This window comes from Pseudoliparis swirei, chromosome 18 (assembly GCF_029220125.1).
Source record: "Pseudoliparis swirei isolate HS2019 ecotype Mariana Trench chromosome 18, NWPU_hadal_v1, whole genome shotgun sequence".
NCBI classification, from domain to species: domain Eukaryota; kingdom Metazoa; phylum Chordata; class Actinopteri; order Perciformes; family Liparidae; genus Pseudoliparis; species Pseudoliparis swirei.
This window is the reverse complement of record NC_079405.1, coordinates 11882734-12013546: the sequence shown is the minus strand read 5'-3', so window position 1 is coordinate 12013546 and position 130813 is coordinate 11882734. Positions and strand designations below refer to the sequence as shown.

Genomic DNA, 130813 nt, shown 5'->3' with positions numbered 1-130813 from the left:
TCCCCCACCATTCTATCAGGGTGAGGCCCCGCCCCCCTGTCATGTTCTCTATCGCGCCAGATTACAGCAGAAGTAATGTACGGTTCTTTTCTTAAAGACGTCTTTGTTCTTGTATTAAACTAAACGTCTGTTGTTGGTCGTCTCTACAGCAGCATGTCATTCTGTCTCCACGTGTCGGTCACTCTTCTCTCTCCGTCCCGCGCGCCGCAGAGCTCCATGCCGGCGTGTGTGCGCGCGCATCGGGGCGGAGAAAAAAAAAAGTCCCCTTCACCTTCCGCCTCGCGTCACCGACACGTCGCCCTCTGCTTCTCTGTGAATATGGAGGAGCAGACGGGAGGAAGGAGGCGGACTGCCGCGGCTTGACACTCACAGGAGTGCAACAACTCCAACGCACACCGGAAGTCAACAAAGTTGCGTTAATTGCGTTAAAATATTTTAGTGCGTTTACGCGGCCAAATTAATCGCATAGATTAACGCGTTAACGCTGACAGCCCTAGAAAAATGTAATGAGAGTTATGATGAGAGAAATAGTCATCTTGGCCTGGCTTCTGAAGAAGGGGTAATTGACCTACTGCCACCTTGACCAGTGTTCAGATAAGCTTTTCCAAGCACTTAAGGACATATTTGTGAGTGTTACGGAATAAAACTAGCTTGTGCACACTTACTTTGAGCAAAATGACCAATCCCCGAGGCCAAAAGGGCAGTAACAGAACAATGTTACAAATAAAAAAAGGCTACAACTACGACTAAAATTAGCAAAAGAACAAGCTTGAATTGGACAAAAGGTCAAAAGAATGTTCATATACAGTTCCTGCTGCAGTCAAAATGATCAAAGGTATAGTCTATGTAGAAATGGTTGCATAATGGTATGTTTCTACACTGAATAACATCTTCATTTAATTAATTATTGTATAATTATTTTGGTCCTGGTGTGGTTGAAATGCATGGGGTTTGGCCATAGACTGTATTTAGGATTTAGACATTGACAATTTTCACTTTTGAATCCACTATCCAATAGATTTGAAATCCGGTTTAACCAAGTATTCAATGGAATAGCACTGCTTCTTGTAAGTTGGCTATATGTCTGTTTAAATTATATCTTTGTTAATTTTTAACCCTGATGATAAAGTTGAAACACTAGTCTGTCTGCACAATGTTTACAACATCTTAGAAGCGTTGATGTAAGTTGCCTCTCTGTAATGGGATATAATAACATTACAAGTGACTAAACAGAGGCGCTACATCTAAAATTCACACTTTAAAAGTCTTAATTTAGAGCAGGGTGATATAGATATACTGCCAATATACAATTTAATGCATGTGTTATAGGTTCTCTATTCAATAATCACAGAATTAAGATAGCAGAAAACAACCAGATCTACAGGAGAAATATTTACCCGGACCAGAAAATGAAGTCACTCTCCCTGTGTGTGTGTTTGTGTGTGTGTGTGTGTGTGTGTGTGTGTGTGTGTGTTGTTATCTGAGTTTCTCTGTGCTGTTTTCTCTGTTAGTACCGTTAGCTGATAGCCGTTGGCTCCGGCTCAGTCTTCGCCATGTTTAGTACCGTTGAGAGGCAAAATGCCCTCAGTTTTGTTTTTAGCAAACCTTTAGTCTTTAGTTTACATATTTAAATTTGCGTTCAAAATCTAAAATGATAACATACTTCATTTGATATTATCCAGCTTCCATAATCAATTCAGTGGCAACATGTCATGAAGTTTCTCACTGTTATACAGCTAAAGCTAGACTGCTTTCTAACTGTCAAACGTTAGCAAACTTTAGGTTTACTGATACGCTGAGACGTTGCGAGCCACTGAGATGAAACGTGGATAAAGATATTCCTTCAAGTAGCTGCTATTTGGTATTGTTTACTGTTGCTTTGTTACAGTTTGTCGTAGGCTATGTCCTAGTAGCACTTCGTAAGTGTGCAAATGGTAATATGTAATATTAACTGTATGTGTAGGAGTATAAGAGGATATGTAACTAAAATTCCTCAAGCATCATCTAAATGCAGTTTGGTAACAAGGTCCATCGATCTATAGATCACTGAATCAAGATGTAGGCTACGGTTTGAAGTCTTCAACAACACTCATGGTTTTGGTAACATAGTCATTATTTTTGCTATTTTAGAACTCAGGTGTGTCGGTCAAAGTCATGTCAGACGGTGGCAGCCGGCCCGAGAGAGGATTTGGCAAAAGCTGAGCCCCTTCAAAGTGAACGGCTTGGGTACAGAGGGCAGATGGTGGTGTTGATGTTTGAGCCAAATATTAAAGTCTGTATTGCCTCATTTGTGGCCTAAATGTCACACTTTCTAGCTGTGAACACAAAGAACACATTCACACCTCTCATTTTCAAGGACATTATATCAGACTTGAGCAAGAGTAGAGAAATGTAACCAAAAAGAAAAGAACATTTTGATGAAGTATGAATCAGTCCCTCTTTGTGCTTGACTCTGCTATGCATTGAGTAGACCATTCATCTCTTCTTGGGCATCACTGGCTCATCTGACCACTGTCTTCTGATGTTGTTTTGTTGCCATGGTCACCCAGTGCTCCTGTATGCACCATGGTACGGCAGAATAGCTCATGGACATTTCTGCTCAAGGGCATGTGGCTGAAACTCCATTTACTTATCTGAACTCAAACACAGTTTACAAAACAAAATCCAGAATACTAAGCAAACTAAAAATAACAAATCACTGGTTTTGCATTTATTTTACCATGTCCCTAGACATCAAACAGCTGTATGTATTTACTCTCGCTGAATGCCTAATGACACACACCATGACCCAGGTAACAGATTACATTTAGTGTGAAGCTGGCTACATAAACAAAAGGCTGAAACTCTATTCAGATGAACCTAGATAGTCAATGATTGCTGTCATTGTTTCTCAGAATGAACCATCAAGCTAAGGGGAAGAGAAATAATAGACACTTAGACAACGGTGCAAACAAAGGTATGTGGTAGTTTTTTTTCAAGCAGTACAACATGCAGCAGCTTATTGGAAATCAGGGGTTATATCAGTATCTGTTTCCAACGAGTTTCCTTCAACATTAGATCTTGTTTAATTCATAAATAAGACATGCATATTTCCAAAAGCATCAACATTTGTCTGTGAACCTCCTACAAAGTGTTTCCTGTCTTAGGTGGGCTCCGACACAAGATTCCTTCTCATCACATCTACTATGGGTTCGCAAACTTTTAGCACAGTTCACATGTATGTTAGACTATTGATGTGATGCCCTGCATGTAATTGATCTCCGTGCAATGAAGGACCTCTGTGTATCTCTGTTTTATGGTTTATTCAGTAGATGACGGGCAGCTTCATGTCCTAACTTGTCAGAGCTCTTGTCCTCCATCCTTCTGAGGTGTATGCAGTAGTGGCTTAGTATTGGCAAAGTAAATGCATTGCACGCAAGCATTTTAAGTGTGAAATGATGACAAATAATGACAAGGAGGCAGGGACACCGTGAGACTGTTAGACTGAAAATGTGAACTGAAGAGGTGCTGCAGTCTGAGTGCATGAGCAGCATGCCTTATGTAAACCTGAAACGCAGTTGGAGCGAGTCTTAATGAACTATAAAGCTCATATTGTGCATGGACTTGTTGAGCGGCGAGCAATGAGCACACATATGCGTAAACTTTGTCTTTGACAGCCAAACGGCTGAAGCCGATTATAGTCTGGAGATGTGCGGACAGCCTTCACTGCTCACGCAGACGGACACTTTATATAGCCTCCTGTCGGCTTTTTGCGCATCGCCCAGGTTTCATTCATGTTGCAGAAAACTCCTCAAATCACGTGAGCGCGTCTGATCTTTCAACCGAAAAGATGTTATCGTCGCAAAAGTTTTCGAAACCGATCATGCGTCCTCCATGTGAGTAGGTACGCGAGGTGGCCAAGACGTCAATGACTGGATGAATAAAGCTCAGAAAACATTCCTCGACATTGTTCAATGCAATCGTATGCTGGTAAACCGAAGAGTACGCAAATTGTGTCCACTTACCTTCAATGAAGTGAACTGGTAATAATCAATAATCCCGCTATCTGTAATATTTTAATATTTTCCTGTTGCGGCTTCACTTTTCACTGATGCTACAGTCAGCGTGCTTGGAGAGGGATTTAAGATTCTCGAGCATTTCCAACAAGTCAGCTTGTTCATGGGAGAATTACGTGAACGTGTGATAACAGCGGACTATGATGCAGGAAGGAGGGGAAGAGTGTGTGCGACGTGCACCACTACAACGCGTGCGCGCGTGTGTGTGCGTGTGTGTGTGTGTGTGTGTGCGTGTGTGCGTGCGTGTGTTTGTGTGCGTGTGTGTGCGCGTGTGTGTGTGTGTGTGTGTGTGTGCGTGTGTGTGTGTGCATGTGTTTGTGTGTGTGCGTGCGTGTGCGTGCGCGCAACAGTGCAGCAAATGTTTTGACAATGGAATCGTGATATTTAGCACTTTTATCAGTGATTGTTTGAGGATCAAAAGTTTTATTTTCTTCAGAGATCATCCGGAAGTTGGTCCTTATCATTCAACGGCTTCATTTGGTCCCAGAAAAAGCATTTTTATCTCCCAAAAAACAAAACGTATTCATTATTTTTTGCACTCAAAGCCTCCATCCATCTCTGATCTCTTCCCACAGGACAGATGGCCAGTGGTCATGGGTCTGTTTGCGCACTGATTTTCAATATCAGCAGTAGTGGTTCAATTCGATTTTTTAACGATTTTTCAACACTTCATTTCGGTAGAATAGCGCATTGATTGTATTTTTAATGAAATTACATTATTTGATTTAAGACATCACATATTTAATAATGAAAGGTAAATCATAAAAGATGAACAGATTGACAGCACCACGGGAGCAGGACGGTAGAAAACACGAGCTAAACACTGGACGTTATAATAATACCTGTATAATGTAATAATGCTATAGAGACAACCAACATACATTCATTCAAAACTGTACTAAAATGAACTGAAACCATGCTGCATGGAGGTTATGAAAATGCCTTTGCAAAGCAGCCAGAACTTGGATTTAACATAATTATTATATATGGACTATGCCTTGTTCAGAGTTGATGCATGATGTAGAAATTAATCTGTAGGGAAAAAAACTAAGCATTGTCTCTTCTCTTCTTCTCTGATGAAGTGAGATAGAAACAACATTACCACCCTAATGCACCCGGTGCCACCTTCAACCTCTTCATTGACAAGGTATAAGTAATTCAATCATGTGTTATGGATGAGACTGCAATGTACATGTGTCATAGTGTGTTCTGTTGTAACAGTTATTGTCTAAATATACATTTTTGGAAGTAGACGACATTGGAAACATGTATGTTATGTTAAAGTTTGTCTCAAAAATATCCAAAAGCTTCCACAGATTTTACAAGAGCTCTGTGTGCATGCGGCAGCTGAGTAGTTTCAAGAGAGAAAACTGATCTGCCCATTAGTAGCGCATTGCAATTATGTAGAGGTATACAGAGGATATGTTGGGATTGCTGGCAGGCAGACTCTGTAGCATTGGTTTATATAACATGAGTGTCTCCTCCTAAAATGAGTAATGCCGCTAAAAGGCCATTGGGATAACAGGAAAGAGAGGGATCATCTTTAACCTGCTCCCCACCTACCCACAAAAACACCTACTCTCTCTTTTCTGACTCCCGGTATCACACAGCTCACCAGGACTCTGGTTGTCTTAGCAATACAGGTTGTGCTGTATCACAATTCTAAGTCTTGGAATCCCTTATACCACTGTCATTATTTTAGAGCGAGAAGTTTATCATCCTCCTCAAATCCTCAATTGCAGGAGGGAGTCAACCACAGCGGCCTAAATTTAAGTCTAAAAGTGTATTTGAGACTTGAATTTGAGTAGGGAAAGGCAAATTGGAACTTGTTAAATTGTAAATATAACTTGGAAATATAATTATAACGCAGGTGACACAGTTGCCAAAGTAGCAATTATTCACCAAAAGTGAGGAGATTGGGAGTAAAATCACAAATAGGACTCAAGAACCCTATATTTGAATATTCTTCCGATAAAAGGTGAGGCAAAACCATTTTTGGAGACAGCACCGACATATTGCCAGAAGCACGAATATGTCTAGCATGAAAGAAAAAACATGACACCAAGAATTAACCCTCCAGTTTCTTCTCTGAACTACCGGCCACCTTACGAGTTGGAGGATTATTCTAATTCTGGAAAAAAATTCTCAATTTTTATATTCTAATAATCAATGTAACAGCTAAATTGCTGTTGACATCCACAATTTTGGTGCGCTGTCACCATAGTAACAGCCTCTTTAGGGACGTGGATATTGCAGTGTATATGAAAGAAGAAGCTTTTATAAAAGTCATGTTGCACTAACAAATCTGACAGCGAGCATTCCTCAAGCAACTTTTACGACCATGTTAAAATATCTGAGACTTCAAGAGTATTTGCAATATTATGAATATGAATATTGCTAAATTTAAATTTAAACGTTGGTGACATGAGAGTCCGCAATATCATATATGGGGATTTAATGAGTCTTGGAGTCAGAATAGCTTTATATCCCTCGGTCTCTCGGTACACTACTATTAGTACATCTTCTGTTGCCATTTAATAGGCATAGTTCTAATTAAATTAAGTGTTAAATTCAGTTGCATTGCCAGTATTTTGAAAGTAGATCATCGACCTTCTACACTCAACTCATAGACAAAAGAGAAACTGGTAACTATTGCTGTTAAGGCGACGCAATATACCGAATCTGTGTCACGAAGCTCGCAAGCAGTAAGTACCTCACTGTGCTTCTCTGAAACTATCAATGCTCTGCTCATCCTTATGTTACCATGGCTGCAACTAGTTTATTCAGCATTTGTAAGTCTATGAATGGACTCGGGTGACTCCCCTGCTGCACTGTTTCAACATGTATGTCTTCTTGCCTGAAATACCATTACATGTATGTGTTTGTATATACTGTACATATATATGAAAAATATCCCTCTCAACTCCCTTTCTCAGACCCAGACCTGACATGAATTGATCTTGGTGCATTTCCCCTTGTTTTAGGAATATTCTAGCAATAGGTGATTGTATGTATGTATGTATGTGTGTGTATATATATATATATATATATATATATATATATATATATATGTATGTTATCACAGAGGTCGAAAAATGTCTTGAGGTCAATCAATTGTTTTCACGAAATAGGATTAATTTTCTTTATTCACAGTGCAGGGTTGGCCCTGAAATCTTCTTCTGACCAACATTTTTTTTTCCACATTCATGTTCTCAAGCTTGCAAGATGAGTCAACTTATAGTTCAATTTAGTTGTCATAGAAACCAAAACCGATAGTCATGGGGTCTGTGATGGAAACCTTTGAAGGGCTGAATGCATGCTTCTCACAAGCATCAGTGGAGACCTTGACAGCTCGTAAAGCAGTTTCTGAGGAAGTTTAAAAGGTTGCCTAAGAAAACAGTGATACAATTATACAATGTGAAATGTAATGATTGATTTAAAAAGAATACACATCAAAACATACATAAAATCATGACTGTTAATGTGATAAAATCACGTAAAATAAAGTTTCAGTAACATAAAAGTACTTCACCATAAAATATTTAAAATACAACAAAGGATTTTGCAAATAGGAGATCCAACAAAACATTGACATAGTAGCAAATGTCAATTTGCCATATGAACATATAGGCGAGTAATATCTACCTAAGCACTTTTAAGTGTTGCAATCTGACCTTCTCTTTTTGAACCTAGTCGGGCAAGTGTATTTTAGTGCATGTCCGTGCACGTGAGCATGCCACACTGGCGAGGTCATAGCCACCGCTCTGCACTGTGCTCATAAGGCAAGTGCAGCTCGTAGCGCTGTCCCTAAGCTCAGCATCCACCCTCCAGTTCCCCCTCAATTAAACGCTGTTGGCCTTCTATGAGCTGTTAGCACCGTGAACTGTGTGCCATCGGCTCCGCCGCCAGTTTGTTGAGAGCCGTTGAGAAGCAAAGGCAATGCTCCCCATCTGGTATATCGCATCTTTATATATTCTCAAATCCATTTTGAAAATATTTTGGGGGGATGAATGAATGTATAAAATGAACCGGCTTCATAACATTTCAGTTTATTAACATAACACCGGCTTGTGGAGAAGAAGATCTAAGATTCATTGTACGTGAATAGGCTTTCAAACATTCATATAACATGCAGTCTCTGACATAAACCAGGACATCTCAGGAACTGAATGATATTTCTGGGGTTGTACCCACATGGCTGATTGCACTTATTATAAGTTACTTTGGATGCCAACTAAATAAGTGTAATGGTATACAATTTTAGAATGCCAACATTTGGATGCTTGTTTGAGTTATTTATCAAGTGTTCTAATGAATTTTAACACTATATATACATATATATATATATATATATGTATATATATATATGTATATGTATATATATATGTATATACATATATATACAATAAATAGTCTATTTTGATATTCAAAATAGTGTTCTGTTATCCAGATTTATAACAGTGTCACTGTTTCTAGAAAGACTGAGACTGGCATTTATACCCCCAAGCAAATAAACCCCAAATTATAGCTCGGTGCAAAAGAAATTTGGATGAATCGGTCCGTTAGGAGTAAATCATCTCAATAATTGGAGAAGTCATGTGGATTTTTACTGTTTTTGCTTCTGTACTGGGAGGAGGCACAATGTCACAGATGATACCCTCACACTTCAAGCAGAACATTTGGTCCCTTTGAGGTTACCATAGCTACCACAACACAGCAAGACCGGATGTCCATAATGTTGATCAGCTTGTAACAGGTGGTGTATCTCTGATGTCAAATAACAGTCTACTTTATTGTGAAGAGAAATGAGCGAACTTGTAAAATATATTGTGTAACCCGAGTCCCCAGCTTTTAATTCAAAGTCTTAACACAGAAGAAATATTACAATTCAATTATAATAAACTAGTTTAGTACAATTTTATTGGCTCATGCTCTTGGGAAAAAGTAGCAACACATCAATTAATGTTCTTTAAAGGTTTCACATCCTTGAAATTACTGTGGTCTCTCTGCTCATGTGGAAAGGCAATTTATCTGAGTTCTCCTATGCTTCAGAGTTTATGAGATCTGCCTTCGGGTCGGCACTGACACCTAACCACTTTTAATAAACAGTGGTACTCTTTTTTACAATTTATGCAAAACTATTATGGTGTCTACACTGTTATATCCTCGGTTTAGAAAAATGGCTTTCACTTATGAGAGTAATTCAAGAATAAGGCATTTCTTTCTGTAATGATGACTTAGCCATTACATGTCTAAATGTGAAGTTGTATCTCTTTAGATATATAACATTGGATGTAGTTTCTACTCATTTCAGAATATATTCTTTTGTGGATAATCATGTTTAATATGAATACCGACTTATTGCGATGATTAAAGTGATTCTACTTTTGAACATATTGATATTTCGGTTTAACGGTCACTATTGAATACTTTCTAAACACTAACTTGTCTTTAATCAATATTTAAAAAATGTCAGTCAAAATTTAAAAGCCTCAAAGGATTTTTACATTCCCGTATGAGAGAACTAGGCTGATGCTGATTCTCATGAGAGATGTGGGTCACTACCTTATCTCCATAAAAAGATGAGCCAAATAAGCAATTCAGTGAGTTAGTGAACGGAAATAATGTTTTTAATGTATCCACAGTAAAGTATTCACTTTGAGGCGTATACAATATAATATTGCTTGAATTAATCATGGGAAGATATGACCCAGTGTTACTCAGTACATGAATGAATGTTATTTTCTCGAGCGTGTGTGTTGATCTTACAAAATTATTTTATTTATTACCCTGATGCAAAAACATGTATGTGGAAATTATGAATAGATTATAAAAAATGCATAAAGCCGTTGCTAATTCCCAACCATATCTATATGCCTTCCTACACGGCACTGGTATTAAATGGTGGTTGTCATAGCAACAGGCTCCCAAGCCACAACAGGGCTTTTGGAAGACAAATACAGATCAGCGTAACAGAAAATCTCATATCCACCTTTTCTGTCAACCAACCTGTCTAAACCCCACGAACGAAAGCTTACATGATTGATTTTTGTGCGGCTGTAGCTCAGTGGGGTAAGGGGGTCGTCCTGCAACCCCAAGGTTGTCGGTTCGATCCCGGCTCTCCCCATTCGTAGCAAGTCGAAGTGTCCTTGAGCAAGGCACTGAACCCCCAGTTGCTTCCCGGGTGCATCACTGCAGCCCACTGCTCCTTAATAACTAAGGATGGGTTAAATGCAGAGAACTAATTTCCCCTTGGGGATTAATAAAAGTATATATCATCATCTATCTATCTGATTATTGATTCTCTCGTTGAAGACAGACGAACTTGAGCAACACATGGACGTGTTGTTATGGATGGGGGGCATGGGGGCTCAAAGAAGGGGTTCGAGGAAGCTGGGTGCTTCTCTGTGTGGAGTTGTGCATATTCTCTCTCTGTGCCTCGATGGGTTTCCTGCACCAGTTAAAGTCCTGTTGGAAGAATAAGTTTGAGGATCTTACAAGATTTTTATTTCTCATTTTGGTTGGTGGAGCTTAAGAACTAGCGTATTTTAACTGAAAAGAAAACAGGTCAAAAAAATAAATTTAAATGTTTTAACATTCTAATACAACTTCCCATTGCAGGTATCCAAGGTTAGCAAAAGTTCGACTGGCCTAACTTCTTTTATCGAGGGCATTATTCATAAAAAAATAATTTAAAAACAGTGTAGCCCACTGATTTTTAAAGATCATTAATATTGAGAGCTACTCAGTTAAACAGTTCCAAGGAAAAGTTGATGTTCACAAATAATTTAGTTTTATTGATCACGGTTTCTCGCCTAAACCATCTGTTTTGAAGCTGTATTTTAACCTCTTAGGACATAAAAACAAAGGACTGTATATTTATTCCTGTGCATGTAAAAACAAAACGCAAAGAGAAAATGTAACTCAATCCATTATATTCTTTGACCCTATTAAATGTAATAGAGTTCAGAAATCATGAAACTCGTCATAATTAAACTTAAAGAAAATACCTCGCCGGCGCTTTGGAGGACGGTTGATGGTGTGGACGTTCTTTTTCAATGTGCCTGAAGCTACATAATATGACACGGACAGGAAATGGCTGAAGGCTTGTTAGTCCATCATTACAGAACACTCCAGGCACTGAAACCCACCACACAGAGCTGGGGTGAAACTCGAGTGTGAAACTCAAAACTTGACAACGTTTCAGTAAATGTCGATGTGTGAGTTTTGCAATCTGAAGGAGTCAAAAACCATCATTACTGAGGAGGAGGACGATGAATGAGGAATTACTCCAGCTCGTGTTTAACCTGATTCTTCTCCCTGTGTATTTGAGACCTCTTTGTACCGAGTGGATCCGATTATTATCATTCATTGCTACATGTGTTTGTATTTAGTTTATGTCACCAAAGTGGTAAAGTTCTTATTGACAAATACATTTACTTAATTTCAGCAGGATAATCCAATCAATTGCAATACTGATTTCCAGTGAGTCCACAATACAAATATAAAAATAAACAATAAAACGACGAAAGTGGACGGATTTCCGATGTCACAAAGTGATCAAGTATACCGGTGTGCAGATAATTAAAAGTCTGTTTTTTGAGGCCAGTAATCACTCGATACAATAAGAAATCTTTGGCTATTTCAGGAGGTTAGAAATAAAAAACATCCCTGTGAACTTATTGTGATACTGCAGGTCTCACAATAATGTTTTTATGTTTCACATTTGTAACTGTGGTTTACATTCCTGGCTTGATCATCTAAAATATGAAATTCATCCTTTGGCTCTTCCATGTAAGACACATTTACTTGTGATTGTTAAAAGTGGATTTATCTTGACTACATGTTGTACTGTTAGTTTAGTTGAGTGGGAGTCTGACTCCTAATGTGATGGAGGTAAGATGTTCCTTTCTAATAGCAGTTGTTCATGAAACTTGTGAGGTCTTACTTGAATAGGCTTTCGATTCTAAAGCCTATTCAAGTAAGACCTCATAAGTTTTCTTGTCAATAATCTTGCAGTGGAAAGAATCTAAAGTTTAGATCCTTTCCACTGCAGGATTATTGACAAGAAAAGCATCAGAAACTATATATTTGTCGGCCGGAGGGGTGACGCAGTCCTTGACTGAACAAATAAATTGTTCCTAGTACATCGTATCTTATTCACAGGTGTGTGTAAATAATTAATTACTGGGCAGGTTCATGCCAAAGTAATGTAAGTACAGAAGAGCACAGCTGTAGACACATAGTCGTACTGGAGGATTAACAGTAGCACACACCTCGCAATTATGCTTCTTATCTTAGTAAATGGACGCTCTTGTAATTATTAAATGGTACATTTTGAGGTTCCAGACAAGACAGCTTACTTTTAACATTACTTTATCATGAAACCACTTTTACTGTCAACATCATGACAGTAAAAGTATTGTACACAGGTTATTGTGTTATTTAAAAAATACAATACAACAGTATGGTTGTGGATTTGTCAAATAGTAGTTGTCTCACCTTGATGAGCAACAGTAAAGAAGTGTTGCCCTCCTCCTAATTTCAGAATAACAAACTGCATCTGGTTTTGTATGGGTCGTACGACAGTGAATACCAAATGCTGCTTTATTTAACTTAACCAACTCACCTTTCTGGAACTTGATGACAAGGGAAAGCCAGCAGTGTGCCATGAGTATGACTCTTCTGGATTGTATCCTGTCCCCCAAAAGTACCACATGCTGAAGCATTATCCATAAACAAAAGAATTGAATGGATGAGGAGAAAGCATAGTTATTACTGCCAACACATGAACAAAACTATGTAATATGGACTATGTAATCCAGAAATGGTTATGCCTAAAAACGAGATTCCATATGACGTCATTTTCCATTGTTGTCTTTTCTGCATGTAATAAAATTAAAGTATTAAAGTACCTGTATTTCCAAGGGTTTTAAACTACTTTCAAATGGTACAATTGCCAACATGAAATAATTGCAGCTGCAAGGCTCTTGACACGAAGGTAAGATAGCTGAATCTCATTTATTTACATTGTGTAGGTGCTGTAATTGCGCACAAACACACACAACAATGTTCTACCAATCGATATGAAAGCAATTTCTAAAAATGGACAGCATTGTGTGGAATCCTTCAGGTTTCTGGACTCCAGTGGACTCCCGAAAAAGATGCAATGCAGTCTTTCCTCAGCTTGTCTTTCACAAGGAAACAGGCAGGTAACATCACTGCAGAGCATCACATCCTGGACACAACATGTTGGAACCTGTTGGTGCTGCAGAACCCTGGACCCCAAAACAACATCAGTCTACACCCGTGCAATAACCTTATGACACTAAGCATCCGCTTCACCAGTAAATTATGTGACTATGTCACTGTGATATTATCACGATCAATACAAATATAAGCATCTCCGTAAACACTCTGAAAAACTGTCATATCCACCCAGCTCATGTTCACCGTGGGAGCTGACGGAGCCTGTTTCATCATTAATGCAGAATTAATTTTATAAGCCGACACATTAACAACGGCAATGATGACAGTTTATCGCCTGAACATATTTCTTTCCCACACCTTTATTTGCATTTGTGTGCTCATCGTGATAACATAATCAATATGTCGGTCTTATTCAGCATGTTGTGTGTATAACATGAATCTTTGCAGCAACAAAGTGTGCATTTTGTAAACTGCAAAATCCCCTCGGCATACGGATAACAAGATGGATGATGAAAAACTCTTAACAAATACAGTTAGCGATGTGCCTTATGTGGCCTTGTGCCTCTAAAGCACTTTCATTGCTCGGCAAATTTCTGTTTGCCTTTCAATATAGTCCCATCTGTGGAGACATTCACTCAGAGAGCAGCGACGGGAACAAACATAACACTTCTCTCTTTCTGTGACCTCCCAGGTCCTCGTCCTCCTCTGAATGCAATGCAACAATGAACAAGAGCAAAGGAGAAGGAGGAAGATTGCCTCACTATTCAGGTATCTACTGATGGTACACAAGCTCAAGGATAGCGGGCTTGATTCAGAGAACACAGGTGGGAGAAAGGCAACTCCCCCACTTACAAGAGATTTCACACGGGAAGTTAGGCATTTACCAAATAAAGGATTCAGCTCGTTTCTTAAGAAAATAGTGACTACAATTATTTATTTCATGAGGATGCAGAATGACAGATATGCTAAAGGTTAGCTTTTTACAATACACAAGAAGCATTTACTAGTAATTAGAATATTTTTGAAGATTATATACACATTATATACACGAATTGTGTCTTTTATAGCAAATTGTATTGAATTTTGAATTGTTTGCTTCATATTTGAGTTTTCTTATAAAGATTGATACATTGGCACATTTGCTGCGTTCCTGCTTTGCATTCTTTTCCTGTCTTCCTCTGCAGACTCTTTCATAACAAACTGAGGGACCTCGAGCAATGTTGAAAATCGTCAGACTGTAGACTCCGAGAGTTGAAAACACCTGCCAGGAAGGCTGCACATCAGTGAATCAGATGTGCTTTTTTCTCCTTTGTTTCTTATTTCTCAAGCCATTTTATACCAAGTGGTGGAACATCTTATGCCTGCTGCTACAAATTAGATTTTAAGCTCCAACATGCACAGATTGTAAAAGCTCACTCGGTAAAAAATGAACAGTCTACTTTGGAAATGTAAAATCAGTAATCCATTTACACAATATTATCACTGGAGTAAATCAATTACACATATGCACAGATGATTTTGAATTCTATTCCGCTTTTCTAAGATCCCTTCACCAAAGATGTATAGTTATTAATTACATTTTTAAAAGCTACACTGAGAGTGTGAATTGCCTGCCTTCATCTTGTGTTCCTCCGTTTAGTCTGTTGAGGACACATTTGCATAAGTCTTGACAGGAAACAGCGAGCCAGGGTTTCTTTCCCCTGTCCAGTTTGTCAGGGATCACACAACAGCTGCTGGATGATATTTGCAGTTTCGCAGATCTCAACCGAACGCTGCTTCAAAACCAAGGCAGTGTGAAATAAAAGTGTAAAATATTTATAAATATATACACTTGAAGACAACAAAAGGAATTTTAGACCAGACACTTTAGAGATGTGCCTTCAGCGTGTTTCAGTGCAGCTATTCCCCCTCGCTGTGCTACTGGGTTTAGATGGGGTAGTGTGTGTTGACAATGTGTGTACTGCTATATATATTGACTAACCCTTCAAGCTAGTTAGAACCAAGAGGCCAAGCACCTGGGGGATTTTCTACTACCCAACATACTGTGCATGTGTATCCAGGACCAGTTGACTAGCTTACTTTCTCCCTTAACATCCTAAACACTTTTGCAGTACGGCTGTTTACCGGGTCAAGCCTGACAGTTGCCCCATGCAATTTGCCTTCTGCATTGAAATCAAATCCTGCACAAATACGAAGTAAAAACAATAAAAAAATTATTTAAATCATAAGATTCATGGTCAAAACAGTGGAAACATATTGTTTTGAAGACTATGTGCTGTTTGTCAGTATAACCTTGTTACCCAAAGCTGATGCCAATCTTTCTTTTTTCTCTTAATTTTCAATTCCAGTGTGCTTGTTTTATGTCAAATTGTATTTTAAATGTCAACAGCTTTATTCAATCCCAGAGGCTGCGCTTGTATGTTCATTATGAGATCACAATGACGAGTTAGAGGACACATCCGTACAAAATCAAACTTACTTGAAATACTTTATTTAATGGCAGAAGCCTCAACTGTTTCAATTGCTTATTGGCTAAGATTCATGTGCATTGCATGCTGTATATTTATTAACTAACCTCTTCTTTTCCACTGATCTCCTCTTCTTCATCATATACAGCCCATAAATACTAAACGATTTGAATTAAGTCAGGGATTTCTTTTATTTCTTTGAAGACTTGATGGTATTGAAAGAGCAGGTACTTTAAATTGTAACTTTATATCCTGTGTGTGCTTTTGCAATACTTAAATAAAAGCAAATCTCAAATGCAATGGTAGTTCACTGCAAGAAATATCCATCATTTTGTCTTTCTGTTCAGCATCTAGCTACAGACATCAGCTAATTTTCAAATCCAGAACCTCTACCTGAATACAACTAGAGCCCGCCATCATCACTGACACCTTTCCAGTAACTGAAGGCAAGGAATATATTTTTTTTAGAGCCATACATTATTCATAGAGTATCACAAATGCTAGATTCACAGATCAGACAGAAGCTTGCAGTTGACATAACTCAGACCTTACAGTGTGTGTTTTAAGAAAGAAAGAAGAAAGAAATTATGTATCCCTGTTGGGAAATTCTTCTCTGCATGCTGAGTTATTCAGGAGCAGTGGGCTTCAGGGAAGCCTCCAGGGAGCAACAGGGGGTTCAGGGTCTTGTTTAAGGACACTTCGACATGCAACTATGGGGAGAGCGAGGATCGAACCGGGTACGTTGCGGTTACGGGATGATCACTCTCCCATCTGACCGAGAGACAGGGCTGCACTGTCATTTGCTTTGATGATACACTTTATAAGGACTTTTCTTGCTTAGTGATCTGCTTTTTTTTCAGGACAAAAAAAACAATTCTGAATACAATTTGTGTTAATTCTTTTTCGGGACGAATTGTTTTGTGGATTATTTTTTAGGATAAATTCAGGGTGAGGCTTTGAAAAACAAGTTTCGAGAAACCTCAATTTGTTGACACCCTTTACTTGAGAAGTATCGTGTACAATCGACCATGTGTCTGCGCGACAACGCCCTTTACTGTGAAACTTAGAGCAAAGTTCAAGCTTGGCAGGAAGGAGAGAACATGCAGCAATATACCAGAGCCAAAGTTATTACCCCTAGAATATATATATATATATACATACTGCAGTCAGTCTAAAAGTTAAAACATCGATGCATAAATTCAAATATCCCATTGATTGTTTAATTAGCTGTGAAGATCATTGTAATTACATGCAGGCAACAAGGGGAAATGCTCAGTGTGGATTGTGTTGATTGAGTTGAAATGAATGGATCCGTTTGCTCAGGTGAATATATTGCAGTTGTACTGTTTGTGTAACCCATTTGTGTTGAGCTGTCTGCCGTAGTGCAGCAGACGTCACTGCCGCAGCCATAGAAGCACTACATGCTGAAGAAGGAGGCATCGGTTGCACTCTAGTGGTAATGGCAGGTACTGGATGAGTTTCTGGACCTCGATGATATCTGACCAACACGGGCAGTTCGCTGTGTGATTCCGTAGGTGCAGAGCTTCTGGCTGAGTATCAATGGCTTTAAATCATTGAGTTACTCTGCATGCAGTCGGATGATTTCACATGTCCACGTCCTTTAGTATCAAGTCCACATTCTATAGCCTATATGAAGAGATATCATCTGTATTATATCCCCATTCAGCAGGAAAATTGTGTATATATATATTATAATATATATATCATATTAAAAAGTTGACTCTGTTATAGACCCCGTCTAATGCAATGGCTTAGATACATATATTTATATTACAGCACAGTCTCAACTCATCCTATTCTGCAAGTTGGAGAACAATTGCACATTTTACATTCATTTTGTCACACTCCTTTTCACTACAAATAAAACGTGGTCACAGGGATGGGGAGCTTCCAGCATGGTTTTGTCTCAGATCCAATAAGAGTTTTTTGTACCTACAGTGTCTTTCAAATCAGTAGCCAAACCTTCAACGTGACGCATGATTGGATCCAGGATACGGAGTCACTTCTCCTGTGTGCTGTCCAACTTTAATCCAGATCCTGCGTTCCTATTACAGAGTCTTCGGACTTTGCACCCTCAGCTGCCATCAGCACTGTCTGTGTCGTAGTCTGAGGCCTCGGCCTCATCTGCTGATTCAGTCAGGGGCGGGTAGGGCCGGGGCTGGTCTAAGTTGACATAGTTTACTTTCAGATTTATGTAGTGCTCTCCTTCCAGACCGGACAGGAGGAGTTGCACTTCTGTAACGAGGCTATTGAAGCTCGGTCTGCACTCAGGCTCTGGGTCCCAACATGTCAGCATTAAAGAGTAGCTGTGGAAGGAATACATATGTCAATGAGTGAATGAGCAAGTACGTCGGTAAATATGTATGCAGCTCAGTGAACTATCGGATGCCATTCTGAGCTTAAAAATATAATATTTAATTGAGATGTAGATAATGATGATAAGATACTGCAACGATTGTGGTTTGAAATAATGGCATGTGATGTTTACAGGGTGCAGATATGATTCTTACAGAGTATTGGGGCAGAACTGTGGCTGGGGAAGCCGACGTCCCTTCAACAAGTAGTGTGTGATGTCATAGGGGTCCACATTTGGATATGGGTTAGTGCCTCTGGTCAACAGCTCCCATATTAAGATACCATATGACCACTGGGGAATAGAAATGCAATATATTGTAGATATGTGATAGTTGTGAGAAGCATATTTTAGTAGACAGGATAATGAACACTCACCACATCAGACTTGATAGTGAACTTTTGTGTTTGCAAGCTTTCAATGGCCATCCACTTCACTGGCAGTTTGACCCGTTTGTGATCTTGAATGCTGTAGTACTCCTTGTCATAGATGTCTCTTGCCATGCCGAAGTCAGCAACCTTTACTGTGAATGTTTCATCGAGCCTGAACAGAGAAGGCACCTTAAGAAAACAGCTCTCTGCCACTTCCTGTTAAGATGACGCACCTCTTGACTCAAGGTGTGCTCAAAAAGAGCCAAGTGAGCTTTTATTCACGCCATTTTGGACAATCAGTTTTGATGAGCAGTGAGGTCTCCTTCGAGATTTTCTATGCACAGGTGCATGCAGAAATAGTTAAATGCATGAGGGTGGCATCAATTGTATCTTATTGTCTCGAAGATAGCAAAAAGGGTCAAAGGTGGGAAAAGGGTTTAATGTTAAATACAAATACAAATAAATAATAATGGATTCCATTTGTAAGGCACTCTTCATCCAATAATCTCAGAGTGCCACAGAGCCAGTACATAGTTAAAACTATAATAAAAAGAGGAATATTTGAAACAAGTCATAAAAGTCAACTAAAATTGATAAACGCCTTTCTGAATAATATACAAGTAATCTGGTATATTCATATTCGTTAAGTCCCTTTTACTAACTTTGTGAAGTTGTTTTTAAGGATTAACAAATGTCTCTATGCTGTAGTAGATCAGTACAAATGATGTATGTATTTATATATTTCTAATACATGACCTAATGGTGTGACAACAGCTTCTCCACTGACATGTCACAGGCCTGTAATCAGTGTATGATTCACACTCACATGCAGTTACGGGCAGCCAGGTCTCTGTGGACAAATTTTTTCTGGGCTAGATACTCCATCCCCTTGGCAACCTGAAGCCCAAAGCCGATCAGGTCTTTCACTGTTGGATTCTGTGAAGGTGGACAAGGAAGTATCAAACAGACAAAAGCCCATGTTCTGAAGTATTACAAACATCCAGAAAGCTTCATTGCGTAATTTACCCTTTCCTCACAGCGGATGAAGTGCCGCACGTCTCCATGCTTCATGTACGGTAGAACCACCAGAGGGAGCCCTTCCTTAGGCAGCATGATGCCCAGCAGAGACAGGATGTTGGGGTGGTGGAAACCTTTCATGATGATGCCCTCTCTGAGGAACTGGTGTACCTCCCCCAAATCTGTGATCCCTGTTCGTACAGCACAGGCGGTTATAGAGATTAATCCAACAGCCAGGAGCTCATATGATACAGATTTAATTTATTTTAGAAAGGGCATTCACGTACTGTTCAGTGATTTGACTGCACAGTGGGTCTCTTGCTTACTGCTGTCTATCAGGTAACCATGATAGACTGTACCAAAGTGGCCTGCATAACAAGAATATGTTTTTACTGTGAATATTTGGTAAAAATATTCGAAGGACGGAACAAAAACAACAAATATAAGAGATGAGACACTTACCTTTGCCAATAATCTGGCTATCCTCAATCCGGAGCATCTCAGCCGGGATCAGGACATCTTTGACTTCTTCAAGAAGTTCAGAGCTCAGACTGATCATTGAGAGGTTGTCCCGAGACATTAAAGGAATGGAAAGATGATCATTGCTGGCAGCATACAATAAGCCTTGGAAGGTCATTCCTCCTGAACCTGATGTTTGGCTGGACAGATCCACTGCGGCACACAAGGGACACGAGGGAACCACGTCATGACGATGTTGGACTCAACAGGCATCTTTTGTTAGCTCTCTTACCAAACAGACGACAGTATGTGATACAATCTTCTAACCTAAAAAAGTTTTAAAAGACCATCATAAAAGTGTATATTCTATTCTAATACTGATACAACTGATGATGTGGAATGTGTATTGAGCAGCTGCTGCTGATGATTAAAAGTGGCAGTAAAATGGATAGTGAATGAATTTGGATTTCTCACCTCGTCTGTAGTCGCCTGTCGGAGAGGCATCAACACCGCTGCCCATTCGGTGCCGTGAAAGCATTGTTGACAAACGATTCTCTATGTTGGCTAAAAGGATGTACAGGATGAATTCAATTACCTCTGAAAATATGCAGTAAAGTAAGTCAAAGGTAAGTGTTCTGGATTTCAGGAATTAACTTACCTCTCTTTTTTTTCCTCAAATGGATCATCACAAGTAACGCAAGGCCAGCACCCACTACCAATGCGGCAAAAATGCCCAGCACAATGCCCGCAATGACAGTGTTGTTGTTGCCGTCATCGTTGACTACTTTACCCACGGGGTACACAATCCCGTTCACTGACACCTAGAGCGGTGGAACAGTTGAGGACCCTCGTGAGATGCATTTCAATGAGTATAAAGTGAATCAGGATAACGTTGATGATTTAAAAGCAGACTCTCTCACATTGACGGCCAATCCCTTGCTGGGAATCACCAGGCCTTTGGGTATCCTGCAGGTCAGCTCATTTAACAGAACCTGGGCGTTGCAGTTCACCCCCCCAATGGTCATTATGATCTTCATACATGAACTCACTGTATTCAGTTTGTTATGCTGTTGTTACATTTGGGAAAAAGAGAAGAATGCCCAGATATTAATAATTGTGCTGTGCAAGTATTGTGATTGAGATTTGAATTCAACAAAACTCGTGATGTAAATGAAATTGTAACCGTAGAGTGTGTCCATAACATACATGCAGTGAAACTTCCGTCTCTCCTGGTTTTAGAGGTAATTCCATGTCTTCATTTTCAAAAGGAATGATGTTGGCATCCGGGTAGTAATCGAAACGGCTCGTCAAAAGATTACGCTTCCCATCCATGTGAATAAAAACATCTCCTGTGTCAGACTTTTCTTCTAGCACAGGAAAAACCGGGGCCCAGCATTCCATATGTGTGGCATTACTTGTGCCGCTGCAGACCTGAAGGGAAAAAGCACATCATGTATTGTTTGAAATCACAACAATTTAACTGAAGAGTGTACTGTCGATACAGACTTACACAAATATAAAATCAAAATGTTAACTGACTCGTTCAAGAAACTTCATGTTGGGATTTCTGGACACGTACTGAACCACAGTTGTGTGGGCAGAGTCAATATCATGACCTTCTATCACCAGCCTGGAGCCACTGTGTGTCAGTACAAATGAGCAATATGTTATTATGTCCAAACACCGTCTTATTAAGTTTATGATATCACTTAATTTGGAGTCCAATAATACGACTGGGATCAGCGTCCTAACCTTTGGAAACTGCAATGAGGATGTACAGCGGTTATCAAAGGATTTGTCTTGTAGAAGAACGTCTTGTTGGTCGTCACTTGTAAGTTGTCGATGGTGAATATCACGGGTACCTTCCCGACACCTGCTGCAGCTCCTGTGAGGCAGACGATGGAAGAACCCCCGCTGCCTTCAGGAGCACTGAAAAGAAGAGAGATAACCAGAAAGCAAATGTGTACAATTCTCTTAATTTAAAAAGGGGTCTCTGAACACAGTCACACTAATGTGTTAGAGCTCATTACTCATCTGAATTATTCTATGTTGCTCACCTTTGGATGTTGCACATTTTGCCAGCAAGGAAGACATCTCTCTGTATCCCAGATTGAAGATATCTGCCGATCAGTGTAACCGTCGTTCCTCCAAACACAGGTCCATAGTCGGGCCGGATTTCCGTGATGCTCGGCTCCTGGTAAGAAAGAGGTGAAACTTTACAACGCTACACACAAATACAGACCATACACAGAACTCATTTTAAAATGGTTTAAAGTGGATAAATGTTTTCGTTCCCACCACAAAAGAGAAGCCAGGCGTCTGTGCTGTGCCTTCGATTGAGTAGCGGCCCTCCACTTCCCCCTCGTGTACCTCCAGAGTGATAGTGAGGTTCTGGTTTGGGGTGTTTTCCTGAATCATGCATACTAGACTGTATTAAAGGAAACAAGGAACGACATGTCTGTGAATTCAATAGATGAAGATATTCCAACAGCACCTGTTGCAATAAGACAGAAACATTTCCACAGTATTCATACTCTGAAACTATTTTGTTCGGGAAAAAAAATGCTATTTTATGTTAAGACTAGCCAGCCACACCTCAGGATGAGAAAACCTTTTAACAAATCCCAAACATCCCAAATCGAATAACTAAATAGTGACAGTGTCTGAAACTCTAAAATAGATCCACAGCGGCTCTTGTTTTAAATGAATTTTTGTAACTTAAGCTGATATATATCACTCTTCCCTCATTAACTTGTTGGCTTGTGACTAGCAGTGCTCCGAACTTTCCAACATAAAAGCTGAGAAAATGAAATGTCTCTGACATTGTGTGCATGAATGCTACTCACACTTTACTACTACTCTTCTTAGGCAGCACCCGACACACGGTCCCAGAGCCCACAGTGACGATGTGGGTCTGACTGCTGATGATGGCGGGTCGCAGAGGAGACTGGAAGTCACTGCCACACAGTGTCACTTCTGTCTCAGCACCAGCATGTGCCATTTTAGGAAAGAACTGCAAAGGAAAGGGATTTCATCCAGAGGAATCAGCATCTCAGTACAATCAGTACTATTAATGTGATCGGTGTAACTTTATGACTCACTGGGTCTCATGCAGGAAACAATATATTGTTTTAATGCCCTCTTACTTTTGTTCTTATCCATGATTTGTTTTGTTTTTTGTTAGTACACGTTTTCTTATTTTTTTACTCTTTTAGGAGCGGTCAAGAACCCTCTTAACAAGATTAGGAAGAACATCTTGTCTTCACAGTCCAAAAATAGTTTGTCCAATGAAAGGAAACTTTAACATTTACATAAAAAACATAAAACATAAATTAAAAAATTTATATCATATTATATGTTTTAGAGTAATAATTATTATTGGATTATTACATTTGTGGGCTGAATAAATACTATAAATAAAAACTATAAAACCCTCAGTTGATAATGTGCCCGTTCAGCCTCTGAATGGTTTATTGCTTTTTGGTGGCATCCCTCCAATTCTTTGCCCACAACACCTGCTATTTATATAGTGTCTAGGGCCGTTACCTATTATAGTAATGAACAATTGGCTACACGCCTTCCATTTATGATCAGGTGTGAGCCATCATTCAGCACTGGTGAGAGCAGATTTGCAGATTAAGAACATTTGGTGCATCTGGCAATGGCCTTTCTTATTTATTTACACAGAAAATATAAAAAAAATTGAAGAGGATGTTGCCGCATGAGACCCGTGAGGTTTTAAACTTGATGCAGTGGCTAATCAGTTCAACTAGCTACAGATCTACCTCTGTTATCAACGGTGCACACGAGTCTTTGTTCCAATGAGAGGAACACTCATGCTGCCTCGAGCAGATTCCTGAACACCAGCCACAGTTCATGAAGCGTGGAGCCGTCAAACATATGGAGCATGCCATAAAATGTGCACACCCTGGTCCTGCAGAGGGCACCCTGAACATCTTGATGAAGGAAAGAAGAAGACGAGGGTGGATTCAGCCACACGTAGCAGAGAAAAACAGTCAAAAGGTAAGCAGGGAAACATGGATCCTCTCCACTGCTCTGCAGAAAAGCATTTTGAAATCATACTTTTAACACAGTCGAGCCTTTTGGCCGAAATGAAGAACAGAATTGATCATGCGTCCTCAAGCTGATTATGGATGCATTATTTGTTGTACTTTATATTCGTAGCTTTAAGATACATATGTGTTCTTTTGTTACTCATGTGATTATAGTGTGTGGGTTCTGACACATTAGTTATAGCAGCTTTCACCAATGAATCCATTATCCAATAGATTTTAAATCCTGTTTACTCAATTGTCCACTGAAAAATGTACACCTATTCGAGGTTGACTATGTGTGTGTTTGTTGCCATTTTACCTCTAAGGAAGACACAGTAGGGTCAAAATATTAGTCTGTTTGCACTTATGAATGGCTGCGCCCCCCCCCTCCTCCCAAAAAAGAAAAGACAAGCAGTATTTGACAAAATGTACCTTATTTCCCACCACGAAGAGAAGTGAGTCAGTTGAGTACACATCTGCTGTCCTGGACACTTGGCTTTCCCCAAGAGAGTAGTTGGCAAAAACAATAGGCCTGTACAGAGCAAGAATCACCTAAACCACACAGAGAAGGAACGTCACAAGGGTTTACATTTTGAGAGTCTTATTAATACACACAGGCTGACGAGAGTAACAATACAAATGTTATGTTGAGACATTTTAAATTCAGTTTATTGTGACTAGTGAAGAAGGCACTTGGTATAATACATTCAAAGTGCAGAAGCACACTACTTAATTACTGTGTTATGCTGCTACCTGTAGTATTCGGCCATCTGAGGTACCAAAGTGACCCAGCGTGTGATTCCCAATAGTGGTGACCAGGACAGCAGTGAAAAGGACGTCTCTCATCTGCCTGTTGAAGAGGTCTAGTCTGTAGTACGGCTTTGACACGAAAGTGGGTTTTTCCATGCATGTGGCATTACCTTCAGAGCTCTGTGCAAGCAGGAGATACACATACAGAGCAAGGGTATTACTTTTTACATCACTACATCTGAAGTATCTGCATCTGCCAGCAGCAGTCTCCGACTGGGAAGGAAGTGCTCTGAAGCTTCGCCTCCAGTCATATAGTAACAAGCTGTAAGAGGGACAAGTACATAAAACAGCAGTGACCCCGGCCCCATGTGTTGACTTTGTGACTGATTCTCAGTGCGGATCGTCATTAACTGAAACCGGACTTTCCATACTATCACACACAGAAAACAAGTTGACGACTGATGTGTGTGGACGTTTAGCAGAGCACACGTTGATAAAGAGAAATGACTCAAACAAGAGGATATGTTAAACTAATAATAAACATTCCACTGCAAAGTAATTTAGCTGACCTGCCGCAGCATGCCCCTGTTTGCTTCCCACTATTTGAAAGCTCTATATTCCCGTCATTTGATCTTTTAGGTCCCTTAGTATTTCAGCATTTGAAGCGTGAATACATATGGTATCCATGTTATTTTATTTTGCATGGATTTTTTCCATTTACCGATTAGATGAAAGATTCTCTCCTCCCTATACTCTTCACTTATTCAATATTTTAACCGTTTCCTACTTAAATAACATGCGTAAAAGACAGGCAGTCTAACGCTGTCCCTCCCTTTGGAATTCCACCTCTTTATCAGCAGGATTTATAGCTTGTGTTTCTTGGCAGACATCGCTGTCGGTGTACACATGGCTGCGGGAGCTCAAAGGACACAGTTTGAACTCCACAAAGGGGAAAAGACCACACCTTTATCATTGTGTCGAGCACCACCGACAAATGCTCTATTTCATGAGGGTGTTTTGAGAGTGAACCCTACATTTATATTTTAGGTTTAGATATAAACCACCTTGTTGTCTTCATCTTCCAACAATTTTCTACACGAGTAGCTTATTAGTTAAGTTTTCTGGGCAGGAACATGTGTACAACCGGATGAATCCAACGTAGCCTAATCATTGAGCCTCTAATCTTGATAAAACAGTTTTCATATCAACGTTCTGTACTGTAAACAGTTGCCACCCATTCACAGAGAAATACTCAAACTTAACAGAGCAGATAAACCGTGTGGCAACGTGCAGGTCACACTACTGACTCATCCACCCTTCCCTGCTCTCTCACACACCTTCATCAGAGTAGCCACTGCCCACAGGCACACACACTAGTCCAGTAGGTAAGCTTTACTTCACGCTATCCCTTATTGCTCAAGAGGATGATATAAAACCTGAAGCTTAATTAATGATACTCTACAATGTTCCGGTCACAGGTGACTTTCTTACACAGTGTTTGTCATAATAGTTCACTTCCTGCCTGGGAGGACCTTTGCACCGTTGCTCTCCTCTGACAACAGTCAGTCGTAAAAAAAAAAAAAAAAGAAGAAGAGTTACTCACTTCGTGCGGGCAGCTCTCGCTCGGCTGGAAGTGACAGAGACCTCTAGACAGCTGCTCTGGACCTGACGTGCAGCAGGCTTCCACACCTTTGTCTATTGCAAAGTTTACTTCCGCCAAAGGGAAGGCACACAGGGCTGAGTTTCTTTTAGGTTCCCCATGTGTATTCACCTCTGCAAACACCCCAAAAAGGATGTCTTCTGCCTCGGTCACCCTGACCTCTTTTGCCAAGTCCTTCCCCATTCGCCCAAAGTGTGCCGCCTGTAGTCCATTATACACAATGTCTTTGTAATCCTCTCTCCGTCTCCTCCTGCGCTTTGGCTCGTAGCGGCACTCCAGGACCACCTCTCTGTACAGCCACACCTCTGGAATCATTATCGGTAGTCGTCCAAGACGAGTCTGAAAAGCGGAGTTGCTCTTGGATGGGGTTTCTCTCTGCAGGGACACGAAGTAGACGTACTCCTTGGTGGAGAAGCTGTAGATGTAATCAATCTTGTAAGAGTCCCGTAGACCTGGGAGCACTGTCAGGCCAGAAATGATCATATCAAAGCCATCTTCAGTTGAAAGTGGCCTAAACACTGATAATGACCTCCTTGGATACCTCTGTGCCACTTCGTCATTGACAGAGGCTGCGACGAAGAAGGACGTTGTGGCTTTCTGTTCAATGATAATGATTTTGGTGCCGAGGGGGCTGGCCAGGCAGTCTGGACAGCTGGTTGGAGAGTTTAGATTCTTTTTGTATAAACACATTGGCTCTGGCGGTGTAGAGCCAGTATCAATGAAGTGGCAGATCCCATGTTGAGTACTCCCACAAATATACAAGTAGGGAGTGGGAAGTGCAGAGAGATCCAAAAGCAGAACCTTATTGTCTGTATCTACGGGATCCTCAGGGTCTATTTCTATGTCACACGACAAACAGGTTTCACAGTCAGGACTGCCAACAGGTCCAGTTTTCACATCCCAGACTTTTTCCATTTCATAGTTGACGGCCTCTATTAAATTCTGACATGCAACATACACGTCTGACCGATTCTCCTCCAAGTTCACAGCTATGTTCTGTATAGGTTTGTCTGCCTGGAAGTGGGGGAGGGAGTATTTTACAGTGAAATCCAGCTTCTTGGGTGGAGTAGAAGCACATGTGTGCTGCCCTAAGGCGGTTTGTGTTTGTATCCATATGCATACTGTCACTAAGGCGGCCCAAGTGACCATCTCCGCGTCACAGCCCACCGTGATTGAGTATTACCTTAAAGATACTTTCCTCCAAGAGAACATTCTGGAGAACCAGAATGTGGTTCTGCCCCCGTCTGTGAGGGAAACACAGAAGGAATGTTGAGATTTAACAGAAAAAGAGCAGTAACATTTGAATCTCACATTCAACAGAGATTCGTTGCTTTTGACGTGGAATTGGATATTGTAAATATCTTAGCTTGTTTAAACTGAGCAATGTAGCAAGGTATACTGAGGAAAGAGGAGCAGGTATCAGCTGCAGAGACCCATGAATGAGTAGATGCTGCTTTCCCCCCCAGACAAATAACACTTGACAGGCACACATATGACATAGCTGTGAAACTGAATGGGTTATAGAGCTGATAAAGCTCAGAATAACAAGTTGCTCGAGTCACGATAAAATCTAGTGTGGGCAAGACATAACTTGCTGCAACATGAAGAGTAACTATGGAAATGTTCAGGCCTCCAAAGACATACAAGAGAAATAGCTCAGTCTAAATTTAAAAAAAAGTAAAAATGCCAAAATTCATGTTTATAATAACAACAATTACATTTCATGTGCAGGTAGGCGATTAGCTGTGAATTATGAGAAAGTGTGTTCGGTCATTTATTAACGTGGAACAACAGCTACTCTAGACATCTTCCTTAACACATGTAGGCTGTCTAAAAAGCAATCTTCTTACCTCACTTTGAAAGGGCGAATGTCGTCGTGATTTGCCCAACAGTCTCAAAATGTGAATTATTTGAGATAAATGTCCTGTGTTAGTGAAGATCCATTCACTGACCTACAGTAGCGTCTCACCTGACAGCACCGGACTCCCACTGAGACCGAGTTTACACTAATAATGAACTACATCTAGGCTTTGGTATGAAAGACAGTCTACAGATGAAAACAGGAGCTTACACTCGCCTTCAAAATAAAAGCGCTCCAAGAAGAAGTCATCATGGTGGGAGTGATTCATGATTAGTTTATAATGCTTTCAGTTCGATTTTCAGGCAGCATCACTGATAACATTGTTCATTTGATTCATGATTTATTGCTGCTTTTTAAAAATTCAATAATTATAATAATAGTTTTACCCCGTGAGAATTTCATTTCACAGCAAGCAGTAGGCAACGTGAAATATTCTGAGGAGGGAGGAAAAAAGATGAAAAGATTGTATTTAAGAAATGATTGTGATTGCATTTAAAATAAATGGTATGCATCCCAAATGAAACATGATTTGTTGATATTACAAGCCTAGGATGATATTACAGATCTTTACTAATAATTGCTGTCACAATTAAACACACAGATCATGAAAATCAGACTTTACATTTCACTGAATGACATTCAAGTTCAAGTAACCTTTGTGGAAAATGTAACAACTGAATTCAAACAACCTTAATGCTAAACAGAACCGTATACTATACTATACTTATATTTACAATTCCTTTATATTTTACAGTTTGATTTAGCACAAGTATTCGTACCAATCAGCAAAACCTGTGCTTGAGTAAGATTTCTGATTTATTGTGAAAGTTGAAGACCGGAAATTCTATAGTCTTTCTGACGTGCTTGACGTGGTCGCTCTTCTGTCAAGCCGCGCCCGCAACAAGGAAGTTTGAAATAGTTGCGAAATCTGAATAAAAAATCTCCCTTTCATTTCTTTCCCAAGAGTCATCATATCTCCAGCTGATTTTCCACTCAGGCCACTTTCTCCACATTTGAAAATAGTATGATCTTGGCTACGCCTGTCGGAATTTAGCCAAGAACTGCATTGCTTTCCGATGATGGAATGAAGTTACTCTTAAAATATAAGCAACTACAGCCAGGAAGTTGTGGGAGGAATGTCTCCCCCCTCCAGTCACACCACCTCGTACAATGTCAGCAATGTGACCTTTTAACAGATAAATGAAAAGGATTGACAAAAAGAAGAAATTAAATAAACTCACTCATATTGGACATTGAACTGTAACATTAAACATGAGGCTATTCATCAGCAGCAGCAGCATCATAAAATATAAATATTCTCATTGGCGTTATAAATCCAAAAGTTAAACATCTACCACTGAATCCAAAGGTCAGTAATCACAGAGTGTTTGAATAGTATTCACTGCCCAAAATCACCAGAGAAAACTATGAGAAGTAATGCAGAAGCAAGACGTTGTATAACACAGAGAAAACAAACAAACTGTCAACAAATATATATATATATATATATATATATATATTGAGGACATCACATTCAGTCCTTAATGCGTCTGGTCTGTCCCTAACTTACTGAACACGTGGCTCATATCATAGGGAGCAAACACACATATGCAGTGCAATGGACCATGCAGTGTGGATTTAGATGTGGTCCATACAAGGAATATGTAGATATTAAGCACAAGTACAGAGATATACTCGAAAATATCGCAAGAAATTTAGATAGTATGGCTTCTACCAAGAGGTGTTTATGTACATGTATATTATAAACATGTATAACATTACCAGGAGTGAGATGTGTGATAAATTATAAACATGCATAAATAACATTAAAAAATTGTTTTGATTAACTATTTTGTGTAAAAACAAAAGGTTCAGTTACTTTTATTTTTCTAAAAGTACAACTACTCCTACACCAAAAGAATATCTATTAAAATGGAAATAGTGCTCATGTCAACACCTTAATGCTGAAGATAATATGTATCCTACTTTACTGAGAAGTCTCTCCTCAGTGAAAGTATTCCACAACACTTGTGGAATTTGAATATGGACAATGATTGCCATCCAACGTTTTGGTGTCTCAAATCTTAAACTCAGGTTTAAGGGGAGCACAGAGAACGTTGGGGATTTTTTCTTTTATACAGATAGACTTTCAGAAAGTTTCCACTATGAGCAAATACATCATCAATTCATTAACTTGATTAACTTAAACCTAAAGTGTAGGTGCTTTTCCTCACAGGAGCAGCTTGTGGTTGCAACTGAATAAACAGTCCGGAGTCGCCCTCTGGTGGCCAAACTAGAAACGGTTTATTGGGGAAAAAAACACAAAGAATCGAATGAAACGAAAGTGAAATACTTTCATTTAAACGGTCATTTTCTAACTTGTCCAGCTCGGTCTTCACTCTGATCCTGGACCTGGTCGTGTTGAGGTGTTATTCCAGCGGATCGCTCGCTTCAGACTGGTCATCATACCGGAGAGTGAGACATGTCAGAAATAGTTCAGATCGATGAAGGGTTTTACTCCAGGCAGCTGTAAGTACCACCGACTCACACACATGAACCAGTGTAACCACGAAGACTTCAGACCCACCGGGGCTCACTGCTTCTTGTACCTGCACAGGTATGTTCTGGGTCACGAGGCGATGCGCCGCATGGCCACAGCCAACGTCCTCGTTGCGGGCATGCGTGGCCTTGGCGTGGAAATTGCCAAAAATGTGATCCTGTCCGGAGTGAAGTCTGTCACCGTCCAGGATGAAGGCCAGGTGGTGTGGGCCGACCTGTCCTCGCAGGTACCAACAACACTATGATGATCTGTAAATTAATATACATTATTAGGAGATAAAGTCTACGTGTAACTTCGATTTAATTGAGCAACTACTTTTGTATTATCTAAAGTTAGTTTTTTACTTTCACTTTTCTATTTAAATAGTAACATCACTGCATATTTTAACTTTTAATACAATAATTGTCTAAATGCACCATCATAAAGGTTCATCCTACTTTCTTTTACATTTACTCCCTTGCCAATCCAATGCTCTAAATGTTACCATAAAGCAATTATAAATAGCTGTTGAGGCCTGGACATGGACAAAATTTAAAACATGCCGTCAAACAACTTGCCATTTTAAGTTTGATAGTTAACTCTTGATCTGGGAAAAGGCTGTTGACGAAACATTCAAAAGGTGCTCATGGTCATCATGGGAAGTTGACCAATGAGCAGACTCACTTTGCAGATGAAGATGGCGAGACAGTCAAGTTTTTACAAGCTTTAATATCATTTTCTCACCAGTTTTTCCTGAAGGAATCCCATCTTGGTCAAAATCGAGCCACATGTTCCCTCCAGCAGCTGTCTGCTCTGAACCAAGGTGTGCATGTATCGGCCATCACTGAACCGCTGGATGAGGAGCTGCTTCTGCAGTTTCAGGTACACAAAGACAAGACTAGCTGCATAGTAGACATTATTGGGATTCTCAAAATGACATCTACCTTTTCTCCTTCATTAAAAAGTTTATAATAATGCAAATGTTTGCCATTTAAAAAGTGTAACTGCTGGACACAAGATGTCTCCAACATCTTTGCAAACGTTACAACAGAAAATACAAATGTGGCTCATTTAGAATATTTATCTTGTCAAGTTTGAAACGGTCTATAATTTGTATTTTGGAACGCAATTGCCCTCTTAACTAGTTGTGATGTCTCAAATTCCTGCCTACTTACATGCCATAAACTCAGATTTAAGGTGAGCACAGATAAACAACAACAGTAACAACAAGAAAAACACTTTTCTGAGTGGAGGAGGAATTGTCCTTTTTCAGGTGGTGGTCCTCACTGACTCCTCACTGAGTGAGCAGAAGTGTTTTAATGAGTTCTGCCATTTGAATGGAATCAAGTTCATTGTAGCAGACACCAAAGGCCTCTGTGGGTAAGTGGGCGACAAGAAGTTTGAATGTACTTAATAATGCAAAGAAAGAAAGTCGTATAAAACCCCTTTGGTTAATTTGCAGTCAGCTGTTCTGTGACTTTGGGAAGGAGTTTGAGGTCTTGGACCAGGATGGGGAGAAGCCGGCAACAGCGATGATACAAAGTGTCTCTCAGGTAATACCCTCCATTTGCTTTATGATATTGGCAGATTGAAAGCATTTATATTATCACGCCCCTCCGCCTAAGAGTTGTGTTGGGTGACATTCACATCCGCGGGTATTTTGGAGTCTGTATTTTGGAGTTGGTACCTAACCTGCATGCCTTTGGACTGTGAAAGGAAATCCAAACATGTACAGGAAGAACATGCATAACTCCACACAGTAGGCGTCTCTGACTTGTCCGGTTCAAATGTAAATAATCCCCACTCCGAATGTCTTCTACATGTTTTCTCAAAGTGTAAAAAAATTACTCAAATATATCTTTCAAATTTGAAGGTTATCAACATCACTTTGTTGCAGGCGAATCCTGGAGTGGTGTTGTTCACAGATGACCGGCATAGTAGATTTTCAGATGGTTCTAAGGTGTTCTTCTCTGAAGTCCAAGGCATGACGGAGCTCAACAGCATCGGCCCGGTGGACATCAAAGACTGTGGTGAGTGTCACTTTGTGTCTTCCCTCAGCTCCTGACACCTGAAACACACTCATCCATAGTTAACAATAGTAACGATGAGATGTCATCGTGGTCTCACTATCTGTATATGTGTCACCTGTAACCAGGCATATACTCCTTCAGCATTGGGGATACTTCAGCATTTTCTCAGTACGAACAGGGAGGAGTAGTGACTGAGGTTAAGCAGCCCTGCACGCTAACATTTGTAAGTATCCACATCCACAACCTTTTTTTTTCATTTGCACTCTTTGTTAACTAAATAACTTCAACATAAATGGCAGAAAACACTGAATGAAGCTCTACTGGACCACAAGCTGCTGAAGATGAACGACTATGGAAAGAAACAGAGGCACGAGACCCTGCACTTGGCCTTCCAGGCCCTCCACGGCTTTGTAGAGAAAGAGCAGCGACTCCCTGGTCCTCGGTCTCAGGTCGGTGAAGGCTCCAGGATATTACAGCCAGTATTCAATCATTTTACAAAACAAGTTATATGACTAGTCATACATAAATACAACAAAAGTAAAACAAGATAAAGTGGTGTAGTATGATCATTAAAGCAGTTTACAGGATTGTTTCTACTCATTTCTCGACATGATTGTTCTCATACAGTCAGATGCAGATGCTCTGCTTGCCATAGTGGGAACGCTGAATACAGTCGCACAGCTGGAACAGCTGGATGAAGCTGCTGTGAGAACCTTTTCCTACACAGCCCGGGGTGACTTGGCTCCTATCAATGCTTTCATTGGAGGCCTTGCAGCTCAAGAAGTTATTAAGGTAAGGTCATCTTCATCTCTCAGTTTATAACCAGAATAACAGTGCGATAGTTACACTGTGTATATTAATTATAACACTTACTCACTGAACTGCTTTGTTCTTTGCACTCACATTCCTGTAGGCATGTAGTAGGAAATATACGCCTCTTCACCAGTGGCTATATTTTGATGCACTGGAGTGCCTCCCTGAAGAAGAGGACCAGCTGACAGAGGCCTCCTTTTCAGCAGTATGTCCAGAGATACTTTTGATTTCAATAAAGCACACATACCAATCATACCATACATATGATTCATATAATGAGAATCGTAGGCATGATGAAAAAGTTACAACTACCAAAAATAACAGCAGCAGAGGATGTAGTGACAATAAATGCAGTAATGGCATCAGCAATAGTAATAACAATGATACTAATATTAATATCCAACGTTGGTTTTTAGTTGAACGCTTTTTTCTTCTTCTTCTTCTCTGACAGAAAGGCACGAGATACGATGGACAGATTGCCGTATTTGGGCCGGCGTTCCAGGAGAAGCTTGAAAGGCAGAAGTATTTCCTGGTGAGGGCAGGTTTGGTGAATGTCCAGCAGGTGGCGCAGTCTTCGTGGGAATGCAGCTCCATCTGTGTTTACCTCTGAGCTCATGTGGTGTTAATGATGGCACATGCAGGAAATAGCTGCGATACAGCCAGCATTTCCTGCCAGGCCCAGTGCTGACCTTAGGGGCCTTTCTCTGTTTCCTTTTAAAGGTGTTAGTTTAACTGTTGTTTACTGGCTGTCTGTGTATACTTTTTAGAGAAAGAGCATACATGTGTTTCTTTTATTGCCGTAAAAACTGCACGCAAAGTATCAGGAAGTGAAACAAATAATGTGCTGCAGTGTAAATCATTTTCTGCTATGTTGTAAAAAACAGATGATCTTTTTTTTCTCGCTTTAATTTCATGACTTTCCCTTGCATCGTACCAGCGGATACAGTATATACATGTAGCCCGACATAATCTCTCCTGTCATTTTTTAAGGTTGGAGCTGGTGCCATCGGATGTGAGCTTTTGAAGAACTTTGCCCTCATGGGGCTCGGTGCCGGAGAAAAGGGCAGAATCACCGTAACAGACATGGACTTCATAGCAAGATCCAACTTGAACCGACAGTTCCTGTTCAGGTCTGAGGATATTGGGGTGAGGAAAAAGCCCAACATCACACTCTGGAATGAAGAATTTCACATGCCATGAGAGCTCACAGGTTCTTGTTTGACCTGGTTAAATTGAAGGCTCAGCAGACGGCTTACTAATAGGACAGGTGGGAGTGTGTGTGTGTGTGTGTGGGGGGGAACTATTGGGACAGTCTAAGACAGCTCGTGTCAGATTACACATTCACGTTCCATCATTCGTAGCAGGTTTCTTTTGCAGTGTGCTTTAGGACAATATATGCAACACATCATTTACTTAGTGTGTATGTTGACAAGAAATCATCGGCTGCTCTGAAATTCTGGAGATAAAATGTGCTGATTCCACTGTTATACAATGGAAGAACACTGAGAGTCTCGACAGTAAAAAAATACACGATGAATTACCAAATTACTTCTATATTTTGCTCATGTGTTGGAAAAGTTTCATACAAGGATCCTAAAACTAACTTATTGATTTTGTATGAATTAACATTTCATTAAATTCGCCCTCCATCTGTTGTTACCACTGTTGTCTGTGTCTGACATGCATGCCCCCCAATTACTCACTTGTCCATGAACAGAAACCAAAATCCGAAGTTGCAGCCAGAGCGGTGCGTGAGATTAACCCACGGATGAACATCACCGCTCACCAGGACCGCCTGGACCCCGGCAGCGAAGGAGTGTTTGATGACGACTTCTTCATGGGGCTCGATGGAGCTGCTGCAGCCCTTGATAATATGGAAGCCAGTGAGGGCACTTATTATGTCTTTGTAACTATTATTATATTATAAGTTCTCGTTACCTCAGTTATTATTCCGGAGCAGTAAAGCCTACAGTACATATTGGAATACTAATGCTTGTAAAAGAACATTCCTAATCCCTCTTTTTGCTGCCCAGGGGTCTATCTTGATGGACGCTGCGTTCAACACCAGAAACCATTGCTGGAGGGAGGAACCTCAGGGTTACAGGGTCACACTCTGGTGGTGGTGCCTCACCTGACAGAGTCGTATGGCCGAGACACATCCAGTTCTAATGAAGGCATCCCACTGTGCACTCTCAAGCACTTCCCTCATCGCATTGAGCACACCCTGCAGGTACGATGGGATTAGGCTTTGTGTTTGAGTTACACTGATTGATTTCCTACGTTTTGCTTCAAACCTACACTGAAAGACCAGACACGTGAAATATTTCTTACTTTAAGGGTTTAAAATGTTGAGTCGAAGTAAAGACTACTACATATGCTTAGTTTTTTTTAATCCTATAGTACTTTATGGCAGTGTTGCATTTAACGTCATTATAGGGAAATATGTTTCTAATAATGTAATCCACCGTATTAACATATTCAGTAAGGGTCGTTTATCTTTTATTAATGCTCTAATGTGCACCCGCTGCTGTGATCCTGCAATTTCCCCACTGTGGGACTAATAAAGGAATATCTAATCTAATCTAATACTTGGACAGGGATGTCGTGTGTGTACAGATTGTAAAACCCTCTAAAGCAAATTTGTAATTTGTGATATTGGGCTATATAAAATAAACTGAATTCTATTGAATTGAATATATTGTTTTATCGTGCGGTTACAATACAGCCCTAGAATCTTATCAAGAGCCTTTCTGGTCACTCATTGTATTCTTGGATTTTCTTGACACAAATCTTGTATTACAATTCTTTTAGTGGGCCAGAGACCAGTTCGAAGGGCTTTTCAAACAAACACCTGAAAACGTGAATCTGTTCTGGAGGTAAGATATGATGGCATTGTCATAAGATGTAACTTTTTCCACAACAAGTGTTGCCTCCGACAAACGTGAGAAATTACGTTTTTCAATCTGGTGCCAGTCTGCTGCCACTTAATGACCACTTCTAGCTCTTTTCACAATGCTTCTCTGTTCTTCTACAAAGCATTCCAGGAAACCTACAAACTCTAATGAAGTACTTCAAGCTCATTATTTTGTTTTATAAACAGGGAAACATGTGGTTGGCTTTAGGCAGTACACCCCTAATAAAAACTGTATCCTCCACAGCAGCTCTAACACCATTTTCTTCAAAAAAACCTGATAAAGTCTATCAACTAATTTGAGTTTTTCTGGTTTAGAAACATCTGCTGAATGTAAAAAGAGAGTAGATTAATTCACAAGAGAGTTCTTCATCATGTCAATGGTCTTCATCAGTGATTGTAAAAAATAAAATAGACCTAATTATAACGTAACGGCACGTCAGTGACAGCTTTGAGCCTCGGAGCCGTCCTAATCCAGCCATGTTTTGAGAAGTCTCTGTCTCTGTTTGTTTTGGTGGGATTTGATGTAATCCCCCCTCATTGTAAAGCACTTGCACACTTTCCCGTGTCTTTAAACAGATTGGAAAAATTGTGACGAGAACAGACACACTGCCATTAATGTTTCTCACCTTACACTAATGTGTAGAAATCATGTACTATGTGTTTTTCAGAGGCCTCTTTGTAATGCACCGTTATGGACATTTTCATGAGGCAGGTCAGCTACATGTTGTATTCCAGTAGATGTTTAGACCTGGTTAATGAAGTTATGGAAAGAAAAGTCAAATTGTGTTGTGTTAACCTCCAACCCATGCAGCTCAATGCAAACTGTGACGCTAAATGTTCTTCTTTAGACCTGCTGAGGTGTAACTACATGCCTAAGAGGTACATTTATTTTGTTTACGCAGTACAGGGATGTGTACGGTGAGCTGGCACATGATAATGCTGTGTAGTATGGAGTTGCACTCACCAGCACATTACAAACTTACTAACCACTTCCTTCCCTTCCTATTAATCCTCAGCCGAGTATCAAAAGAATCCCCTCTGAGTCAACTAGACTACGCCTTAATTTTAAAAAATCTGTTTTGTCATTCTTCCTAGAAGCAAAATGTTTTCCATGAGGACTTTTTCCCTTTCCAGGTCAAACGTTCTTCCCACAGTTCACATACTGCCAAAAAACAAGTCATGCCAGAAAAATAGATGTTGAAGGTTTCAGAAGTTTATTTTTGAGAAATGTAGACTACTTGTTGATACTTTTCCCACATTATTACCTTTCGTATACTGTATGTATGCTATTTGATCAAAATATATTGCTGCACTCTTTCCTGTAGCGATAACGGGTTTGTGGAGCGGACGCTTGGCCTTGGAGACGCCGAGGCCCTGGAGGTTCTTGGGGGTCTGTGGAGCAGCCTGGAGGACATGGAAGCTGGAGGACAACGCCCAAGGAGCTGGGAAGACTGTGTGAGATGGGCCCGTTGCCAGTGGGAGACTCTCTATAACAACGATATCCGCCAGCTTCTGCACTGTTTACCTTCTGAAGCGGTAAAATCACACCAGAGGAAACATAACTCCACAAAGCAAAGTATTGTAACGCTGTGATTTATTTGTATGGACACCGAGGGGCACTGTTGTGTTTGTAAGTGTGTTTCTTGCCGTTCAAACAGTGAAACACTGCAATGAGGCATTGGCACAAAAGGAACGTCAATCAGTTTTCACATTTCACCTCATGGTGTAATGCAGCATATTTCCCGTGGCTCAGAGACCACTGTGAGCCTTGTCTGTAACCCGAACCACTGAAAGCCATCGCTGATAAATATCTCCGAGCGGCTCTGAGAGTTTGTAATCTGGTGAAGCATGCAAACGGAGTGATGTCACATGTTGCTGCCACACCTTGGGGGGCACGGATCAGTATCAACTCAAACAGACCCTCACTAAACACAATCCCAGTCCAGCAACTGGCCATTTCTAGCCTTTTTAGATGTCCCTGTAGGGTTATAAAAATTCCTAAGTGAGATTTTCTTCCACTCCTGTCTGCTTAAATATTTATAATAGAGCACTACATTCCCTGTACTTCCCTTGAGAAAAACACAACTTTTAGTATTATGGCTTATGCTGATAAAAGGAACCACCATGTGTTAGAATTACCATTTTAACCCAGCACAGAGAACTGGCAGTTAAGGTAATCATGTTTTGCTTCTCTTTTTTCTTCCGTATCTCTCGTTTTCGTAGTAACCTAGATGAGAGTTATGGTTTCATTGTCTTCTTGGAAAGTCACTCTCGACCACAGACTTTCTGAGGAACTATGATAAAACGGCTAACGGACGTTAACAAACCAACCTGACAAATATATCAACTACTTTGTTGGGTGTGAACCTCCATGTAGAAGTGAGCGTGGTCTTGCATTTGTGTTTACAATTTTACACATGCAACAATGGTTGTATTTTAACCAAAGACATTATGGGAGCATCTTTAATCCTACAATGATCAGCTTCCACGCAAGGCTCAAGTCCAACTCCAAGAGATAAAGAGGGAGTGAGAGACGTCCGATTAAAGGCCTTATATTGTTAATACAATCCCATCCAGTAAATTATCAATATATAATATAATAATACAAATCAATTCTGAAATAATAATGAATAGATGTCAAATCACATATATTTATAAATAAGAATCATACAAAATCTCATAACTCACAAATTCACCAATGATTTATGAATAAAGAAACAGGACGTTAAGGTTGTAGTCTTTAAAATGAGTCTTCTTCGGCCAATTTTAAAACTAAGTGGTGTCAACCTTTTCAAGGACCAATCATTGTTGGTGTCCTCAAGCCGTCTGAATGCTGATTTGATGCCTTTTGGCTGCTGTAGAAAGCTCCCTGCAGTGAAAACAGGCACCACCAGAAGGAGACTCTCTCTTTCCCAGCATATGGACCATTTGGAACATCAAAGCTCTCACTTCCTTTGTTCTTTTATCAGACATATACATTGTGTTGTCAACACACGACTGATAACTATATTAGTCTGGCAGGAAGGACTAAGTGATGTTGTATAACGTAATACATATATACGGTAAGTTGTTTGTGATCAAGGTACACGGCATAAGAATTCTTCTAAAAGACGAAGCATTTGGAATAAAGAAGTTGACCCCTTTTTAATGAGGGACAAAGACCCTCTTGTGGCGGTCACCTTTGTGTTTTGAAGAACAACAGAGAGCTTTGTAAAAGATGCAATATTTTTGCTGTTGATCATCGTGAAAAAGAGATTTTCTTCCCTTTAGGTGACTGCTGCTGGTCTTCCCTTCTGGTATGGTTCCAAGAGATGCCCTCACTCACTGACCTTTGACCCCAATAGGGTGAGTAGTGTCTGGTCTTCCTGCAGGAGTAATCATGAAATGCACTCTAAAACAGTGGACAGAAATGACTGAAAGATGCCACAGTATTCGCTGATGACCGCTCGCATTCCTTCATTATCTGGTCTGATAGTGTCTCTTCCTCACTTTGACCATATACTTGATTCTTATCTGAGCTGTGAATGCCACTTAACCTCCAAATGGACAATGCCATGCAGATAATAATCTGCTCTCCACACGGCCACGTCCTTGATGGCCAAGCTGATTTCTACATACTCTCACATTAAGTTACGAGAGAGACACGCTGATAATAAGCTTAAAATACTCTAACTTGGACGGTTGTAATGATGCATTGAGAGTAGAAAAGAATTGACAATTTGCAACTTCTCATTATCTCACACAGAAGATTGGCTTCTCTCCTTCCGTCATTTGGCCTCACCTTTTTCTACCGTCTCTGTACTGTCAGCATTATTATTCCGTCTCCTGTCATCTGTCCTTTTATCTCCTTGACAAATTATTGTTGACCCTCCACCCGTGTGACAGACAAGGCTACAATTGCAGATGCTAGGGTCAGGGCCTTTTTTTTTTGTAATACGGTATAATGTCACAATAGCATCTGTGTTTATTATTTGCAACATCTTTGTTTGAATCTATTTCTTTTGTTTTGGCTGTGTTATACATTATCTTTGTACTTTTTTCATTTTGATAAAAAAGTAATTTCTACAGTAGATATTGTTTATATTGCTCTTCTATTCTATAATTCATATCTAGTTGTATTCAGGTGATGTCAGCTTCAGTATGCAGCAGTTGCACAACATGCAAATCTACTTATTAGTGAATTAACTAAAGTGTTGTAGGCACATAAAATGTAAAGTACTGTCGTGCCGTACGCAGCAATGACTGCAGTAAGATACAATGAACATGTGTGTGTTCAGAGAGATAAAGGAAGTGACCTATTGTTACAGCTGTTCTGTTCAGGGAAGTCATTTGGACCTAATGCTCTATCTTCATTTACCTTTTACACAATGTCCCTTCTACAGTTCAACCCTACACTTAGGTTTGCTGAGTCAGCTTTAAATAACCAATTATAATTTACAGATAGCTTCTTAATTTTCCTGTAGATAGACAAAGCGATGTTTTAAAGAAATGCACAATGACATGGTAGTGTTTTAGTATATTTAGCATATATATAGACATTGTGTTTTCTGTTAAAACATGACAGTTTCTACTTTAATTCTGTGTTTTAGACTACCCATATGGAGTATGTTGTGGCAGCGGCTAATCTGTACGGGAAGCTCTTCGGAATCAGCGGGACAAGAGACCGCGCTGCTGTCAGAGAAACCTTAGAAAGAGTCCACGTACCACCTTTCACTCCGAAGTCCTCCGTGAAGATTCATCTCACTGACAAGGAGATGGAGGAGGAGAAACAAGAGGACAGAGATGATGCCGGTGAGTGAGTTTTACTTTGATATTTGTTGTTATTTCCTCCTGAACATATGTTTCTAACTCTCTCTGTGTCCTTGCACCAGAGAAAGCCCAACTTGAGGAGTTGAAAGGGAAGTTGGCCTCACCATCTCTGAAAAGCTCATTCATGCAGATGTACCCCGTCGACTTTGAGAAGGTAGGGCACAAGTGCAGTGACACCTCTGCTGCACACTCTGCACACGCCACAGACAGATTGGCGACTGAGTGTTAGCAGGGAGCCTCACTCAGATCTTTGGGTGCTTTCAGAATATGCTTTTTCCCCCCCTCTTCTTTGGATCCTCTGTGACCCGAATCTTTGCTATTCCTCAACACATTCATGGAACACAGCTCGCTTGTGCTCTTTGTTCGCTGTTATAACTCCTTGGGGCTAAGATATACTGAATACTCAGAAGTTTAAATCCTAGATGAAAAGAACACTTCATTCAGCCAGTTCATGTGGAACAAATTAATATCTGTAGAGAGACAGAGTGCAATTGAGTCCTGCCCTCTCCCCAAGAGAAAATTATTTATCGCTCCCTATTGATTTCTATGGTGTGAAGGTGCCTCCTTGTCACTTTTATCTGCTAGCAAACAACAGAAACTTGCCTACAAGCTGGTGTTTGGGGGGGATGCACTACCATTAGGGTACAACACAGGACATGGTGCTAAATGTAACCCTTTGACATTCTGACATCTGAATTGGAGTGCCAATTGTTTTCTCCTTTAGTGGTTGTCGTTTTCAGAGTAAGACATGTTGCACTCTGCCCTATGTGTGAGAGCCTCATTAGAATACATTTGGTGAATTGCATTACATTTAACAACTCAGCACAGACACTATGGTCCGCAACTCTGTGTCACAGTCTCACCTCACACTCTTTCACGCCACCTCTCAACAAATAGCCATTCACTGTCTGGAAGGTCAGGTTTGGTGCTCGGTTAAAATCCATGTGTGAAGGTCCCTCTTTTTATAGTAAATTATCTAAGTAAGCAGAGAGAAAAAAAACTGACGGGCAACAGTTTTTTCTATTTACATTCCAGCAGATGGGATACATGATGTGGACCATGTTAAAATAATTAAACACAAATAAATAAATAAATTGCGAAACAAATCAGCATAATAATGAACCTGCGTCAAAAAGAATCCTCAGTTGTGGCATTAAACAGATGAAGTGACATCTTGAATAATTGTGAATGTCTATCTCCAAATCGAATTTTCATTATACCTAATTAACCTGTTCACCCATTGATACTCCAGTGAGTGTCTGGGTTTCCTGGGAAACCTTGGAAAGGAGTGAAACAATTAAAATGATTACTTCCTATACAAGCCTCTTCTTTATCTTCATGGAAGTTGGAAGTGTGGAGTTGAAAGGTTTGTCACAGCGACAAAAGCTTCACTTCAGGCCCGACGCCTCAACACAGAGCTATTAGAAGGCCAGACAGGGTGCAGTTGCTGTGGCTGCAGAGGTGAGTGTTAGAGGGATTTAGAGAGGCTGTGGAATATGACTCTCAGCCTGAGAGAGGTTCTGGGAAAGCATTCAGTGACTCAGGAGAAGCAGGACTGAAGGGGTATGAGGTAATTCAGGTACCTATCAAATGTCCTCTTGAATAAGAATGAGATCCCCAAACTACCTCGCTCCCCCTTCTCTTAATTTCCATCCCTTCATGTCCAGGTCATGCCATGGAAAGATGGAATGTGTGTAGGAGGGTTTCAGATGCATCAGGTTGCCAGCTAGGAGCTTCCTCACAACCCCTAAAGCCATCTCTGAGTGACAGTCCCCTCCTTAGTCTTTGTAGAGCCCCAGAAGCAGAGGCATGATCTCACTGGCCATGTCGATCATAACAGAAATGTGATTTTCCGTGCATTCTGTTGTAGGGCCCAAGTTATGTATTAGAATGATGTAAGTGACTCAACAACAAAGCCTTCAAAGCTCAAAACAGACAAAGTGAGCATCACACCTCTGGGGATGTCACTTGGCATGAACATGAATAAACACATAGATATATTTTGTTATTGTGTATCAAGCTTTGGAGAGTGTTGTATGAATGGCTCATATTCTGTATGTTTTAATATCCCATCTGGCATAGGATGACGACAGTAACTTTCACATGGACTACATTGTCGCTGCTTCTAACCTGAGGGCGGAGAACTATAAGATCCCTGCAGCTGATCGGCACAAGGTCAGCATTTTACCCGAGTGCATCATCTACAAAAAGATATAAGATATAGATGTAAATAAGAGTGATGAAGCTGAAGTGAGAGGCGGTATAGATGAGAAAAAAGCTTTAAAAAAGTGCTCCCCCTCCCTTGGGGTGATGTTTTTAGTCGGTGTTGCACACACCTGCCCGAAAGCCACAGAAACAGCCTCCTCACCTATTGTTCCTGGAGCAGAACTAATCACAGCACTTTACCTGTCGCCTGGGAGGTGACACCTGAGCCCGGCCTTGTACCGGCCACTGCTGCAGACACACGGCCAAGACAGATGGAGGCTGGGGGGGGGATGGGTACTGCTGAGTGAGGGGAGACAATGGAGGGTTGCCCCTATGTAATCATACAGAGATTTTCACATGTTTCATGTGGGAATAACTTTGCGTTAACTGAACCATTTTATCCTGTTCATTTTATATCTACACTGCACAACATTGCATAAGGTCGAGGCAATTTCACAATTATAATAAGGATATTGCTCTTGTATTGCTATGTGGCATACAGAATAATAATGAAATGAATGTGTAATACAGTTTGTGCTGTACACACATGTGCTGTGCTATTATGCATTACATACAACAATCAAATTAATAAAAAATTGATAAATATGTGCACAAAATTCACTTTTACAGTACAATAGTATTTGCAGCAAAGTGGACTGAACTATCTCAAGTAAAAGTACTCGTTATGCAGCAGAATGTCTTCTGTGTTATATTTTATATGTATTAAATACTGATGCATTATTGTGTTTATGCAGCATTTATGTTTCAGTTGGCTGAAGTAAAGTTATATTTTACTACTTCAAGCAGCTTAATCTCTAACAATGCATCATATATCAAGATGGTTTAGTATATAAAGTCTTGAAATTCAACTATTTCTGTGAAATATAAGCAATACAGTAAAAAAGGGCAATGTGTGTCTCTGAAATGTGATCAGTGGTGCAAAGTAGCTACACATATTCACTCAAGAAGTGTAGGCCGCCTTTAGTACAGTTTTGAGGTTCCTGTACTTTACTTGAGTGATAACATTTTGTGCTGCTTTTAACTAACCTACCAATATCGTGAAATATTGTCAAAAGAAATCACAAATAAATCACAACATGTATCTGATATAGTAATTACCCTGCTGCATAAGATATTCTAGTACATATGCTGTCTCCTGTCTCCTTCACAGAGTAAGGGCATAGCTGGAAGCATCATCCCAGCCATCGCTACCACCACGGCTGCAGTGGCAGGCCTGATGTGCCTGGAGCTGTATAAACTGGTGCAGGGTCATCAGGAGATCAGCTCTTACCGCACAGCTTATATGTACCTGCCAGTCACGCACATTGTGTTTGCCCAACCGACCCAGGCCAAGACCTTTGAAGTGAGTAACAGCTCTTTACACCCAGAGACATTTTTAGTTACAGTCAGTGATTGTGGTGGGTGTAGGGACACTATATACAAAGCAGGCAGTCACATAGGGCCTGGCGAGGGCACTGTATGCAGCCTGACAGACTCATACTGTATGGACAATTATAATTTAAGCCTGCTTACTTTGAGGATAACTCAGTTGGGTCCTTTGTAGATCTACGTCCTTCCTTACTGGCTGGAGCGCATTAAGTCATGAATCTGTGCTCTCAGAGTAAGAGGCCCCGCCAACTAACTGTCAAACACAAATAAATAAATAAATTGCGAAACAAATCAGCATAATAATGAACCTGCGTCAAAAAGAATCCTCAGTTGTGGCATTAAACAGATGAAGTGACATCTTGAATAATTGTGAATGTCTATCTCCAAATCGAATTTTCATTATACCTAATTAACCTGTTCACCCATTGATACTCCAGTGAGTGTCTGGGTTTCCTGGGAAACCTTGGAAAGGAGGAAACAATTAAAATGATTACTTCCTATACAAGCCTCTTCTTTATCTTCATGGAAGTTGGGAGTGTGGTGTTGAAAGGTTTGTCACAGCGACAAAAGCTTCACTTCAGGCCCGACGCCTCAACACAGAGCTATTAGAAGGCCAGACAGGGTGCAGTTGCTGTGGCTGCAGAGGTGAGTGTTAGAGGGATTTAGAGAGGCTGTGGAATATGACTCTCAGCCTGAGAGAGGTTCTGGGAAAGCATTCAGTGACTCAGGAGAAGCAGGACTGAAGGGGTATGAGGTAATTCAGGTACCTATCAAATGTCCTCTTGAATAAGAATGAGATCCCCAAACTACCTCGCTCCCCCTTCTCTTAATTTCCATCCTTCATGTCCAGGTCATGCCATGGAAAGATGGAATGTGTGTAGGAGGGTTTCAGATGCATCAGGTTGCCAGCTAGAGCTTCCTCACAACCCCTAAAGCCATCTCTGAGTGACAGTCCCCTCCTTAGTCTTTGTAGAGCCCCAGAAGCAGAGGCATGATCTCACTGGCCATGTCGATCATAACAGAAATGTGATTTTCCGTGCATTCTGTTGTAGGGCCCAAGTTATGTATTAGAATGATGTAAGTGACTCAACAACAAAGCCTTCAAAGCTCAAAACAGACAAAGTGAGCATCACACCTCTGGGGATGTCACTTGGCATGAACATGAATAAACACATAGATATATTTTGTTATTGTGTATCAAGCTTTGGAGAGTGTTGTATGAATGGCTCATATTCTGTATGTTTTAATATCCCATCTGGCATAGGATGACGACAGTAACTTTCACATGGACTACATTGTCGCTGCTTCTAACCTGAGGGCGGAGAACTATAAGATCCCTGCAGCTGATCGGCACAAGGTCAGCATTTTACCCGAGTGCATCATCTAAAAAAAGATATAAGATATAGATGTAAATAAGAGTGATGAAGCTGAAGTGAGAGGCGGTATAGATGAGAAAAAAGCTTTAAAAAAGTGCTCCCCCTCCCTTGGGGTGATGTTTTTAGTCGGTGTTGCACACACCTGCCCTAAAGCCACAGAAACAGCCTCCTCACCTATTGTTCCTGGAGCAGAACTAATCACAGCACTTTACCTGTCGCCTGGGAGGTGACACCTGAGCCCGGCCTTGTACCGGCCACTGCTGCAGACACACGGCCAAGACAGATGGAGGCTGGGGGGGGGGATGGGTACTGCTGAGTGAGGGGAGACAATGGAGGGTTGCCCCTGTGTAATCATACAGAGATTTTCACATGTTTCATGTGGGAATAACTTTGCGTTAACTGAACCATTTTATCCTGTTCATTTTATATCTACACTGCACAACATTGCATAAGGTCGAGGCAATTTCACAATTATAATAAGGATATTGCTCTTGTATTGCTATGTGGCATACAGAATAATAATGAAATGAATGTGTAATACAGTTTGTGCTGTACACACATGTGCTGTGCTATTATGCATTACATACAACAATCAAATTAATACAAAATTGATAAATATGTGCACAAAATTCACTTTTACAGTACAATAGTATTTGCAGCAAAGTGGACTGAACTATCTCAAGTAAAAGCACTCGTTATGCAGCAGAATGTCTTCTGTGTTATATTTTATATGTATTAAATACTGATGCATTATTGTGTTTATGCAGCATTTATGTTTCAGTTGGCTGAAGTAAAGTTATATTTTACTACTTCAAGCAGCTTAATCTCTAACAATGCATCATATATCAAGATGGTTTAGTATATAAAGTCTTCAAATTCAACTATTTCTGTGAAATATAAGCAATACAGTAAAAAAGGGCAATGTGTGTCTCTGAAATGTGATCAGTGGTGCAAAGTAGCTACACATATTCACTCAAGAAGTGTAGGCCGCCTTTAGTACAGTTTTGAGGTTCCTGTACTTTACTTGAGTGATAACATTTTGTGCTGCTTTTAACTAACCTACCAATATCGTGAAATATTGTCAAAATAAATCACAAATAAATCACAACATGTATCTGATATAGTAATTACCCTGCTGCATAAGATATTCTAGTACATATGCTGTCTCCTGTCTCCTTCACAGAGTAAGGGCATAGCTGGAAGCATCATCCCAGCCATCGCTACCACCACGGCTGCAGTGGCAGGCCTGATGTGCCTGGAGCTGTATAAACTGGTGAAGGGTCATCAGGAGATCAGCTCTTACCGCACAGCTTATATGTACCTGCCAGTCACGCACATTGTGTTTGCCCAACCGACCCAGGCCAAGACCTTTGAAGTGAGTAACAGCTCTTTACACCCAGAGACATTTTTAGTTACAGTCAGTGATTGTGGTGGGTGTAGGGACACTATATACAAAGCAGGCAGTCACATAGGGCCTGGCGAGGGCACTGTATGCAGCCTGACAGACTCATACTGTATGGACAATTATAATTTAAGCCTGCTTACTTTGAGGATAACTCAGTTGGGTCCTTTGTAGATCTACGTCCTTCCTTACTGGCTGGAGCGCATTAAGTCATGAATCTGTGCTCTCAGAGTAAGAGGCCCCCGCCAACTAACTGTCAATCTCTTTCATAGCCACGTCTTTAGCTAGCTCATAATCCTCAGGGCATTTCAGTGCAGGTAAGACTTAAACACACCCAAGTCTGCTTCTGTGTTTGCACACATGAAGTGGATTTAAGGCATCTGAAACTCAAAGCAAAATTCACAGGAGCTTATTGATCAAATCCACCCCAACATTTTAGGTTATACCCGGTTTGCGAGGTCATACAAGGTTCTCTATTCTGTATCGGCCAAGCTATAAAACACAAACATGAAATGGCTCCCAGACAGAATTAAAAGCCAAGCTACTCTTCGGGTCACATTTTAGGGTCAAGTCTGAGAGTCGAAAATGTTTGCTGCCCTCTTACAGGCCCGACTGCTTGGCCCTGAATATCTCCCCTTTGGATGGAATCAGATATTGGAGCTGCCCTCGGCATCTTTCTCATTCTGAGCATTGAACCTCTGAGAGGGGTCGTTGGGGGTCAGCGAGTGGTGTAGCTGTGTCCTCTGGGACGTGAGGGTGCAGTGGCAGGGAGCTCTGAGACAGTGGAGGTCTGGTTTCAGCTTTGGTTACAGGCAGAATGCTACAGCTGCATTGAAGGCTGCTGATGACAGAGGCAGCTGTGACTTTCTGCACAGTTTTGAAGTTCCTGGCGTTTCACACTCCTTACTTACAAAGACCCGGGTGTTCTCACAGTTGTCTGTACATTTGGTCAGTGAAAGTGTTTGCACAGACTTCTCAATGGCTGGCGGAAGTACAACATTGCTGAAGCAGCATGCAACGTTGGATGCACTCAGTAAATGATTGCAGTCACTAAGACAGGAGCTGACATCATCATAGCCAGAGGTTGTATTCTCAAGTGTTGAATCATTTAGAAATAAGGGATGCGCAGACATTATATTGTCCAGACCCAGGCCTTTTCAGTGGGGCCTGTAGTGATGCAGCATCAGCTTCGAGCTGATGGGCTCGGACCTGGCCCGAGGAAATGAGGAACACACATGTTCTATTACACAATTGCTCAGAGAGAGAGAGGGAGGGGAAGATGATTGGCTGCCAAACCTTAAGTCCCCTGGGTGGGAGATGCTCTTGTTTCTGCCAAAGAAAACATTGTCATCATAATTAGTTACGTTTTGTCGATGATACTTTTAATAAAAAAAACACATTTCCCTTTTTGTGTTGCAGATTAATTCTGAATACACATAGCAATAAGTTAAGTATCAAATGGGAACAGTACTTGCAGTTTATATCATCACTCACATTGTATGATTTTAACACAGTAAATATGCTGATCATTAGTTTCAAAGTAGAGCCTGACCCAAAAATACCTGGCCAATACTACAGATGGAAACATAGATTATTCAAGATAGCATAAATGAGTCCACGGCAATGAAAGCAGAAACAAAAGCAACATAGCTATTAATATTCTCTTATCCCTCAAATCTGTCCATGATTAGAGGTTTTATTAGTCGGTCTTTGAAGCAACCTCAGACGTGCAGCTGTTAAATATCACTGATCTGACATGCAGCATCAAGAGCTCAGCTTACTTTTTGAAATGACTTAGACCTCTCCCCTCATGAGATCAGTCTCAGTTCATTAATATCAAGTAACAACGCTCACATCCCACTGGTAGTACTGGTGGCCCACCCTGTTTTCACCCAAAGTGGCGTGTATTTAAAGCACCACATCACAGCATTGTCCGATGTGTGGCAGTCACGTCATGTAACCTGTATTGTCACAACTCTAAAGAGGAAAACATATGTTTATGAGTTGGTTGTTGGGATTGAAGGCTTTTAGAAAAGGTGTTTTTGATGTGGCTGTATACCACTCTGTCCACAAATAACAGTTTAAAACTCAAATAGAGTATTGCTCAATCTCCCACCATGCTAACCCTTCTCCAGAAACTGTTGCTTTAAAGCAGCTGTTTCCCAAAATAGGAAGTCCCCTTGGCCTTCCCCCGCTGCGATTATGGAGGCAGAAATATGTAAACAAATGGGAGGCTGTCAGCACTGCGATTCTTTAGTATCGTTTTCCTCCTTGTGTTTATGTTTGTCAGTTGGGGGGCCGAGGCACAGGCCACTGCACTAAAGGAGTAGCACGTCTGACAGGCTCACAGAGGAGGAGATCTCTAAAATAGCCAGAAATGCTTGTGCAAAATCTTCATTAGACATTATCATATAATCATGAAAAGTTTGCCATTACTTGGGTCAACTGTTGCTGCCACAGCTTTTAAGCTGCAGTCTTTAAGTTAATGCATCCTACTTAACTTAATCTTGAGAAGATTAGTTTAACTTCAATTCATATAACTTTCCCACTAAATAAAGTATCTGCAAAACACAGTATAACAGACATTCTCATTGGAATTACACTCTGATGTCCAAAATTCAATTTAAGCTGAATGTATCAGTATCTTTATATTAAGGGATGACTGTATTGATTGGGACAGGTTGCTTTCTATACATGAGGTAGGTGGGTATTGGGATACACCCACAGAGAATTGTCAACCGATAGCCACATTCCCCCTCAGCTTTACTTTTTCATGCAGTTGTTTTCAGTGACATCAAATCGAATGATAAACTGGCTGTATGCACCAAACAGCAGATAGACAGTTAGTGACTAGCTGGTGAGGATCGTGGAGCATTTAGCAGCTCCTGTAAGGAGGCAGGTATTTCTCTCAGGACCAGAGCTTGAAAGAAAATACATTTTCAAATCATTGGGTGTTCAGAAATGTGTTATAATAACTTTTTGGCTTGTTTTCTGGCCGCAGGGGGGCAAAACAAAACATGACAAACGAATGTTGCTCGAAATACACTCTCTGTCGATACTATATAGCTTCAGGACCATATCAAGGGCAGACAGTCTTGTTATTGCAGGAAACAAAACCTCACAAGACACTAAAAGATATTTCATGTAAGAACCAAGATTAATGAGTCCTGCAGCTGTAACTGAGCTGCAGCCTCAGTAAAACCTGTGAAGCGAAACATCACCCTCGGCCAGGACAGAGGAGGACGTGTCTCAGCTGGGTATCAAATAGCTCCATCCTCAACCCCTCCAGCAGCTTGCCCAACTCCCTGTACCAGTGTATGCTGTCTTTACTTGTCGGCGAGGCGGCCTGCGTGCCATGGAAATACTCTCTCTTCCATGTCTGTGCACACGTCCTCCACACACTAGCCTTCACTGAGTGCCCTTTCACACTCCCGTGGTGCCCTCTTCCCCAGCTCGCCCTTTCGCTCTCTAATTGAATTAGCAGTGCTTGAAGGCAAGGCTCCTGATCTCAAGGAAGCCACTCAAAGGTCGACGCTGCTCACACTGGTTCTTTGTTAATTGCCTGCAGAAATGACGGCTATTTCCTGCCTTCACAGGAAGCAGTGTATTGAAAACAGATTTCTCTGTGAGCATTTCTGTGATCTTGCAGCATGGTCTCTAGAGCACCAGAAGGAGGCAGAGAGGAATCTGCTCCATTTTCTGTTTCTAATACCTTTTCATTCCCAGCTTGCTCAGCAAAAAAAAGTCAGGAAGAAACACGGATGTTTCCAGACTATCCAGGCAGGTTGTATGTTGTTTTACATGGACAAAGCAAAACCTGCAGCATCTTGATTTGAGCACTTATATAATTGAAGGTCTCACATCTGTTCCCTCAAGCCAATCCCATACCAGGGATTGGCTTAAGGAGAGAAAGAAAAGAACAAAGGAGATTTAGGCTACCTCACATGTGGTTAAATCTGTGCTGGCCTCCTTGGACTGTGCCAGTAAAGAAACGGGTGAACATGATCCAAGGCCCTCAGTACTCCTTTGGGAGCACCGGCATGGACCTGCATTGTGCAGTTTGTAACTCAAGACCTAGACATGAATAGTGCTCACGGGATAATGAGTAATCTGTGATCAACATAGATGGCTTGTGCCTTCTGTTGTCCTCCAGGCTTTTGGTTGTTGGTGTTATTGCGTGGTTGGCCTTATGTTTTTAAGTCACGCTGCATTGTTCCATCACTTCTTCTCTTTAGTTCCCTACAGATCATTAGCTTCTCATTTGTGTCATCAAAAACAATTTTATGTCTGTACACTGGTTGTTTATTTATGGAGCATCAGAAAAAGACAGACGGCATCTGGAGAACATTTAGATACATTTCCACTTAAAGATAACTATCCAGATAATTTATCTTGTAGCATGTGTCATATGGCTCATAAACTCAGCATGCATGCTCACAATTTAGCCAAATAAAAAACAGAAGTATATAGTTCACAGCTCTTTTAAATCATCTTGAACCATCCCCTCATGTCATACAAGCCACAGACCAGAGTCTTAAATGAGAAACACAATAACAGGACGGCTTTGCGTTAGGCAGACTGACCTTCGACTTGCTGAATCAGGGTTAAAACCTTTGTGTAAATGCTGAGGCCATATTCAGTTCTCTGAAGTGTCCTTGAGCAAGCTAGTTAATCTAATCATACTATGTTGCCCCTATACACTCCCCTTCCTAGAGGAGCACATACAAAATGGAGAACGAAATATTCACAATTTATTACTAATTCGCAACCACTTTTGCCCGAATGGTGATTGTCCAATCTAGCAATCATAACGAACCACAGAGTGTGCATGGGGGTCTAGAAGCAATAAGTGGGCTATACAAGGTTTAGAGGCTGGTGCCTCTTTTCTTGAGCCTTAGACAAACCAAAAACAAAAGAGACAAAGTGTGACGCGAGCTCCGACTTGCCAGCTTACCATCAGTTAGAGATGGGAACTGGTGAGGTGACTTTGTACCTCGACCATGCGGCTCTCGATTCAGTCTTTAGTCACAATATCATGTGGCCCAGTTATTCCCAAAGGCTGAAACCACAGGTGCGCAAGAGATTTGAATAGCATCGCATCACACATTTGCAGAATTTTTTAGAGTAACATGAAACATCCTGAATGTTGGTCTTGAGCTGATAATTGTAGCCTACTTACACCATTATAATTATATTGATATCATTATATATTTTGCCATTGAATCTAATGTAAAGGGATTGTGAACATGCTGTTTGTTTTACTGATGAGAGGAAATTAAAAGAATGAGATTTCTCACAATCACAATAACAACAATATGTCGTAATGTGAATTGGGTCACAATGGTTTGACATGTTTTTAAAGTTGTTTCCCAGAAAAAAACGTTTTGGAAACCGGAATGTAGCAATCGCCTTCATATTTGAGATCCTTTTACAAGGTTCCCTTCCAAATATGAGTCCATTTGAAACATTAGAAAGAGACAGTTTTCATTCAACTCGTCAAGCTAAAGTTAACTAGCTCGCTGGACCAGATAGAAATTGCTTGCAACAGTTGTTATTTGAGCCAGTTAAATCAACAGAAATTATAAAGGTGCTTATTGTCTAAAATCCAAAAAGCAACCCAGATTTTGAGTCGTGAATCTGTTATCCACTGTTATCACTTTAAACTGCATGTTCTACTTAAGAATGTAAAACTTGACAATCATACCAACATTGCAAAAGCTGAGAAAACAATCACATACAGTACATACTTTCACTTAATGGATGTTTTCACTTAAAGAATACCTCAGAAATTATTTTTACAACCATCACACATTTCTGAAGCTAATTTTAATCAAGCATCTCCAGGGTTATAGACTTATAGTACTTCTACTTTTGGTTTGTTTATTTTTCATGTCGGAAATAATAATAAAGGTGACCTTGTGAGGCATTTTCGAAATGTCAGTTTTTAAAAATATCTGTTTGAATAGAGTTAGAAAATAGCTTTAAATGTTGGCATTGTGTTGGTGGTGATACCTCAGCTATGTGCTGTGATAATAAGTTAATGTTGTTCTTCTGTGGCCTTGAAGAGTTGTTTCATCTAGTAGATTCAGTGGAATGTTAAATCCACCTGAAAGCAGGTGAAAATGATCTTTTAGTTTGATTGAGATACTCTCAAATATAGCAGGACTAAGCATATTTATAAATTTGTTCCAGTTTGAATGGTAGAGGATCCTAGGATGTGCCTTGTTTCTCTTAACCTTTTTCAGCAGGCCTGTTCAGTGGAAGCATGTGGATGTTATTAGTGGTCTCTGTCCTCCTGCCTCGTTATTCTCTCATTAAAGCACCGATGCTAGTGGGAGATTGGCTGCAGGTTTCTCATTAGTAACATTCACTTCACGTTTCTGTGTCCTGATGTCATGAGTTTACAAATGTATACATTAACTCTGAATTCTAAAGGCATTCAGTCATGTATTTCTTCTTCCCCCCCCCCTTCCTTCCTTGCTCTATCAACACACACTGAAGCTGTTACCTCATAAATACACACAAACCCCCCCGCTTGGATCACTGTCTGTAAGGATAATGTCACATATGGCTAATTGTGTCATCATCTCTGTGAGACCCTGCAGGAGAGTCTGTCTGCAGACTGTTCTGCCTTATGAATGCAGTGCACATGAGGCACTGACTAACAACATACACATGTCCAGGTTCTGTGAAGGAGAAATACATAAAGTGACTTTTTACTGGTCTTACAAGCCACAGGAATGTGCTCATAAAGGAAATGGAACAGTTTGTGTACATCCATAGACTGGGGCTGTATGGTTATTCAGAATCAGAATCAGAATTGTATTTATTGCCAAGTAGGTTTACACCTACCTGGAATTTGTTCTGGTGTATAGGTGCATACAGTGAACATAAAACATACAAACACAATAAGTACTACAAAACAAAAAGCAGGGCAGGAGTGCAAAAGTGGATGTGCAATGTGCAGTGTGCAATGTAGTGTGTGTTAACATAACACAGACTTGAGGTGTGGGGGCGGGATAAGTGACCACGTCAGGTGGGGGTCTGGGCCTTGTTCATGAGGCCAACGGCAGCTGGGAAGAAGCTGGTTTTGTGGTGTGAGGTTTTGGTCCTGATGGACCGCAGCCTCCTGCCGGAGAGAAGGACCTCAAAGAGTTTGTGACCCGGGTGGGAGGGATCGGCCACAATCTTACCTGCCCGCCTCAGGGTCCGAGAGGCGAACAGGTCCTGTAGAGATGGCAGACTGCAGCCAATCACCTTCTCGGCAGATTCATAGCTCCTAGTGAGTGTTCGTCATGGCGTGTGTGCTAATATTATGCTTAATGAGCAAATTAATGGTTTTGCATCAATTTGCTGTTTAATGAACAGAGACAGAAACGTGCACCAATTGGCAACAGTCTGTCTGGCAAAGCTGAGTAACTCAAGGAGTGATGGGGAAAAATCTATGACTTTGTAACATTTTGTGGCAATCGTTCCAATCTCAAAACCATAAAAGTCAAGCTGCTGGTGGCGCTGGAGGAAATCACAAAGTCATTAAAGTAAGCAATGTTTCCTCTGCTGGATCTGGGCAGATGCAGCTTTAATTGGCCTCATGAAGGGCTCAATTCCTTGTGAGCGGTACGTTAGTTTCAAGTTGCTCATGTGTTTGTGTCCAACATCAGATAACCTTACAGCTTTTTAACTACTGACAACAATTGGACATCATATTGACCCACAGACATCAGTCACTTGTTCCCTTAACCTATACATGGAAGAGCTGCATCATTGACTGTTGCATCACACACGTAGCCAAAGAGTGTGACATGTGATGACTAAACCATGAAATCAGTGGTACACGTTGGGATGTAGCAACACACAGATCAGAGTTAATGTTCAGAACGGCAAATTGATCCTTGTCAATGACACCTTTTCTGTAAATGCTACAGTAATCATATAAGTCATGGTGTACTTGTAAACAAGAAATCCTTTTTACATGTAATAATCAAACATCCGTCAATTGAAGTCTATTTCCACAAGATTTCAATTGGCACGGCCTCTGTTTTATGAGTGCATCATTCCATCTTAAAATGTGTCCAACACTTTGACAAAAAAGTACTTTATAAGAAACTTGCATGCATTACAAATTATACTGCGTAACCCGTGGTCATGTGTCGGGACTGCCATCAGATCACTTCGAAGAATTTTGAGGATAATTCATTACTTGATAACTGTGTCTCTGTCAATCGGACATTTGCTATTTGAGTGTCTGCAGGCTCCAGCATGTCAATGGCCCATTTGTTAGAGGAGCATTTTATTGACTTAGTCCTTCTGCCCCAGGTCATTTTCAGTCAGGCGGAGTGCTCTTATCTTCTCATTTGAAAGACAATCACATTGAGATTCTGTTTGCCGTTTTACACGTCAATGGAAGCCTTTCAAAGCTAACTGGCGGCTTTTAGTCTGCGTGTCAAACTCGGCATTCTCCGGAGAATTGTCTCCTCCTTCGCCCTGCACCAGTCAGGTCAGCCTACAAAACATACAGTTACGACTGTAAATAAAAAGTTTCTTTAATACAGATGTCATGCTTTTAGTTTGACGTATGGTTTTAATGTATTTCAATGTCTTTGGGAGGCGTGTCAGGTGGTGTCAATTCTCTGGGGTGTTAAAGCCAAATAATTGCAGTGGCCTTGTGGGATCAGTTGGAGGTCTCAGCCATCTGTTTCTTCATTGCAGTCCTAAGAGAGAGGTGATCAATAGTGACCAGGTAGCAGATGACACTCCTGTTAAGACAACGGCTCATTTTACATAAGAGTACTCTTGTCCCTTTGTAAAAAAAAAAAGGTCATACTGGAAAACAGGAAAAGTTTACCTAGATTTCTCTAGATCTAAATACATTGCAATGGTCTTTAGTGGTGTAGTCTACATTGAAAGAGTACTCCACCGATGTTAGCATTACACTCCTATAACAATATCAGAGATGCCTGCATTACCCACAATGCAGCTTAACCACCAACATTACTATCAGTGTTGCAGGGTTATTATATGAGTTGCCTCTTGGCAGTAATAATGAGCGGGCTACAAAAAGTTGTCGATTAAAAAAGCATCATTCAGGAGTCTTGGTTTGCTCGCTCCACATGAAAGTGTCTCATCGGACGGATGTAATCCTTTAAATGCTCATCCCTGCAATGATACTGCATTCATTCACACAGCTGCACCGCCATTTCCCCCTGAAATGTTATTAAGTACTACGGTGGGAAATCGGGGGATTTTCCCCAATTATTGATCCCTGTAGAAAATGTTCCTGAACATTTCAGAAATAGACAGCCTGTGTGAAAGTGACTGCAGTAACAACTTGTAAAATAGGCTTAGTAATAACATTAAGTGGAGCATCAACTCTCTGATTTCATATGCCAACATTGCATAAACATAGTTCAATCAGGAGAGACGGGTATTTAAGAGTTTAACAAGAATTTATTTACAGTAACATATTGAAATCGTGCAACGTCTTTTTGGACTCCATCCTGAATTAGGATAATCCAGGTGTAAGGATGCTGTTATCTGCACAGGCAGATTCCCCCCATGGAGTCCAGACACTGGTGTAGAAGAAGAGTTGCCTTTTGGAGGAGCCTGGGGTGGAGGAGGGTCGCAACAACTTGAACTGAAACGAGAACTGACAGCAGAGAGGAGAACATATTTGAAAGAGTGCCAACGACGCTGTGATTGGCTTACAAAACATCGCTGCCTCTAATTGATTTGTTCATTCATTGTGCCCGCCCCCAATCAGCTGATGGAGTATTGCTGCAGGACTAAGAGACTGCTTATGAATGTACCAGCTCGTAAAAAGTGTCTTCCTGACTGAACTTTCGCTTTCGCTACATTTGGAATGTTACGGTTTCAGTGAGAGGAAAGCAAAACAAATTTCAGTTGCATATTGGATTTTTATTTGATGGGATTTAACATTTTGATTGCTTCATCGGTTGCAACATCTCATACAAAAGTACCCACATTACTTCACTTTCATGATCCACAATCATAGGTCTGTATCACTAGCTCATTAGTCCTTCTTGAACACACACACACACACACACGCAATCACATTCGAGCAGATATACTGTCATAGCACTTCCATTAATTTCCATCCATTGATGTTGTGATACCATTGGCAGAGTGACTGCACATCACCATTGGCCCTGTAGGTGTGATGTTGTGTGATGTATTGATACTGTGTGGGTGAAGAGGAAATTGATTGCCCTCTTATGATTCCAGTCAATGCAGAGGTTGTTTAAATGTTGTTTTCTTTGTTATGAAATCTTTTTATAAGAATCTCAGCTGTTATGACATACAACTCTTGGCAATAACACAATGCTTTTACATCTTAAAGACGATAAAGTGACAGCTCTTGTTGAAATGTAATGGTGTGATATTATGTAAAATAATGTCAATTTTGAATTACTTCGAACCTAGCAAAAGAAATCTACTATTTTACAGTTTTTTCCCCAGTTATGTATATCTGAAATTACCTTGATGCATTCCTGCTTGTACTACAATATACAGAATGTACAGTAGTCAGTGAACATGTCTTATCAAGTGAAATGCAGCTTGACTTGAGGCTCAGTTAAGAACTAATCTAGGATTTAATGTCTTGGTGAAATTATCCAGATTGTCTACAAAAGGGAATATAAAGAAGCTCAAGATGAAAATAGGATCCACAAAGACCACACAGATCCTCTCTCAAAGACTCACTTTGAAGCCCTCCAAAGAAAAAGCCCTTTGAAGGAACAGGCCTCTCGCCACAACGGGTAGTAGAAACCTTTCCACTGTTGGGATTCGGTCCAGATGATGAAGCTGAGGCAGGAGCGTGCCTGTTTCTTGTGGAAGACTGCAGGGAGGATGTCTTGTCGAGGTTTGCCTGCTGAGCCCAGCTTCCTGTCCCCCAAAATGCTCCATTGTCTTAAAGGGCAAGATGAAGAACTCACATTATGATTACACTCAACACAGTGACCTGTGCAATATGACCAGCATAATTGTGTTCCCTGAAGGGGATCGCAATCCGACTTAAAATAAGTTGACCTCTTTATCAGGTTTACTTGGCTCAACTTCCTCTGGAACTGCATTCCCATGCCCCCACGTACATATCTCAGAGGCATCTCATTTTGGGTTCAGTTTCCCTTGTTATCATAAGTGACTTAATTATGTCTCCGGTCTTTATTGTGTTGGTGAACTGTCTTTGCGAGGTCTCTTTATTTTCCCAGAACACACTCTTGTAACGTTTATTTCCTCTTTATATTTGTTCTTTCCTTTTTAATATTGTAAATTATTTTAACTGATTCTAAAATTTGTTTTTTTTTAAATACACCTTGACGACAAACAATACATTTAACAAAGGATGTAGCATTAATTAGAACTACAAAATAATGCTGATTTGAATTCCCTACCCTTTGATATGTTGTTTTATTGTGGGACCAGACTGTGACTGCGATGCTTGGTCGGCTTTTGTTTCAAGCCTTCTCTGAGATTCTGAGACTGTGCTGTGACTCATTGGAAATAACACTTTATGATCAAGCCAGTATCTTCTGACCTTTTGATGATGTCATTCTGTAAAGTTTTGGCTTTATTGAATGTTGCCCCACATGAACTGCTGAAATGTTATTTTTGTCATTAAGTTCTTTGGGCTGGTTGGAATTATACATCTTTGTACTGTTGAAAAGAGAATAATAATGTGGGAATTATTTTGTATAACCACCTTCTCAAAATAGATATGAGGCCACAACTGACACATAATTTATTACGTGTTTATTACTATATGCAGTTCCACCGTTTTAGGGCCAGACAAAGGGAATAATGAAGGGATGTGTGTGTATTTGATATACAGCTTTTTTAATGACAAGATTCCTTTTCCCCTGGAAGTTCAGATTAGTCAGGAAGAGCAGGGGAGCTTGACAGGCTTCCTGTCAACAAGAGGAAGTAGCCTGGAGTTTGGGCTGATCATGTCAGATATTAGGGGAACTTATAGGAGAATGTATAATGAGCATAATGTCTAATAACGCAGAAGCCACGAATATATTTGGAAGAATTTGGTCTTGTTTAAAAAAATACAGTTTCAAATCTTGTAATTAGTACGTAAGAGTGAAATCAAAATTACAGTATGAAACAACAAAATGATTTGTGTGGCTGTTACAGTAAATGGAAATGATGGTGTTTCCAAATTATGAGTGAAGTTGATACCTCAGCCTGTGGAACGATGACGGGCAGAGTAGTGAAGTGAGAAGCGGTTTTAACGATTTTAAATGTCATTGTGTTCCTTTTATTGTTTTGGGAAGACCAATTGTATAATATTTTTAAAGGGAAGTCCAAAGCCAAAAAGTAAAATGTGAACAACAGATGAGAGATTGGGCCACCCTCCAACAACAGAGCCAACATTTACATTTACGAGTGTAAACGTAAATGAACACCACCTAGGCTTTATTCCTCTCGTCAAGTCCTCATTCGCTGAAGTCGAACTCGGCGTAGTTAAAAAACGACCACCAGCTTTAATTCCCAGCAGACCTCTGGATTTGCAGACACACAGTGAGATAGTACTTGAACCCAAACTACTTGTATCAATACTGAATAAATATATGAGGCTTTCCTGAGGTTGAAAGACTATTTGTGTTCTTCTCTTGCTGTGGTCTAGCTCTCACTATTTCTAATGTCTATTGCCATGAACTTATGTGATATATGTTACATCACGATTTAGCTCTTACTTTTGGATGCTCTTTTTTATAACGGCAGTTTCCACCTTGAGCACGGTTGTTAAAAAAAATATATAATAATTAATAAATATGTTTCTGTATATTATATAGGATAAGGTCATTGAGTTGTACTCCCAATAAAGCTGATTTTGTGTTATTTTCTACACTGGTAAGTTCAATGTTACTTTAAGAGGTAAACAATAACTATTTTTCACATCTCTTTCCCCAGAGATAAATGTTTCTTTGGGTATTTTTTTTTTATGGCCGATGTTCCACGACAAAAAAAAAATGTAGTTGTGCTCGTGGGAAACCCTTTGTAATTGTTTCCAGCCAACAGATTGGTTCCATGCGTTGATGCTTATTTTGTCTCCTACACTGTTGGATAGTTGATGTTACTCTACACACAAACGGATGGGGGAGTTGATTGGCTTCAGGTCCTTTCCAGAGTTGTGCGATAGATATGAGCGAGAGGAAGAGAGGGGAAAGAGTAAAAATAGCCTGTAGCATTGTGTAAAATCTGCATATACGCACAAACCACTCGTGAAAAACTCCCTGAACAAAAGAAGTCCTTTTTAAAGTTTAAAAAAATGACTTTACATTTGCTGGATAATTTTGAATAAAGGTCTTTTGTTCTACAAGTGCATTTAATTTAAGGCTTGAGTTCTGTTTTGCCATTTTGAGGTTGTACTGGTAATTCACTGCATAAACTAAAACAGAAACCAACATGGCCAGGGGTAAGAAGTGCATCTTGCAAACAAAATAGACTTTGTCTGAAAGAGGGACAAAGGACCTAGACACCCTGTCAGACTTGAGGAGAGGTTCGCCTCGAGTGTGTCTCCACAACCTAAACCCCATAAGTGGAGGGAGCAGTGAGGTCTCGTCGAAACGTTCCCCTTGGCTGCTGGAGCAGCGATAATTGGATCCAGGTTTAGCTGGAGTTTTGGTATTCCCATCTTGAGTCAAGTTTTGATCTTCACGACTTCTTCCTCACCAGACAGCGCCTGTGTCATCACGGTCGTCTGACTGCATGTCACATTTTGACTTTTTTTTTTTTTACATGTGAGGAATCCTGACTCATTTCAAGTCAGGTGATGTTTGCACCTTAGGTCCTACAGGTTTGAATTGTGATAATTATGGTAAACACGGAATGGCACGTAAAAAACAATATCTGTCGAGTGACAAAAGAAAGTGAAAATGTCCCCTCAAAGCTCAAACCTCAGCGACTCGAAGTGCAATCTGGAAAGGTGTTTTGGAAAAATTCCAATGCTGTTATGTCTTAGCCCAGAGCTACCAGAGCTGACATACGTTTCATAAGCAACATTCTTACATTTCTTTTGTAGTTGCAGAAATATCATCCACCCCAAACTACACTGACATGGTTGCATTTTTTTTTTTACGAGACCTGGACGATTGTAAAACTGAGAATTCTTGTAGATAGAAACTTGAGAAACGCAAGAGGGTAACTTCATCATATATGAGGAAGCCCCTTCTTGACCTTTCCGTGGCTTGTTTGGGTCGACGCCGCACTTCTCAGAGGGCTGCTGATTGTTCTCAGCTGCTCTATAACGCAGTGATGAAAAATGCAGTCCCTTTGCCTCTTAGTGTCCGGGACTCCTGCTATTGACCCCTCACAGCAAGTAGTACTTCATCTGTCAACTTTGTGTGTGTGTGTGTGTGTGTGTGTGTGTGTGTGTGTGTGTGTGTGTGTGTGTGTGTGTGTGTGTGTGTGTGTGTGTGTGTGTGTGTGTGTGATGGCGTATGTAACGTGTCTATCGGCAGGTCGGAGTAAAGAAATACACCCTGTGGGATAACTTCCCCGTTGTGGGCAAACCCAACGGTCAGCAGGAAATGACCTTGAGAGAACTGATCCGGTATATCTCGGTACGTATACCTTATTCCTTTCAGCGAGGTATCACGCACACTCCTCACACCCGGTGCTACTGAGTGCATATTTTGTAAATGTTTCTTTTTATCCCTAAACCTCTTCACCCTCCTCCAGTGCACACACTTGTTTGAAATTACTGGCAACTTTACACCTTTCATTCAAGGTCAGGCTGTTTTTTAACTGTTTAACAACTTTCTGCCAGTGGTGGAACAACATGTGGAACCCTTTCCTCAGTTCACATGTGTACTATTCATACATGCTCATCTAACACCAGATTTACTGTTTTGACATGTTATTTTTTAGATGTGACATAATAGAGAGTTTTAGAGGTGACTTGTGTTACTTTTGGAGAAAGCCAGGCAGCGGATTTCCCCTGTTTCAAGTCATTGTGCTAAGTTAGCCAGCTGCTTGTGGGAGTTCCATAGCAGACCGACATGAGAGTTATACCACCACTCCTGTAGTCTAACTCTCTGCAAGAACCACGTATCTTCATACAACCTAGATGTTATGATTCATAAGGATTGTCCTTGCATGGGTATATTGAGATGATTGTAAATATTGTGTTGTTAATAAATAAGATTCTGCCTTCACACCAAAGTACAAGCAATAGATGAGAAGATAAATATGTTAGGACTGTTTCAATTCCGTCTGAGTTAAACTGTTGGACAGGTGACACAAGTTTTCACAACATTGATAAATGTCAAGCGGTCACTTCCACCATCCTAAACATTATAATGTTTGTTCTTTAACTAAAAACATGGAGCAAGTAGTTGATTAGAAACTGATTGATCACGTGAAAATACCTGATATCCTAATTGTAACCAGTATACTCGTCTGCATATCCAGTATGAGAAAGTATTCTCCTAAAGCTCTTTCATACTCAGTATCTCTTAATAATATAACATAGGATACTTGCAGTAGAAATGTCCGTGCACATGACTCCGAGCTTATATGCATGCACCGTCTTTCATGCACGTCTGATTTATTGAGACTGCGACAGTTCGTTCTCAGGAGGGAACATACATTGGCAAGTGATCGTATTTGCTCCAGGTTTTATTTGACCTTTGACTGGTCGCTTTCCTCCTGGTTTGTTTGTGGAGACACTGAAGAGCTTCCTGAACTGCTGAAGTTGTTTGAGGCCACCGGTCGGCATCAGGCCTTCAGCATTTCTATAGAAACTGCTTTTCTTAAATATAAATAACTTATTTCACACTTTAATGCATTGCTATGTTTTCTTATATTGTGCATTTGTTACTGTGCATTTAATTGCATGATTTCCTTTTGCAGGATGAATATAGCTTGAGCGTCTTTCAGATCTGCTATGGACCAGCTATCATATACCAGGGGCAAGAAGAGAGGCTCCAGCTGAGGTATGTCTAGCTAAGACAAAGACAATTTTCCATACGCATTGCCACACATTGCACACAACCCCGCTACATAAACAATCACAACAAGCAGCCTCCCCGTGTTTGTTTAGAGGCTAATGGCAGGATGAGGTGTTTCCTCTGAGCCTGTGAGCAGAGAGCCTGTTGACACACTCACATGCATCACTGGACCCTGACGAGTGAGACCGATCCTCATCGGGTTTCCGTCTGTTTGTTGAGGAAAAGAGTTTAAGAGTCAAATTAGTATGAACATTTTTATTTTGCATGTGAGGAGCCACGCTGTTTGGGCCTGTTCAGTGTTGCTGCACATCATAAGCCCCGGGGTGTTTGAAACGTATCAACTGCCTTCTGCTGTGAACTCTCCACATCAACAACTGCAACGCAGCAGAATGTGTACCCTCAGGGTTGTTTGAATTCTGAGACGAGGAAGAAAAATGTAATACATCAGTTTTAACATCGAGGTTTTAAAGGCAGGTGTAAATAACACTTTTTGGTTTCACTGGTATCGTTATTTGCTTAATTCTTGCTGTGAGGTCTTCATGTCACCTTGAACTGTGTGTATGTCCCTGTCCGTTCATGACGCACAAGTCTCTGGGGAGGTTAGATCTGTTGTGGTCAGATGGAGCTGCTGTGGGAGAGGGGCAGAGGGCTGGCCGTGTGCACAGCAGGCCACGCATGACAATTGCCCTCTCCTGTAGTCACTTCCTGTGCAGTCGCCCTGCTCCGAGCTTCCTGTGTTGAGCCTGTGAGGGGGAGCACAGAACTTACGAAGTCCGATGCCAGTCAAAATCATTTTAATTGTATAGTTGTTATTATTCTGCTATTATTAATGTGTTTGTTACTGTCAACATTTACGTGAAAAGACCAAAGCTAGCAGTTTGTTCTCAATTCTTTCCTGACTTCCCAAACCAGGTCTGTGTCGCCAAACGTAACCCTTACAACTGAAGGTGTAATTCCTTAAAAACAGGTCACAGATATTTAAACCCTATTTTAAAACAAATTAAATAAATTCTTAAAACAGCTGGGCACTATAGTTTTTCTAAAACATTACGTGAAGAGCAGTGAATAGTAAAAAGTATTTTTGTTGGGCACTATTTTCAGCCACCTGATTAATACACCTCTTGAGTATTTCCAGCAGCAGGTGTAGGTGGTGGGACTGACAACAATTGCAGTGGTCTATCTCAGAGAGGATTACGCTTTATAAAGCTTTGGATACATACATACTTGATAGTAGGATATATTCATTGCTTTCATTCTTTTCATGGGATGTGTTGATAATAAGAACAAGCTAATCTCCTTACAGACAACGCCAATATTTATGGGCTTGTTGTTCAACCATGACACTTTTTGAAAGCTACATTATTGCAAATGTGTGTTAAGACTATTTATAATTATAATGTTTTAGAATTTTCCAATGTTTATTCAAACTCTCCTCCAAGTCAAAGCTTACGTATACTGTATATTTTTGCAGTGTGTCTGAGGTGGTGAGGACATTCGCCAAGATAGAGATCCCTCCACACAAGAAGATGCTGGCGTTGGACGCCTCGTTTACTGAAGATAAGGAGTGTGAGACGGTCCCGCCTATCAGATATATGCTCCGGTGATGCCACTAATACAAAGTTTCCACAGTTTCCATTGAAAAGGTATCACATGGAACAGTTTCAATGTGACAAAGCAAACACTCCGAACACTCCTGTGAGCGAAAAACATCCTCACCGTGTTGATGCAGCTGTGGTTTACAAATGTTTAGCTCGAGCATCTATCATTTTCTTCCACAAATATGTCTAAAATATTTTACTGGTGGACTGGGATCATTAGTTTATTATTAATCATCATGTAATGTGAAAAATCACCATGTATAAGGATTATTATGCTATTTCTCTTATTTTGATTTAACAGAAAAAGCATACATTTAATGTCCTTACTATTATTAGCATCAATTTCCATTTGCCAACTTTTGTTTCTTATTTAAAAGTAAAATGTGTCAGGCTAAGAGGTTGTGAAGATGCCTGACACTGGCATAAGGATTAGTTGATCTGGAGCTGCTGGGTCAGTACTGGCTTGGTTTCAAGGTTTAATTCAGGTCAGACTGAGCTCCATGTTGAAGGAGTGCAGTCGGAAGAGGCCTTTGGCTCAGTAGGTACAGTGCTTTGATGGTTCGGAGGTGCTCTCGCCATCTGGATACTCCAAACACACGAGCATCCCCCCTCCTTCCCAGAAGAATCCCAGAGCTGGTCAGTGTGGAGAAGCCAGTGTCATGTGCTTTTCCACTTAGCTTTATTGTAATGACTTTATGACTACAACTACTTAAAGGGTTATCTTTTCACTGTGTACTCGGGGCGTGAAGGATGGTGTTTGTAATTCATATAATAATTCAATAAATATGTGTCTACGAGGAACCAACTGTGTACTTTACTGAGAGACTTTAGTTCCCTCACACACATTTTTACAATGAGCACACTGCACCCCAACTCCCATTTGAACCAGTGAAGAGTCCTGATGAATATACTTGGTTAAAATAGCTTAAGAGTCGTTGTTATTAAGTTTACATGTTGATAGTTTTTTGCAGGACAACCACCACTCCATCTGGCTTGATATTAAATAAGGTGCTGGAAGTATTTTTAAAAAATCTAAAAACCAAGGGAAAGATCAAACTACATGGCTACATTAAAACATGTCAACAGTTGGCACTGCTCAAACTCAAGCAGGAACCGAACACTTTCATTAAATCCAAAATAAACTTTTATTCCAGATGTTTCAACATTGTGGACAAAAATCCACTTGTAAAAATATAACAATTTTATTCAAATTTCCGTTTATAATCAGTCCGGCGTTACAGCATCACCTAAATGTATCCAATAATGTCCTTGCATATGATGGGCTGCCGGCTGCCTGTCTTCAGGAGAGCAGTGAACTGGTAGAAGTCGGTGTCGGATTGATGCAGGCCCGTGTGGGACTGGTGAAAGAAGGGTTTGAGGGCCTGCAGTCCCACTGGACAGGACATCCGTTTGGGAGCCTCTGCCTCCCTGCTGAGCCGAGTGGAGTCTGCAGGCCTCGGCCTCACCTCCACACCTTTAGACATTCCTGCGAGTCTCCGTCGCATGTTGATCAAAATGTCTTTGGCAAGGCGGCGGCCGACATTGGGCTTTGGTTCTGCTGGCTCAGGACACTCTGGTAGGTCCATCCAATTCTTTATTAGGTCGGCAAAGCTGTTGTCCCCAAGAACCAGAGGCTGTCTGTTTCTGCTGCGGCTCAGCAGCGACGTGGTCCAGTCCTCCTGGTTACTGGCCTCAAATGAGGTCCAGCACTCCAGGCAAGCGTCCGATGTCGATTTGGGCCGGATCCGGCCAGAAGGTCCTCTGTTGGTGCGGAGGCAGGCAGAAGAGGAGACTCGAACATTCCTGGTCCTCCTCAGTACCACACCTTCATCTTGCCAAGAAGCCTCAGAGTAACCCGAGTCAAAGTCCAGACTCTTTTCACTGCTCGGGGAGCCTTGTGCCAAGCGCTCATGCTGCTGATGCTCTTCTTCCTCCTCCAGAGGGCTGGCCAGGCAGCAGGCAGAGTCATAGGTGCTGGCTTCACTGGCGTCAGAAACACGGAGGCGGCTGAGTCGCTCTTGCTGTGCCCTCTGTTTGCAGAGCCGTGTCACAGCGAAGGACCGAGCACACGGTTCACTCAGGGGCCTCGGCCTGCTTATCTGCTTCAGGTCCTGCAAGGATCTCATCATGCACTGCATCTGGTCCCGGAGGCAGTCAGTAGAATCTCCTAAACACAGCTAAAACAAAGACCCAAAGACTCAGTGGTGCAGGAAGAATTCATATAAAGTCAACTTTTTTCACCAAAATGCTTTGATTGACCTTTGCAGGAGGAAACCGAGCAGTTAGGATGGCTTTCAAAATATCCCATCATGCCCTGGCTGGTCTAGCTTTAACACAGTTGGCTCTGTTACTTCCAGAACTGGGCCAATAAGATTTTTATCAGCTGAGATCACTCTGCTCTATGGCCATATAACAAGTGAGGCATTCCTGATAAACCTCGGAGCAGCTTTATGGAGACCATCCCATGCAGTATGATCCCAGAAAATGAAAACATAGGGTGCACATTTTTTTACACCAGGACACACTCTCTCTGCCTTCTGAAGAGGGAGGGGAAGTTTGAACAAAGTAGAGCTGAATCGTGGAGGAGGGACGAGGCGCGTATCTTTTCAGGATTCCCCCGAACTCACAGCTTGTTGACTGGACTGTATTATAACGGAGGAAATGACGGCAACATGTTGGAATTACACAATGATTATGTTTCAATTGTGAATAAAATCATTTCCAGCCTGCAGATAAACTGAAATCAATACAGTCCAGTGAATGCAACATGTCATAATATTCATGTATCATCCAAACCATTCCTGTGGTAAGAAGCGGACTGCTAAAAATCCTTAAAAAGTGAGTTCCTCAACTTTTGTTGTTGTCATACAAGTTCCTATATTATTGAGTTTGTTGAAGCACCCTGTCCTATCAGTGTTGGCTTGGACACCACAATGCTGCGATGTTATCACAGCTGTGGGTGCTGAACCATTTGGCCCCTGGGGGAGACTAATGTGACACACAGACACATCCTCAGTGGGACTCTGTGGTCAGCCTGCAGCTCTTAGAATGGCCGGTTCTCCTCGGCTGCCTTCACACAACCAGGAGAAGTGATTCACCCGGTTGTGTGCATTTGGTAAGGACAGTATGGTGTGAATTAACTGGCACATGGAGAAACATTCTTGCTTTCCAAAAAGAACAGTCATTAGAGGACAAACCTTAAGAATCAGCACAAAATGTACACTGCAAAAAAACAACATCATTGCAATCTTACAATTAAGGTTCTACACAACTGTAGAAGTTTATTCAAACACGTGGATAAAACTTACCATTGCTTGAGAGTAAATGTATACTGTGAAGTTCCAAATCCTGTTAATTGTTTCTGCAATAAAAAACAATGCATTAGATAATAGCTGGGCGTTTTTTTAAAATACAAATATTACACATATAATACACTTAGGCATTTAGTCATGTATTAGTAGGCAAATAACTCACCTTTGCATTTGATTCTGAGTTAATGGCAGCACAATCCACAGCTGCACACATGTACACGAGAGAGATGGTGTGTCGCTCTGTGTGTTCCCTCATCTGAACCCCATGAAGGTCTATCAGTGGACTTTCACGATGTTAAGCTTTTCGCTGCAGCCAATCAGCGCAGGGCATCACACGACCAGCCAATAGCAAGTCGCCTGAAACTAGATGCCGACCTGTGTGATTACAGCGGTTCCTCCTGTAACTTTGTCAGGTTGTATTATTCTGGGGAGACACTACATCTGGAGTTGGATACAAATATATATATTTTTCATGAACAATAAATATAACTTTTAAAAATGTTTTTCATTCAACCATTTACACTTGTCAGTATTCCAAACCACTGGTATTGATTGTATTCAATACTTTATATTTAAGACCACTGCTTCATTTTAGTTTTAGAAGGCTGTGAATGCCAACATTAATGCAGAGAATGAAATGTTAATTTTGTTTTGTTTAAAGAAAGAAAAGGCTAAGAAGTCTCTGTATGGATGTGTGGATTTATTAAAATCGACATATTGCCACCTAGTGGTTCTTTGTAGACAGGACCTCACAGTTTACCATTCCTCATATAAGATTTGAGTACACCTTTATCTTTGGTGAAAAATACTACTTTCAACATGAAACCATTCATGACGCATCCTCACGTCACCTGTTGTTAACACTTTAACACCAGGTTTTGTAATTCAGACAGTGGTCGGAGACTGCTCAGAAAGTACCAATGCAAAGTTGTAAAAAAGTGTTTGTATATATATATACCATTAAATATACCATTAAAGATGTCATGGAAATATTGTGGTCTAGTAGTATGCCATAAATATGTCATAACAAATTGTATATATATATACGTATATATACACATATATATATATACACATACATATATATATATAATCGATCACCCAAGTTTAAAAGAAGAACTATCAAACGTTTTTCTGCCTATTGTGTTTTGATTTTCATTTCCTTTGGATTTATTGTGATATATTTATACATCCATGCGGCATCACTATAGCGTACACATTCTGATTGCCCAGTTTGCCCTGAAAGATGTTCCTAAAAGGATTGTGAATGACATTGTTAAACATGTTTGAGATGAGGCGTACCAGAAAAGGACCAAAAAGACTTAGCCCTCAAACCAACATGCTTTCAACCAAGTTGGTCTTGTTTGATATATAAATGAAAATATGGAAGTTATAATGGTGTTTGTATATATGCATCTATCTATTATTTTATTGATTTATCTTATAAGTTGTACATTACATGGAAAATGAATGGAGTAAAAACATTTTGAAATGCAGAACCCCAAAGGATTAATAGCATTAAAATGTAGTTAACATATTGCCAAAAGTATTAAAGAAAAGTTCATTTTCTTTGCAGACTTTGTTACATAAGACACATTTAAACTACATCCAAGCAATAAGTGTAAAATGACATGCGATTCAGTCAGTATGATCATGTGTAAACTCTCCATCCATCCATTTTCAACCGCTTAGTCCGGGGTCGGGTCGTGTTGGCAGCAGACCTCCAACTCTCCAATTAACCAGAGCTGCATGTCTTTGGACTGTGGGAGGAAGTTGGAGAACCCAGAGGGAACCCACGCTGCCACAGGGAGAACTCCACAGGGAAGGACCGCCCGGGATCGGGGATCGAACCCTGGCCCCTCTTGCTGTAAGGTGACAGTGCATCGGCCCACCGTGCAGCCCCGACTTACTGTGTATATTTTAAATAAACAGTGTCGTAAAAATATATTGTCTTTTAATGGAGTTGAAGTAGCATACAATGAAAGTATTCAAATATCTTTAATATATAGTTACTTTCCCCCCAATGGCCGACTGGCACAAAAAAAGATTTACCCATCACCTAACAACCGATAAGAAAAAAACAATAGACTTCCGAGCTTAAATTTCCACTATCGTCCTCTTTCACTTTATTTTTTAGGAGACTTCTCATCCAAACATAGCAGATCAGATTATGTGTTTTGTGCATTTTCATGTGACACATTACAGTGTAGGATAAAAGATAATGAGAGTAAACCTTTATTTACATTTAACAAGTGAAGTACTATTATCTTAACATTAGTGACTGACTATCATCCATTTGTCTGTGTTGTGACGCTTCTTAAATCACGGGTGCTGTGAACCGAAGTCGAGTATAAATAGCCCTAATTCACACTATGGAGATAGCGTCTAAAGAACTAGTGTAAACCGATATCAAGGCACACACATGTAAAAAGACTTCGAATGGAACAAATGGCACAGAACAATGCATGTTAGGAACACACATAAGCACTTAAACATCTTGCAGATATCTTAAAAGTGACAAAAGCATTTCTGTTGTATTTCTTGAAAGAAGGTACTTAAGGAATGTTATACAGTGTGTGGAGGTACAAGCTAATCTATGGACAGTCATGCAGGACAATGCACTTTAATACAATTGATTCTGTGTAAACATTGTACAAAATAACACTTTCCCGTTATCCATTTTAATTCTCATGCTTGTTTTTCTTCTAAAAATAAGCTCTGTGCAATCAAAAGGATCATAAAATGCCAACATTAGTGAAGATAAGTTAATGTGATTTTGGTAAAGCAACCATGATATGTTTTCCTCTTTAAACAATCATCTTATACTTGGATAATATTATTTAGGTTACAAATCCAATTCAAAAACCAGTAAGGGGTCCTTGGTCGAATATATATATTTATATATATTTACAGGCACTCGGTAAGAATAGTATGAGAACACCAAGACCAGTAAGAAATGTACCTCTGAAAAAATATGAACACAACTGATAATGTGATGGTTGCAAATTATTGACTGTTGAAGTTCTTTAAGGTTTCCCCCTTTAGGAATCAAGTCTGTTGTGGTTTTCATTATGAAAAGCAGTCATCATCACGTGGCTGTTGCAGTCTCTCAAGCAGTCTGTGTGCATCAGGCCTGTATGAACAGAAAAACAACAAACGCACCATTATACAAATACATCAAAAGAAATGAGAAAGAGTTTAAACTTTTTTATGCACAGGTATTTACATTAATGTTTACTAATTTATCTTCTTTTGGTTTGAGTTGCTGAGGTGTTGAGATGGCATGTTTCATTTTTGACCCAACCAATAACACATTGTATTCATATAGCTTAAATTGATAGATTTGCAAATTTGAAAAGGTGTGTGTGAACAGCCTCATTCAAATATTTTTGTTTCTGATTTTACAAAGCTGTGCTCCAAGAACCAAATACAGCGAGTAGCTCCACAGTGCGTCTCAGTTGGGCCAGTTCCAATAAACAAACTGAATAACCGTTGGTGAATTAAGTCATTTGAACTAATCATACAGATTTATAGCTGCTAAAACAGACATTTCTCACTTTTAGGTAAACAAAAATCGTAAAAGAATAAATCAATTATCAATTGTTATCCATTAATCTTCTATTGAACGACAGTGATAAGTCGACGAATCATCGAGGCTCCAATCCACCTAGATTGTCTAAAGCTGTTCAATAATATATATATATTTTATTTTGCCATACCCGTACCTTTAGAAAAGACCACAGTCTTTTAGGTTGTTCTTAATAATGACGTCAGTGACGGCGTCAAAGACGAACTGCACGTTCTTGGTGTCAGTGGCACAGGTGAAGTGGGTGTAGATCTCCTTTGTGTTCTTTTTCTTGTTCAGGTCCTCAAACTTGGTCTGAATGTAACTCGCTGCTTCATCGAACTTGTTGGCTCCTGGGAAGCAACCGTTTGGAAGGATGAGGAAGGGATTGGTTATTAAGATGACAGAGTACTTATTCTTGTGTTTTGATTTGTTAGGAAGCCAACAACTGGTCGGTGGTTGTACTGAAGGTATTGAACTTGTAAAGCACTGTGTACCTGTGTATTCTGGAAAGCAGATGGTAAGGGCACTGCGAGTAATCTTCTCCTCAAAGAGATCCTTCTTGTTGAGGAAGAGGATGATGGAGGTCTCAGTGAACCACTTGTTGTTACAGATGGAGTCAAACAGCTTCATGCTCTCGTGCATTCGGTTCTAAAGAAAAGAAGAGGAGCAAAGTCAGTCATGTCTGAAGTACAACAGCGTATCAGAGCTGCCACCAGGGGACAATGTTATGGAACATTTCAAATGTGAGAAATAACCAGTGCAGAGCATCTTTTGGCCAGCTCTCTCCTGAGCACTTGCTTTAAATTCATAAGCAGTTAAAAAAAATGGTGGGTCAAATGGTTAAAGTCACTTGAAAAAAAGAAAAAAAAGCACTTGTATTACATAATTAAACTCTCATTGGTTCAACTGTAAATGGATTATTAAAGTCCATTGAACACATTCACCACCTGGACCTCAATCGTTGAGCGACAATAAGAGGGATGGGTGATTTTAAATGCCTCGTAATGCTTTACAGTCTGAACCATCTCATATGCAGCATGACTGTAAAGCATTACAAGGCATTTCAAACCACCACCAAATAGCAGATTAATGGAGTTCATAAAGTTATACAATTCATGCAGATGAAGACGCACATGCTAGAAGGTGGATTTTTCCGTACCATCTCCTCATCCTCAGCCAGCACCAGGTCATAAGCACTCAGCGCAACACAAAAGATAATGGCTGTAACTCCTTCAAAACAGTGGATCCACTTCTTTCTCTCCGAGCGTTGGCCTCCAACATCAAACATTCTGCGAAGGGGATGAAGCAGAGAGAGAGAAAGTATGTGGTGAGGAGGTGGAGCGATGTCTGGTCGATATCTGATAAAAGACTGCAGCCGTCACTGTGGGGCTACGAGAGGAGGGCAGGCCTCGATATTCAGAGCAAAGCACTGGCTCATGGGGACGCTGGGAACTGATCAACGAGCAGCACAGCTGCCATATTGTAATGATGCAGAGGGCCGTTTGCAGAGTTTAGGTTAGCAGACACACTGAATAATCTAAATTAAGCCATTGTGTAAAGATTGCCTAACTATACTTGTTATGGCAAACAGAAGAGAATTACAAAAACGTGACTTTGTTCTCAATGATTGCCGCCATGCATTATTCAGGTCAAATATTGAGCCTGGGACAGAAGGTAAATATCAGAGAGAAACAGGTCACACCAGAACCATGTGGCTGCTTTTTATTTATATAATCCACATCCGTTTTGCTGATTTACAAAGTGTTAGGTTTCTATACTTTCTATATTCAACTATACCAGACTTGGATCTTCTTCAATATAGGTCCCGTTATAAAACATTGAAACACTATATCTCTAGCACATGCTTCATCAAGAGATATATCCATACATCCATTATAACACACGAGTGCTCAGGCTGGGTCAGAGCATATTTTATGCAAAACCTAAAGTTATGTAACATGGAGGACATATTTTAATGTTTCCATGATGGAGCGAGAGTACGATAGGAAGGTTTTAATGTATTTGCTCAGCCTTCAGTTGAGTCATGTTAATTGTTAGGCTTTTAGTTGCTGTTGTAGTTTGGCTTCAAGCAATCCATTTAAAGCAGGTGCAGAGGAGGCTGGTATGGCTATGTCACTGCTGAAAGGGACTTATTCAATAATAATAAAGAAGTATGATGACATACACACATTTACTTGTTTGCCTTGCTGTGTCCCAAAATAGCACCAACTGGCAGTTTCTTTATGTAAATACCAAATTCCACAACAAGCAAGGATCAGAGAAGAGTGGACACGGGGGCTTATACTACCCCTGAGGTTTGTTAATGCCAAATACAGCCTCTCACTTTGGGTGAGTTGCTAGGAGTTCCCTGGCCTGGACTATCACATTGATGGCAGTGGGAGCCGGTGTGAGAGGAGATGGATCATTTCAGGACATTTAGTTCTTTATTTTTAGATTTAGAATTGATTATGGCCTTACTTGAAGTGCAGTTCCTTGAAAGTGAAGTGAGTCTCCACGATGCCTGTAGTCTTGACCCGAGTTCGTAGCACATCTTGCTGTGAAGGAATGTAATCTGCTTTAGCTATCCTCGCCAGGTCATTCAGGTAACTGAGAGAGAGAGAGAGAGAGAGAGATGATGACATGGTTAGCAATTGTAAAGTGATTTGCAACCTGCAATGGAGATTCACAACATAATAAATTCATCTGGCAAATGAAGGGAAATTTTCATCATTCAGTGTGTAATACTAGCGCTCGTTGTTCACTAGTCGGACCAATTATGACACTTAAGTTCAGTTAAAACTCAGTGTGACTTGTGTCACACAAAATATACGATGGTGATCAACAATGCTTTACTATTCATCAAATCATGATACTACTCACTTCTAAATTGCAGATATTTCTTACATTCAGCTCCCATTTACATACATACAGTTGGATATAATCTCCTGTCTCCCAACACTAAGATTTCTTAAAAAAATAAACCAACCATTTTGAGAGTTTAATATGCGGACGGTAAATATGATCCACTATACAGCTGTCCTAGCCTGCTGCTGCATATCTGGTGGTTTTGCTTGATTTTAATGTATTTATCTCAATAAAATGTGTTCCTCCTGCAATAGATGTAGGTAGTACCTGGTGTATCTAATAGTGTTTTATTGTCACTCCAATCTGTTAACAGGGACTGAGATGAGTTCAGAGTGTAAATGCCAAAAAGGCCGATCAACTCTGCATTCCTATAAGATTAATAGCAACAACAATAGTGAAATATGAATAATAATAACAAATGCCCATGTGAAATAGTTAGCCGACGTGTCTATGTGAGACCACTAGCACTGTGTTCTATCCTGAGTGGAAAGACTATGACAACATGCATAATTTTTACAGATTTTCTCCAATCAATTAATACAAGACAATATGTTTTCTCATCTTTAGTTCTCCATTCACAACTCCTTTCACTCTCCTGTTTTTGCCCCTTTTCTGTTTTCTGACAGACTGTTGGTCAGTAGGGAACCTGCTCCACTTACACAAGTATTGCATCATCATCCAAGGCCAGCTGGAAGCTTTAGTGGACCTGCCAACCCTCGCTTCAGACACACAATATATATGTATATACACATACATATATGTATATATATATATATACACATATATATATATATACATATATATGTGTATATATATATATATACACACACACATCACAACTATATCATAGTTTTCCAAGAGGCTAATCTAGGTCACTGCAAATTTTTCACTTCTGAAGATAAACTACTTGGTTCTCCGTTTATTAGGTTACAATATGAAAGTATCAAATTCAGAGAGGTAGAAATAGTCACAATAACCGTTATAATTTTTTTCACTGCAGTGCATCTGAGAGGCTGAAAGGAATGCAACATTAGATCCATCACAACACAAAGAGAACAACATCCCTAATGGCAGGAATATTAAACAGCCCTTTATATGAAAGTAACATTTTAATTAATCACCACAACAATCAACAAATACAAATCTGTATTACTGTCACTTTCTTGAGCTGTTCATACTCCTTTTAAAATAACATTTAAGTGCAGTGTTGCAGAACAATGTTCCAATATAAATGACCAAGCGGTATGCAGGATGAGAAATGGAGCACATCTGCCGGGTAGTTGTGAGGCCACATCTACATTTAGAATGGTGAAATACAGAGTCTGCGTTTTCAGGAGCAGATGGCTTAATGATTGATGTATAAGTAGTGGAGGATATGCAGGGACAACGTTGTTAATGACAGCCCGGATGTCACAAAAGTGATATTAAAAATGATGGATTCAAGCAGGCCGGCGCATTTCTAGAAGGTATTATTACGCTGAAGTCGTTTTAGAAAAAAGCATTTGCGTGTATAAGATTAGAAAAAAGCATTTGCGTGTATACGATTACAAAGTGGCATCACAGTATAAGAAAGACTCACTATGCTGCAGAGTCGTTGAGTTGGTATTCTCGCGACCGCACAAAGCAACTCTGAATGCCGCTGTCAGCCCACAATCTCTTGGTCACCTTGGACAGATCATCAGGAAAAATGCCCTGCTCTTCAGCAGCTGCAGACAGGGCGAAGAGCTGCTGGGCATCGTCCTGCAGGGGGCGACAGGGACACAAGAAGGGACGTTACAATGGAGGCATCGCTGCCAAGACGACATATGAACCATTACCTCAGACTGAACCCACGGTGTCGATTTGGGTGTGGATTGAAAGGATAACGATGCATCATACAAAGGATAAGTCAACAAGACTAAGTTAGTCTAACTTAATGAAACGCTCACATGCCCATTGAATGTATTTGGACACTTTGGAAGATACACACTTTATTTGTTTAACACAGGCTGCTGAAGCCTCATATGAGTTATGGCTCTACTTTAAATGCATTTTTGGAGTGGATTTTGTTCTCTAAATCTTTTATTGAAATATCTATAAAAAGGCTTTTATTGAAATATCTATAAAAAGGTTTTTTTTTGCAGCCAGTTTCGACAGCGACCAATTACTGACTTATGGGCTAAAGCAGTAATATTTTATGGCTTAAAATGTTTTAATAAAATCGGAACCGGTTACAAAAAACTAAGTTTTTAACTATTTACATAGAAAACAGTAAACAGAATAAGTGAATAGTATCTGTGATCGACATTGGAGCAAAACAGTCAGACTACATTTGACCTGTTATAATGAAAAATGACAAAAGCAAATACAGCCTCTCAAAAAATAATCAACAGAACTGTTCTCAACCATTTGTATTTGGATGCATGCTAAAAAAATAATGTGTGGTCATTGAAATGTATGAAATGCCGTGTCTATGAACAACTGCCAAGAAAGCAACGGTTATGATAATGTAGCAAAGTACGTTGCAGAGGATATCGCTGAAACCTGGAAGCCGATGCCAGCCACTCTGGGCTGAGCACATGTAAGACACGTTGGTGTGACTCAAGGTGACGGCGTGGGCTTAGAACAGATCATGCTTTAAGGTTTCCTGCCGTTTGCCTACATGCTTGTTTCTCTCAATTCTCCATCTTCCCGTTGGCATGAAATTCACCAATCAAAGATTTTGGTCAGTTTCCTTGAATATGAATATAGTCATCATTAACATAAACAAATATTCACACTGAAGAATACATTTCACTGAATACATGTATGCTAATTTTTGGGGTAGCCACATTTTTCTCTTGATTTGCCAATTTTAGTGGTGAACGTCAATCACCACTTACTACTCCTTATTTTGTTATTCTAGCTGTATTTTGTTTGTAACTATGACTGCTGAGCTTTTTTATTGTGTTCAAGCCTTCAGCTATTGCATCATAGGTGACTGGAACAGCAAATAGTGAGGTTAATGTGTGCACATTGAGGTTTTGTTGACTGTTTGTGCATGCATTTGTCATTGTGTACTTCTACAGTGTGCAGGCTAGCTCGCGAATTGCCATGTGTGGGAGTCTGTGAGAGTATCGTCACGTACATGCAGCCATTCGCCAGATCTGACGAAAAAAACACGCTCTGATGACCACAGCCCTCAATCCTTTTACTGCAGCACACATGAGCTGACCTGCAAAATCACACCGACACACACTCCTCCACAGGAATGAGCTCAGCCACCGTCAGACATCACTGACAGCTTGTTCACAGGCTGATAAGTGTTCACAGGGTGCCGCAGACTGTTGATGGTGGTGTGTGTCTTCATGCGTCTGTGTGGACAGGGCGTGACGGTCTGTATTCATGTGTCCTGTATATGAGTTGAAACCTGTACAAATTGGCCATTAATATGCATTCAATAGCTACATAGATGATATGGTGCTAAAAGGTCTTTCTTGATAAGGGAAATGTAAGTTATTAAGTTGCAATTAAATTTAAGTGGCAATTATAATATTTTATCATTTCTATTTCCGTGAAAACTAAGGAATTGTGCTTAAAGTTGAGCTATCTGGAGTCTTTTGGTTGTTACATGACCTTCACGTTTTCAGAAGTGTGTGCTTAATTCCAACTTTTATGTTTATACAACATGTTTCAGTTTCTGAAAGGCTGACAAGACAGTCCCACTAAACACTTCAACATGTGGAGAAATCCAAAGCTTGACTGACCTAATTTGCCTCGCTAGAGGTGCTCAGCCATGATTAGACAAACACTGTTTGGGGCACAGTTAATTGAGAGTGTGGATGTAATGTTAATCCAAACAAAAAGGATAAACAATCATGCAAAGAGGACATACAATGATGAATCTCAGTGGTTTTAAAGAACAGAAACATGTCGGGCACAAAAAGACAATTGTTGGCCACTTGTGAAGTTTTCCTTTTTACGGCAGACAACAAGGAATTAATGTGTCATTGCCGAGGCTGCAAGGAGCACCTGGCAAATTGGATGTGCTGTTAAAATGTGTGGTGCCAGCACTTTCCAATACACCTAATCCCCAAAACAGCCCTCAATGCCGCTGCAGGCATTAAGTACACTTGCAGCTTCTTCTTTCTCTTTGGTTCAACTTTAAGAAGAAAGCAGATTAAAGATGGAGGAGATTAAGTCTGTAGGACCAGGACCACCTCGCCACTGGTTACTAAGATGGATCAGAGAAGCATTGTACCGTGTTCAACATTGTAATACAAACAGCAATTTCATTGCTAAAAAGAATCTGTTATGAACAGGTGAATGTTGGAAATCATGTGTTACAACATTTGACTTGACACAGCTGACCAGTGTTATTGACTGAATAATAATGGCAGAGAAGAGGCACCAGAACAAACCTCTTTTCCTAGAGGCATCACAGCCTTGTAATATTATTTGTTCACTGAGTTACACTGCAATATGGATAAGTAAGGGAGTAAAATGTTTGTTTCAGAGACAATGGGCAACTGAGTTTTTATCCATTATTATTCTGAGAAAGAGAAAAGAGCAAGGGGCAGGTGTGTGTTTGTAGAAACAAGGCAAATCCCCTCTGGACAAGCACAAGTATTGAGCGCTGCAACAGATACAAGTGCAAGATGCAGTTTGCTAAAACAGGCTTTGTTTTGGTGTGCCTGAGGGAGATCCAGATCGGTCCCTGGTAAGTAAAGCCAACATAATTTATTATTAGGCTGGTCAACTTTATGCTCTTTACACAACCAAATATGTCCAACTGTGACTGGTATTATCTTTTTTTTTTTTTTAAAGGGTACAAATAAGGAATAATAATATTAAATCAAATAGATCTGTGGAGATGTCATGTCATTGCAAATACACTTTATTTTTTGGAAATATGTGTATGCTTGTGTGTCTTACCAATCTGCCAGGGCTGCTGTAGTCTATCTTCAGACTGGCCATGGCTTTAACAATGGCCATAATAGACTGGATGGTATTACTATAAACCACTGCTCGGTACTGCTTGCACTCATCTTCTGAGTAGCCATCTTCATGAATGATCCTGAGAATTAAAAAAATATGCAACATTTATTAAAGTGTACTTTAGAGGACATGTTCACAGTTTGTTCAAGTCAGCCCTGTGTATGATTGTAAACAAACTAAAACCCAGTGATGCAGAGAGAAACTGCAGCGTAATAATCATCCGTGGGTTCATCACTACCATCACTACGAGCAGCCCCATCCACATACTTGTAGTCATTTGATCCATTGCTAAAATAAAATCATTGAATATAGCAATTTTAAAATGGAAACCAGTATGCCGACATTTGGGAAGCCGTTTTTGCCACATTCAAATTAAGGTTTCACAGCCGCCACTAACTGATTATCAGTGAGAACATTTCAGCAACATTACGGAATGCATCAATCATTAGGTGTAAAAACAAAAAATATAGATCAAGTAATACGTGAACATTGGGGTGTCTAGGACATTTTGATGCAGACGATGACTGTGAAACCCATCATGAGATTCAATCAAGACTTCATCGGGCTGCAGGGGGAAATGCAGAGAGAGCATAATGAGATGACCCCACAATAATTCTAAAGTAAAACTCCAAACTGCTTTTAACAGTATGTTGAAACAAATGATAATGAACAGCAGTTAATTGTTTAAGCTCTTATGAAAAAGGTTGTGTTTTCCTAACTTTGGTGTAATGTCATGTTGATGCAGGATATATCAATCGGTGTAATGTTACATAATAGGCATGTGTTCCTGTCTTGCAGGCTAATGTATCTATACGTCTGTACGTGTTAATAACCTGGCTTCTAAAAGAGACGACCTGTTCCAAGTTCATAAAAAATGGATCCAGTGCCTGACTAGCCCAGAGGAATGTGAATAATTAAGCAATTTAGGGTCCTCTGTGTGCATGTCTGTATGTGTGTGTGTGTGTGTGCCGATTGGTGCACAAACATTACACCTTCCTCTGTATTCACAAACTCGTCATACTGCTCTTGTGCTATGAGAAGTGAAATATAGCAATCAACAGGAGACAATGCTGTCCCCCAAGAAAGCACAAAGGAGGAAGTCTTATTTATTGTAACTAACAATGACATAATACAATTATTGAGCGACAATTTCTGATTTAACATGGCCAGTGCTTGAGTGTCCAAGCCAAAGGCAGGATATAAGACGAGTGAGGTATTGCAACCTTTACAGTGAGCAGACTCATCCGGCGTAAGCCTGGTAAAGTATCTGGTTCGCAGCTCAGCTGAGCAGTTTAAACACATCACTATTTAAATTTTCCTAATTAGGAAAAAAAAGGTAGATAATCCATCTCTGGGTTTAACAGAAGACCTAATTATGAAGTAATATAAAGATTCCGTTTGTAACTTACTTCATCTGCTTTACAATGGTGCTCTTCCCAGATTCCCCGGCACCTGTTGGAACATTAAGAGGTCAGAGTTACAAAGGAAGGTCAAGAGCCGGTTGCTGTTGTCTTTGTGAGTGGAATCGAGTTGAGCTTCGGCTACAGCCGTTTCTGCTTTAAACATACGAGTTAGCCAGTGTTTGACCAGCCACCAACTTAAATACGTTTAAAAAGCGTTGCATATTAATTTTGTGAAGTAAATTTATCATTTAAAAAAAAAAATGTTATCAAGGATACACGTCGTTTTCGGGTTAAACATAACCGTTGGTGGAAAACAAAAGAAACTCCACAGGCTACCTGTAATCAACAGAAACCTGAAATGATCAAGTTTATAAAAATCCAGGAATATGTGATGGAAATATTTCCATCACATATTTACAGTTAATGGACTGACATCACTAGTATTGATAGACTACACAAATAAGACCCCAAAAAGGGCAAGAAAGGTTGTGTGGATTGAGAAGAAAAAAAGATGCATGAAAATAAAAAATGTAAAACATTAGAGAGCCAAGTAAAATGTCTGTGCCAGATAGTAGAGAAGTAATGCATAAAACCATTTATTTTGTTTTTTAAGCAAATAAAGTTATACCAAATAAACAATCGTTACAATTAATAAATTAACTTTTTGCCACGTCTCTTTTGCTCTCAGGACCATGCCAGCAGTCACTGTCCCCCGACACCACCTGACCCAGCACGGCCAACCAACATCAGGGCAGGCGGGGCTGGCGGAGTGTGGGGGAGGTGCCCGTCACGCTCTCATCATTTTCAGGGGAAAGGGAGGGGCGCAAAAGCACTTCCTGTCACATGAGCCGCTTACCAGCTGGTAGTTACATTTTAGAGATCTGTCTCGATAAAAAAAAAAGTAAACAAGACTCACACAAAACAAAATGTAATTGAACACAAATAACAGTATATAATAGAGATATATATAGTTTTTTTCTGGTAAAAATGTCTGCTTCATGTTCACATTTTCTCTTTGATCCTTTTTGTTTATCCTAACAAACCCGACGGAATCCTGAGGTCGAAACGTTTAAATCTTCCTTAAAGCTAAATGAATTGATGTAACTCGGCTGCTGCTTCCATTCATTCACCGTTCCAATTCGAGGACCACACCGTTTTATCACAGGCTGTTCAAGTCTCATCTTTTAGACTGCTATCTACTTCCATCTGGAGCCTCAAAGTTTACTTTAGAAAATATGTATAAAAATAGCATCAGATTTAGAGGCACTCCAACAAAAATAACCTGTTGCAGAATAAAAGGTTGGTGGTATAAAGTGGAATATTAGTCTCTCTGCAGACATGAAGGTCACCTTCCGGACTCCAGAATAAAAGTCATCCATAAATATTTCAAGCCCAAAGGGAGTCGAACATTTGTGAGCAGTCGTGAAAAAGAAGAGTGCACCCTCTTCCTTCATGCTCAATGCGTTTCAGGAGAAACGAGCAGTGTTGTTGCTGTTCTGCTTCTGGGGAGAACTTCTGAACAAACTTTTGATATCACAGTATCTGGTTATTTCATTGCCGCAGCCAGAGGGCAGTTACATTTTGGGAGATTTGTAAACAGTGTTTGAATTCATCTCCTGGGTGGTGTTGATCATAAATCATGATAGAAATAAACAATACAATCAGGCTTATCGTTACTACCAGAGGCGTGACCTCTGATCTTTAAAGTTTCACTTTTCATAACAAGAGGTTGCTGCTTCACTTGGACACTCGTGGTGCTTTAAGTTCAAGCGAACAATAACTCGCCAACATGCTCAGGCAAATTTGTGATTTTTCAAATACATTGAATTGAAATCAGTGTACAGCTACCCAGCAGGGAGCATCCAACAATATTGCTAAAAACATTATGCTATTATGAATAAATCAAAGTGAATCGATGGACGATGTATCCACCGTACATGAAGCCCTGTCCACCCAGAGTTGGAGCTGCTATGAGGATTGATTAGTATTCCAAAGACCCCTCTGTGTGATGCACTGGGGGGGGGAGAGTTTTTGCAGCAGACCCATAATCACTCTCAGGCGAGGAGAAGACGATGCCCTCCTTCTGCTTCTTCAATCTCAACTAATCATACGAGCTCCTGAATTGGGTTCCAGTAAGCGCCAGAACACACAGCGTTGATAACCACACGATGTAGGGATCAACCAGGAACAATGTGTCCAGTGCTCTCACATCAATGACAGCTCGGCCACGGTGGCAGTGACACAAAGCCTTCATTCATGGGCGGATGAGGTATCCAAAACTTGTCAAACAACCACACAGAATCTCATTTAAGATAAGGTCAATCACCGGTCAACCAGTCCACGCATGCCAACCTACATCTGAGCTGTAAACATGGGCAGGGAGACAGGATGGTGTTTTGTCATCTGGCGGAAACAATTCGATAACTAAGTTGACAGAAAAATTCACAGCCACAAGTATTTATTTATACTTAACAGGGGAAAATGACTAGGGATGGGTATCGTTTGGGTTTTTTCCGATACCGGTGCTAAACCGGTACTTTTAAAACGATACCGGTGCCTAAACCGATACTTTTTTTTTTTAACGCACAATGAGGACATTAAAAAGCTCTTCGGCCATATTCCCTGTAGAAGCCGTTATCATGGAGCACTGACAAACAACGGATATCGGACTGCTAACATACACAATATATGTTCTCCATTATATGATATGCGTCTATATATATATATACACACACACACAGTGTTTCCCCTACCATCATAACAGGGTGGCGGGGAAATCTCCGCCCGCCACCCTGTAATTTTCGTCTACCTACTATTGAAGTCACCTCCTCCCCTCCTCTTTGAAATAAGTTTTTTTGAGAAATCATAGGTTAGGGCACTTATAAGTAGGGATGGGCATCGAGAACCGGTTCTGTTTTAGAACCGGTTCCCAGTGAACCGATTGTTTGGGATCGTTAGCCAAATTCTTTAACGGTTCTGCTAACGGTCCTCTGTGGCGTTGCGCATGCGCAAACTTTTTTAGTTTCTTCAGACTGCAGCAAACATGGCAACGAGGCAGAAGCGCTCTAAAGTTTGGCTCTATTTCACACGACAAAATGACAACTACGCCACTTGTAACGTGTGTCAAAAATCGCGCTGTTGTATATTTCGTCGAAGGGAGGAAATACAACTAATATGAATAAGCATTTGAACACAGCGTGGAATTAAATGACAGGAGTGTCATGTGTTCGATGCAGCAGCTCAGCTAACGTCGGCGCTTCATCTCTTTCTGTCCAAGGTAAACTCCTCCAAAGTGATCACAACCACTCACTGTGTGAAGCCATTTGCCTTTATTGTGTGTAGTCGATCAAGTTATCTTCTGTCCTTCGTTTGAAGCACACATTTGAGCTCCGGCATTGGTCTCCCATTATCGATCACTTCACGTTTGGATTGAAAGTCCAGTTTTGAGAAATGTTTGATCGTAACGGTATTAATTATTGGAGGGCGTGTGTTATCAGCAAACGTTCGCGTTATCGTGTTTACCCATTATTAAACAGCATATCGATTTTTAATCCATTATTAAATTTAGCATATAGCTACGCTAGCTTAGCTACAGAATCTTCCATTGTCAGCCCCCTACATTGAGGCAGAGGTCGTGTTTGCCTCCCCTCTTAATGTGGCTTTATGTCAGCTCAGCAAATATATATATGTACTTATGTGTGTGCATATATATGTATGTATATATATATATATATATGAATGTATATATAAATATATACTTATATGTGTGTGTATATATGTACATCTATGTATATATGTTTACCATTTAATTCCCTTTTACACCGAGTCAGGCCTGTACACCAAGTCCATTGTTCCTGCGAAGACTCGCAGCAGAAGACGCTACGCCAGGTTCACAAACTCTGTACCGGACTCTGGCAACAGGAATTCAGCCAGGAAACCACATGGGGACCCCACTGGACCACTGCCAAGGGGGACCTGGGACCACTAAGGACCAGTGGAGGGCTGAACAGGAGCCGGAGCACAGATTGTGCCCCGTGAGCTACACCAGAGCAGGTTTGACAGCTCTGGTGTAGCTACAATCCGGAAAAGCTGATCCAGTAGCACCGTAACCCTGGTGTAGAGATAATGTGCAGGCAAACCAGCATGTAGCAAACACCGAAAACGATTAATGACATTTTTAATTAGAATGAGATGGAGGAAAATATGGAGAACAGCTTAAGAAAAGAAAACACTGCAATTAAGAAAGGCAGTTAAAGAAGAAGACTGATAGTAAGAATCTTCAGTAAAAGGTGGACAAGAGTGACAAATGAGCTGGATACGGACTGGGAGGATGACAACGCAGAGAAACTGTGAGCAGAGTGTTGAGCATAGAAGGCACAACAGTGGTGGGATGAGGACTAACACGAGTGCCATGTAAATTAATTAATATTCACAACAGGTTATCCGTTTTAACATAAATAGACTTCAGCTGCAAGTTCAGCAACTATGAGCAAAATGATAAGTGAGCTTGCATGAGTAATGTTGGAGTTCAAGCTGAGAAGCCTTCAGTGAACAGCAGCAGGCAATCACAGGTTTTGTTCTTGCCTCCTGCATCACTAAAGTGCCAACAGATTAGTTTGCTTTCTGCAAGTAAATGCAAGTAGGAGCAAGTCAAAGGATGACAGACCGTTTTATAGAGATCTCGAAATCTCCCCCATCCCATTGCAGACTGCTGCTCTTGAAGACTGCCACGACATGACCCAGTTTAATACATTCACTTCCAATACCTTTTCCTGTTATGGCATTAAAAAAAGTAAATGAATGCATCACTTTTACAGGCTGTTATATTCAAGCTTGTGATCCTAAAATGCATCTCTTTTCGAACGTGTCCAAACGACGTTATTTCCACTTTTCCCATTCATTTTGCCGCCGTGCGTTGGCCACTCCTTATGAGCCAGAGCAGTGGACCGACTGACCAACATCGGCAGCATCCCGATAGCCATGTTGCTGGCATGGGTACAAATAAAATATCAACTATATGAAGAAACTTACTGCAGCTGAAGTGGAGAAACAGCTCACACAGGCAATGTCATAAGTCCATTTCAAAATGACATCACATCATCCTCGGAAGGCATATTTCACACGTCGGTGTCAAACAGCCCACCGCCGTGGCCTTTCCTCTGTGGAGACACGCAGCACATCTCAGCATCGGAGGCCATCTATTGGATAGGTGACTGCAATGGGAGAAGGACTTATTGGCCTGGCGGTGACACAATTCCTCCTTCGCTCCATGTTGGTGTCACAACGGTTCACATCCAACATCTTTACAGCCATTTAAAAGGTTAACCTCCTCGGGGCGTCGAGGGCACTGAGCAGACTACAGCCAGGATGCTGTTGCTATTTGAAGCCCTGTTGCAGTGTGTACTGAGGGAGCTGACCGACACAAGCTGACGCGAGTGAATACATTTGCAAGTACAGTTTTCCTCCCGACCCATAATCAAGTGCATCTGGGGATAGTGATACCATATAATTAGTATACGTATAGACATCTGCTAAAACATCATATTCTTACTACTTCTTAAGGGTCATTTAAGCAAAACTAAATCCAGTATTGTGGAATAATTTACTGACTGTACAGAATAATCAAGATTAGCAATTAAGAAATGTGTGCTAATTATTTGAAACCAAACCCAAAATGTGCTGATTATTGATAGTATGTACTCGTGCCCCAACTCAAGATCACTCACTGAGCGAGACTCTCTCATTTCTCCATTCCTTCCTTCCCATTCCCACTTTGTTTCCCTCCCAGGCCTTCCCAGCCATCTGCCCCATGGCCATCTCCATCCATGAGAACTTGCAACGACTGACTTGTGGACTGAGGCGACTCCTGGGGCGGACACACCACGAACTTAACAAACTGAAATGCACTCCTCCCCCCATCCTCCCTCCGCCCCCGCTGCCCCCCAGGCCCACTACCCCAGGACGGGCGCGCCCGGCGGTGGCCCGGTGGCGCTGGCTTGGTCGGTGGCGCTGCGGTGCTGCCCCAACCCCGCTCTGGCGGGGCTCTGCCCCCATTTGCTGCCTCCTCCTCCCCCTTCCTCCCTCCCTTGTTTCCTATGTTCTTGTATTATGTGTATGTCATGTTGTTGTATGTGCAATGTGTGCTGTACCCTCCTTTCTCCCTCTATAGGGGTGGCTTTTTTTCTCTTCTCGCCTCTCTTCTCTCATGTTATGCTCCCATTCATCCACCCCTCCTTTCATCCATAGGCGCTTATCATGACGGCTACCGGCCGGTGTGATTCTGATTCTTTGCTAAAAAAAAAAAAAGTTCCGTTGTTTGTGTTTTTAATATGAACATTCTTTGGCAATAAACATGTTTCTGATTCTGATTCTGATTCTGATTCTGATAAAACAATTATTTGTAGAGATCTTCACAACCAATTAACCCCCAGCTCAATCATGGAATAAAAAGGTAACTCAAAAACATGGACATCTGTGTGCTGCAATTACATTTAAGTGATCTGTCTGCAAATCTCTGTCTGGCATAGTTGAGCAGGATGTACAGCGCTTTGATCATCAATCAATACCACAAAAAGTGACATTTGAAAAGGTGTCACTCGTAATGAATCCACAGAGAAATAAAGAAATATATATATACATTTTTTTACTTCTACGTTCATTTCAGCTCTGCAGGGTCATTTATGTCATTATTTCAGATTGACAGACCACAATTTTAAAAAAGGTGCTATATTCTGCATATCTATTGCCTTTCAATGGCTCACAACATTGCAACCGCTGAGCGGGCGGCTCGCAGCTAACAGTGTCAACAGTGCGAACTAAGGAAAAAGTGCCGACACAGCAAACAGTTTTGACTTGAAGCGTTATCAGCTGTAATCCCCGTATGAGCGCAGAGTGGTGGCTGTGAGCTAGCCAGTGAGGCGCGCTCACACATGCACGGCAAAGCACGGCCGGCCTGTAGAAAGAAACAGGATGTCCGATGACTACACGCTCAGACTAATTGGGAGACTTGGCTCAGGAGCCGGAAAGTCACCCAGTCGAGTCCAAACAGACCAAATACGCAGCTCAGACTAGTTGCTGGAGTGCTGCCAGCTCATATCCTGGGCACTGCCGAGGTGCCCCCGAGCAAAACCTGACTCCATAAAAACTGCTCTCCAAAAATATTGTATGGTTGGCAACTGCTTCCAGTCCTACGATGGGTTCAATGCTGAGGCTTATTTTCACTGGTGCTGTGCATGTGTGACAAAACATGTTGATTTACATACTCGCATTACTTGGCAACACTTTTAGTACATCATTTATTTAGTGGACGAGTTCAGCCTCTGTGTTTGTCTGTAAGTGTATGACTCATTTAGAAGTTGAACACTTGGTTATTGTCCAGTGCCTTCTGTCAGCCATTAACAATATTCCTTTTTTTTAAAATCACATCTTTCTCCCCCCTTTCTTTTATGAGCCTGCAGATCGTCTTTAAATAATTTTACACAGAATCAGGCTGCTGGGAGAACAAAAACTTGGATTAGTTTACTGTGTCACTCCATGCCGGTTCTACTGCCTCCGAACGAGCACAGGTGTTTCAGTCGACCACCTCCCACACAACCCTTTTAACATGCACAGTGGAAACTGATGGAGGAATTTTACATGGCTGGATTCAGTGCAGTATGTTTTTTGCCTCGAGTGGAAAAGTAGGTAATGCGCCTCACAGGCTCTGCAGAGGAGGGTGCTGCTTGCTATTCAGCCGATGTTAACCGGATTTCATCCCGTTTTATGTGCGCTCACATGCTCGTGTCGACACATTTATTTCCCCCTTAATGCTTATACCACGCAATACATTAAAAAAAACTGCAGTAACTGCAGTATTCTTTTAAAAAAACTAAGCAGCACATCAAGCAGAGCATTATGTGTCGTAGTAACATACCGTAAGCAAACAGCTTTTTTTATGCCGGAATCATCAATACATCTGCAGCTTCCAATTACAGCAACGCAAATGAAAAGAAACGGGTGTAGATTTAATGATGAAAACGAGCATCAGGGAGAAACAACAGAGAAGTGGAAGCTCGTTCGGAGCTCTGACACGAGAGCACCAAACGAACATAAGAGTAACGGGACATCCACATACCAATGCAACCAACCACCACTGCCTGAGGACGCGCACAAAGCTCATCAGGATTATTGTCAGGACACATCATTTTGTCCTTTAATAAGAAAAACAAGTGCGCCTTCATTTGAATCCTTTTAGACCTCAGTGCATCCTTCAGCACCATCCACTCATGCTGCGTTAATGCATATAAACAGTGGGATGTTGTAAGCTTGACTGCTTCATACGTCGGCAATACTACCTTCTAGGTCATAATTGTCTCCTCCTCCCAGGTGCTGTGTCAGACAATTAACAGCATATGCAATTGAAAATGCCGGATATTGAGGTGGTATGAAAGCCAGTTAGAACAGGTAAATACACCTGTTGGATTGGATTAAATCTATTGTCATTGCATAGAGTACAGGTACAGAGGCAACGACATGTATTCTCTGCATTTAACCCATCCTTAGTTATTAAGGAGCAGTGGGCTGCAGCGATGCGCCCGGGGAGCAACTGGGGTTCAGTGACTTGCTCATGGACACTTCGACTTGTAACTAATGGGGAGGGCGGGGGTGAGGCAGAGATGGATGGTTAAGTGCAGGTCTGGACCTCGACTAGTTGGGTCAGGATAGCTCACTGCTCATAGCGGAGGACCTGAACAAATCCTCTTTGGCGAGCAGTGACGCCTGGCCAATCCTAGCGCTTGAATGCTGGAGTTGGGGCAGACCCCGAGGATCAGAACCCCGGCTCTCGGGTTTGCACTGGCTGAATTTGTGTTAATGTTATCAACCAAATCTTGTGTTTGTGATTTGTATCTGAAAAAAACAAACAGGAATCCATTTTAAAATTGAACAATGCAATAGAGACACTGCAAAGAAAGTGAAGTCAGTGTAAAGAATGAGCTCTCTTTGCATGCATACATACGTGCTTCTGTGTATTTGTTTGTACCCAATAGTTCACCTGTTAACTTCACACAAAAATGTTCATCAAATTCTGTGTTAAATTCTGTGTTATAGCAGTATTTTCATTACTGCTGACCTAATAACCGGTATTTTCAGAGATAATTATATATTCTGGCAGTTTCACCTAGAAAACATTTTGAAATGTTGGTGCGTGAAGGTCGGACCACTGAAAGCTGAGAGTGAAATGACGAGTGACCTTGGATTACACTCGATACGTTGCCATGGTTACAGCACCACATTGCCTCATTAACACGTTTATGTGTTTGGGTGAGCCGACAGCAGAACAACTATAGAAGTCCTCAAGCTCAGACACATTCGGAAACGGCTTTTACTGTGCTGTGTGTTTTGTCTTGAGGTAATTAGGAAAGAGCATTAATTGTATTCATAGTCATTTGCTGTTGTCAGTTTTCATTGTAATTTAAATGTTGTTGAATGCAAAACAGCGTCACAGAGAGAACCACATTGCGATTCTTTCCAGCTGTGTCTTTGAAGTTATTTATGACGACTCCTTATTCAATGTCGAACTCGTAAAACATCTCTAATGATTTCTTCATGCCGTAAGAGTCAACTTGCAAAGTTGACAGGCAGGTCTGTGAAATGCAATGTGCCGTACTAGAACTTTACAGCTTTAACGCTCAACCTATCTATTCATCTGGAGAGCGGGGCCTCTGTGTGTGGATCAAATCTCATCTGAATTGCATCTGCCGATATTAGATCAATAAACTATTAACTGGATTCTTGAGTTGCATTGAATATACAATTAATGTATCTATATTCATACCTCTCTTACACTGTTATGCTATCAATACCATCACTATCCATGTAATTCCTTATACAAATGTAACAATTAACAGCAGAATGGATATGACTTAATGTGGTGAGAGAAAGACAGAAATTATGATTTTGAGCTTCACCACTAAACTGAATCTATCGGACAACATACGTCACAGAACAAAACTATTGCCATTCAACGTTTCAGAGTAAATTGAGGCAGCGTTGTTGGTGAAGTGAACATTTAGGCTTATATGCAGTATTTATCTGGGAGCTTTCATTTTGTATTTTTCAATAGTGGGACATTTTTCTACAACTTTGAGGTTAAAATCTAAATTTCTAGAACCTACATTTCTGTCTCAAGCCAAATGAAGACCATAATCTAGGAGGTATAATGTATTTTAAATGATATTCATATCTTCCATGGCCTGAGTCTTGCACAATTATGAACTACTGACAAATTAATGGTACAGTAATTCAGACTGGAACCAAGCAAAGCAGGTCTTCCACAAGAACAAACTAGAGCAATTAAGAAATGAGGGAGTTGTTTACACAATTGTTATATTCCACTGTGATAAAAGACACACTTACATCACTTTTAAGATGTCTTACACTTAAAGACATCTTTCTCAAACCGGCTCAAAATGTTAATACTGATGTGAGAGTACAAAACCAAAATGCAGAATTTATATATATATAATATATATTCTTTTTTTTCTTCTTTTCTTTAAAAAAAATCATTATTAATATATTTTGATCAGATTAAAATGAGTCATTACTATCAAGCATAGACTCTGATTTCACTTCATCTCTCACCATTATCTGTGAAAAAGCATTTTTTTGTTTGTTATTTTTTTAAGTGTGCCAAGTGCACAAAGGAAAGCCCAGAGAAGTCCAGATTACAACTCACTGAGAGGGAAAGTGACTTGATTCTCTGCTCAGGTCGACACGACAGCTTTACATTGTAAACGGTTGTTTGCTGTTACATTAATGCTACCGCCTAGACAACCTTTCAGTTACAGGCAAAGATTTCCAGACACATCTTTAGGACTTTTGTTTCATCGCCTCATTTCATTAATGCCAAAAATAACAACTTCAGATATATCAGTCAAGAGGGTAAGAGTCAAAAGGTAAGAATAGTTACACTTAAAATTAGTAGTAAAGACATTGGGGGCATCACAACGAGTACTTATCACCGAAAAGTTTCCATGGCTAACAACAAGCAGACAAGCAACGCTAGCATTCCCTCTTTTTAGCTCCGTTTTTGGTCTCCACGATCGAGGGAAATATCTGGCAGTAAAACCAAAACAATGAAAGACGATCGAAGGCTTTGTCAGTGAGAAACTGAAACATAGTTCATTTAACAGATAGTAATTGTATCCGTTGTTTATATAAATAATTGCAGCTTTAAAGTTGACACGGAAAGTAGAGCGAGCCCGAAGCAGCCGGGAACAAACCTTGTTTCCATGAATTAATTTGACATTAAAAACAAACAGCAACCTAAAATGGCCAGTTAAAGAGACATGTTGCATATAATCAATTAGGATACTGTTATGTTAGTCCAAACACAACAACTCCACAAAAACATAACAATTCACCAGCACTAGAAATGCTGTCTTGGACTCATTTGTGACATTAATTGTTTGTTGAAAATAATTCAGGCTTTTGTCAGGAGACTAGTTTGAACCATTGTAGATAACTCTTTCATAATCTTAGACTTGAAAATCGAAAAAAATATGTTCTTAAAGAACCTTGAATCTTTGATGACTAAATCTAAAAAATTTTAAAAATGGATGATGCACTGCGGTGGTAATTAATATTCAGGTCACAATCAGGTGGTGCGTACAGATTGTAATCTTCATAAAGGTAAAATAAAGTCATTGGTTCACAAGCTAATCAGATGTATAAAAGCTGAAGGAGTATTGTTCCGTCAGCAGTAATGCTCAAATCACTTGGAACACTCATGGCTTTTCTTTACAGAGTTTGACCGCAAAGAATAACAAATGACTACTCCTAAAAACTTTATTGGCAAAACATCACCATTCATTTCTTTTGTGTCAACTCATTGATGCAAGATACGTCTCTAACATATCTCAACAAGCAGTAAGTGCTGACTTGTTAGACATTCAAATATATTCACTGAAACCATTTTAATGCCTGCTGTTTTCGCAGAACGGAGAAAAAAAGTCTATTACGCCATCATTCAGTAGGACTGTAACCATGGCAACCAGGCAGAACGGAATGAAAACCGGCTTGTCTTTCTGGAAAATTTAAATATGCTCAATACACTCATGATGACACTGTTCCCGTCTGAGAACTTTCCCAGACAGACTGTTAAAACTCCTTTAGGAACCCCAGATTTCAAAGGATTTAGCTACATGGCAAAGAAATTAGGCCTCGACAGCATAAAATGTGTTGTGTGAACAGATTATCTGTAGCGTCTTTAACCTAATCAAACATCATCACAATACCACTGCGATGCTTCAACTCGATGCACTCTGGGCCACTGATCATGAATGCTACGCTCAGAAATGTACAATGTGGCTGAGCAGACATCAACTCGACACACTCGGTAGATTTGTAAACCTCTCAGCAGCTCGTGATGCAAGCCAAATGCTCAGGAGAGGCCTGGCACCTTCAACAAGCAGCAGGTGCTCTGTGATGAGGTGGCAGCCCTCAAATGGTGCACAGTCCTCACCACAAAGACTGTATCAATCGATAGAAAACTGTTCATGTAAACACACGGGTAACTTTTAGACTATGCTTCTATAAATCTGTCATCCACCAACGCACAGACCCAGGGATGTGTTTTTCCTGCTATTGAATTGTAGCTGCAGCCAAACCCCTTTGAACGAATAGATACAATATTTTTTTCTTTTGCCAGATAGATTATGTAATTTTCTCAGCCAGTCACCTGTCTCCATGTGGACCAACTGGCTGGTGGAAAGCACAGACAGCCAAAGGAAGTGTGAGGGAACATTTCTGTTCTGCTTGTCAGGAGGTTTTTGATTGTACCACTGAATAAATTCAGGTGACAATGAATGCTGGGATGTTTGTGAAGAGCTACATAAATTAAATCTGATCACACTGACATTTGGCCACTGCTCTTTAAAATGTTCCGACATCTTTTCCTAATGTAATTACTTACTCGCGGCTAATTTCAGAGTGAAAGAAAGTAATCTGCAGAGGGGAAAAAAGCAGCTCCCGTTTCATGTTTTTTATTTATTGATTTTTTGCTGTCCAGGACCCACAGTTGGTAAAATATACACGCCCTATTTACATTTAAGTAATAAAGTGATTAGCAAGGGGACACTGTGTAAAAAAGTATAATACTGATGTCAAACTTGCTGAAATGATTATTCCAGTAATTGATTAGACAGTTGGTGGAAAATAAAAGAAGAACAATTAATCATCCAAACAATTATTAAATCATCAAGCAAACAAGTCTGACATTCTCTGGTTCCAGCTTCTCAAATGTAAGAAGTTGCTGCTATTTTAAAGTTGGTCAACTTAGACTTAGAAATGTGCATTTTTTTACTATGTTAATAGATTCATTACAAAAATAACACCTTATACACTGAAGAAATCCATTTCTAGTCGCATATCTTACGGCTTTATCTGATTGTGAGAATTTGCCCTCTGCTGTTTATCGCTGTGTGAATGTAGCCAGGATTATTATAAATCTATTGCATAATTACATGGTGGTTTCTTTGTTACATCCAGTGCCCCCTCTGTCAACTGTCCTTGGTGTCAAGTGTAACTAACGTCAGAGGCTTGATGTTGACCGAGGTAGCTTCCTGCTTCTAATGAGACGTGGCCGCTTGCTGAGGCACTCTTGCACTATTCACCTAGCTTATGGTTAAGTGAAATATGAAAAGACATGGAGGGAACGCGATAAAAGAAGCCTACTAAATTATAAATAAGGGCTTATAATGGAAATTAGTTTGAAACACGAAAGATCTGGAAGGATCATCTTTGCCATCTGCCCCATACAGGAATGAAAATGGATGATTTTCATTTGAATATATGCTGTATTTGTGATCTGTGATAAATGTAAGTCAATTATTAAACTTCCATTACAACTTCAAAGGCTGAAAAGAACTGCTTGATAAGAACTGCAGGTATCACAATGTCAACAGATAAATGCAGGCGGATCGTAAATTACTTCAAAAAAGGGCTGAATTCACTCTTTCATAGACACAATCCCATCTGCTGTACACCAATCCATCACTATCAGGATAAACTGCCATACAAAACGGTTTAAAATATTACAACAAAAAGAGACATCTGCTTTAGAATAGAAAACAAAGGTTATAATATGGGAAGCTATCCACTACTGAAATATTAAGATCTTATTCCCCATAATATCATTAAGAAACCGTCATGACAGTTCACTCATTCATGTTGAAAGTGCCGTAGCTCCGCTTCCTTATCTGCTGTGACCCCGAGCTAAGCCGCCTATTTAAGACGAATCATCTGATATCCAGAGTAAAGGTCATTCTTTAACGCTACGACCAGAAATAAACTGCATCAGAGGATTTATTGGATGTTGTCACACAGCAAACTCCCCAATGACTCTTAGTGGTGTAATCTGCAAGTGTGAAAGAAGTGAATGAAAATGATGCAACACAAATTGCATCCCAAGTCAGGCAGCAGTGGTCCATGTTTTGCTAGTTCAGCACAAAAATACCTGTGCATTTATTGAGGAATTAGTGGTGTTCAGCAAAGACATGACAAACTGTTCCCAAGTATATTATTTCAGTTTGTGGGCAGCTGTGAAGTCATCTCGGCATGGACAGCCTGACCCCGAGCCTCCGAGTCATGTCTGAGAAGCACTATTATTATCATCATCTGCCTGGGGTGAGAATTAGAGATAACCTGCAGTGGAGGCTCATTTATTCAAGGAAGTTGGAAACAATTTAGGTGTATTCTCACTTGTGAAAATGTATGACAGGGAAACCGAAACTGCCCCTCAAGATACGTGAAGATAAGGGGAAATTCCCTCCAATTATGGGAATAGATGATAATAATAATACGATAAGCCTATAGTGTGACAGACAATGGCCTCATGTGCTCATAATTTCTAAATAAAATCAGTATTGAACTGTCATTTGTTCTTTTAGTTGAGGAACCTGTGAATTCATGTGAGCAATCCAAATATACCATAGACAGATTTCATTACGTTGAACCATACTCCAACAACTAATAAACTACACACGAATGAGAGATAGGAGACACTGCAATCGCTGTGACAAATGGATCACCATTCCCTCTCCGAAAAGAAGACATGGAAAACAGAAACTGGCTTTTTTTGAGCAGTTACCCAGGTTTACCTTTCCCATCTTTTAAAACAATATTTTCATAGTTAACTGGTTGACGTGGTTCCCAAACATTGTAGTCATCACAACTGTTGTAACGTTAAAATAAGTAAAATATCGGTTCCTGTCTGGATAGATAGATGTGTACACTGTTGCACCATGAAATTCAACCAATGGGATGCTTACAGGGGCCCTGGTCATCAGGCCCCACTCATGAAGGTTCACGTTGAATACGCGCATACACACACACACACATATGGATTGGCGGTCCAGAACTGGGAGTGTGTGAGTGCAGTCGGGCGAGTTCCGCCAGGCAAGCAGCATCAGGCACAGAGACCAATTTACACACACTCTAAAGCGATATCTTTCGAGAAGAGATTTTATTCAGAATATGAAACAAAAATATGTGCAAACTTGACTATAATTATTGTCCACAATAGAGAAAAGTCTATATTTATTCTGTGCAACAGCACCCTCTGGTGCAACCGTGCACCATGCAAAAACGCCGATGTTTATGCGTGTATTCTGACGTCAGGTGCTGATGAGCCTCACTTTGAGATGTTGCATCATAGACATCTGATAATGATGACTCGTCAGTCGGTTGCACCGAGAGCTTTCCAGTGTTGCTCAACATGGTAAAAGCTGTGTTTTCTTGCACACCAATGTGGTGAGAGAGTTTCTTCTGAAGTTGCCAAATTTCCTTGTTTGCCCTAGCTTAAAAGTATCATCCCAGACGGTTAGAGGACGTGTGAAAGCTCTTTATGTGGAGACAGCTCAACTAAATTGATCTTGAACTGTATGCTCCTCCAAATAATTTGATCCTGACGTCCCAAGACCTCGCTGACACCTACCGTGAGCGGTTAGACCAATCACGCACCTCGGAAGAAATCTGGTTGGTTCTGCGCTTTGCGACCTGAACATCTGAAACAATTTAAACGACTTGGCGGAATACCGTAAAGCCATTCAAAGCATCGTTCGTGCTTCAGTGAGAAAACCAAAATGGGAAGAAATGCTGGGGGCAAAGTTGAAAAGTCCATTGACACTTTAAAAGTAAAACGATAACACCAGAGCTCCAGGAAGCAACTCCGCCTGCCTCCCAAAAAACCAACAGCTAGTAAAAAACGATATTCTTCTGGATACCTCAAATATTTACGTTGCCTTAAAAAGCCTCACACTACGAGGGCTGTTAGCTCTCCGAAATACATTAATGTGACCGTTTAGTGCTTACTGTTGTTTGATCTGTCAGCCCAAATCCTTGACGAGAGAAGGTGCAGTACTTAGTACAGACAGATGTAATCGTACCAAAGATAATGTGGACCATGAAATGAAGTGCAGGGAGAAACATGCTGAGATGTTGTAAAAAATACCAAGCAAAGACATTTAGAGCTTGTCAGTCAACTTTCAGCTAATCTTAAAATGTGACTCAACTCCATGATGGCATTATACACAATGTTTCAAAGATAAAACATCTCATTCAAAAGATGTTTCATACAAGTTTGGGAGCATTTCTATTGCCTCTGGCCCTATAGGTGACGACCGCTGAGGCGGTGGCTCGCAGCCAACGGTGCAAACAGCAGAGAGCCGACAGATCTAACGCTGTTTACGTGAGGGGAAACCGAAAAGTGGGTGCTACGCTTCCACGCCGCCTGTCGGGACGAAGTTAAGCTACACAGAGGGGTGCACTCAAATGCACACAGGGAAAAACAGCTATAGTAGCTTTCTGTCTTGAGATAGTAAACCTGATCTCCCATCAGCATCTATGAAGATCTTCTCACAAACAGTTTGGTTGAAGGCTGACGCACACGCACACGTACACCAATTAACAAGTGCATGCTGAGTTTGGACTACAGGAAGTTATGAGCATTGAAATGGCCTTTATTCTGGGCCGATTTAAACGGGCCCCTTTCGTAGCCCTGTTAGACGTGATTTTTTTAATCAATTGTAAATTTAATTTCTAGTTGAAAGTACAGTTTAATTTTAGAATATTTTCAAGAAAGCAAAATATTGAGCTGCTTGCTTGCCTTTCAGATTGTGTTTTAATTTTTAAAATCAGTTGGTTTGGGATTTTACTCTGACACTGGAGATGTTTCTTATTGGCAGCAACACGCATCCATGTGATTAATCCAAAGCACCAGCTGTGACCTACCTAATAGAAGCAGTTTCACTTCTCTGACTGCCTTCTCTCCGTCCTCTCGGAGGTTCTTGTCAATCATCTTCGACCTCTCCGCGGCAGCCTTATCCTCGGCGCTCACCGTACAGCCCATGGCTCCAGACGCAGGGACGCACCGACCACTCGCGTCAAGAAACGCCGTCAACTCTGATGCGTAGTACCAGCCGACGTCAGCAACGGAGCAGCTCCTGCGTCCAGTGCCGCCTTCGTCCAGAGTTTGTCCCCACGCGGAAAGTCAACGTCCCCGCTCTCTCCCTGTTTGAGTAGGAGATCAAAGATGAAGCAGATGCACCAAGATGACCTACTCTATGAACCACCACTCGGCCGCGCCGCGCCGCTCACAGACCGCTGTCCCGCACCCATTCACAGGATGCCCGAGCTCGCTGCTCCGCTGCGGACTGCAACCCTCGTATCGGCGTGACGTTGCTAGCACGTCTCTCAGTCGAGCGACCACTGCAGTGCTTTTCGGCGCTCCTCAGTTATCCCCCTCAGATATCCCTCTGACTGTTGAAATGTGGTCGATTGGTCGCATCGACGTCACTTGAACAACTTGTCGCGATAGTCCAATTAAAACAGGTGAGGGTGAGGGGGGGGGGCGTGATTTCAGCAGTGTGGCGTGTGGACTGCAGTGGGCGCTGTGCCAACTTCACTTCTCTGCGTCTCACATTGACGACGAATAGAACACAACGCGTGGATCGGCTCTCAGCGGCTCTGAGTGACGGACTGTCCACTGCGCAGGAGCAGTGGCGTCTCTGAGGATGCGGGACGAGCTGTTAATATGGCTGAGAGGTCTTTGTGTCACATGTTAGTGAAGCAGCCGAGTAATAGTCAGGCTGATCGAAGAGTTGGTTGACAGCGCCGCCATATGGTCATGAAGAGACATTTTCTCTGAGGCAGAGTTACTGGGCCAAATGTTCTGGAAAGCCTTGAAGAGAACATGATAATAAATAATATATATTTATATCGCAAGAGATGCAGCCCAACGTTTTTCCTTTAACTAAACAAAAGAAAACAAGATAATTCTAACAACAGTTAACATCGAAATATACTTAAAAAAGAAGGGTAGTAAAAAAATAATAAGCATAAACTAATTACAATTAACTAATTCATTACAAAATTACAGTAACACATGTTTCATCAACAATGTCTTCCACCGACCCAATTCATTCAGCCACAAGTTCATTTGGTTCAATTATTTAAGTCTTAGGGTATTATATTCTTGGTCTGGACTTTACATTTATAAAAGAAAATGCTCATATGTTATACCTATAGAGTGAATGTGTTACATCCCCCATGTGTTATTCCTCATTCACCTCTTGTGTGTCATTGTCGTGTTAAATGTAGCAGGAAATGTCTCTGGGCTGTCAGCAATACAAGCGCATGTTTTGTTTTGCTATTTTGACCAAATGCAACTCTAAAGAAATTAGTGTTGATGTACTATAGCAAACGCTGTATTAATGTTGACATAACAAAGTCAGCAGCAATGAGGGATCATGGTGACACAGCTTAGACTTGACAGATTGATACAATATTGATAAGAACAATGACCAGGTAGATAAACTTTACTTTTAAACCGACTACACAAATATGTTTGGGGATGAAGATGGTATATTCCTACAAGGATCTAATGTGGACATGTCTATTCAATTTATAAGTTGCATACAGATGAATAGCAAACACACACAAACATTAAATGGCTGAATTGTTCATTTGCACTGATATACAATAAGCAAAAAAATGTGTTTCTTAAATAAGAATGATTTTCTGTGAAGGGTAAATGATGACAACAGAAACAATGTAAAAACATCTACAATTATTTTATTGGCTAACTAAAACTGTCCCTGCTATTTACACTTTACAAGCTATTGTAAATATGCATCACAAATATAAAAGGTTTACATTTATATACATTATTTATATAAAGCCACGTTTTATTCACCAGAATTAATATACCATATTATATTATAGTTGTGTCATTTCCATCAGTGTATGTCTTGAACAACAGCTATAATAAAATATCACACAGATTTGTTAAGGTACATGAGAAATGCATATTTGATATACTGCATCTGGTATTAAAATGGTGGTACCTGTTTAAAGGTTAAAGGCATTATAAAGCATTAGGTAGTTAGTTTTTGTTTTGGCATGATATCTTAAAGTGAAGAAAAACTCTGTTCACTAAACATGACAAAACTAAACTTTCATTTACACCACTACAACCACTGTAAATACATGTGGAAAAGCAAGGGACGGAGGTTGATATGTGCATAAGTATTTCCTAGGCTGTTATTCATAATTCATTAAAAAATCAAAATTGCCAAAGGAATAGTTACTATATAAATACATTTGGAGAAGAAATGATTCACGCGGGACTTATCTGAAGCCTGAGATTTGCGATACAATACAAGACCACCTTTGGATAAGAGCAGCACATATGTGTTATAACATTTCTCTGAGTTTTTGTTCAAAGTTTAAACCTTCTGTGCAGTTGTTAAACTTGTTCATTTGTTATTTGTATATAATGAGATTTAATTTGCACACAACAAAGAAGTTATATTGCATGTTGTAGTGCTATTGTGAGTCTCAAAATTCACCTGGAGAATTCCTGAAAGTATCCATAAATGTGTCATCACTGACATCACAAACATGACAGATCATCACAATAGTAATGTTTGAAACATTATTTCATGTAGCATGTTTCAAGAAGGGTTTCATAATACTAATATTAACTATAGCACAGAATAGGACTGCAACACCCTTCACTGTAAGATGCCATATGTACTGTTTCACAATAACATCGATGCAGGACAGTGTCAGAAGATACATCTCTGTGTTCACAACTACAGGACAGACTGGACATAACAACATGCAAAACATTCCAGTCTCAATAGTCAAACAGGGTGACAGCGGATCAAAATACTGCAAACCAGCTTGATGTTACAACAGAATCAGAAAAGCATAGTACATCTTAAAATGTTTAAAAATGAACTCCCACCAGAGGCTTATTCTTTACAACTTATGTTGATATGGACGAACATTTTTTGAGCTTGGGTGGGTTCAACCAAATTATTATTTTTTTAAATCACATTTTCTAACTTACCCAAAGTGGTGTCTAGTCAATAATGTGTTGTTTGTTCTATTTGCATACGGTTTAAGATATGTACATTGCTTCGGTGTTCGTATAGTGTAACTCAAGACCTGAGCAAGTACAACCCAAACTATCTGCATGGCTGGAAACCATATGTCATGAGAGGTAGGTGACGTCCGGTTATTAAGTGTTAGATAGGGAGCTTTAGGGTCTGGGAGGCATTTAACCTTAATCCAAATCTAATGTAATATCAACTTTCTAATCTAACTGCAAGAATGTGAATAAGTGTATTTTCACTACACAATAAAATATTTAATTTAAGTTAGAAGTGTGCCTATTCAGTGTGGATTTCTGAATTTCTTAAAACTTAAATAAGAAATGTAAAGGGAGGGATCAATAATTCAAGAGATTTAAGAGCTAGACTCACTGGTCAGTTTAAATCTCGAGGTGTACTTGGTTTATATTCAAGATGACAGTGGAATATGTGAGCTAAATGTTCTGCCAGGGGAAGTATGAAATGCTAAGATCATGGTCTATGTATTTTCTAAAAAAATCTAAATATATTTCGTCGTAACTCCTTCTATCATTTATATACTGTAGGCTCAAACAAAAAACTGATATCATACGATACATTAGGGTCATTGCCTTTATCAGTAGTAATGTAGTTCATTTGAAATTAAAAACAGATATAGTAGCTAAATAAATATACAATCCAGTTTTGCTGTGTGCTTGTGTGCTGTTCCAAATGCTTTAAGGCACCTGGGTTTCAAAAGAGAATTAGCTGATCTGGAACAACAGTTTAGTTTAATGCTTTACAGAACAACTCTACAGATCATGAAATTAAATGCCACCTGCACTTTTTTTTGTTTTGTATTACATCCCGATGGACAGTTCACGGGGCAGCTGGTCAGAATGGGATCATTTATCTATTCTCTTTTGTGTGTCTTGTGGAAAATGTTTGTAATATGCGTACAAAGTCACACGTTATTTATCATGTATACCTTCTTCAGCCCGACGAACGACCATGCCCTCTTTTTCTGTACAGTACCAGCTGCAGTTTTTTGTGTATCAATAAAAAAGAAGGACCATTTCACCGCATGGTAACACCAACAGATGGTAATAAAAAAAGACCCTGTTTGGTCCTGATTATTCACAAAAAAAGTTAAATTAATGATGTTGTTATGCAAGGATTTTGTTCCTAAAGAGCTAGTTTAACCTAATCAATTACAGCTTGATTCCAACCGACATACTAAAGACTGTATAGATACTGTTTCACATCCCTGTGAGCTCTGTGCTGTGCAGCCTTGCGTGAAGTGGCAGTGCTCGCTTTACCGTAACCAGTTATTTCCCCTTTCCAGAGCTCACAAACACCGAAGAAGCATCTAGTGGCCTCCGGCAGCCTGGCTGCCCCCTGAAGTCCAGTCGTTGATTATGAAGCTAAGACTCATTACCATTAAAGAGACACCCAAAGCTGCAAAACAGGCCGCCTAAGAGCGAGGGGAGAAGAGCACAAAACATTCACGTTTAATTATCAAGAACTGTATTTCACGACAATAGCTTTTATCATGCGGGATAATCACCAAATAAGCATAAAGACTAACTGAAGGGGGAAAGATCGTAAGGCCTCACCAGTATCTTAGGAACAGAGTTCATGGGTTCATCTTCTTTGGGAACAATGCGGATGTAAAAGACAGCTGGAAAGATGAAAATGAGGCAAGGAGCCGACGTTGCACCTGTAAGGAGAACGAAGAAAAGCTGGTGAAACACCACAAAAAATAGCACTGCAGTGACATGACATGAAGACATTTTAAAATCTAATTATAATCATTATGTATATGTTTTCTCTGTGAAATATATTTTTTATTTAAAGGTGCTGCTTCTTTTTTCCATTCATACTGTTGTGCAATTATTTATTTCATTACCCAAAACATGTTGTCAAAGAGAACACTGAGCATGTTAGATATAGTTTACAGTGGGTGATACAGGTGATACAGTAGTGACAGAAAATGAGGGAGACGACACAAAGAACTGCCCTATGCATTAACAACTGAATCAAGAAGGCAACAGAAGGCCTGCTTTGCAAATTATATTTTCATTCATAAATTTATATTCCGGTGTTTTTTTGTCAGATTCACCGGTTATACAACTCAAGTTCCAGGATTGGAACCTGACTTTATCCAAAAGCTGTTGCAAACAGTCCGTGTATTGCGTCATCTGCATGCACGTATTTATCGAAGCAGAATCAGTGGCTTTGAAGATGCTCTTTCGACTTCATTTGTTTAAAACGTTGACCTCTAACCTTTGTTACATGAGGACAATAATATTGACTTGATTTGTCCGTGCAGACACATGCCCTGTTCACATTTTTTTTTTTGGTGCTTCAGGAACTTGAAAGCTTGAAACACTGCCATGTCAAACAGGAGGGTGGTACACAGAGACATAATAAGTAACCCATAATAATCACATCACGTGTAGAATATCTCGTCATATAAATCCAGGCAAGTGGATCAATTTGACCTGTAGGATATATTAAATGTTTGTTTAAATATTTTTTTTTAATGCTACTTGTCTGTCTGTCATGGTGACAATGTTTTTTTGTTTTTCTACGATACTTTTGATACAATTTCCTCTTTTTGTACATTGCTGTACTAACCAATGATGCCGAAGATGCCCAGAATGTTGGGAGCAAAGATCACCAGTATGTTGATGATGGTGAGCAGAATGACAGCAATGGCAATGTGACGCAACCAGTTGAAAGACTTTGTGGGAAAGACCATATGCTGGATGGCTCTACGGACCTGTGGACAGAAACAGGCAGATGATTCAATGAGGACATAATACCACAACATCATATTTATTGTGAGACACATGGAACAAATCAACAACAAACTTACAGGGAACAACACAATAGGGACAGTCAGCGTCACGGCCGTGAGGACGGCGACTCTCACACACAGGATCAAAGTGTCGAAAGGATCAATCCGGCTGTATGTGTGCAGCAGTTCAGGCTCCACATTGCCTAAAGAAATATTAGAAAATATATATATAAATGTACTTTCTTGATAAAGTCTCATGTGAACCTCCCTTAGTAATGATCGAATCTAGCACTGGAGAGCCACACAGCGCTTCCCCACAAGAGGGAGCTTGTGCTCTATGTATGGGACCAGAATACTGGGCCAGTACTTTCCTTTAATACAGACACACTCACCAACAACACCGCATATTTATGACTAAACATACAGGAGGATAAAACCATAGATTAGAACATGTGTTTAAAACTAAATCCAAGAGTTTCTCCTCGAAAGATTATTACATATTTAACTTGCTGCCATTGCATTTTGGCCCGAAAAATATTTAAGTATTTTTAAAAGTTGCATAATGGCAATATTTTCTTTTTTTTCTTTTAGTATTCAATATAAAGCAGAATCCTCTCATAGATTTGGACACTGTTCATTAAACAATCTGGACAACATTGTTCTCTTTTTTATTCCAAAGACAACAGCAGAACAAAGTATTTAATATCACGGTGTCCATCCCATTCTTGTGAACGCAATATCTCAAGAACACCGTGACCAAATCTCTTCACATTTGACATAAATGTCCACTGGCTTAAGAATTAATATGCTTTTTATGACAATTTTACACAAATGTCTAAGAATATAAAATTATGAAATAATGACATTTTGGACAGACATGGATGTTAACTGCAACATGACTTGTTGGCGAATGCCTACAACCACAAGGCCATCACTGTAGTTTTATAAAAAAGCATCTCTACATATCGAGGCAGTTAAACTTCTTTACAAAGGTAGCACTCCTTTTGTTTTACTCTGTGTCGCTGCCCTGACTATCTGACTTTTTCCTGAACATAATTATTTTACTGATATATATCCAAAAGAAGTAAGACAACTGTCACAACTCACCATAAAAGGTCAGGTAGCCAAAGAGAGCAGCCAGAAAGTACATGCAGTACATGACCAGGATGGAGATGTTGGACACCCTCTGCATATTCTTCTGGGTTGGACTGAAATCAGAGAGTTGAAAGTTATTTGAATGCCCCATTATGCAATGACATGTTGTAAATATATGCAGCCGTGCGGTGACTCACTTGCGGAGCTCGGTGTAGATGGGGAGGACCTCTGGGTGGCAAACAAAGGCGAAGGCCAAGATGGGGAGGGTGTATGCTGTCTGTTAAGAACACATCAATACGTGACTTTCTCTGATTAGATGTGCAACTCAGACTCTCAAAATAAGTGTGGGAACGTTTGTGGCTTTACTGTTCGAAAACAGATGGTTTCCAGCTCAGCTGCCTACCTGTGAGTTAATGTTGATCATGTGTGGGGCGCAGTGGGAGTCATGGTCTTCATGAACCAGACCATTGTTGTACTCATGGCCGTGGCTTGAGACATTCAAGCTGAGGTGGGCGGTAGTGTTGGATGTAAACTCGTCGAATGGGCAAGGGATCTGAAACTTCTTATAGATAACCTGCAGAGGAATGCAAGAAAAAAACGAAGAAAAGAACAGGTTGAATCTAAGAAAAGACGTAAGCACAAAGGGATGTACTAAACAAGGGCTCCGAACAGTCGCTGCCAACATCCGATTAGAAGGACTCAGTCGCTAAGTTCTTTCACTTTTAACCGTTGATGTGCATCAAGCAGCTCTTATATGCGCCTTATCAAATACAGAAATATAACACCAAAAATAGAGACGAAGGTGGGAAGAAAGTTAGTAATATGTGTACTAAGATGAGCGTCCTTGTGAAGAGTCACCGTGATCATGAGCTACTATGTGAGCAGGACCAACTTACTGCGGAGAGAAAAAACACCATGCAGCTGAGAGAAAATCCACTGGTGTAGCCGAGGTAACCTGAAAATGAACAAAATGAAACGGTTAATGTTAGAGCTCCTGATGCATTTGTTATGTGTTGTTTGGGACGACTGTAAACTGGAATAGTTACACAAGAACTTCACAAAGCTTAGAGTCAGAAGGTTTGCTACTGTTCTGTAAATGAGGCTTCTGCAAAACAATCCCCCCATTTGAATGACCTCACGGCAATATGGGATCAGAAAGAGCATGTATATTTCATATAAATGAATAGTTCAGAGAGAGGGATCAACTCAGGGGAAATGATGTCTAATTGGGCCGCTACGGTTTCCTCTGCTAGAGGTCGGATTAAGACCCACTAATTGCTTTACTTTGAGGTAACTGCTGCATCAAATGTTCACATCTAAGGTCAACCTCAAAAGAAAACATAACTTTAATGAACAAATCCTAAAGATAGAAAATGTTTTAATGGTAAATGTATAATGTGTATATTTCATAAGCATATTGCTAAGACTGCTTTCTCCCCGGAGTCCTTTTGACTTCACGTCTCATGGGGTCATCGGACCCTATGAGACGGCATAGATCCTATCTGCCTGATGGATCATCGAGGTCTGGGTCGTGGAATTCCTGCTACCAACTACGCCACTGTCCTGTTGAGACTCCGCCCACTGTTGAGACTCCGCCCACTCCTCCTCTCTACCGCCATCTGCCTGATGGATCGTGGAGGTCTCCATCGTGGAATATGCCTACTATGAACTATCCATACACTCTGTCACATTCATTGAATGTATTTTAACTCTAAATCTGTCCTTCTGTACACATTACATCTATTGCATCTGTCCATCCTGGAGAGGGATCCTCCTCTGTTGCTCTCCTGAAGGTTTCTTCCCTTTTTTTCCCCCTGAAGGGTTATTTGGGAGTTTTTCCTGGTCCGATGCGAGGTTTTGGGGCAGGGATGTCTATGTGTACAGATTGTAAAGCACTCCGAGACAAATTTGTAATTTGTGAAATTGGGCTATACAAATAAACTGAATTGAATTGAATTGAATATTGGAGTTAAATGCAAATTGCTTTGGAAAAAGCTAAACTACAAATTAATTAACTTCAGCTTGAGGATCTTCAGCTTATTAATATTATTGACGTATAGTCTGTTAACTGGATCTTTTGGAACCCCATTTCCAAAACAAAAAGAATAAATAAATTGAGAGCGATCCGTGATTTTTTTTTTTACATCCACAATAAATCAAAAATGATAATCTTGGCAGTCTCTGTTTCTCATAATTTTGACTTAGTGTCTGATCATTTTTATTCCGCATAAGTATTTTTACTTAAGTTTGTTTATCTTCTTTTTCTTCTCAGCAGATGTTCCATTGGAACTCGACCCCAGTGGTCAAAATGCGGGTGAGTTCCAAAAGTTGTCCCTGGAAAAGTTCCTGTGGTGAAAAGAACCACACATGTTTCCCTTGCTTGCACTGGTTCTACTCACCAAGCTGTTTCATTAAAGCCAGAGGTAGGATGATACTGGCAGAGACCATCATGACCAGGTAGTTTCCATTCAAGTACCACAGACTGTTTGGGAAAAATATAGTTTACTTTGGTGAGCTCAATATTTCAAACATTGGCACAGACAGACACAAAGAGAGACAGAGACAAAATGTACGGTTTTACAAAAGGTATGGTTTTACATATCAAGTGAAACTTTGGTGTTACTTTCTCTAAAATTAATCAAATCTACTGGTCCAAATGGATGATGTGCCGCATTTTGCCTGACCAACAGCAACAACCTGCTGGGAACATCCTTGGCCTCAAAACTATGGAACAAAATGTGTCGACTTATGTTTCTCTCGACCGAAGTACTGGAGTATACTGTCTGTACCCATGTGAAAAATAAATATAATAATTTAATTTTAGCATACTTTAGTATATTTGGAGCCCTACTTATCACAAGTATACTTAAAGTGTGTTATTTTGGAACAACTTATTTTGTACTGAATATATTTAAGTTGTCTTTAAATAGTATTTAAGTACTATTAGAAGTATATTAAGTATATTTATTTGTGCTAAGTTGGAACAACTTAAAGTATACTTAGTACAATTTAAGTACATTACTGTGTATGTGCTAATATGTATGTTGATAGTGTACTTAAAATATATTTTATTGTATTTTAAATATATTTTAAATATATTATTAATATAATATATAACAAAAAAACAACATCTTCAATCTTGTGACATGTAAATTGAAAGGGTGGAATATGGTCTCAAGAATGTACCAAATGGAAGTCTCCTCCAAAAACTATCCAAGGCACACTGTGGGGGTTGTGAGGAATTAAAATGTCTGTATCTTACATGGCAATATGTATTTAAAATGGCCGACGCATTGCGACCGACATAGGTCTACATCTGCTGTTTCCTCTTTGGCTATATATGGACCACACACACTTCCTCCCATTAAACAACTTCCTGTGAAAGCCCTCCATAAAACAAAGCATCCTCATAGAACCTAAAAACAGCCACCACAAGATGAATGTGTGTCTTCTTAACACATGTGTATGTCCTTGAGGTAACCTTGGCAACCACCAGTTTACTTAAAGGAATAAAAAATTCAAACGCTCCTCGTGCGTCTCTCTGAGGAAAACAAATATAATCGTGGAAGTGATAGAAAATCCATTAGTAGCTTTAGACCTGGGCTGAGGATCGGCAACAGGGTGTTTAAAGAAATCATCGTTAACCATTTAAGACCAGTGTCTCCTAAATTATCATACAGGTCATGTCCTCTTAGGACATGTGGCCAGTAGTTCATTTGAGACGATCATCTTTCACATGAGAGATGAAATGTATCTGCTGTGACGTGAATCCAGAGCTGCTTCGGGAAAGTCTCATGTAAAGTCAAACAAGTCCAATTCAAGTCAGGGAAAGTCAGGTGACATTAGTTTATCAGCAAATTGCAAGTTTTGCATTTGAACATGTTGCTACAGGATGTGTTAATGCATAGCTGTGTGTGTGTGATGCATAATGATCATATATGCAAGCGAAGTTCAGAATGGTCAATATCACCATATTATTTATTTATATTGGTCAGGATTTTCAATAATCTTGTCAATAATATTAGCGTGTGATATAAAGTTATAAAATAAATATTTGCAGAAATTAAGTTAAATGATAAGTAACAAAAACAAAACTGCGATCACGGATGGAATTCATTCTATTCTGTTTTTTACATTTATTTTACATTTATTTTGAAACTGTAAAATGTCCTGATATATAGCACACATATAGGTTGCAATTTGATAATAACCTTTTTAGGGGATCCTATTGTGTTATGTGGTTGTATAAACATAAATAGGCATTAGCCAATACATAAATCTCAAATTAATCTATGCTCTCAAATATTGGTATTAGTATATATTATATGCATCAAAAACCTAGTATCAACCAGGCCAAAGTCTTTGTGGAGTTAAATCTCACAGCACAGTAAGTCCAAGTCCAAGTCTCAATCTCAAGTTTCACATTTGTGTGACTTGGTCTCAAGACTACGTCTCTGAGTGAATTCCTTCTACTTCCAAATAGATATTAAATCCTTTTTTTGACCCTCCCTACCGCCCGCTCCTCTTTCCCCCTGTTCTCCTGACGCCATGGACCTGAACAGAGAGGCACCAAGTGGAAACAAACAGCGTGTCTTGGTTTCTGGGGGCCGGCCTGTAACTGACGTGTCCTTCTGCTCAACCATGGAATTTAGCACCCGTGTTAAACCACCTGCTGCTGTCATTTGGTGTGTGTGTGTGTGTGTGTGTTTGTGTGTGTGTGTGTGTGTGTGTGTGTGAGAGAGAGATCATAAGTCACAATACTTCATACGTCATTTTAGACTGTAGCTAAGCCCCTGAAATGACCACACACAAACATAGATATATGTATTACTTCATCCCACAAATTACTTTTTCAAATGTCACGGCATTAAATGAAAGCACACACTCCGTTGAGTATTGTGAATTGCATGGGGTGCATTAGAGAAGTGGCTGGATGTTTCGCTCCAATATGTAAAACTAGGTTTTTTAATCTTTAAGACCTGAGATGTTTAACAGGCAGCCGTCTCTGGAATAACTTTTGAGCACAAGGTGTGTTTGTTGGATCAGTACCGGCAGCTGGAATCCACTTCTGTGTGCCGTGGCTTATGCACAGCGACTGTGTCTGTGGCTCGACTCTGACGTGAACACCGCTCGCCTCTGACAGCGCTGAGGGGTTGATGTTGTGTGTCGACATAACTGACAGATAGTACCCGACCATGGGCCCCCTGCAGCACAGCCAATTACAGGCTGCCTTTCCCACCAGACCCCCACGCCCACTGAATCAATGAATGGTGCAAAGTGAATATATTCACTGCCCACATACTCTGCCAGAAACCTTGACCTTGCACACAGTGTCTGAGCTGGACAGCGGGCAGAAGTTGAGTGCCTTTCAGTGGCAGCAGAGATGTTGATGTTGCAAAGCGCTGATAATACTCACTCAGAGTCGGACTCCGCATTCAGGAAAGCTTGGATGACCAGCGGTAACTCCGATTTAACAATGTACAGGTAGCTGGACATAGCTGTATCAGACGAGACAGAGAAAAGGGGAAATGTGTGGCCAATCATGTATCTTTGAAAACACGCTGGCATATCGAGCGACAGACACTCGCTAAGCCATATGTCACATTATGTTTGTGTAAGTGACAGAGCAGTGGCTCCTAACTAGGGCACTGAGGTCATGTACTCGTGTTTGAGCAACGTTGGGGAGATTACTTAACACATAATGGTCATTTAGTGTCATTTTACACTGTATATTTAGTTTAGTACGTATAGTCTGACAAAGAAGGCCATCATTGTATTGCTTTAAAACAGCATTTGTTCAAGCAATAGTACCAAACATTATGACACCTTTTCTCTCTTACTAAATGTTTAGATAGTAATTGACCTCAGTATTTTTTAAATCCTGGCCATGGCACTGCAAAGTGTGCTAATAATAACACCAATCGACATTATTGAATACACGTTATTGCACCTACTTAGGGCAGACGCATCTGTATGAAAACCAGTGCATTTAATCTTTAAGCATTATTAATTTAACCAATTTAAATCATGTTAATCAGGCCTCAAATGTATCCACAAATCCGTGTTCCCACAGGACCTGAACACAGCATCATTGTGACTATTCATGTTTATCCTAAACATAGTAAACAAATTAAACGGTAAATTACAAAGGCAACGGGGGGAGAAAAAAACCTTCCGCCGTATTTACAGTTCATGTTTATTTTTCCCCCCGTACAAATTTAACATTGCGTTTGATGTCTGTGGTTAACGGTTGACAAGAATATCAGCACACATCACTTCAAACTGACCCGTGTTCAGTTTTCCAGAAACAACCAGCCATACATGCTGTTCAGTGAGTGGGAGGAATGTTTTTGAGCACCAGGAAAGCAGCTATTTAGCAAGACTTCTCCTGATCTTTGCTCTGAGTACATCTTCATATTCCAGCATATACAGCCATAAAGAAAAATGGCCGTAATAATGGTTTAAGGAATGTAGTTGTATGCGTGGCTGCATGGGGGTTATCATTATAACTTGTGTTTTCTGCTACAGGGCTTCCACAAACAGTCAATATATTTCTGAACACATGATTTACTAAGTCACATTGTCTTCTTACCTCCAATATTCTGCAGGGTGATTGCTATACCAGCAGCCATTTTTCCAGGAATGCCAAAGGCCCTGTTCCCCAGCTCTTCATAAGCTCGAATTCCTATAAACATTCACATTCATTCAGTAATGTTTGCTGAGACGTCCCTCTGAGCAACAGAACAATTAAAAAGTAAAGAATTAAACAAATGAATGGGTTTACATTCTGAATTATATAATAGACTGATTCATATAGCGTGCTATAGTTTGAGTGTTAAAAGAAGACAAACCAAAAATGCCTTCTCACTTATAATCTGCTCACTTTTCTGGATTAATTTGCTCGAAGCCCACCATAGTTTCTAATTTTAACCAGTTTAACTGTTTTAGATCTTGCAGAGCTGTTGGGTTTTCAAGTACATATCACTTTGATGACATAACTGAACACTGCCATTTTTAGCTACACTATTTATTTACAAAAGACCGAGACATGACACAAATCTTACCCACAATGCCAGAGGATTTCAGCAGCAGATGAATGGAGTAAGATGACAAAGCTGCTATTGCAGTCAGAAGAAACCTGTGACACAATACAGAAGGAGCAGTCTTAAGGTTTATATATGTCAACCGTATATTTCACCAAATTCTACATTCCTTCGGGGATTATAACCCTGACCTGATTTTACTGCCCATTTCCATAAATACAACAATCAAACAGTCGTTATGTATTGTGCATGTTCTTAAATGCTACCGCCAATGTACCATAACTTATTCACACAATGTGTTGTTTGATCTGACATTCTGTATTAATGAGAGAACAAAAAACACTTCATGAAGTCTGGGAATTTTAACTGCAGTAGTGGCTGATTTTTGACTTTGACATTGTCCTGCATGACATTGTACAGCTGGTCCTTGTTTAAAGATGTTAATTGTGAAGTATTATTGTGAGACTTTACCAAAAGCTGAGGCAAATGTTCAGCATGAAACAAGACGAGGCATTCTTGTAACAATACTTCTTTTTTATAATAGAATATAAATGATCTCATTTGATGGAATTGAACAGTCCTACACATGGATAAAACAATATTTCCCACAAGTCATTTTGCTTCACGGGTTGCAGTGGTCCTCCTACAGAGTCAAGTCAGTGGGCTTGTTAGGTCAGCATTATGGATCAAAGGTTGGTCCCAAATTCATCACCTTTCTCAGACCTTTTCACAGCATTTTTGCACACTCTGCATTTATTGTAGCTACAACTGTAGTGAGAATACCACTGGCCCCCGTCTGTCGGCAGAGGGATGGAGGGCGTGTCCACAGATTCCAATGAACAGTCATGAGCAACTTCCCAACCTCCCTTAACTCAAAAACAAGCATTTATTTGATCTGCTTGTTAGTATATTACATGCCTTGTGTGAATAAATATAATTCTCTGGATCCTGACGCCTTCATGACTGCTCTTTTTCTGACAAGGAGTGGGAAAGTTTATCTGTATCTCAGCTGGTGGATCGAGGGTTCTCTTGACACTATCGGCTATAATTTCCACCAGAGACACAATGAGGGAAATAAAGTTGGTAGCATAAAGAGCCACTGAGGCTGCATGGATCAAACATCTGGAGTAAACATGTATGAACAAAGATGAATAAACATGCTTTAAATCAAAGCTATAGGGTAAAATAACGCAGATATTCTTACCACGTGCTCTGAAGCATGTGTCAAAATAATGCAGTCAACAAGGAGACTTGTATCAATATGTGATTTTTCTTTTAATGAAGCGCTCGTATGTTTCTCGTGAAATAATACATAAACAACTGGGCTCATGTTCCTGGAAAGCTCTTGTGTTTGCTTTCTAGGGATTACACTTTAATCGCGTCAGAGATTAAACTGACTCTAAAAAGCAGCGCTGTCTAATGCATTAATAACAGACCTAAAGCAAGAGAGACATTACAGTGAGATACCGTGGAATGAAAATAGAATTTAAAGATACCATCGTGAAATGCAAATAAACACTGGTAATCTATAATGCTTTAATACTGATTGTAATGTTGTTGATTTTAATAAAAATATCCATATGTCATGCTGTTAATCACACTAGTGGATTATGCACTTTTATTTATATCTGAGGACTCAATAAAACCTACTGTTGTTCAATAACTCTCAAGTCTATATTTGTTATTGAATCACTGTGTATTGTTTTTAGATACAAGCATTTTACAATTACATGTTTGTTTAACTTGGCCATTATTGTATGCAATGTTTGACATGAGTTGTCGTGATATTAAAGATTGCCTCAGGTTGCTTTTAAAACTCAGCACTGCCATAGCAATGATACAATTCCAAAATATATACGATTTTAATAACTCTGACCTAATTCCTAATAGGAATGTCGTAGGAAATGGCCTGCAGCCTCTTTAATTAGAGAAGTTACTCTTTGAAATCTCTAGAATTGAACTAGCTTCACAGTTGAATCTTTTAGGCTGAGGCCGTTCTATACCTGAGTCGTGCTCCTTGCTCTCTGCAGCTACGTAGACACAGACAACATGACCACGGCCACCAGGAAGTACATGAGAAAGAAAAAAAGGTGCCTCACACAGGGTCTGGCAGTTTGGTTATTCTGGGCTGTGGTCTTTCTGAATGTTGCAGCAGGGATGGGAGCAAGAAAAAAGGTACGACTAGAGCTGTGTATATCATGATACTTGATATGTTTGAAGATGTCATGGCAGATAGTAATTCACTCCTGAAAGTAAACAGCACCACTCTGGTCCTCAAACGCACCACCACAGCAGCTCAGTCCTGAAGAAATATAATCCTCAGGAAGCACATTAGAGAACCTCAGGACTCCACAGGGCTTTTGGCTTGAGCATTTCTGATCACTTTGGGGTAAATTATACTAATAGTGTTGTAATCATGACCACCTAAACCGAGAGCAAATCATGAGCAAGACCAGAGTGTATCAAGGCTGAGACAAGACCAAGATTTTGAGGGCACGAGACGCGTCGGGACCCAGACCAGACCAGTGTGAACCCCACACTGCATGAACTCCTACGATAAAATGTGGAACAATCAAACCATAGACACTCCTCCACGTCCCCATTAAAAAACACTTAAATGAAGAGCTCTTCATTCACCTCTTGTATTGCCATCTGTACTGTTTGTGTGTGAATGTGTAAATGCACATGAGAAATGTCTTGATAAAATAATCAAACGGTTGTAGTAAATTCCTAAATCCAGAGTCCTCTTTGTGTGGGACTGACAGCTTCAAAAGAGAGATTGTTGACCGAAGTACTACGACACTGTTAAACTGTTCAACATACTCCATCCTTTAGAGGCGTAGTAAAGCAGAGCCATAGAAACACATTGGCATGTTACTAAACAGACAACATTCAGCAATGAAGCCAAGTGACTTTGCCTGTATGCTGGTTCGAGCTCTTATTTTGTAAACTGCCACGAGATGATGCACATGCTTATTTACTCACAAGAAGAGGATTATGCCGGTGTTGGCCATGGCATACGCCAGTCCCAGGATTCCACTGCCCATAATAGCATTCCCCAGGTTGAAGACGGACATGCCAAAAGACGTCTTTCCTTCAAACTTAGGGGGGAAGAAACAAGAGCATACAATAAGTGTCCGATTTAAAAAGCATAATGTGCATTCTGTTGTTCTTTGTCTGTAAACTTGACTTACATCTTTGAAGCGTATCTGTTTCTCTCCATCCGCACTGGGCAAGAATTCCTCATTCTCCAGTCCCCCATCATTATCATCAAATCTACGGGGCAAAGTTATGACTGTCAATTGATGGTCTCTCTATCTATCTCTTAAAATGGTGCACATATCTGCTGTAAACTTGCTTATTTCTTTGTATTATAATATGCATGGAAACAAGTATGCAGTTTAAAAAGCCTTTGCACAAATCTGCACAGACATACCTGACTGTTTGAGTGCCATTTCTGAATAAGGATCCACCCGATGAGGTGAGCCGAAAACAAGGTGAACATGCATTAAAAAAAGTCAATATTAGGTAGGAAGTCAGTCATACTGTATGTTGCTCACCGTGTCCATAATCCTGGTCATTGTTAAACAAGAAGCTTATCACGGACAACGGTATGCATCAAAGTGTTCACTTAAACGACAGTTGTTGAAATAATCCAGGATGTGGTTTCAAATACCAATTCAGAAAGACAAAAGGTATAAAAAGTGCTAGACACATGCTGTGTAAGCGACACAGTGCAGTCATTCATCTGTGTTTAAAATACAGGGAGAATACTCACTGATCCTCTTCTGGCAACGTCTTCATTGGCATCCCCAAGTCACCTTCGGGGTCGTGACTCTTCCCGTTGGATAAGATGTTCATCTCTGACTGAGTTGGTTCCATAGTCCAAGCAGGAACTGATTTTTTTGGGCTTGAATGTAGAGAATGAATATCTAGGACAGCGAGAAAAAGGACAGGAATCACATACAATACAGGCGCGTGAGTTTCTTTGTTTAGGATGCATTATTCCATGTCCTAACTGTATACAACATTTAATGTGCAGCACGCCTTGCACATTTAAAGGGCCTGAAATTATATTTATATCAGCTTCCCACTATGGTCCTTTGGGTCCAGCATAGGCATAAAACTGACTGCCAACGTTTTTTTTTACATTTCACACTTTAATTTCTCTCTCTCTCTTTATGCCCTACCAAGACATTTGAAATGGGAAGGACTGATGTCACATATTACCAAGAGCCAATCAGATTCAGACATATCCTGTGGAGTTTCCACATCTCAGTCAAATCTGATCAAATCACACAGTGACAGTCTTGATGAAGCAGATCAATAGACTTGTTGCATGATCTGTTGTTTTCGGTGATTATAGACAAATGAGTACATATTATAAATAGTATATACCATTTATACTAATAGATCAATGTACCGGTAATAGAACAATGTATGATCAAAAACTGCATTTTCACATTTCACTGACGCCAAAGAAATTATGTATATTAAAAAGGGAAAGCATGTAGCTTCAGCCATAGATCTTTTTTGTACGGCTTTATTCAGTGCAGTTGTGTTGACTGCAATTGCCTTTTCCAACACTTGAGGCCTGACGTCATTCTCCCTCTCAAACTTTTGCAATCCATACACCAACATGAACGCTATGTAGCGGTGAAAGATCAAAGGCCAGGGTCACAATTCGAACAGTAAGGCAAACAAGTAGACCACATGGTCAAAGGTTGGTTTTATTTTTTTTTCTGCTTTTGTTTGCTCTTGTCTTTTACGCAGTTAATATCACAAACCTGCAGATTCTCAGTGCTACTGTTCACATACCACACGAGGACATGGTGGTCTTTATGACAGATATAAGCACAAAAATGCTAAATCACTCACAACAGCAGGCCTCAAATTACTGAGAAAGCAGTTTGTTATTACTGTATTACCCTGATCACACATGTCAACAGTATTTTTCCTTAATGAGCATCTGTTTTTGATAAACAATAGTTTGAGAAGAAAGAAGGTATAATTGTCAACTGATTAATTACTACAAAACTATAAAGACATGACTTACATTCAATCAAATTATAAAGAATTAATAATATGTGACTACTTTGAAACCGTGACCCAAATGAAATATAGAATGCTTTTCACTTCAGAGAGACACTAGTCTATTGTTAACTGCTTTCTCTGTCATGATTGTACAATAGCTCCATTGTGTTCCCGGTGTCCTCTCAGCCAGAAGATAACCTTGTATTGCTATTCACACCATACAGTGTAAGAGGGCAATTGATACCAGGCCATCGCATCTAAAAGAGAAGGCTAAGTAGAACAAAACAAAGTCACACTACACAAAATTTGACACAATAATCAGACACATACAGTATGCTGATAATAAATAAATTCCTCCAATCGAGAACTTCCATTGCCTATTTAGTCATTTTATTTGCAGTAAGTTATCCTGTAAAATAGTCACAAATGTAAAGCCCCAAATGTCTATACGTTCTGTTGCAACACCAGACTTTGATAATGATCATTTCCCAGAGAGACGGAGAGGGGGGAAACAGAAAACAGCCACTGACATTTACAGTAAATACACTTAGAGGCTCATTATAAAGTCCCACGATGTTGCCGTTGCTTCACCCTTATAATCACTGTTTAGAACTGTTTAACTTGTTCACCTGACAACACGGCCTTGAATAATGCGTCTAATCTTGAGACAGTTACAACTTTTCAGTCAATGGTTGGTGTAGAAAATGCTAATCCTAGCTCAACTGTCCCTAGAGAGCCATTCATTTCATTCCAATGTATTGCTAGCACAGGCCAGGGAGTATTTTCCATTAAAAACTATTAAGGAGATCACACTTCCATAAAATAAAGCATTAGCAGCATTAGCTTTTATGAAGAGTGATTAAGACCTTGAGAACCACATCAATCTGATGCTGTTAAGTCCCAGTGAAACCACAGCATTAACACAACGGGACAGTAACTCTGGGGAAACCTCGATCACGTACACAACAAGTTTGAGATGAGGTAACTGGATGCAAAATGAGTTCTTTAAAAAGACACATGGCTGGTATTATTTCTGCTGTGAAATATTATCAGGCAAAGGGACAGGGTGTAATGTTTGGCCATGTGTGTGTCTATATAAACTTGTCCCTCAACAGAATCCAGGACAGCTTGTTAGAGAGTCGACAGATGTGGTTTCTGAAGTGGCTGTTGCTGCTGCCAGCTTGGCACTAAAAAGGAATACAATAATAAAGATATTCATAGCTGTTTGGGTCCTCTTGAGAACCAGTAGAAAAATAACAACCCAGATACTTGGTACAGTTGTGGTACCAGGGAGAGGATACCAGTTGCTTGTTTGCGCTACTGGCAAAAGTTGCACATCTAACTTATTCTTCTCATCGACCTCTCTGTCCAAGTCTTTGTTTCCTGCTGACTTCAAATAATTAAGATGAAATGCAAAAATGGTTGCCCTCTGTATCTTGCAAGGAAAATCTACCGGACATTAAACAAGTTCACATTTTCTATTTGCATCAACTTCTTGGAAGCTAACTTAGAACTATACTTTTTCAGGTGAGTAATACAGTGTTTCTATATCAATATAACATAAGAAATCAAGTCCTCTCGGCAAAGAAAACTGCAAACGTTTTACAAATATGATCTGTTTCCATATGAAACCGCCCATTGTGTTATATAATAAATCAGCCCTACAGGAACATACGAGTAATAGGTCCCATCCTGAGTTGACATTTTAAATGTTTGAACAGGTGGGAGGGTGATTAGCGATTTGATGTGAGATGTGTCCGTCTGTTGGACATTAGTGTGAGAGAATGGCTTTTTAGGAAACACTTTGCTCCCACAATTAGGTCCCGTCTCTTCTGGTGTCAGTTGGACATAAACCAGGGCAGGCACAAGGACAAGTGGGGAGACTGTGAGCGCAGGAAAAGCCACGAGGTTCAGCCAGCAGTGCCTGGCAGCGCCAGCTCGCCCCAGCCACGTGCTGCCGGGGTCCGAGGAGCACGTGCTCACGTCCTGTAGTTTGTCGGCAAGCACCTGAATCACATATTCTGCTAAGAGGCAAAGGGAAAATTTTTATAACGCTCACTTTGTCGTGAACAACAACCTCCAAACAACTCTTTAGCTCCAATGAAACAGCAGTCTGGAGCAGCGATATGTTTTTGTTGCCAGTGGATATTCAATCTGTCATAAGAAAGGATTGTTTTTTTTGGAGTAAACAATTGCCATTTGTATGTTCTCACTCAGATAATGTATCTTCATTTGAATAAACATGAGTAAGACTCGAGTTGTTGTGAAATTATCCATATATGCAATTGATTATGACATTTAAAATAATTATTTTAGAAAGATAATAAATACACCAATGCGCAAAACATACTTTCCATCACAACTGAATCCACAAACTATAAAAAAATTAAACGAATTTGCTTTGATAGCGCATCAAATAATTGAACGAAATAGATGATATAGTTGCTCCTTCACCCTCTACCCCCTCCTCATAGACTAATAAAGTCAGCATACCCCAAACATTTGGGAGAACAAGCGCGTTGTTCAAATCCTATGTAGTCAAAAAAGCACAATTTGAATATATATTATGATTATAGATTGAACAAAAAAAATTCTACCATGAGCCTTAACATTTATTAATGTGTTATAAATAGCAAATTACCGAAGACATTAGCTTTCTGCGTCATGGCTACTTTCAGTAGTATTAAAGATATGTGGACCTGACAAAACAAAGACACTAAAGATTAAACTACATCAACGTTTCCCTAACTAAGTATAATTGAATTGAATGGGAATATATATCATTTTAAAAAACACATTGCATACATGCTTCTTTGAAATATTTACAGTGGTCTCTCATTTTGAAGACAAATCAATGACTGCACTTTAAGTCCAGTATGCAGCAGCAAAGAATGAATGGTATATTTGAAAGATAAGAGGGAACAACACAAACAGCTGATCAATTATAATGAAAGTCAACAGAAAGTTTCATAATATATTCTCCCAGCCCACACACAGACAGGAATCGTTCAAGATCATAAAAGCAGCACCACTAGAGTGAAAACAGCGAGCCAAGACATTATTTAACACACTGTTTTACAAGCACTTTAAAAAAAAGTTTTGTGGAAAATATTCAGATGAGATGATTTGCAAAATCAAACAGCCAACAATCCTCCGTAATTATGTTAATCCAGGTCACATATACCCTGGTGACAGATACATGCCCTATTATCTGCCTTTCATAAGACTAACAGAAGCAAGTGCATTAAATGTTTCAATTTAGGGGATGACAAATGCGTAAAAACACATTTTAGGGAGGAATGACGGGAGGTTTCACAACTCTTGACTTCTTCAAGTTAAACATTGGCACATATCCACCGGGCCATTCCTTTAAGCTTAGGTCACGCTCATGATCACTAGGAATGGATGTTATTCGGGTGACATCTGACACTTCCTGAATGATGGTTATAATCCAGGACGTGGACAAAAACACAGAACGCCTGTACAATCCAGTGCAATCTAATGCAGTGACCTGCAATAAACCCTCCCTTTGTGGATCTAGTGACTCTTTTGCTAACTAAACAAATCTGCAACTGACTGTATTATTGTGAGCGGTGTTCGTGGAGTAGAGAAGACGTAGCTCTACGGTTGCTAATTACCATTACATGTTGATGTCTGCAGTTTTCAAACTTAAGGTGACAGGTAATATTTTTTGGGCTGATGGGAACAATGGCAAAAAGATATAGAGAATGTATTATGTACCAGACAGTGTGTTAAGATGTGTTTAAGTGTAAAAATGGCAACTCTGCAAATATGATCTTGGTCCATTTATTTTAAATTAAACTAAAAGTCGTACAAAAGTTTGAAAAGCCGTGAGTTTACTAAAACATGACCCAGTGTTAGTTACTATGATGAATCTGTTGACTCCCATTAATTATAAGTTTGTGTTGACAAGCGAATGGGCTCTCACTTTTCTAAGAAACGGATTGGCAAGCAACAGCTGGCAGCAGTGGGTTCAGAGTAAGGCCGCACAGGACTGGAGCACAGGGCCATCTCTATTTGACAGCACGATCCAAAAAGCTATATTTACAGACATAACATTTCTATTTTGATTTTTTTATATAATTAATAAATGGACAACACCATGTGATGTAATTCAAATCTAAAACCATTTATAGATTGTGTATCGTTGTCAATCAGCCTCTGTAGCACACTCCGTATTCATAAAAGGAACACGTCACATGAGAGATGTTGATGGAGGCCAATTGTGACTTGGTGCCGGTTTGCATCGACTGGCCTTGGAAACCACGGCAGGATCAAAATATACGCTCAGTTCTGTCAAGTTCAGATCAGGGTTTTGAAAAGAAATGTCAATGCTATGTTGTTTTACAGCATCTTTTTTTGACCGGCACAGTTTGGGTTCCCTCTCACCTCTCTTGCTTTTGGAATGGGGAAGCTAATGTTTACAGTGGAACGGCTTTGATAAACACACCTCGCTTGTGTAGCTTCTCAGAACCGAAAAGCCGACCGACAAAGTCAGCTATGGCAGATAAATAACCAGATATTTACCTGAGGAGTAGGTGGAGACCAAAACAAAGCAACAAGGAGAGTGAATATGTCAACACTACACAACTCCAAATGAATGCTCTTGTTTCTCTGCATATGTCTGGATGTGTAGATGGGCAACGTGTTAACGGCTCACATTCAGGTTGTTTCTTGCTTGGTCTATGGGGATTTATTTCCTGAAAGTCAAAGTCCTACAACATATGGCTATTTGTATAATTCGGTTGATTTGGGATCATATTTGGGCACTGATCGCTCAAGAGGGGACACATGAATTGGAGTGTTTGTGCCATTTTCTACCCATGAAGCGATTGAACATAACAAAGCACAAAAGACGCTCTTTGAACGGACTGAATGCCCGGCCAGTCGGAACTTTCTCAAAAGATGGTGACCATAACATTATCTGTTGGGACAATTCCAAACAATCTTAAAGATCAAAAGGCCCACAGGGAACAGATAATTCATTAAATAATTAATGCAATTCAGCCATTTCTATACACAACATCAACAAAAGACATGACAGTGACTTAAATATAGACAACAGAACATAATATGGTCAAGTTCAGCCCCACAGATTATGAGCCCCATAACAAGGACAATAATAACCTCTGGAGACACTTAACACTCAAAGGCAGATATTCTCAGGTCTTTTCAGTGTGACAGAGGAGAACAGCTGGCTGCTTGCCACATGATTAAAACATCGGCCGCCACACCTGTCCAGCTCCTCCTGAAACTCTCCGCCACTTTGATCACTGCACATACTGAGGTCACTGGCCGCAGTTGAGTTTATCTGCTTATTCTCCACTGTGTTGGTGTTTATAGAGGGGCCAAAGTCAAAAACATGTCCCCTCAGCCACACCACCTTAAGTACACAAACACGGAGGTTCTCTGGACAGTCTATCTGTATCCCAGAATCTGTGAGGTTTTTAGTCTTAATATGGTTGGTATTTCCAAATATGTTTCTAATTTAACCCTGAGGCCTCACATTTGTAAAGTTACATGTTTTTACCAGTACAACCACAGTGTGTCATGATGACACCTCAACATCTACATGTAAGCACCTGGGGGTTAAGTGTCTTATTTCACACGATCAGTACAACATTTGTTTTCACAGGAATATAAAACATTCCCACACCCAGCCAAGTAAGTCAAAGATTGAAACTGGCAACATGTAACAGACTTGTAAAATAGTCCAACATCCGCCCCCCCCCCCCCAAAAAAAACTGCAGCATCATGACACCATCTGCTTAGAAGTTTCTGTCCTTCCCTTATCTGTCTAAATAAACTGTAACTAAACCTAACTTCTTGGGACAGGGATGTCATATGTGTACAGATTGTAAAGCCCTCTGAGGCAGATTTGTAATTTGTAATTATGGCTATACAAAATAAACTGAATTAAATAATAGTTTTACAAAACTGTACTACACTAACTCTATGTGAACGAACGTGAAGGCCATGTGTGTGGGTGGGGGTTCATTTTTTGCTTTTATTATTTTTCTTTCTTATCTTTTATTTATTCATTTACTTTTGTTCGTTTGCTTTACTTTCCTGTTCTTTTCTTCTGTACTATTACAAACTGATTAACACACACACAAAAGCTGTCCCTGTATTGTGCATTCTCATCAATCAAGTATATTAATAAAAAAGAAGAAGTCTGGGAGTTATCCAAAAGTATTATTATCTTAACTGTGGAAACCTGGAGCAGGAGTAGATCCTTTTTGAGAAGAGTAATTATCATCGACTTGAAACGGTTGCTTCCCTATACACTTCATCAAAGGTGCACTCAGAAGAGTGCAGATCTCCGTCAGGTGTGTCTGCCACGACGACTGTATTGTGTGATTGAAAGAATATAACGCACAATTAGCACGACAACAATGAGAGGTCCTTGAACATGCAGCTATAACTGACCACACAAAATATTGTGCGGTTTGCTTCAGCAGAATGTGAGATTGGCTGTGGACAGACACAGAGGTGCACACTCACTCAAGGACACCCTCAGTCACACACACAACGCATCACATGATCCTCCTGGTGGTGATCATAATAATATTACCCATATGGTGCAATACAGTTGGATTAATAGATTGACATTTTTGTCAATAAAATATCCATACATTATCTTTAACATTTGTAAATACAAATTACAATTAGCCTATTGGATTAAAAACTGTCTCTCACATACTTATGAAGAATAATGAAGAGGAGGACAATAACATTCCCTCCAAGCCATTATTTCCAGGCACAGTGATAACACAATACCGCATGAAACACATATTGAAGTGACCATAAGACCAGCAAAGCGCTCTAAAGGCTGCTACTGCACTCAAAGAAATGACTCATTGGATGAACTCAATTAAATTGTTGGCAGGTTTTCCATCCAATAATTATATGTAACTCCAACTCAAATTTAGCACATCAGTGCAATAAAATGTAATTAAGTTAGTCCAACTCATTTGTATCAAATACATCTAAAATAAAATAACTATATTCATTACATTTAATTAATTTGTGTTTGTCCAACTCAAAATATAAACTAACTAACTAACAAAATATGCAAACTCCACACAGAAGGAACGCCCGGACTGGGAATTGAACCCACGGACCTCTGGCTGTGAGGCGACAGTGCTAGCCACTGCACCACCGTACAGCGAAGAAAGTGTCTTCACCTCATGTAAACAACTCATTTTCAGCTGGCGCATGCGCAAAGGGTAGTCCTCAATGAAACACATTTATTTTGAGTTGATATGCACACCATCTAACCTAAATAAATCTAATAAATGAAAGTATTCATACATTTTGTGTTACACCCATTAAATATTAAATATAAATATCTATTTTTGTAATCGATTTATTTAAATGTATCAAACAATATTTAAATGTGTCACCTCGAAGAAGGGCTTGAATCGTTTTTGTGAGTGTAACCTAAATAAATCTAATAAATGAAAGTATTCATACATTTTGTGTTACACCCATTCAATATAAATATCTTCGTTTTGTAATTGATTTATTTAAATGTATCAAACAATATTTAAATGTGTCACCTCTAAGAAGGGCTTGAATCGTTTTTTTGAGTGTGGTTGGTGGAGCTACTGGTGTTTATGATGTGCTGCCTGGATTATGTGGTGGGCACAATATGCTTATTGTCATTTTAAAAAATTGGGATATTGGGTCGGATATGCTTTAAGTTGGTAGGAGGAAAAGGAAATTGTCTTTGCGTTTCCTCCATGTGCCATGTGGCTGCCGCCCCCCCCCCCCCCCCCCCCCCCAACACAGTAAGGTATAAACGATCGGAAACGGCAGGACTTTAAAAAATATATATAACACAAGCTATATACCCCAATAAATACAGATAAGTTTGATTCAACGCCGAAAGCTGCGTGTGAAGGGGGAAAAGCACACGTCAACTAAGACCAGCAACACAAAGACAAAGGTGAATATGTGAGTCGCACTGGCCACGTTGACTGAGCCATCCAGCTGTTCCTCCGAGGCGACCTTACCGCGCGAGCTGATCCCACATATGTAAGACAGAGAAATAAAAAAATGCAACACGTGTGCTGAGACAATAGAGGTGCACAATGTTGAATGTGTCACTGAAACTTTGCGGCACATGGTCCTCACATCTGGACGTGGAGCCCACACAGACACCGCGCTGTCTTCATTGATCACCCATCAAGGAAACAACGCCATGTGCCCCGGTAGTGTGCCATGTGATCACATAGGCTACAATATTCATACCACCCCGTTTGTTTTCATTACCCCTCTCCACCCCCGGACATCCCCGCGTGACAGTGGAAAATCTGATTATACATTCAAATTGAGTTTTTTTGACTTCAACCTTTCAATAAAACCGGTTAAAAAGCATCGTGTCAAACCCAGCAGCATCCAAGTAAAACATGTATGTGTGTCTAGAGAGCCCGATGTGTTCAGTCTTACCAACAGTTGTTTTCACGAAGCCTCCCAAGTTAATTCCTGTGATGACTGCGAAAGGATTTGTTGGTCAGGATCTATTTCTCCTTGCGTGTCTTCTCTTTCTTGTTCTCAGTGGAGTTGATACTATCTACATAAGCCAATATTTATACTCTCATTCAGAACCGTCGCTCTTAAAGTCAGCGGGCACAAAACGCAGTTTAAGAAATGGAAGGCATTGTAAACCCCTCTGAAGCGCAACTGTGGAGGTCGCGTTAGGCCCGCCTACTTCACCACCGCCCCCGACCCCTCCACTGTTGCGCTGAAGGTTTCACCACTTTCGCTGTGTAGATGAGTGAAATAGAAGGAACTTCAGAAGTTGTGGCCTTTACATAAAACACAGTGCGTAAAACCAAGACGCACCATAATGGAGATATATGGTTGTCGTATAATTAATATTGGGAAGTGAATAAACATGTGGGTTGAGATAACAACGGAATAAATGACCCATTCTCCACATTTACCCAGGAAATGTAATTATATCAGTACAGTTCCCTACACTGATGATGTCGTATATTTCCCTTTCAGAGTCTTCTACTTCCCTCTCGGCCTGGTGCGTCTGTTCACGGTGCAGCTGGAGTTTTGGCACCTTAGGTTAAGAGCAGTGGTCCCCAAACTACGGCCCGCGGGCCGGATCCGGCCCGCCTCCCCATTTGGACCGGCCCCCTGAACAATACCGGAGTCGCGTTCCGATTTATTATTTTTTTCACCTGGCCCGCTGCCGTTGAGATTGCAGTGAGACGCGGAGAAAATGTGGAGTGGTGCTCTTTGCAATAGAACATCTTTGATGGGACGTGTCGCGTCTCGGCCAATCAGCGTTCAGATGTCCACAGCGTTTGGGAAGTTAGGTTAGCTTGGATGTTAGTCCGCTACATCTGCTGCCGTCACGCTGCACGGTGTAGCGATACTAACAAAGTACCCGTACGTTAAAAACGATGTGATTTAGCATATTTTTAGTATCGATACTTCATTAAAAGAGCGATCAGAGCGCACGCGCTGCTTCGCTCTGTTAAATGCTGTCTGCACGTGCATGCACTCACAGCGAGTGGCGCGCGCATCCAGGATTTTTCCTGGGTCAAAATGAGTCTTCGGTGCACCGTCTACTCGTGCAAGTCGGGCTGTTGAGTGTTGAGTGAGTGATCAGCAGCTGGCCGCTCGGTCCATTCGCGCACCTCACAGTTGCGTATTGATCAGACAAGAAGACACGCTTATCTACTCCAGTGTTATCCCTACTATTATAACAGGGTGAAATCTCCACCCCCATATTTTTAGTATCGATACTACATTAAAAGAGCGATCAGAGCGCACGCGCTGCTCCGTTAAATGCTGTCTGCCGTGATGCGCGCGCACAGGTGAGCGCACTCTCACTTCTTACTAGCACCCCCGGCCCTCCAGTAGACAAGGCAAACGTTATGTGGCCCTCACAGGAAAAAGTTTGGGGACCCCTGGTTAAGAGTGTGGAATGTGGAGAGCTTCCCCCTGCTCACTCATGAGAGAACAAAAGCTGCCTGGACACCTAATACTTAGGTGAGGAGGTCCCCCTTGGCCTCTGGCAGACACATATTATGTAATAAATGAATTCACAAATTGATTTTAATTATATAGTTGGACAGCAAGCTCAACCAACGTCCATAAAAACAATGAAGGTTGTGGAATAAGGCACATGTGAGTTCACCAAGGACATATCAACATAAATAACTGTATTCACGTAGACACCAGAAGAGAACTGCAATGTCCAGTAATGTGGAACATTGTTTTTAGCTCACTAATACATAAGCAGCACAAGACCATGTGACAAATAGTAGCACAAAACGCACACTGAAATACAAATGTAAAACATAAAATAAAATAATGTCAGACTATATCAGTTTGATATTTAAAGCAATGATATACACTGATCATTAAATATATCCACATATACAAGGTATTTTACAAAGTTATTTAAGTGACAGTACAAGTTCACCAAGAACTTCGTATACGGCCATCTACTGGTAGAAAGGTTCCTCTGCTTCTCCTCAGGCTCTGCTTTGTTCATTCAAGAAACAGCACAATGAGGTGGACAACTATAACAGCAACAACTCTATACACACACACACACACACACGCACACACACACTACTTTGATTAAACTATATTAGAAACTGTGTTGCATTAAACAATGCAACGACTAATTGAAAAGTTGCTGCGTACATTAATAAATATGAATTAAACTGCCTGTAGTCACTACTGTTGGAAACAGGTTAATTATTTATATTACTAATGTTCTTTTTACATTACCCTGCTCTGTTTACTGTAAATAAGCATATCTATAATTTTATAATATTTAATAATTGACGGTCACTCAGACATGTCATTAAAAGTTTCATACACCATAATGTAACCCTAACCCCTTATTCAGTCAATCACATACAATACAATATTATTCTATATAATATACAAAACAGAAAGACTGAAAAGGTATAGGTAGAAGAAAAAAAATGCTTATATATTCCTATCCTAAATTAATATCTAATAAATCAGAAAATGTATGTAAAATAAAGAAAAAATAACAAAGAAAATAAAAAATAAAACAATATATACATACATATATATATATTGACAAATACACACATACTTTCACATACATCTTCCATATAAATACGTTTTTAATCACATTTATAACTCAAGAATTGTTCTATAAATAATTCTCTTGAAAACCAAAAAGGACTTAACCATTCTTACATCCATTTCAACATTATTCCAAAATTGGACTCCTCCAACAGAAATACATCTTCTTTTAATCCCTTTTTTAGCCTTTTGTACAGTAAACTTACAAACATCTCTCAAATCCACATCAACTCTAGTAAGACCGAGTGGTGGACTTCCGCCGTGGTAAACGCACTCCTCCGGTACCAGTGAGCATCCAGGGACTGGACATTGAGATTGTAAAATCGTATAAGTACCTGGGTGTTCACCTGAACAACAAACTGGACTGGGCTGACCACGCACATGCACTCTATCAAAAGGGACAGAGCAGACTCTTTCTGCTGAGGAGTCTGAGGTCCTTTGGAGTGCAGGGAGCACTGCTGAAGACCTTCTTTGACTCTGTGGTGGCAGCAGCATGGCAGCGGCTGACAGGAAGAGGCTGAACAAGCTGATGAAGAAGGCCAGCAGCGTGCTGGGTGTCCTCTGGATACTGTGGAGGTAGTGGGGGACGGGAGGATGATGGCAAAGCTCTCGTCTCTGATGAACCACGCCTCCCACCCCATGCATGACACTCGCAGCTCTGCACAGCTCCTTCAGCCACCGGCTGATTCCTCCCCGGTGTCTGAGGGAGAGGAACCACTAGTCCTTCCTTCGTGCTGCTGTCAGGCTGCACAACACACTGCTGTAGATCGCAGGCGATCCTGGCAAACTCGGCAAGTGAAAACCGTTGATGTTGCTTGAAGTACAGTCTCAGTCTCTTTAAACTGATTTAAACAAAATTAGTGTTATCCAACCTTAGTTTAATACAAAACCGTATTCTGCACTAAATATATAAGAAATGAATAAGAAATAGAGTCACAGTATATATTCTATATCCTACTCAACACAAAGTGTGTAGTGCAGCCATGGATACCGACTACACCACTTTGCATGAAACAGTAACTTCTTGTGCTGAAGTTGCTGATGGTCACTGTGGCCAGACTGTTCCCTAAAGAGCAAAGGAAACGTAGCCTAGCCTGCACATGCATGTTTTAACATAATAATAATAATAATTCACATTAAACAGGTAGGCGATATTAACAATGTCAACCATAATAATACACATCAACACAGAATCAATGTAACACCTCACCTGAAGCTCTGATGGTCCAGCTGCTGCTCCCTCAACCTGATTTGAGTTTCCTGAATGCGTTTCAAAATGAATTAATGTCAACCTTGTATACAACAAGTAGTATACATATTTATTTTGATAGCAATTTAGAATACTTAGGTAATAGGTTCAGGTTTTATGGAACAGCCTTGTATTTTTTTTATTCAACATCACGTAATTTACACAATCCAAAAGTGCTGACATGAGGTCAGATTCCCCAAACCGTCCTTCAGTTGCATTGCTAATGCATGGTCATGAACACAATGCCACGAGTGCGAGCTCACGTGAAGGCCTGCTGGTCCAGCTGCTGCTCCCTCAGCCTGATTTGAGTTTCCTGAATGCATTGAAAACGGATGCAAGTTTGCACTGTGTGGGTAGTTAGCCTGCTACTAGCGAGCTAACAACGACATTTGAGCGTCTAGAAAAGCGCTCTAAATTCCCAGTATTATTATTATAATTACCATCTGGGTTACTCTTTATTTATTATAAGTATTATTTACCCGTCAGCTCTTTAAATGTATTATTAATATCTTTGATTTAGAGATTTGTTAATCGCTTGATTCAAACTTAAGCTTCCATTCGGCAATATTATGAGAAAACACTCCAGAAACTTTCATTGTTATGCAGATGATACTCAATTATTTCGATCGATCAAGCCAGACAAAAG

General features: G+C 40.2%; 5 protein-coding genes across 7 annotated transcripts; 1 reads left to right on the top strand and 4 right to left on the bottom strand.

Annotated features, from left to right (window-relative positions):
- Positions 1-16939: 16939 nt before the first annotated feature.
- Positions 16940-28413, bottom strand: mst1ra (macrophage stimulating 1 receptor a). The gene is made up of 21 exons (XM_056437742.1): positions 28270-28413; positions 26363-27663; positions 24763-24939; positions 24442-24561; positions 23740-23910; positions 22801-22967; positions 22253-22382; positions 22012-22148; positions 21707-21883; positions 21494-21593; positions 21161-21385; positions 20875-21021; positions 20613-20775; positions 20429-20518; positions 19958-20167; positions 19783-19863; positions 19505-19686; positions 19305-19414; positions 18485-18650; positions 18265-18401; positions 16940-18060 (listed from the first exon to the last, which is right to left on the bottom strand). The coding sequence occupies exons 2-21, from the start codon at positions 27566-27568 to the stop codon at positions 17829-17831; spliced, it is 4128 nt and encodes a 1375-aa protein (XP_056293717.1). The 5' UTR covers positions 27569-27663; positions 28270-28413; the 3' UTR covers positions 16940-17828.
- Positions 28414-30614: 2201 nt separating this feature from the next.
- uba7 (ubiquitin-like modifier activating enzyme 7) lies at positions 30615-66133 on the top strand. The gene is made up of 26 exons (XM_056436679.1): positions 30615-30809; positions 30898-31066; positions 31567-31701; positions 32093-32199; positions 32282-32372; positions 32717-32849; positions 32975-33072; positions 33149-33298; positions 33477-33641; positions 33763-33867; positions 34114-34194; positions 34653-34808; positions 35380-35545; positions 35696-35892; positions 36474-36538; positions 37902-38112; positions 39847-39921; positions 41166-41367; positions 41448-41539; positions 43468-43560; positions 44762-44953; positions 46244-46336; positions 47539-47730; positions 62244-62345; positions 63637-63719; positions 65206-66133. Exons 1-26 carry the CDS (start codon positions 30763-30765, stop codon positions 65336-65338), a joined length of 3333 nt encoding a protein of 1110 aa, XP_056292654.1. The 5' UTR covers positions 30615-30762; the 3' UTR covers positions 65339-66133.
- An 88-nt stretch (positions 66134-66221) lies between these two features.
- On the bottom strand, positions 66222-68895 carry LOC130208555 (PAK4-inhibitor inka2-like). The gene is made up of 3 exons (XM_056437750.1): positions 68807-68895; positions 68641-68693; positions 66222-67509 (listed from the first exon to the last, which is right to left on the bottom strand). Exons 2-3 carry the CDS (start codon positions 68641-68643, stop codon positions 66580-66582), a joined length of 933 nt encoding a protein of 310 aa, XP_056293725.1. The 5' UTR covers positions 68644-68693; positions 68807-68895; the 3' UTR covers positions 66222-66579.
- Positions 68896-70740: 1845 nt separating this feature from the next.
- On the bottom strand, positions 70741-99264 carry LOC130208553 (guanine nucleotide-binding protein G(i) subunit alpha-2). Of its 2 annotated transcripts, XM_056437748.1 has the most exons (10): positions 99087-99264; positions 98704-98982; positions 81442-81484; positions 79970-80111; positions 76656-76816; positions 74690-74818; positions 73371-73500; positions 72706-72859; positions 72369-72561; positions 70741-71776 (listed from the first exon to the last, which is right to left on the bottom strand). In XM_056437748.1, the coding sequence occupies exons 2-9, from the start codon at positions 98819-98821 to the stop codon at positions 72371-72373; spliced, it is 1068 nt and encodes a 355-aa protein (XP_056293723.1). In that variant the 5' UTR covers positions 98822-98982; positions 99087-99264; the 3' UTR covers positions 70741-71776; positions 72369-72370. The 2 variants fall into 2 exon arrangements, with proteins under 2 accessions (XP_056293723.1, XP_056293724.1); XM_056437749.1 differs by lacking the exon at positions 99087-99264 and having other exon boundaries at positions 98704-99053.
- Positions 99265-100528: 1264 nt separating this feature from the next.
- On the bottom strand, positions 100529-126491 carry LOC130208533 (sodium-coupled neutral amino acid transporter 3-like). Of its 2 annotated transcripts, XM_056437715.1 has the most exons (17): positions 126279-126491; positions 116548-116701; positions 116206-116226; positions 115964-116045; positions 115755-115870; positions 112791-112864; positions 112319-112411; positions 111143-111224; positions 108126-108208; positions 106623-106681; positions 106130-106300; positions 105924-106003; positions 105739-105839; positions 104710-104834; positions 104469-104613; positions 103445-103548; positions 100529-103302 (listed from the first exon to the last, which is right to left on the bottom strand). In XM_056437715.1, the coding sequence occupies exons 2-17, from the start codon at positions 116649-116651 to the stop codon at positions 103198-103200; spliced, it is 1545 nt and encodes a 514-aa protein (XP_056293690.1). In that variant the 5' UTR covers positions 116652-116701; positions 126279-126491; the 3' UTR covers positions 100529-103197. The 2 variants fall into 2 exon arrangements, with proteins under 2 accessions (XP_056293690.1, XP_056293691.1); XM_056437716.1 differs by lacking the exon at positions 116206-116226.
- Between the last annotated feature and the right edge of the window lie 4322 nt (positions 126492-130813).

Coding starts and splice junctions, on each gene's coding strand:
- mst1ra (XM_056437742.1), bottom strand. CDS start 27,568: ATGGTCACTTGGGCCGCCTTAGTGACAGTATGCATATGGATACAAACA. Junction 21,594..21,706: donor CCTCATTGCAGTTTCCAAAG/GTTAGGACGCTG, acceptor ACTGACACACAG/TGGCTCCAGGCTGGTGATAG. Junction 20,776..20,874: donor GCAAGGGATTGGCCGTCAAT/GTGAGAGAGTCT, acceptor CCACCGCTCTAG/GTGTCAGTGAACGGGATTGT.
- uba7 (XM_056436679.1), top strand. CDS start 30,763: ATGTCAGAAATAGTTCAGATCGATGAAGGGTTTTACTCCAGGCAGCT. Junction 31,067..31,566: donor GGGCCGACCTGTCCTCGCAG/GTACCAACAACA, acceptor TTTTCTCACCAG/TTTTTCCTGAAGGAATCCCA. Junction 41,540..43,467: donor ACCCCGTCGACTTTGAGAAG/GTAGGGCACAAG, acceptor CATCTGGCATAG/GATGACGACAGTAACTTTCA.
- LOC130208553 (XM_056437748.1), bottom strand. CDS start 98,821: ATGGGCTGTACGGTGAGCGCCGAGGATAAGGCTGCCGCGGAGAGGTCG. Junction 76,817..79,969: donor ACAGCAGCCCTGGCAGATTG/GTAAGACACACA, acceptor CGCCCCCTGCAG/GACGATGCCCAGCAGCTCTT. Junction 72,562..72,705: donor CTGCTTTCCAGAATACACAG/GTACACAGTGCT, acceptor GTTGCTTCCCAG/GAGCCAACAAGTTCGATGAA.
- LOC130208533 (XM_056437715.1), bottom strand. CDS start 116,651: ATGGAACCAACTCAGTCAGAGATGAACATCTTATCCAACGGGAAGAGT. Junction 115,871..115,963: donor AACAGATACGCTTCAAAGAT/GTAAGTCAAGTT, acceptor TTCCCCCCTAAG/TTTGAAGGAAAGACGTCTTT. Junction 108,209..111,142: donor AATGCGGAGTCCGACTCTGA/GTGAGTATTATC, acceptor TTTCCCAAACAG/TCTGTGGTACTTGAATGGAA.